This window comes from Dromaius novaehollandiae, chromosome 15 (genome assembly GCF_036370855.1).
Source record: "Dromaius novaehollandiae isolate bDroNov1 chromosome 15, bDroNov1.hap1, whole genome shotgun sequence".
Classification (NCBI taxonomy): Eukaryota; Metazoa; Chordata; class Aves; order Casuariiformes; family Dromaiidae; genus Dromaius; species Dromaius novaehollandiae.
Window position 1 is genome coordinate 8,937,393 of NC_088112.1, and position 144,179 is coordinate 9,081,571.

A 144,179-nucleotide genomic window follows, 5' to 3' on the forward strand; every position below is an offset into this window, starting at 1 on the left:
AATACTGTGATACAACATTGATAGCCGCAAGTACATTTGAAAATGCAAGCTGCGTATGGAGAAGGAAAAAGTACATTAAAAATGCAGCAGCAAGAACTGTACTGTCCTTGTATGAATAGCGTAATCTGGGAGCAACAGTTATCTGCTCTCTCCTGGGCACTTTATGAAAGAACTTTCTATTGTGGAAGTCTCAAAGCTGGAAGTCGGCAGTCTCATCTGTGCATGTTTTACAGTATAACCAGGCTACATACGGATGAATGGAAAAAACCTATGCATCAAAATATCCTAAGTCATCTGTTAGTTTTAAACAATAGCTTCTTTTAAATCAAGGTGAATGAAATGTGCATGGGAGGAGGGCTTCAACATTTTTATAAAACATTCCTCTTTAGTAATCATCTTGGACGCAGGTTTACTGCAGGAAATATTCCTTTAAGCATGCAAACAACTGTATGCACCAGAGAGATATTTTTATAGTGACAAAGTTCAATCCATTATTGAGAAAATGAAAACTCAGCTCTGCAATCAAAAGAAAATATGCTGACTCTAGCCCTGGCCCCAAGATTTAGTGAAAGACTTTTAAAGCAGAAAAGTCAAAATAAGTTTTTGAAATAAGTTTTGAAATAGTTTTTCTTTCCCATGCATGCTAGCATGAAGAAAAGTACCTCCAGGTAGATTTATCCACTTCAGAATGAGTGATTAATTTTTGCTTTTTTTCATAAAATGAGAATGGTTTTAATTTTTTTATTTGTTTGTGAACCCTCTGCATTTAGCCTACTCAAACACAGGTGAGTCTAACAAGGTTATTTTCCAATTTGCCATGGCTGTGGGCACTACATGAGGTGCTGCTTTGGACCAACTCTGTTATATCCAGAACTGAATGAGGTGGGTACAAGCTAAACTAGAAAATACAACATAAATGTTTTATCTTAAGTTGTGTTAGTGTAAGATACCAAAAAGTGACTGAAGCCTAAAAAATGGATTAAATATGCAATGGTAAACACAAAATTACACCACTCTGTAAGGTAGCTAAGGAAAAAATGTACATGTTATCCAGTAGTGACAGAAATTTTGTTAGGGAGTCACTATAGGTGGTATATGTACTCACATAGACATATCATTTACTTTTTTACAAAGAGGAACCAAGTTTTCAACCACATTTTATTATTTAAATATGATCATATATTTGTCTAAAGCAAAATTCTAAAAATTACGTGCAGAAGTAATGGCCTGAGATATAAATGGCCTTCAACAGTGCAGTAGAGTTTGTATGTGACAATTATATTATGAAATAGGTGTGGTGCTGGTCGAACTGACAGGATTTATGGCTGTGAAGGTCAACAAACTTTGCAATAGTTTCTCTATGAATTGAAATTTATCATACTTACCTAGCTTGCTCTGACTTCCAGATGGATTATAAGTGATAGCGTACAGGTGTTTCCACACATTGCAACACAGACTACCTGTTAGATTGTTCTCATGTAGGTAATAAAGATGCAAAACTATTATAAGATCAGTATCAAAGAACCTTGATTTGAGAATTTGCTTCCTTATCAGTCCAAATATAGATGAAGGATGTGCTCGGGTTATAGAAAGCGCTAAGAATAAGAGGGTAAAGATTCATATACTTGACATATGCATGTGTTTTACAAAGTCTTTGCAATTGGTAGCTTTGTTTGCAACCAGGTTTTTCCCAGGCAACCACAGCCTCTAGCTTAGTTTCCCCAAACAGTTGAGTCAGAGGTAAAAAAGTCAAGTTAATTATCTATGACTGATGCATCTGAATGTGAAGTTGCACATCATCCTCCTCCTAAAAGGGCTTGTGGGCTGTCTCTGTAAGCAACGAGCACCCAGATATTCTAATTCAGATGATCACTGATATCTGAGAGCTGCAACTAATCTACATAACATTAACAGTCATGAGATATTTTGTAACACCATAAAATTCATCTAGCATGTCCAGATATTATCTGTTTATAATCACAATGGCTTTGTTATGATTCTGAGAAAACAGCTAAAAGAACTCTAGGATATTCTGCATTATTTCTTCTAGTGAATTGCCTTCTTATCAGCTGAAACTATGTTCTAGCATCACTGTCCCTTATTATTGATCAGAAATATTGTGTAGCATGCAGGTGAGCTGTATTGTGCAGGTCTTTCCGGGGATCCTTACCGGAGCTAAGTGTTTTCACGTAGACTTGTACTGATAGTGACCATGAATGCCACGTGGAGACACTCGGAGCCAGACAGCACATGAGCCATGCTGCAGCTTTTGGGAGTGAGGTCCACTTTGACCTCCAGAGGTTCCCACTGCAATTTAAAACAGACATATGAAAACAGAAATCCAGACTTTTCAGGCAAAACCCAGCTGTCTGGTAAAACTAGATCATACTAATCCTTTTCCCATTCACAGGGGGATGAACATAAGAAAATGAGTTTGAAGAAAGAAACAGTCTTTACAGTTTGGGCAAATAATGATAGAAAGTTAATATTATGTAGAAAAAGTCATGGGACTCCCATAGGTTCTCAGATATCTGTTCCACAAACAGGGCAAATAATGGAGATATTCAAACACCAAATCATATGTTACTCAGGTAGGTCTAGAAATTACACTGCTTTTAATGATACCTCAGGTATGGCACTGGATTGACAACTGGGCTGTTTTCTCTTGCATACCATCTAAAGAAAAACAAGCAACAACTGCTGTAGGGCTTGATACTGCATTTGTAGACAGTGGGAATAGATTCCTCCTAACTAGAACAAGCGTCAGGTCTCCAAATATTTGGCTAGTTGTTCAGACCGAAGATTTTATTAAATAAATCCTGCTGAATGAGCAGCACAAAACTGAGCAAATCACATATCAATAAATCGTACGTCATATTTCTCTCAAAGAAAGCCTCAGAGAGGATGCCATTTCACAGCAGTTCAGAAATATTCTTACCTTACTAACTGAATACTACCATGAGAATAGGGTGATCAGGTGGACCCAAAAGGATGGCAGTTGTCTAGTGACTCCTGGCTCCTTTTTTGTTTTTCATATAGCTTACTCCTAAAATGGACAAGGACACCTTCAAGGAATTAGCAGTAGAATGATATATGTTGGTAAAAAGTGTCTTTCAGAGGGCTTGTTTATTGCCTAAAAAGGTTCAGGGATTTTTATTCCCATTCAGGTTTTTTTTTTTCAGTAGGTTTCTTCAGTTGCCACATAAACTGGTGATGGCTTGATAATATTTGAAATAAAAGAACATTTTTGAATGGAGTTTCATAGTAAATGTCATTATACAAAGTTTATTGTACTATGTAGCTATCTTTCTGACTTCTTTATTCACATGAATACAAAGCTTTGTAAACTAATCTGCTGAAATACAAACTGGAAATTTACAGAAAATGATGAAAGTTGGAACAATCAAAGCTACATGTCAGTTTTAGCGATCAATTTTCATTAAAAATTTCATTAAAAATTTTCCTGCTCAACATGGCATGGATCATTCTTTACTTATACAGCTTTTTCTTCCTTATTTTGTCCCGTATTTTTTGGAAGAATTGCACCACCCAGGTCCAACAGAACACCGTAATTAGGGGCTGTAATTCATAAAAAGCAAGAGAATCCTGGCATTGGGATTTCACTGATCTGCCCCTCCAGATCTCTGCCACTGCAGTATTTCTCTGTGTGACCTAGGAGAATTGTTGGTCTATTCCTAATTGCTAGTATGAAGGATTTGCTTCTACTCACTATTAAGTCTGTCTGACTTGCTGGTCCAGTTATGGAACAGACTGAACTACATCTATGTAGGAAACCATCTTTTGTGATACGGTAAAAAAGAAAAGGAAAATAGAACAACATTTCTTCAAATAGAGTGCAACCTCTACTCAATGTTAAAACAGCAATAATTATGGATAAATATAGATAGATAGATGTACTTTGAAGGAACTGTTCTTTTTTCCAGTATTCAGCAAATATTCTTCCCAATGTTCAGCAAAGCAGAGAGAGAGGAAGACTACATAAATGGAAGTGCTGAGCTAGGAGTGATGGTACTGAGGAAGTATCATAATATTTTGTAGACTACAGGAATAATAAAATACAAGAACTACTTTCCTGATACTATTTTCCCAAATGATAGGAGAAATTATGGTATTTTGGGCAATGGAGTAGTGGTTTATAACAATAAAGAAAGATAATATGGGTGACAATCTATCCCACATAGTCACAAAGTGGCTCACAAGTAAACTAGCCCACATGAAAAAAACATATGGGGACTTGATACGAGGCAAATGTAGAGTATTAAATAGATTCAGACAAATATTTACATACATATAATAAGCATTAATCTATGATAAGTTTTCTTTTTTAATATATATATATATCAAGGACAGTACATGAAAACTGTGAGTGTTCTGGTTTGACCTGATCTAAGAGAAATGTCAGAACAAGTTATAGAAAAGCATTTTTATATCTGAAATGTTTGCATTCCATACCTTGTAACTGAAGGTTTATTGCATTTTGGATCCCGTAGACATTATTAACGGCAGTTTTCCTAAAAGCACTTTAATACCAGCACTAACCTATTAAACTGTACAACACTTCCAGAGAACATGTATTTTATGAAGATAGTAATACCTAGAGATGCTAGAAAGGTTTAATGTTGTTATAAAATATTTCTTTATTGTCAATTTTATGATTTTTTTTTTAAGATTTATGCCAGTGTTGCTCTACCAGGATCCTCCTACATACAAAAGAGATTTAGAAATTTACTGAATTTGTGCAAGAGTAAAGATGTGGTGGTGAATCAATAGGCTGGCTATATTCTTTTCATGATGGCTAACAGTAAGGGTAGTAGATGAAGTCTAGTATTTTCATAGCACGACACTGAAGATTATTCTGAAGTACATGGAAGATCATTTCTTCCTCTTATGCAAAGCTAGAGCTGGTTCAGAAACTATAAAGTATTAGGAAAAAAGGTGAGTCAGGTGAAGAGGACGAATAGACAGAAGATAGTGGTGTGTAATGAGAATGTTATATAGCTGCTGTGTAGCTGGGTTTCAAGTGGAAGCAGGTTTCTGTCTGATAAAAAGAAAACACGTCCTAAAAAGGATACTGTGATAGAGCGGAGTCTCTTGGCAACATACATTGTATGGAAAGGAGAAGTTGCTAAGAAATTTTATGACTTACAGGTAAAACCATGCTGCCTCTGCAAGATAGAAATCAAGTCCATGAGCACCTATAGGGAAGAAAGAATATTAAAAGCCAATCAGTTTAGTGGGAGCTGTGCACTAAAATTTGGCACCACTACAACAAAAAAGGTAAAAACACCAACTATGAATAGTCACAGTTATGCCCTAGAAGAAAGGGGACTAAGTCATATGACATGTTATAGTGATGTAATTCTATCTGGGATTAGGGATTATATTGATGCAACTATCTCAATTTAAAAAATACATCCTTAAATGGAAAAGCTACGCTAGTACTAACTCATAGGAAGTTCCTTTTTTGTTTTCCTTTTGTTTTCTTTGTACCTAGGCTATAGGTACTACTAATGGTAGAATCTACTTGGCTTTATTCTGCTGTGATATATATTACAGATGTTTTATTTTATTTTATTTTTATTTTTGAATTTAATCCATCTTGGTTTTAGAAAAGGCTTTAGAAAAGAAAAGGTTTTAGAAAAATATTCTTATGAATATTTTTAAGGAAGTCGTACCAAAGTAAATGATAATTCCTCAAATTCTTCAAATGCTCTGGGTAGGAAGTTTCTGAAGCTTAAAAGTCCATTCATGATGCCAGTCTGTAGAGGAGAGTCCTTTCCCATTAGAGTGCATTGCCAAAAATGCAGAGGTCCTGAGAGACTGAAGAACTTGTCTTTGTCCATAAGTTGAAGGTAACAAGGAGCAGGGAGCGGGAAAGATGAAGTGTGATGTCTTCACACTAAGAGAGAATGAAAGGTGAAGTATGTAAAACACTAAATTAAAAAAGCATTTATTCTAATCATGGCATGTCTTCTGATCTGCAAACCACGCCATGTTTTTGCAAGGCTTACCTGTATTCACAACTGCTTGTGTGCATGAGTGTTATCTAATGCTGCTCAACTGCTGATACTCTCCACATTTAATCTCAATTATACTCTCCACATTTAAACAGAAGACTCCTATCAGGAAAGTCTCTTTAGGCAATCTTAATCCTATGCCATGGGACAGGAGTTTACAGTGTGAAAGGAAGCGTGACAGGGGACTCTCTTCGATTTGACTTCCCAAATACACTGATATTCTTTCTCATAACCAAAAACTAAAGTGATGGCACACCAGATGGCATTTGCACTAATATTAATTGCTACTTGCTAAAAATGTTTATGCTTTGTTATTGAAAACTAAGGTCTCTTCTCAACTTCAGTAATTTAAGAGCATTCTCCCCTGAAAATTGCCTCACACATGGCATTTTCTAGAGGCAAAATAATTACTCTTTAGAATTAGTTTTATTCACCTCAGGATTAGATCTCATCACTGGCAGAGATGAGTCAGTGAAGTCTGAAGGCAGCCACTGAGCAGGAGTTAGCAACTGGGACTTTCCCACGATACTGCCTTTTGCAGTTCCCAGATGTTCATGGGCTTCCCAGCTCCTGCTCCGACACATGCCTGCAGTCCCTGCAGGGAGAGCCAGACCCAGGGCCCCCCGGGGTGGAAGCCTATCCCAGCGGAGGCACAGGCCCTCCCTGTAAGCTAGTGAAACATGAAGAAACAAACCATTGTGTTTTAGCCAGTATTTTGTGCTACTGGGTTAGAAGAACCTGGGAACTTACCAGCGAAGAGAAACAAAGCCCAGAACTTTCTGATATTTTCAATGCTTATCTCACATTTGTTCCTTTTCTTCTGTTAACTTTTCTCTAATATTCAAGAAACGAATCTTACCTAATGTATACTCATTAGATTTAAATGCTAAGCCAAAATGTCCACAGAAATGCATTTGCAATTGAAATGTAATTTGCAGCCAAAAGCACACTCTCACTTTAAGCAGGATTGGTTATTTATAAAAAGCACCTAATCAGAAACTTTAAAAATTCCATTGCATGACTTAGTTTATTAACACCTCATACATATTTTGAACATGAAGCACTTCTGACAAACTGCTCCAAATGAGACTCGCAGGCTCAGAGTTGTTTGCTGAGGAAAAGGATAGAACATTTCAATTGATAAAGAAAATTACAGACAGCTTGAGGATGAAAAAAGGAACCAACTACCTTTTTATTTGAACAAGTACCTAACAGTTCTCGGGAAAATGATCAAGAAGTTACAAGCTCAGTTTTGGCTGACTATGCTTGTTCAGTATGGAAGCAGCAACCACCACACTGGAATTTACAATAGGACTCTGATCCCCACATTAGGTGGGGGGTGGCTGCTGGCAGCTTTTTGTGCTGTCTGTAGGCACTAGGTACCCCTGTATGAAATGCCTTGGCAGCAGGGAGAAGACCCAGGCAGCCAAACGGCTTTTTCCTTGAGAAGAAGAGAGATGAGCAGGAGTCCCTCATTTGCACTAGGGAGTTAATAAAGTAGCTGCCTATTTTTCTGCTTCTTTCCTTTCTGCTTTCCCTGGTGTTATTTTTCTCTGTCATGCCTGGAGCTCTGACAACTGATTTAGACTTTGACTCGTGATTGGGGACGGGGAAGGAATCGGCCAGTCTTGTGCTCTGGCAGCCTGTATTGCAGCCAGCGGTCAGTCCCTTGGTTGGAGGACCACATCTGGATTTGGATACTGTCTGTCAGGGAAGATGCAGAGCAAATCAACAGATCTAGGAGAGTGCTTAGAGCTCAAGAAAACCAAAACCCACCCCTTCTACCCCTACAATGAGGAGTGATTAAGTGAAAGAGCAAGGAATTTTTTCAGTGTAAGGACTGTGGGCAGCAAGCACCTGAAGAAGCTCCTAAATGGTGCTGAACTTACTTTCTACAGTTACAAGAAGTTACCAACTTAAAATATAGAAGCAGAGATTCATATTTGACAGTAGAATTTTTTCCTAAGACTAAAAATAATGAAGCTTAGAAACACTGTCTTTTATGGAGTGTCCATCACTACTAGTCTTCAAGAACAGATGAGATAAAAATTTCTTGGAAGTAGCATAGCTACAGCTGAGTCTGCTTCGGGGCAGGGAAATACACTATATAACTTATTGGGATTCCTTTTTGCGTTCTTACTTTTTTTGTTATGTTATGAATCTATGTTGTTTTTGTTTTCTTGTTCTGATCAGTCCAAATGAGGGAAAAGACATGGGATTTTCCTCCTTTTCCTTTCCTTTGCTTTATCCTTTACCAAAACAAAGTCGTCCCTTCTCTGCTTCTCTACGTCTTAAAGGAGACATGTTTCTAAGAAGGAAACTTTAACAGAGGCATGGCATCTGTCAGCAGAAGCAGTCTAATATCGAAGAATAAGTGTACAGAAGGAGTTACGAAAATACTTGTCATTTGTTTAAGCGTATAGAAGAAGTTTTCAAAAAGATGCCACCAAATAGGTTGTATATTGTGTGAAGATTTAAATGATTTGCAAGAAGATAATATTCCTAAAGACTCTCTTCCTTTCAAATGGACAGTGATATTTGCAAGCAGTGTGAATAAAGATGCACAGGCTTTCTTCCTGAAATGTCTTTGGTTGTTAAGTGAACTTCGGAGGGAATTTAAGTGCTCTGAAGTGAGCCTGACTGCAGATACATCTATCTTTTAGGATAAGGAGGTGTAAAAGCTTGGGAAGTGCCTTTTGGGGGAGTGTCTGGGCAGAAAACAAGCCAGGCACATCTGAAGAACTAAATCCCTCACAAGGCATTTGAAAAATAGGTCTGGGTACACAGGGGAACAAGAACCTGGCAAACATGGAAGGGAGTGAAACTCTAACACATAATGTCCAAAAAAGAATAACGTTTGAGAACTGACACCTCTTTCTGGAATTCAGCTCCTGCTTTACTGAACGCTTTCTTGTAGAGGGGTTTCAGGACTGATACATTCTGCTAGCCATTCCTCCTACACAGCTGCCACTTTCTTACCTTTTTTTATTTCTTTTTTAATGAATCTCTTTGAAAATACCTTCTGAGAATTAGACTGGCTTGTATAGTTTTTCACCTTCAAGAGGATAGAATCCTTTCATGTGTCAGGAAAAGTAATAAAGGGTGAAGGCCTGCAGTTGGGAAGCTGGTATATTTTTTTATTTGTTATTTTCTTAAGAAACTTCAGAAACACAGCAGACAGAAGTAGGCAAGGAATCTCTTAGAGAGAGGTCCAGCTTCTCCCTCTGGACGAGAGAGAAAGCTTGCAGCAAACTACACTTTTTGAGAAGGTTGCACCAATAAAATCATCTGAATTTTGGTCAGGCAGTTGAATTTAGTCTTGTTTTTTTGGCCATGCCACAGTATTGTTATCTGTGGAAGCAGAAATAGGAAATGTTACTTAGATTGAAAGTACTCAAATATTAGTAATGAAATGAGGGAGACAAAATTACACTGTCCTCAGAAACTGAATTAAAAATCAAATGTCTTTCCTCAAAATTAAACATTAGAAAAAATATATTCTACTGGACTTGGTTCCAAATCTCAGTTTCATTTGCTTATGCAAGTTCTGGGAAAAGGGATTAAAAGAGACCATGAAAAAACAACTTGGGGAACTGACTTTCTGTGCTATTTGCAGTAGTTCTGGCTATGGAGAAGTAAACAGGAATATTGTGTCTTTTTTAATTCAGTTTATTGTGTTGAGCATTTATTTAGATCTACAAACCCTGCTTTTGACAGCACTGTACATTCTTTAATGTGTTTGTGCTTATGTATAAGGGCATTGCACTTAATCAGTTAGGACAGCATGATGCATGACCAGTTTGCTGTGATTTTTTAGCTACTTATTTTTTTTCTCATTGCTTCCTTTCACCTCCCCCCAAAAAATCACATGCCATCCTTTTGGTGTAATACCTTTTAATTCATATCCTTTGCACTGAAAAGTCATACTGGCAACTTCCCAGAAATCTTTTAGACCTTTTTGGCAGTGCTTGTTAGTGATAATTTTACCATCAGGTCCCTTTCTGTTATCCTGCATCTGCAATAACTTTTAATATCTAACTGTTACTGGGCACTTGGCCCAAAACTTTTTATGGTCATTTTCAGTGACTGGAATTTGAAAACCTGGAGCAGTTGCAGTTCCCACCGACAGCAGTAGAAGCTGTGGGGCTCACCGTCTATGAAAAAAGAAAATGAAGTTAGCTAGCCTGAACATAGCCTTCCTGTGCTGTCATCTGCAAAAAAAATTACAATTTTGTCTCCAAAAACACTGCAGGTGTCTTTCTGACAAAGCTACATTTAACATAAGATGACTGCTTAGCTGTTCCGACTAGGCTACGCTTTGCAGCATGACTTCCAAGCAAGGCACCAGGCAGAATTGTCAATACTCTCCTGCCCTTTCTAGGTCACTGACAGCCCAGTAACTTGCAATTTTAGTCCTTCCCTAATGGATTCATATACAGTTAATTACAAAGGGCCATTTTCCTGGACTACTGCCAAAGTTTGAAGCTCTCCTAAAACCACTTTTCTATATGCATTTGAACTTTCTGCTCCCAAAAGGTGAGAGCTGTGAAGTTTGCTCTTCATCCACAGCGAGGTGGTAGCAGTGCCAATTTCTATTGGACTGACTTACATGATCCTCGATTTGGAGGATCTGTCCTTTGCAGTGAAAGGTTAATTAGATGTTTTATGGCTTTGAGCCGTACTTTTTCTAAAGCGAGTACTGATTTAGTCTCACTGCAAATTTGAGTAATACTAACTTCTCTGCAGCAGCACATACCATATATCTCCATTATCTTTCGGAGGTCTAAAAGCTAGAATCTGCAATTCAGCCAGAGCTATTTTATCCTATGTATGAGTGCAAAGTGCTTCAAGTTTGAAATATATTTGCACTGTGTGAGGCAACTCTGGGCAGGCAGAGATACACTAGAGGCATTTCTTGGGTCAACAAAACTCTTCGCCTATAGTAGAAATTAAGGAAAGGATGAGGTTAAGACCTTTTGCCTTGAAGATGGAAAAGAAAAGAGCATAGCCGATTTGCATTCAGCTCTATTTACCTATGTAATAGGGTAGCATCTGCGAGAGAGAAGGCTGAACTGAATACTCCCTACAAATTATTGTTTATTTAAAAATAATGCCGGTTCATTGAGGCCAAGATTTCTGACAGAAGTATAATTGTTCATTAAGTTTTCAGCAGGAAGCCTTTGAAAGATTGAGGGTAGACTCTCCAGTCGCTTTCAGGGGTTTGGGAGCATAGTGGCACAGCTGCGAAATCTGACCATTTTCCTTCTGAAAACTTTGGGAAGATTTTGCTCTCACATCCGCAGAAAAGAAAGCAAGTTTCTAAACCTTAAGTTTTGGTAACAGTCAAAAATAGTCTTAACCTGCTTGTTTCTGGAGGGTTTCCTGAGAGGGGATGGCTCACCTTTAGGCAGCTGTAAGAAGCCTTTGTCTCCAGAGCTCTTTCCACTCACGTGCTGAGATTGAGGGGGCTCAGCTGTTTGTGCAAGAGCTGCCACTGTTTACAGCACAGGGCACTGAAATAGCCTCAGCCATGCCTGTTGGCTGTGTGAGTTCAACAGCTACTTCAGGAAAAGCTGAGAAGTCTCTGCAGTGCGAAAAACAACTTTTCAGAGGCAGATAGGATAGAGAGTCAGAAAGAGGAGATTTTCCCATGGTAAGTTTTTCCTCACTGATGACTGAGATCCCTGAGTAACCTTATGATCTTGGTGTAAGTCGGGGCTGCTACCGTGAGGCTGGGAATTATGAAATCTCAGTAAATCTATGTTTTACACTGCTCCACTCTAAATCAAGTCCCTGATATTTATTTTCTGGGGTTAACTAAAATTGTAGTGATTTTAAGAGCAGAATGGACTACAGTGGTTCCATGAATGAGATCAGATATGTTCCCAGAATTAATTTATGAATAAATTTTGTGTAAGAAATGAGGAAAAATCAAGTCATATTGTTTTGCTTTAAGGAAACTAGAAATATAGAGAAAATGGAAAAACTTCAACATTTTTCAAAATGAAACATTACCACTTTTTGTTTTGAAGAAAATTCTTATGTTGAAAAAAACTTCCATTTATTTTTTCATGTGCTTATTTTTATTAGTGCTTTGAAAAACGTACAAACAGATAGTATATACTGTATATATACTCCTGTATATAAACTGTTTATATACTACTATATTTAAAATATATAATGCTAACACATGCCAATAAGGCCTAAGATTACACATTATTTACAAGAACCTACTGTAAATTATTTATAGATCATAACCAGAGGAAATCATTGTGTACTTGTTGTATTCAGCCATGAATAGAATCTGTATCTGTTCAGCCTGAAAAATCATAAGGAGGAACTTCATCTCTGGGATTTGCACAAATCGGTTTGTTAGAAAAGTTGTAAAAAGCTCTCTAGTAACTGGTAGGAAATGCTTTCTCTTTGTCTTTTAAAAATTAAAAATTAAAGAGAGTTTTGTTTATTTCAAGACTACGTGAGTCCCTACAGCCACACCTCTTGTTCTGACAAATAACCCGTTGCAATAGAAGGTGCAGTTGCCTTTTTTAACTGTAAAGATGATTTCACCGTATGGGGGAATTCAACAGCTGAATTACGGTTTGCATATGGATAATGAAGAAAGTCCTAGTCCTGAGTTTAAAATGTAACATATTTCTATATTTGGATATGCTATTCTCCAGTCTAGATAACTTTCAGTATTTATGAAGTTTCTAGCAAAAGTATGAACAACTTCTTTGTAGGGAGGGGGCAAGATGCCTTTGATAAACCATTTTATATAACTTACCCTTTATTAACAGACATGAGGCTGATTCTTTCCTGTAACATCAAAGAACTGTTTATGCACTTAATACAAACTATGCACATAAGGATTTTTCTTGAGCAGGACCTCGACTGTGGAAACAGCATTGGCTGTTAAGAACACACAAGGCTTATTTTACCTTCTGACGACCTTGAGAGAATAAGTAGCAGAGACGCTATTGCTGAGATGCTGGGCCACAGGTCTGTGCTAGCTATGTTGGCTTCATACTTGAACTGATGATGTGAAGGAGAGGGCCTGGAAAAGAGGGAAAACCAGCCTTTTTTCCTCTGTCTTGCACAGCTTCTGGAGACTGGAAACTGTGCTGTATTAAAACGTAATGCAATGATAATTTGTATATAACTTAACCTATTTTCCAGGCTCCCCTTCTTTCATCTACTGTGTTCTGGACTTAATACTATTATCCTCCTTCTTAATACAGCCATTCGTTCATAGACATCCAACGTGCCTTTTTAAATCAGTTTGACAGTATAAAAGAGGGCATTTTTCCTGAACTGTACTCAGTTGTTTGATTTGTGAAGAGTGTGAAATATCAAGTGACTGTCTTCCTTTCTCTGGCATAATAGCTCCTATCCTGGGAGAGGCACCAGCCTCAGAGCAGTGAAGTACTAGGGCTGTGTAGTCTGCAGTATTCTTCCCAGGAAAGGGAGCCCTGGCACCTCATAAGTAGGGTTTAATGTGTAGTGGGCAAAAATTGTTTCTAAATATTTAGATGACTTTTAAGTAGAATATTATATCCACTATATTTGCCTCTCACATATTGGTTCTTCATAATGTCATTTGCAAGTGTGATTTGGTTTATGTAGATGCTGATTAAAAGCAAATTTTGATACAGTAGCCAAGATTTGCATAGTCAAAACATGGTTTTAACAAGTGGAAATAGTTTACAAAGGTCAGATCACACAATCAGGAACAGAATCAATGTAATGTGAGTTTGATGATCACAGTACAAGGACTGAATACTTGAATAGACAATATGCGTTTTGTGAGCTCTCTATAGGTTGAAATTCATAGCTCCTAACAACTGGATAATGCGTGGATAGTTTGGGGGGAGAAAAAGAGTAAGTCAAATAAATTGTTATCACAATATCTGTGTACAGCTGTTCCATTTATAACAGCATAACAGAATTTATTTAAGGAAATGTATTTAAGGAAATAGATTTGCATTTTTTTTTTCTGTTGAGGTTTTTAGATAAGGTTGCCTACATCAAGACTGGGGAAACTAGAAAAGAATAAGCTGTTATGGGTTCCCTAAATTAACTTAATTAAGAGTTCAAAACAAACAACCAGAAATAATATCGAGTAAGTGTGCAACACGTTCAGAATGTTAATTTAATCAAGAAAGCTAGAGAAGTGAAATAGTGAACAAGACATTTCCTGATGCATAAATAAGAAATATGGATATTTTAGTATGACTTTACTGCTGGCACACCCAACAAATTTACTGTTGGTACTAGATGTTGAAAATTAAAGCAAGTATTTTGTTAGTTTATTTTATTAATATATATTTACAGTGACAACTGATGCCATTTAGTTACATTGTTAATCTGATTTATTAGGAATATAACCCATTATAATCTGAAAATGTTGTTAATGATAGTTACAGTAATATTTTTCCCTGGAGATTGGTGTTTAGATGACTAAAAAATTTAGACTCCTATTGGCTAACAGAGTTGAAAGCTCAAAAAAGAGAAGCAGATAAAGATATCCAAATAAAGATAAAGGTTTGAAAATTTCTATATCCCTAATAAAAGATTAGATCACTGTTGCCGTCTGTACCAAAAACTTTCAGATATGTGCTGTCTTTTAACTTAGCTTCATTTGAATAACTCTTGATCAAGTCAAGGCATCCAGGATAAACCTGACTATTAGGCAGTGTTTGATGTGCAGGATGAAGATTCAGGGCACTACATCAACAGAGGCCTTGGAGTAACATCAGACTGATCTATATTTAGCACAGTTAAATTACAATATAATGGAGCAAGGGTTGTGACCAACTGACATTTTGTTCTATGGAAAACTGAAAACAAATGTGCCTGCAACGTCAGAAACTGATGTCAGAGCTTCAGGGACTTGCAGAAGTATAAAAAGAGGGATATGAAAAACAAAACCTAAGCATGATCTTGGGGTCTTTGGAACTATCACCCTCAAAATGGCATTTCATATTTTTGCAGAAGAAAACAATGGTTGAGACAGTAGTGGGTGACATGGGGTTGCCTCCCAATTGTAGGAGCTTTCAGCCCAAATAGATGCAGACAGTAGTCTAACACCTTTCCAAATCCCAGAAGAAAGAGACAGGGATGTTCTGCCCAGTCTCTGGCAGGGGCAACAGGGTGTTTGGACAATAGATCCCTGTGATCTGGAAGAAGCAAAACCAGTGATCTTGCCACCTCTTGACACCCTTAGCGGTTTTTTTTGTTGTTTTTTTTTGGGGGGTGGTGGTGGTGGGGTGGAGTTGCATGGGGGACACAAGGTGATCTGTAAAATCCAAATAATAAGGAAAGCTTGCCTTAAAAGTATATTGAAGGATGAAGTCAGGAGCCTTTTTATTTTAAATGTTAAGTTTTTGCTGAGAGATGATGATTTCTTAGGATTGCATCTTCCTAGGCAGGCAACCTGGATGGTGTAGTATTTGTATTACTTGGATTTGTTACATGTGTTTCTTGTTGTATACAACCTTTGGAATCAGGCGCAGAGTAAACTAGGCATTTTAATCACGAAGGTCCAGATTTTTCATATGTAAGACATCTCAGAGAGAGCAACCCAGACAACTCTTGCATTTCTAGTTGGGGCACCTCAGCTATCCGAACACCGGCCAAGTTGGAGGGAGACACTATTTTCTTAAAATCACCTTCTCTCTTCCCTGCTTCATGCTATTTTACTTATTTTTCTCAGTCACCTATTTTTCTGATACCTGCCTAAATATGTGTGTTTTCCATTTTCTCCCTAAAGAAGAATTTATTCAGACATTGATAAAATGTATGGAGCTATTTTATTATCTCTTAAGCATGTGTTAAATTTCCTGTAAATTAACAATAGAGTGTATTTTTCCCACCATGCACTCAAATGAAGTCCAGATTAGGTTTGCATCTGTTAGAAGATTATTGTTCCACTATGGCTTTGTGATTGACAGGTATGTGTTCACCCTTAGATTATGTCTTTATAGACTTTTAACTTCTATCATTATTTAGAGTTTCCTTATAGAGATTGTAAGTGGCATGTTGTGGGGAGGGATTTCTGAAAGAAATATGTCAGAAATGAAATATAAATCATAAAACCTAACCTCAACCAAATATGCCAAGCTTTGGCACATATCTGTGTTTGCTGATATTGCATGACAAAACAGATATATTGATAATGCTATTCCTATTGGGGAAGCTACAGATTGTGGGTTTAGTACTTGCTTTTTGTGTTCAGACATGAACGTATAGCCATGCTGTGAAGTGGAGAAGCAACAAACAAAGCGTACAATTTGGAAAATGAACAATTACAAGCAGAATAGAGAAATAGAAAATGTTGGCTTGCAATAGCTCACCTTTATCCTGCAGAGCCCTGGTACACAACTGATAATGTTCCACTGCATCTTCCAAGCTTCAAGATGGTTTTAAGAAAAAACAGATCGGATTTTGGCCGGTGAACACATGACATAACCTCTCTCAGCTTCTCTCTGAAGGGCCATGTGGTAAAACGCAGCCAGCCATTCAGAGCTGGGAGCTATTTATTTTTGGCTTGGGGCATGACAAAACAAGCACAGAAGTGACTGCCAAGAAGGGCCTGGAGAGGATAACTTGGTGGTTCAAAAGGCTAAGTAATTCTCTAAGATCAAATTTGAATGCTTTGTAAAGTGTAAAGATGAAGGTGTTCCAGCATGGTGTCAGCATTAGGTAAACATTTATAATCAGTTATAACAGTCTACTTCTCCTGAAATGAAACATAGCATCTAGGGGATCGTCCATGAAAATCTGACCAATCTCCAGTGCATGTTTTTGTTTCTCATCAAGGCCAGAAAATAACAGTCTCAAGATGAAATTGGGCCAAACACAATTGTGATTTCTCTCAGGCTGAAATCACTCAAGGGTTGGGAATCTCCAGAAAACAGTGGCATCTCGTTCAACTCTTAGAGGAAGCGCAGCAATCTGAGTTCTATCCACATGCCTCGACCCACCTCTCATCTTCCTCTAGTCCAGTACCATCTTGCCGATGGACTTTGTACAAGAAAACAAATAGGTGTATCACATTAAAATGGATAGAAGATTTGGGAATATAGGATATGGAATATAATTGCTGTTTTTAAGGTAAGAGAATTCTTCAAAATATTAAATCCTAAACATGAAAGTTGAGATGTTTTCATGTGTATTTTGCTAAAGACTCTTTGATTGAACTTTGATTTTTGACTCTGTGTTTGTTTAGCTCAGTGTTTCATCTTATTTGCTTCTTATAACTATTAGTGCCACCAATATGACTCCATTCTAACCTCGTGTACTTGTGGCAATGAAGTACACTACTAGCAGGACTGCTATGAGCATTATTTGTAATGGAAAAGATTTAAAAAAAATTTATATCACTCATAGGTTTTCAGCCATTGTGACAGAGCACTGCAAAGATCTAACCAATGCAGCCTGTTAGTTTTTAAGGAAGTCAGTAGAGGTAAAAGGCTCTGTACCACGTTGCCTTTAAGATGCCTCCTCTGCAGTTTTGCAGGTTCAGACATTTGTTATGCTAACACATTTTTATCCACCATAAAGTTCTGTTTACCCTTTTCCCTCCTGCCACAAGCTTTATTAAAGCTCTGTATGACTTTAACATACCAAGAAAATGGAGATGAACTTCCGCTGCCTAACTGATATCACTGTGAATACTTTTAGGACTTGCTTACACTGTGTCACTCTTCACTCCATGAGGGGTCCCGGAGAAAATGATAAGGGCTGCAGAACCTGTCCAAAGCTGCTCATTTACTCTGGAGCATTTGCAGGAAAGTATTAACTACTCCTCTGTGAAGGATAACCAGATATTTCACATAATTTTAATTAAACTGAAAAACTTCCATGTTTGCATAATAGGCTGGTTTGCTTGCTTGGTTGGTTGCATACTCTTTCTACTCTTTTTAATTATTTCTGCTTCTTATGCAAGAACCCTCTTCACACCTTCTCTTTGCTCTCTCTAAGCAGTTTGTTGTTTTTCACAGTTTGATCTTCACTGACAGCTTTCTTTGCTGTGTTTTCTGTGCATAAAGAGCAAAACATACATTTCAGTCTCAATGACTTTCTTTTTAGTTTAGGAAAACTGAAATACAAAGTGAGAACAAATATAAAATCTTCATGAAAGAGAAAGCAAAGAATCTGTAAGATCTGTGGTTTAAAAATTTCTGTAAAACCCTTCATCTTTAATCCTCTTATAAGTCTGTCACTGGCTGACAGGCCAGTGGAGAGATTTTTCATTTTATGGCATAGCAAGGACAGATTTGTGATTAAGGCGTAGATTGGGTCTCAAAGGATTCTAGTTCAGTTTACATCTGTTGGTATAAACTTTTGCATGTATTTTGATTTAGACTTCACATTCTCTGTGGCTTTTCTTTTTCTCCTCTTCTGTCAAATGAGGATGATAGCATTCCTCTGTCTAGTTAGATGTAATAATCTCAGAAATGCTCTAATTTCTACTGGGACTGTTAACTTTGTTACAATCTGAAATTTAGGCCTGGTAAGTGTTACACAACAACCCCAGCTCAGGGATGCAGTTCTGCATGTGCCTAATCCTTTTGGGAAGTAAAGCATACTCACTGTATTTTCTCTATATCTCACTTGAACTGAGGCCAAAGACAGAAAACATGAAATATTTTATAGAGAGAAATAAAACAATATGTGTATAGTAATATGAAATCTGCATAGTGGAAGGTAAACTGTAAGCAGACTTCTGTTCAGTGATGTGAGAAGGATGGGGTATGTTTACATTTCGGAGTGTGGCTATCTCTGAAGTATAAGCACAAATTCATCTGGCCATCCTCCTTGCTCTACTCTTGGAGTATTCAGTCTTCATCTAGACTTAAAGTATCAGTCAAGTGAAGATTTCTGAACCAGTGAAAGAGTGAATTTGTGGTTTTTCTACAGACAAAATACAGTTGTTTTTTTTTCCCAGCTAGTGAATCTAGAAAGTTGTTTTTCTGTTACATATTTAGCAGCCTTAAATGTTTCCTTGAAAGCCATTTAATATCACTTGCTCACAGTTTTAATATCTGTAGGAAAGGACACCTGTGTCTCAGGCTGACCCTTCAGTTCGCAGTCTCTGAAATAGGCCAGGAGGGAAAGAATCAACCAAAAGAGTGGGAAAAGAGGAGGCTTGAACCAAAGGCCATTGCATTTCCACCTCCCCTCTGTTGGTACTGTCAGGACAGTTCTTGGTAGGAAAAATTGCCTGGCAGAGTGTGAACAGATTTACCCACTTTTCTCTTGCTGATCATGGAGCCCATATAGCAGGAAAGCTCTGCAGTGGTGTCCAAAATTGCTGCAAGAGGTGCTCTGGCTCCCTGACCCTCTTGTAATCCTGTGCTAGGGGTGCAGGACTGATTCATCCTCCTATTGTCCCACTTCCATTTCTTGTTTTCCTCCTCCTTCTCTCCTGGGAAAATAAGATTTTGGAAATACATTTCCTGTTCATCATAGACTCCAAATATGCATTTCAGTCTTAAAATGATCAAACTCAGGGGATGTGAACACAGGTTTGCAGATCATCTGTAGGCTATGCATCCTTGGTTTATATGGTAACAAAAAGAACTTCTTTGAAAATAGCCTGTACAAGTTAATTTAAGGTACAGCTAGCATTATTAGCTGAGTATGATTGCTTAGAGGAGCATTCAGTTGTTAGCTATTGTTTCTTGAAATGGAGAAAAACATTCATTTTATATAACAATACTATCTCAGTCAACAAGGAGTCATTATGGGCTGATAGAGGCTAAACCCTGGGATTTTTGCTCCCCATATGTGTGTTGAAGTAGGAGATCATACTTACCTGCTGGCAGGGAGAAATTAATACTGTTAATTTTAAAATACTAAGAAATAACCCGAAAGAGCCTGGAAAAAGCTTAGCTGTCATAGATTTATGTTAAAATGAAGTAAAGGGGACTTTGTAGATTCAAAGGGAAAAAATAGTGTGGTGTATCTGTATGTGTCATCCCCCAACCTGCAAAAATACTAAAATTACTTGAGACAAGTAAGGCTGCTGCTGTCTTGAGGTGACATTCGTACTGCCTCCCTCCTTAATGGTGTTAGGCAGTTTGCTAGACAGTTTGAAAATGCAAAACGGTGCTTCACCTGCTCTCAGGACATACCCAGGTAGCATGGTATTTAATGAAGAATATTTGGGTAATGTTTTTATGAATCTTGTAGAATGGAACTTTTTTTTTCAATATTTATAGCAAAATACATAGTACAATAAAGCTAAAGATGAAGATTATTGAATTAGATGGTATTCCCAAATGGGAACCATTTTTAAATGGTAAAACAAACACTTTACAGATATGAGAGAGAGACATACACCAATGAATATTGTTTTCATTTTATGCATTTTAAGATTTAGCTTTATATTAGAAAGTCTGGCAAAATCAGAAAAGTGTATCGCTGAATTGAAAATTTGCTAGGTTCATTTACCTCCCCACCAATCTGAAAACAGAAAAAATAGTCATTAGCTTATGAAGACCTTGTAACTGGATACATGTCCCCTTTTATGCTCAGCCCAAGTTGCCACCTATTTATGTCTGTGAGCTTGGGGATAGCTAGCAAAATTCCCAACAAAATGCAACAAATCACAATACAAAAGAAGTTTTGTGGTTTTGATGGCCTTTTTGCCAAAGCTTGTCGCAGTATTCTCATGCAGCTGGATTCTCATGCAGCAGGGATTTCACTGGGTGCACCCACTCTTGCAGAGATGGGTGGGTGGGAGTTAGGCCAATTACAGAAACGGGCAGGCAGCAGAAAGTTACTATTCTGAAGTCTATGTATATGAGTAAATAGATATGTTTTAAAATGTTCTCACCTGGTTTATTTTCTTTATAAGTTTTGGTTGTCTAAATGTACTTTCAGGAATAGGCAAAATGAGATTCATCCAGAAATATAAGATTTGATGTTTAAGGAAAAGTTTGGAGAGAGGATCTGTGTATGTTTCTGTATGAGAAAAAACTGAATAAAAATACAGCTATAGAGAGCTGCCTACAGATGCTGACCTATCTTCGGATGGAGATACATTAATTGATGTACATAACAGAATTCCGATAGCTCTGGTTTTTGAATAATAATATATTTTAAATTACAGGGAAAAGAAGAACATAAACTTGTTTGTCTGTTAACTCCTAAAAAGTGTAGCTAGTGAGTTTTTAAAATTATGTTCCTTTCTTTTATCATATTTTCAGAGATGTCCTTCTTTCACCTGCTCTCTTTTTACTTTCATTTGCTGTGTAATTATTTTTATCTTTTTTTCCCAAAGAGAGTAATAAGTAGTAAAGGACACCTTTTGTATTGCAAGTGTTTTAAAAACATATAATTCCTCCTTGCTGATAATAATTAGTGAACCTCTTTAGAAACAGGCTATTGTTATCTGTTTAGGATAAAATGTGTTCTGTTTTTCTACTATAGGTTGAATGACTTTTGATTAGCAGTATTTTTTCTGCAATCCATGAATTAAATAGATCTATAAAAATTAAAAAGATTTTTGTTGCTAAAATGGTAAAACTGGTACGCTCCTTTTTCGTTTTTCAAAATGCTCGGTGAGCACATTCTCTAGGCAATATCAGGATCCATTTATTGGAACCGTGGCAAATTATTCAGACAGGGTAGAATTACTGAATTATACTAATACTCAAAAAGATGTAGGAAACTAGTTTTCTCCTCATAGGACTGGCCAAGATAGTCTTAGTCTACTAAGATTAGTCTTCCAAATTACAAACTTAATCTTCTAAGATTTTAGGAAGGCCAAATAAAGTATAGGAACTAGGCTGCCAATATTTTTATCTTTATATGTTGATTGCAGAGTTAACTTATTTTTTTTCCACTTTAAACGTTCCCCAAATACCATTTTTCCGTTCTATATATTTTTCCTAAACACAGGATAAAATGAGGGCAGCTTTGAAAAGGAGATCTTTTCTCCCTGAACTCTTCCTTTGCACCACATATGAGAAGAGAAATCTTCCATGGAGTCAGGTCTACTAAGGCTAGCCCCTTCTGTGCTGAGTGGGAGGGAAGACAGAGGGAGCAATAACATGATACTTAGGATTTATTTGGCAAAATCCTCAGAAGGATTTTTGTAATTATCTCAAATGTGCATGGGATGCGAACTTCAACCTGCTTACATAATCAAAGCCCAGGTGTCTGCATTAACTGCTCATCTCCACAACAGCATTATTGTTGTTCCTCTTTGTATAGATATGGAAAATAAACTAAAGGCTAAATTATGTGCTCACACAATAAATGTGTATCCAGCTCATCCCCTAGGAAATTTTACCATACCTCGTAGCAAAACTCTTATTTCAGTTTTGGGATGAATGTTAAGACTTCTCAGGAAGGTCAGTGTTTTATCCTTAAATTCCTTATAAAGAACAAGGTCATGCAAAAAAGTGAACCCAATGAGTCTTACAGTTCAGAGCTCGTGTGCAGAGCTAACCACTTACATCCTGCTGGGCAGGCACCCTGTATTTTTGTTCACTTAACAGTAGCTCTAAAATACACAGTTACGGAGAAGCACGGTACCGTCTTGTGCTTCAGTAATTCTTTTCACCATTACTAAAAGAAGCAGCCAGTAACTAAATAACAGTAATGCAGAGTAATTAATAAAAAAAATCAGATTATTAAAATTATATGTAGAAATCAAGGCCAGTCCACAAATATCCATAGCTAGGTAATGACACTGAATCGTTAATAATTTCTATTGTTTAATACTAGACTATTCTAATCAAATTCCCTTTTCCATATTTTGCCAGATTTACCTTCGGCCCAGGAGCTTATGCCACTGCATTGGTTTAGGATCCCTGTACCAGTAGGCATGAGTGAGAAGGCACCAGGCAATGAGCTGGATATGCTGGTGATATGCACAGCTTCTTGAACAAGCTGCAGCGTCCTTCATCAGGAGCATTCCTCCAACAGCTACATTGCTTCATGGAAAGGTAGGAGGCTTTTTGGAACATTTTGGAAGAAAGCGATTATTTTAATTAAACCAAGCTTAAGTTTTGAGAGTTCTGTTCAGTCCTGCTGTCAGATACATTTGGGGCTGGGTTTATTTCTTTCCACGCAAGCGATTGTATGAGGTCAACTACAGCTGCAAGGAGGAACTGCCCTACCATTTGTTCAAAGTGAATGCTCCAAAGGATAGAAAAGACTTCCAATCTCTAAAATGTTATTTTTTAAAACACAGACTAACATGCTAGAACAAGATGACCCTTTAAATAGTGGAAGTTCTGATCAACTATGTCAGATTACACAGAGTAGTTTGAAACAAATTTCTCCATGCATATTAAGAGTTTGCAAGGTGGCCTCTTACACACAGTTTTGCTTTCTACCCTACTGACCTTGGATAAATTTGTACTTGGACCTAATGCCACTGCAAATTTTTCCCCCTACAAGAAAACTACCTCTTACCTGTCGCCCAAATGTTTCATGGGACCCACAGGGGAGGCAGTGCGGACAGACAGTCCCACTCCTTGCTGCCCAGTCACCTCTGTAACAAACTCTAACTTACGCCTACACAGTAAATTTAAAAGTAAACAAAGTTTTCTGTCAAATCAAAACTAGAGACATATTTGATATGCTTTGTATTTTTTTTAAATACAGATCAATTTTTTTGCTGTGGTATTTCTGCAAAATAATCTGTAGAAATAAATGGGGAAATATACTCTAATAGCTAAAAGATCATTTCTTAAGCTGCTCTTGCAGTTTCCTTCTGTGAGTGTTTTTATTCTGCAGAGCTGCTATTTCTTCCATATCCCAAGGGTTTGAGCTGAAGAACAAATGTTTTGTTATTGATTCAGACTTTATAAATATAAGATTTAGTAAACTACTTTCTCTTAGTTGTCAAGATCCCGTACCAAGGTGAGCTCATGCTTATCAAGTCTGTATCCATGATTTTCCGACATTGAGAGTCTCCTAAGAGCCCTCCAGGGTATGTTCTGCTAATGTATAACTTTCAAAAGAGTTGCTGCAAACCCCTGAGAAACTAGCAAAGCTACTGGAATCAGGGAATGCAGCCAAAAAGTGCTCATGGAGTGTTACTTGGGGTTTGAATGAATTTATTACAGCTGTATCTGTTATGTTTGCTTTGTGGAAATATTCCAGGAGCTTGAGCAGCCACAGAAGGCATGCCGCGGGTGTTTGACACCGGCAGGAGTGCCCTTGCACGGGCAGGGTAAGGCTCTAGGGAGGCTTAGGCCACAACTGCACGTTTCAGGGCTTGCAGACCATGCACAGAAGGGTATGCTCTGGGCTATTGCAACTCAGTGCTGAGGGAAGGAGGCCTTATGAGGGCTGACATCAGCTCTGCTGAAAACAAGTAAGGTAAAGGCAAGCTTAAAGCTAGCAATATGCTTATCTGCTTATTAGCTCCCTAGTATGAAGTCCATACTGTAGAAGTTCACCCGGGATTTCCTTAAAAGGGATAGTTTTCAAAGTGCAATAATTTTTCTGAAGTGAAATGGAATCACAGAAATTTTGGGTGGAGCTGTGAGGACACTGTGGGGACAGTGATCTGTGGGACACAACCGTCACACATACAAGAAAGATGAAGAGCTGCTAGATCAGCAAGCAAGCTACCAAATTCATGTGAATGTTAGGAGGGAGTGGTAAAAGAACTAGAAGCAGCAAAATGAAAATGTCTTTTGCTACAAGAAATCTCATAAGACAGCAGATTAAGGAGTACTGGTATAAGTAGAACAAGAATCTGAGAACCAGAAAGACCTGTGAAATCTGGATAGATCTGTGAGATTATGGAAAGGGAAAAGCTATCTGGATTTGCTAAACTCATCGTTCTAGTCTTTCACTTCTAGGCTTTAAGAGAACCACTGAAGTTAATTCTGAGAAGTTATAGGACCTTGTGGATTGTCTTTTCAATACAAATGTGATTTTTTGACTTTTTTATAGCATCTTGATTTCAGTTGTGCAGTAGGCTGAATTCGCTTTTTTTTTTTTTAATACTGCAAAGTACCCAACTATGTTAAATCCCATTTAATGGGGTCTATCTGATTTCCAAGCAGCCACTTTATAGCTTCAGCTACTGTTTTTATAGGCCTCTTTTAAACATATCAGCTGGATAGATGTACCTATGTTTTTGTGTATCATTTTAGGAATGAAACGAGAAGTCGCTTTTTTCTGTGGGTAAATTAAGGTTAAGATGTCCCTCATTTCTCACAGCAGAATGAGTGAATCTATAGCTAGGCTGAAAGAACATACCTGAAAATTCTAAAGAAAAATACAGTGATGGCAAGAAAAATTAAATCTCATCAGATAGAGACTCCAATATGCTAGTATCACAAAGCATGTGTCTGGTTGAAAGATCAATATTTTTAATGTCTTTCATACTGGTTGAATTAAAACAATATTAATTTTTATTCATTTCTTACTCTCCTCTTTCTCATTTTGATAATGGATATGAATTTTATGTAAGTGCAAATGAGAAAATCTAATCCATTGTTATCATACTGTGCTTTTTTTCCTCCTATGAGAAAAGCAAACTTTTTTTTTTTTTTTTACATATTTCTCTGAAGTAATTCAACATTCTGGAATGAATTATTCAAACAGATATGCTGATTTGTAAGCAAAGCTTTTAGTTCTTGCTTGGTATTCCAGATCCTTTAAAGGTCATGAACTTAGGTGCTAAAAGGATACAATTTTTCACTGTAAATCTTGACTTTAAAAGAAAAAAACATGGTCATATATAACTGGGAAATCCAGATCTTTCCATGTACAGGATTATTCTAAGTAAGGAAGGAAAGTGCATTGGCTTTTCATTTTTATAAATGGAACAATAGTTCTATCATGGGTATAATAAACTGATTTACCTACAAAGTTTTTCATAAGATTTAATTAAATTCTCTTTGCAAAGCAATTGAAATTTTGTATGAAAGACAACACTTGCATTTTAAAATATCAATTTTCCCCTGGGCTTTAATTAAGTTTCATCTAGACAGATCCTCTTTATTTGCATTTTTCTTCCTGTGTTCACACTTACAGTTGGATTCTGCCTCCTAACCCTTAGCCTATTTTATAAAAGACTTTAACCTTCTGGCTGCAGAGGACCATGAATAGTCTTTATCTTTCACTAGGTCCTTACCTTAGACCCATCTATTCTTTTCTAAACAACATTCATACTCCTCCACAGCATCACAAAACTCTAGTTCTCCATCTGTGCAGGTGAAGCCTAAATGCTACCCATGCTCTAGTCAGATCAGAAGAGAATTGCGACTGTCATTATTTCTGCCTTGACAATTACTGTTTCTCCTATTGATTGTATTGCCTTTCAACTCCTCTGCTTAGCGTGTTGCTCTGGGCTGCCTCTTCAGTCCCTTCATGTTTCCAGTGCACAATTCTTGTGTTTGTTTCTCTAATTCAGTTCTCTGCAGGCTGGTAAGCAGATTAGCTCAGTATTGACTTCAGCTTTTGTCATCATCATGGCCTTACTTTTATTGCCTGTCTACCAGCTTCTCCCATAAAGACCTTCTTACTTACCCTACCTTTTCTCTATTGTTTGAGAAACACCTTGGCAAACCTGAAAAAGTCCTAGCTTATCCTCTTTCAAATCCCAATTTACAGGTCATCTCTCCCATGATCCTACAAAACATAGCAGATAATCTAAAAACAGTTTTTGCCTTTCTTCTACTGTTTCCATTCAAGCTATAGTTCCACGTATAGTAATGCTATGTACTAAAATTTGTTCAGTTAACAAAGCTTGCTTGGTCTGTTTCCTACAATATTCAATTGCTTGAGTATTTCATAACTATTTTTCCTTTTCTATCCATGTTTCTAGACTGAACAGCTTTGGGGGCACAGAAGGGAGGAGATCTTTGCTGTGTTTGTAAAGTTCAGTAGAGCTCCATTCACAATGAAGGGGTTTGGTATCACCTATATCTCAAATACTTGCTGCTTTAGCTGTGTCATTGTAGCTGATACACATAGTGTGTTTGACCAGTACAGTCATGCTAGAGGGATAGACGCCGGACCTGTTTAGCTTCTGTTGAAAACGTAAATCCTACAAGAGTCAAGGTGAAAAATATTTTCTATTTCTTGCAAAAATGTGCAGAACACTGAAGTATGTCCTTGAACAGCGCAACGGAGCCTTTGTGGCTGCTGCCTTTATGCTGCTATGGAAAAAGGGAATAATGGAGAACTAAGCAAAAGCAGTGATTTAAGGTAGAACTGAAGTTAGGAGTGATGCTGATCTTGAGAAAACACTTCAGAATATATTCATCTATAAGTGAGCATTTTACTACTTTTTCTGGAGTAGAGAGTTATAAGAGAAGTAGCACAAAACTTGCATCTCAGAGCTTTAATATCCTTTGTACCCTTCAACCCAGGAGAACCTCACAGGGGCTGGCGAAACTCCAGAGGAGGCTATAGAAGCCCCCCGGGGTACGCAGCCTCCCTGCGGTGCTTGTATGGGCTCTAGCTACAGCTGCAATTTCTACAGCTTCCTCCTGTCCCTCAGCAGGCCCTGCCTTACGGGCACAGGGACCAAGTGAGGCCAGCCCAGCTGTTGTACGCCGGGAAAAATGTTCGTAACGGGGCTGGGTTTTTAAGTAGGAACATGGATCTATCTGACAGTGTGCAAAAATAAGGTAGAAATACAGAACCAAAGATGTGTGGCCAGGTGAGTGGATTTGGTAAATGGCCACTTGCTTTGGGGATGTGTGTGTTTATATCATCCATGGTGGGAGCTGCACCTTTAGGAGGCTTTAGCGTGAGCCTTTTTGTATTGTACAGAGGTTAAAATCGTTCAAAACTGACCAGTTAAAACACACTCTGTCTTGCATCAGGGCCTAACTTTAGTAATGGGAAAACATATTGTTAAGTCACGTTATCGCTCTGGATTCTAGCTCTTTATTTACGAAATGGAAATTAAGATTTGTAAATGCTTTGAGGGGGTTCTCTGTTGATATGTATATTTGACATAATCCCTGAGACAACAGTACCTTGTCTCAGTCAGGGCATCTACATAGGCTTAGATCACAAATAGCAAGTAAAGAATTGTGCTGTCACTATACACTTGACGAAACTCTTAATAGCTGCCTAAACGTCCACAGACTGGTCCCAGTGCAGTAGTCGCAGTCTGCGGTATGGTGAACTTGAAAACATTTTAGCTCCTCTGTTGAGCCGGGAGGAACTTTCTTCCCTAGAATTCAGCTGGGGGGCAGTTCATGTATTATATATAAAAATATATGATTTTATATATATGTGTGTGCAGGACTATGTCTCTCTCTATATACATGTATTTCTCAACAGTTTTCTTCTGAGAGCAAAATAATCTTCGTGGTACCCAAATGCCATTTCACTTGCTACTTTGATTGCTTTGATGGCAGCCTGGCTTTCCAATACAGAGGGCATCTTTTGGTTGTGTACTGAATAGCTAGTATAGTCCCTGTTCAGAGGAACACTTTACATTTTGCGCAGTCAGCACCAGAATGTGCTTTGGTGTGTCTTCCTCAACAGGAATTACATGTTTCTCCATGAACTGTCCTTTTGAATCTAGTCAGTCTTCCCCAGGGGTAAGTGACAAATCAACTTAATAAGACTGGCAGGATCCTAAGTGTTGGGTCATGACTGAGGCAGGGCATATTTCCTTTTCTTTGTGTGCTGATAGGTAGTGAGGAAAGGACCCACAGTCTTTAATTGCAGGTCTGGTATACTCATGTATAGCATCAGCCACTCGCATTAACTGGAAGGAACTAAGAGAAAGCTGTTAAATCACTGACTACTGCAAAAAGTGATTGCTCAGCGATCTATCTGACACCGGCTGAAACCCATTTTCTTGTGAAAGGGGATTGACAACCATTCGGGGAGTGGAGACACTCTATTTTAAGTAGAGAAGCAAAAGTAATCTCTTTTTATAAGGATACTTCCAATTCAGTGATGTTTTGAAAAATAGAGTAATCCTCAAGATGGTTTTAAAGATTTAGACCCCAACCTTGAAGGTTGTGTGAGGGGGTCATTTGAATACAAAATGAGACAATGAAGAGGGTGATGATGATTGTAATCACCAAGGTAGCTGATGAGTCAACTTCTTAGAGATGAGCCTAGTCCTTTGAAGCATGCTTTTAACAAACTAACCACAAGAAGACTAGAATTGAGTGCAGCAGTTTTATTGAAAAAGTCCACAGCTGTGTGCAATTCCTTTATTAAAAGGTTTTCAAATACATTGGACAAGGAGCAATTGATGATCGAGAGTTATACCTTTTTTATACATTGTTATTTCCAAAACTATACAAACATTGGAAAACTTTCCTTTTCCTCCATTTTAGCTATTAATAACTCTAAAATGATAAGTTGTATATCTCCCATTGCAATCTGCAAGCCCACTTTCCTGAAGGTGACATTTTACACCTTTGAAAATAAAAAAAAAAAGTCAGTAATATTTACATGTGCTTAAGGTTGCATAATTGAGCATCATACAGGTTCTGAAAACCAGTGGATAAATGGATTTCAAGATTCACCCAGAAGGGCTGAAGTTTTTAAATACACACAAACTGCATACATATGATTTAGTAGCCAAGATGCCCTCTGTTCCCTCTTGTTTTCAAGGTTATCTATAAACTGTGTGCTAGCTATGATAAGGGTTTGTTTTAGTAAAGGTACTCACAGAGTGAAAAGCAGCACTGACAACAACTATTGCTGATCAAGGAAATGAACGGGCACTGAATTGTACATGTATACATGATGAAAGTTTAATGTTTCAAAGTGAACGTCAAGTTTGTATATAAAAGTAATGTCTAGGAGAAAAGCTATTTCTTGGGCTGGACTAAAGAAAGAAAGAAAAAACTGTTATGTGAGAAAAGTAGTAAAGCTCAACATGGGAAAAGAACAAGAGAAGCATATGGATTAAATTTAGTAGCTGATCTTGCAATGCATGATTATTGGAAATTCAGTTGAAATATAGCAACATTATCAATGGAAAATGAAGGCTACAACAGCAGCAGACATATACAGTATACTTTTAAACTATTATATTGGCCATACAGATTTGTCTACATGTTATTTATTTGAATTCTTAAGGCTTCTCTAATGTCTTACATGAAAGTGCTGTCTGCTTGGATCTTCCATGCATGGGGGAAGGGGGTATTTTTTCAAGGAAAAAATATGATTTTTATCCACATTTCAATTACAATAGCACATCCAGAGACACAAAATAAAAGACAATACTTTATGGTACCTTTGTTTCATTTATTTTGGCCCCCAAAAGATGCATGCACTAGACTTTATGTACTATAAGGTATTGAAATATTTACAGCATTGTACATGTGCTCTTAAAGGGATGGCAAAAGGAAAGGTCTATTTTTATCTGGGTGGGAGTAGAAGTTATTTTCCTAGCTTAATAATACCTATTCAAAGTGAGAGATGACTCTTCCAAAAAGAAAAGCCCACAGAGAATAAAGCTATAGCATAATTATAGCCAATGTTAACAAACTGTACAGTACTTTACCTGGGAATTCTAGTCTCAGCCGCTCATGTTTGAAATGGCAGTACCAACTGCGGAGTAATGTTGCCATGCTCCCCTTGCCCTGTCTGCTCTGCTTGTCTCTATTCCAACAGGTAGAGCTGTATATAACCTGTTTCTATGACTTTTATTTCAAATTATTTCAACATGTTGAATGGACATTTAATTCACAATAACCTGATGGCAATTTTTGGACAAATGGTGTGATCAATATTTACCGGGTTATGGCACTAAAGAATTCAGACCACTATAAAGCGCATCATAAATACTTCAAGTGGACTTAGAAAGGAAACCATCTCTCTAAGAAATTCAGTGAGTAAGGCTCATATCACTGATTTCATTCTGCTTTTAAAGGTAAAGATATGATACCCAATACACCAGGTTAAACAAACAGAAGGCAGTTGGGAAGAAGATGCGGGCATAAGAGTCCATTTTGGCAATGCGGATGTGTATTCTGCCATGCCTCCACGCTCCCGTTCGACAATCCTCAAAGCAGCAAAAAAAACTGGCACAGTCCTTGCCATCGAGACACTCATACCCATATTCTTCATCCCTTTCTTGGAGGTGTGTAGCATTGTTCATTTGAATAGTAGCTGATCGAGGCCGGATGTCAATTGTGGGAGCCTAAGTTGGAGTGGCAGAAAAAGAGAAAGATGTGGGAGGGAAAGACACCATTATTATCACCAGACTGCCAGGGAAGTAAAGACTAATGGTCAACATGTGAATGATGGTTCTGCATGGGGTACAAGGGAAATTGCTGAGGAGTTCTAATAGTAATCCTATCTTGAATTCATTCAAATCGGTTGCATCATACACTTTAACTTTAGAGGTAAGCAGCACAAATCAATAGAAAGGTAACAACTATGGACAATTAGCTCCAATGCCAAACTAAGTAAACAGTAGAGATTAAAGGAATGTAACTGATGGTATTCTCAATTGCTTTTGTGTTTTCTATTTTACATAGTTGCTTGATACATGAAGGCAGTTTGGGTGTTGTACATGGAAGGAACTGAAATAATCAATTGGAAATGCAGGATTTTCTTTAATATAGGACTGGTTCATGCTGAGACATGAGCAAATACTATATATAAGAAAAAAGGCAAGAATTGGGTCTTCCAAATAATGTCAGGAGAGACTCTATAACCCTCCAATAGTTTGTGTGAATATATGCAGTTCAGCATCTACTAATGTTCACCAACTAGATGGTTGCTCCAAGTTTTTTATAGTAACTGTATATATATATGTATGTTTGGAATGAGTTGAGCAAATTAAGCATTTAAAGTGCATTTGAGCACTTGGTGAACACTGGGATGACAGAAAGACAGGCTTCAGAATTTCTGGCTGATAGTTATTATGGTAAAATAACAAATCCATCTCAAGAGTATGCAAATTTATTGACTTTCTTTTATATATATATATATATATATATATAATTAGAACAAAATCTCTGCATTTCTGAATGAAGATAAGATTCAAATGTATAACATAGCTAGATATATTTGCTAATTTGCTAAGAGTGTGCTGATCCAATGACAGCATTAAAAATGTATGCATCTTAAACCCTTTCAAAACTCTGACTCTTGCATAAGGAATAGCATTTGAGATGATGACATTGAATTTTGTTCAGGTCAACATCAGAATAGATTTGGTTTTGTAATTTCGAACAAAATCATGAAGGTTAAGAAGAAGGCTTAGAGATGAGTTATAAAAGGGTGTATTGCAGGTTTCTGTTGTAGCTGATGGCATTGGATCCCATGGGCAATTGAGAAAGAGAGAAGCACAAATGTTTTGAACATATTAAACTCTCTTAATTCATGCGATCCAATAATGTTGATCACTCTTGAACTTAGGCTAAGTTCAAAACCATAGTGAATCAATATTTGGGCTGCTGAATCAACTCTACAAACTGTTCAGAAATATATAACCATTCTACTTAATTAGGAAGTTACCTCGAGTAGAATGCTTAGGTGTCTAGCTAAAAAAACAACAACAACACTCTCATATAAGCTCTAATAGTTAAATTCAGCAGTCGCATGCAGTGAATTTCCATTCCAAAAAACATTATACCTTGAAGGAAAACATCCGAAGAAGCTTTCATTTTGTAGACAGAAAAGAGAATCAGAGGGTTTTTTAAATTAAAGAAAGAAAGAAAGAGACAAAAATAATGTAAATTAAAAATATGTTTCTAAAACATAGTAAGTCTAAAAGGTCTAAATTTATAGAAAGGGTGGGGTAATAGTCATTTACACAAGTATCTAATAATATAAAAAACACATTTTTGTCTTCTCACTTTCTTGTAACTACATTTGGGCTGAAGGCGTAAGATATCAAACTTCTTTTCATATTCTCTGGGTATTCTAATCTTTTATGTTGGACTGTTTTGAAAGAGGAGACCATTCACATTTTATGAATACACATTTAAAACCAAATTCTTTTTGCTGTAGATAGAGTCTTCAACACTCTTAAGTTGTCTAGACTCTGGATTTAGGATCCAGGCCATTATTTAGATTTCTGTTTACCCCCAGAAGTTCACAGATAATAATGTAAAATACAAGTAATCTATGCTAATATGGGCATCTCTAGGTGGGACATCTAAACTTGAGATAATTATCCTTTTATTGCTAGTGAAAGACATAGGTGCACAAAGAGGGTTATTTATCTCATCCTCAAAAGTCCAAGATGAATCACCCTCCAGAAGTACCTGTTTCTTTCTATTGACCAGAAGAGATGCCTATGATAAAATCCAACTTTAACATATCTAAAGTTAGATGAGAATTCTTCCTCTATAACCTCATGGGTGACTTTCTGGCTGTTTAGTCACTGTAAAGCACATCTATTATTTTTTTAGAATGTGCTTCTCGACAGTCTTTTAAAGATGAAGTAAGAATAGTATGTAATAAAATGTTCTCTAATTAATACATTTCTCTATATTTGTTCTTTTCTGCTAATATTGTGAAAAGTCCTTGAATATTTTAGGAGAGCAAATCCAAGTGTCTGTATTGTTTCTTTGGTGCCTGAAATGGATTTGAAAATGCTCTCTACAAATATAAAACACTTGTGTCCTTCACATTTTGCACAGGCACGTTTGATTTTTGAAAGATTTCACTACTACTTATCCCCTCTAGTATTTTACACTAATTCTTTTCAACCCACCCACAGATTGTGGACAACAGAATTTTCAGCTCAGTTGCGAAAGGCAAGGAGAAGTCTGTCCGGGACTAAATAGGCAACAACCTTTTTCCCTGTCTGGGCAAACCTCCCAGCTTCTGTAGAGGCTGTTTCCAGGATCCCTTATTGTGGCTGTTACAGATACTTTTTATTATTGTGTACTCAGAAGTAACATTGCAAACTGCTAACCAAATCACTTTCTAAGGGAGAGAAACAGATAAAAGAGGAGAGAACACAAGAAAAAGAAGATAAGGAAACAATGAGAAGGAAACAGATGCTTAAGGGGGAATTAGAAAAAGCACATGCCGTAGTTTGAATATAAAAGATTAACTGTAGCCCTGATAATAAGAAGAACAGAATCAAGTCAGTAATACAGACATCCCGTTAAAGGCAGAGAATATCGCCAAAGCTAAGACAAACTGACGGTTCTGCTAGAAAGGTCACAGGAAGAGCTCTGTCTGCAACATAAATACTGATTTGGGGGGTAGTTGTGATTTGCAGAACACTTTGGTTAGAAGGATCCTGATTCTAAGAAATTAGTTTCTCTGGCATCCAGACAACTGTAATAAATGAGCTTTTCATTCTCAAGGTGAATGTTTGCATTTCTATTAATACCAAAGAAGAATATATATGTAATAGCAAAGTCTAAAATAATATAAGCATAAAGTGGGATTTAAATGTTCTCTCATAAAACCTAACCAAGTTTTATACTGTGATGGTAAAAAAGATACATACTGGATTTTTCTTCTTTTTGTCTTTATCCTTGCTTGGCTTTCTGTTGCTGACAAAGTAGTGCAAAGTTCCATACTCCACCAGTGCAGAGAAAACAAAAATAAAGCAAACTGACACAAAAAGATCCATTGCTGTCACATAGGAGACTTTTGGAAGAGATTTACGAGCAATTGTACTTAGAGTGGTCATTGTCAGGACAGTTGTGATACCTGGTAGATAGACAGAAAACAACAGAAATATTATTACTTCAGGTAACAAAGTAATTTTGTCAATTATCTCACACTGACTGATTTTGAAGGATGCCTGGAGCTCTGACATATAGCAAGGATGTTAAAAAGCATATCCCAAGCAGTACATTGCGGATTAAATGAGAGCTCCAGGGAATAAGAGGGAGTATGAACCACCTTTGCATGGTCAGTGCAAGGGCTGCCCTTGCAGGACACTTTGATTAGAAGGATCGTGATTCTAAGAAAGGAGTTTAATTGAGTTTTAATTAAGTTTTTTAGTTTGGTTTTAGGAGTCCTTTAGTTTAGGGACTTAATTTAATTTAGACTGAGAAAGAAGAGAACTTGTTGTGTCAGAGGAAGAAAACCACAGTGCCAAGACAATAAAAATATGCCTAGCATTTTAGTCCATTCTTCAAAGTAATCTGAAGCCTAATCTCCTTAAACCTTTTGTGCTATTGGGATCAGTTTCCTTTATTTCTATCAGTAAGACACACATTTGCAGGTATTACATGAGAGAAATTCATGAGAATTCTTGAGAAATTTAGCTTAATTTAGCTGGAACTGCAGGAAGAAATGTGTATGTGATTGCAGGTATGCCACTTCTTTAACTGAGAAGCACTATTCCATGCCTTGCCGTCCCTTCTCCTCTCAGAGCATTATTCCCTGTATTGTCTTATGAAGAATGTTAAAAATGCATCAGAACAGCTAAAATCCATCACATTTATACATGACAAATTTCATACCACTGATTTTTTGGCCCCTTTACTTCCTCAGTGGTGCAAATAGACTAGCTCTCAATAGAGATGTCTGTACTGTACATCTAAGTAAAATTAAAAATAACAGTTGCATACATTTATTAATTTTTTTACTTTTTTATAGCAGTTTTTATAACCTCTTTTTGGAGGAGGAGTGGAAAAATGGTAATTAAACACTCAAAGCATTCTGCTGTGGAAATCAGTGGCTCTCTAGTCCTGTGTTTCTTTCAAAGAAGCTCTGGAATGAGAGTGTTGTTTCTCATTTTACACTCTCGTGCTCTGTATTGTAGTTCTGTGAAGAGATGAAAATGCAGGAGTAAAACTAAAATGATTCTCATTCACATGGATTTAATGTAGGAGTAGAAAATCAAGTGTTTTTTTAACTGTTTCTGCAGTCACATGAATCTACTTTGCTAATTCTGCTGTGGCTACAGCTGCTTTCCACAAGCAAACTTAGTTTGGTCTCTCTTTTAGTTTATTTGTGGAAGAATTGCTAATTGTATAGAAATTGCTAATTCTGATTAACTGCATGTCACATTCATGACAACATGGTACAGGAATTCAGATAATACCACCAAATTCAGTTGATTTTCATGATCTGAAGGCTATATTTGACCTATGGTCCCTAAAGTAGAAGTCAGGGTACTGTACTGTCCCCTTTCTACCCCTGTGTCACAAAGACAGAAAGATTGAATCCTTCTTCGTATTGATTTCATTTGTGTTGCTGGTCACCATGATGTGGAAATAGAGCAAATAAAACCAAGATGTCCCTGCCCCTAGATCTAGAAACGTTCCTCATCTTTTTGATTTCTAGAAAAAGTACTCCTGTCATCAGCAAAGAAACTAATTTTTATTGCAGCCAATCTACAATATACAGAGTTCGGATCCAACGTAGTAAAAAGGAAGGGATGCAAATATTGTTTAGATTATGTTATACCTTGAAAATGAATACATCAATGTAAGTGATAAGAACTCATGTGAAATTAAATGTCTCACATTTACAAACTGGTGATCTGCAGAGGTGTCAATTCTGTCATGATGCTTGAATAAAAGCAGGGAGATACAACTCACCCAGTGATGTTCTAGCTGGAACGGCATCCTTGTTAATCCAGAAGGAGACCCAGGACAACACAACAATAAGTGTGCAGGGAATGTAAGTCTGAATAGTGAAATAACCCATTCTCCTGCTCAGGTTAAAGTAGACGGACATGACTACGTAGTCGCCTGTAAAATAAAAACATACAGAGACAGAACACTGTGTTAAAACCCCTATGGACTTTATAGATGTTAACTAGGGTACATTCTGTTTTTGAGCTGTGTATATTAGACTTTTTCACCAGATGTACGGAAGGCAAATATAGGCATGTTCCTTCTTCAGAGCTGGTATAGCTCCAGAGCTGGTGGGTTTTCCACACTGCGAAAGTAAACACTCTTGCAGGTTCATTTAGATGACTTGAACTCCAGTTTCTCTTGCATAGCACAACATAGTGCAGCAGGCTGCTTTCTTACCAAGTCATTCCTCATAACTTGCAAATGCCTAGTATAGTCCTGCTATGGCAACTGAGTGCCTGGTGGTGGTCCAGCAAACCTCTTCTCCCCATGCTGCCTCTGCTGCTCTGCTGCTGCTCGCAAATAATGCATGCTTTCAGTTGTACTTTCTCAATTATTTATGTCCTCAGCTATTCTTCAGGGCAGGCCTGTGTCAGTAATTAATTTTTGATTGGTCTACAGATCTCCTGTTTTACTGTCTCCTCTAAGAGAATTTAAACCCCACATTTCCCAAGAAAGTGCCCAGGGACCAGGCTGTATGTTACTCTGGAGTGTCTTCCACCTCATTCCCGTTCAATGCTTCTGTGATTCTATTTCCAAATTCTTTTTTCCTGTCAAACTATTAAGTAATTCTAGCTGTATTGAGGAGTAGAGCAAAGGTTCCGTTTTTGATTTTTTTTTTTTTTCTGAACAAAAAGAGATCTCATCTTTACTTCAGGTTATAGCTATCCTGGGAAATCCTGATTCCCAAAGAACTGCAGAACTCCAGGCTACAGAAAACTTCATTCCAAGTCTGTGCAGTGCAGTCCAGAGCAGTCCTGAACTGAGACAGAAGAGAGTTTGCAAATCTAGATATTTTCTTGGAAAGATCAGAGAGACTCTGTGGCTAATGTGCGTTTTGCTTAGATCAGTACCTTTACTTGGTATAGAGTTCTATGTTTTCAGACATAGTTAAAATCTTAATTTTCCCAGAATAACCCCTTTGAACTTGGCCACAAAAAACAACTTTGGACATCATTTTTCAGTTGGTGCTTTTTTTGCTATTCTGTTTTTTCAGTGCAAATGTCCATACCCCATGCATTAACTTGTTTGTAATTTAATTATATTATGTTATTATCAAACACTTAAAACTTAATGATATATGTGCAGTCTATAAAGTAGGTATTACTGAATGTGAGCAACCTATCTTAATAACTACAGTCTGATTCTTCCCTTAATTTACAGATGTGTTTGCATTATATGTGTATGTCATATATATACACCAAAATATTGATTAGGAATACCATACAACTGAACCTGTAATGTTACAGTATGAATTATTCTTCATCTCTGTGGATCATGTATTAACTTTCTGGAAAATAATTATTTTGTCAATTTTGGGAATTAATTCCTTTATTGATTCACCTTGATATGTACTATTAATAGCCTTGGTATTTCAAAATTGGCTTTGTCTCTGCTATATTATGGTAGAAATTACTTAAAGCAGTATCTACACTACATCAAAGCAAACAGTCTCTAGGAGAAAGCCTTTTTCATGCTCAGAGTTATTCTGTTTCTTTAATGAGAGAAAAAAATGCCAGAAGAAAGAGATGAAATATAAATCAAAACGTATATGAGAATATGAAAAGGTACAAAAGATTCATCTGTTTGCTTTCTGCTCCTGCTTCTTTTTCTGAAGCTGATGAAACTGCTGTAGACTGTCCTCTGGAGTAGCTGAGCTGATATATCAGATCCTAGGTAACTACTTCTTTAGTGTTTTTAGGCCACATTTTTGGTCCTACACTGGGACTGGTCTTTCTGGCCAACAGTTTTGGTCATTCTAGCACTCTCATCTTCTAGAATCTTCCATTCAAAGGAACAGAAAATATCAGGATGTAGTACCCAAGCCGGCACTGTTGCTTATAGATATTAGAGCCAAATACAAAACAGTATCTGTGCTGAGATGAACAGATAAATCCAGCTAACCTAGACCAGGGCATACTGTGAAGACCTCATGAAGAGACTGCTTCTTCAATAGCAATGTATGTGACCCAAGCCAAATGGGGGTGTGAATAGCAGATGTATATATATATATATATATACAGTAGCCTCAAACAGTCTTTCCATTTCATAGACCACCTTCACAAACACTGTTTTTATCAAGTTTTCTCTAGAAAACCATGGACATGTCTTTGGATTTTCCCCTTAATGCAAGTAGTGTTTTATATCGTAAGCTATTACAATAACATTTTAAAAATATTTTATGCCTTATTAAAAAAAATACATTTTTTTCAAAATGTAATACATAAGAGCTTTTAAAATGTTAACAAACTTGGTCAGTCCTTGATCCATTCAGCAGCAATGAAACATTACCTGGAGTTGTCACTGTCATGGCAGTGGTGCACTTCAGTGCCTAGCGCACTTCCATAGAGAGAAACCCGTGCCCTGTCACAGAGTATTTGTTGCACAAGCTGGAGACACTCCAGGTGGAAGTGTTTTATAGCTCACTGAATACAGTTCCTTCTGGTTTTTTTGTTTGTTTGTTTTTGTTTTGTTTTGTTTTGTTTTGTTTTTTGATACTGGTCATCTTAACTGTAAGTATTTAGAAATAGCATGTCTCTGCCAACATGTTCCAGAAAGTTTAAAAGTGATGTAATTGTTCTAGATTTTGTTCACCTCTCACAAATGTCATTGCTCCTTCCTGTATTTCTAAGGAACTTATTTAGTTTTTGAAGTTGTAAGATTGCAGTTGAAGCAGCTTAGTTCTCAGCCACCCGTACCAATCTTCTGGGAGAAAAAAAAACAGAAGACCCTATTTCAGCAGAACTGAGTCAACAGCAGTTGAAGTTCACCCTCAAGGGCAATCTGAAAGGATATTTCTGTAACTGCAGACACATCAGGACTGTTATTGCTATTGGAGGTTCAAGGGATGACCACAACAGGACAGCTAACTAAAAGTAATACCTAGGTTCAATTCAAATCTCAAATTGCTAGTTATTAATGGAAATTTTGCTTTTAACTTCAAGAATTTACCTTTGGGTGAAAGTAACACAGTCACCATTACATAAAAGTAGTATAACTACCATTTGTAAAATGCAAATAATGTTTTCTGACCTTACAATCTGTGGAGGATCTCTACAGTAACCTACATAGTGTAAGAGGACCTGAATAAGAATTCCTTTTACTATATACTGAGGACTCTTGATGACATGTAGATACGAAGAAGAATATCTGTGTCTTCTCTGTTAATAAAGTTAAATTATTCCACATAGGTGTCTGTCCAGCACCCAAAGAGATGCATCTTTCTCCATGGACTACATAAGAAATATAGATTCCTCAGTAATCTTCTGAACTGCACATGAATCAGATGCCCAAACCATACTTTGACTTTTCAGAGAGAATTATCCCATGCTGTTGGAATGACCTGGTTGAGATGATGGGTTTTGCTATTGTCATTGCATTCATAGCGATATATCATTCTACTTTTAATACAGTAATTATCCTTTCTTTTCTAATGGATATATGCTTAACCCCCCCCCCCCCCAATACTCCAGAGATTTCCACAGGAAACACTTTATATCAGCTCCTGATGTTTATAGACAATGCCCACAGAAGTATCCTGCCAGACCCTACTTCTCATGGCAGTCAACACTTGACTGGACTCTCAAGGAAATAAAGAGAAACCAGGTAAACTCTAATGGGCTTTAAGGTTTCTACTAATGCAGAAGTTAAATCAGAGGAAGTCAAAACTTAAATGTCCAACGTAGCTTGTCAGGCAGTGTGGAGTTGACCAGTCTGAGGAATCATTTGAGGATACATAAATTCTGAATTACATGTTGCCTTCAGATCCAAAGGTCTATTGGTACTGTAAACACTCTGTTGTGTTATGAATTCTGCTATTTCAGAGGTTCTTACTGAAGAAAGGGATAATATTAATTCCACAGAGAGGTTTTTTGTTTGTTTGTTTCCTTGGGAGTTTGGGATGTGGGGCCCACTGATGATTTTCTCAAATTAAGATAAAATGATTTCTCAAGGTAAGGTAAGAATAACAAGCATAAATAGGAAATGGTGTAACAAGGCAAGCCAGTAATTCTGTAATGTACTGAATATCTCTCCCAGGCTTGAAGTGATATAAGCAATCTTAAATAAAGCAAATGGAAAAACAGGACTGAAGCGGTGGAATACTCTAGGGAAAGGTTGCCAGGTGTTTCCTAGTTTCTGTAAGTGACGTTGGAGTGGGATGACTACAGGTATTTTAACTGTATGGGATTTTGATAAGAAAAGCACTCTGGAAATAATCAAACACATAATACTATAGAAGTATACAAGTTAATGCAAGACTGAAGATGTGCAATTCAGGACCTAATGCCGGTTGTCATAAAATGCACATCCAAAACATAAAATGCATTAAGTGCACTAGAGAGCATGGACTAGACGGTACTTTGTTTTAATCCTACTTTTCATGAGTGAAATCCATTACCTCTGTTAGAGAATCTTTCCCTAGCCGTGTTTATCTACATTTGTTTTCTGACTTTATTCATGAACTTTTCTGCTCTTCAGCTGGGACCAGCTTAAATACACTCTGTCTATTACTTTCAGATTATCTCTGTGCCTGAGGCGAATTGCACTCCTGGTGTGATGCCTGTATGAAGCTGTCAAACTAAGACATTGCTTTAGTCAAAAATGACCAGACGATCTTCACCACAGTGTCAGTCACTAGCTCTCACTTGGTAAATTGCTAATCTTTTCATTATCACTTTGTCCCCTTTCCCTGATCTCTGGCTCTTGTTTACCCAGTATTGTCTAACGTAGCAAGGAGGCTCCTCAGCACTGCCAGATTGCTGTTTGGGGACTAACATATGTTTGGGTTTTTCTAGAAATGAATGATAATGCAACCTGGCAGTATATCTGTGAGTAAGACAACATACATTAACATTAGGCACCCTAATTAGAAGATTTTAGATTATTTGGCCTTTTACCAGAGATCTTACTTCCATGCTCTGCCTTGCCCATTCTGTGTTATGTATAGTTACTATATAAGTGTATAAAACAATACCTCAATAATTTCCAGATTTTATTTACATTGAGAATACTCATTCTTAATGCAAATATGAAATAAATCAAATCAGTTCAAATTATTCTCAAAGAAAAACAAAATTTCCCTGGAAAAAATAATCTTATTTGAGGAAAAGCAAAATAACTATTCCTTAATAATACATTAAGATTTCATATGTATAATATATATTCTATTCATCTTTATTCATCTCTGTAGATATATTTAGATAGATATAGTCTTCTCTGTCTGAAGATATGATAATCAATCAGTTTCTTCAGCATGGTGTTGTTGGAATGCAGTCCCTTGGGAAAATGGTAACCAGATTATGCTTGCCCTTTTATATAAATACTCATATCATGCTTTCTGCTGGATGCAAATTCCCACCAATTATATTCTGAAAATCAGGAGACCCAGGGCAAGATTATGAGTTGAGAAACAGCCTCTTAAACTGCTACTCTGAATGGGAAGTTGAAGATTTCTCTTGGTAGCAATAACCTCTGCTACACACAGAAAAGTGCACAGGCCTTAAATCACTTCTTGCAGAGTAGGAGGTATTTTTGAAAAGGAGATGCATACTGTCTGTATCCAGTCATCATGACTCTAGCAAGCCATTACAAAAGGGTTTATTTCAAACCTGTGCTGTGCCATTCTAAAATTAAGATGCTGTGCCATCCTAATTTACACAGCATCAAAGAAGTCTGTACTAACTTTGGAGCTTGGGAAGTGCTTCCTACTGCATCATATACTAAGCTGTGTGTTTGAATACCAGGATTCAGGCTCTGTTAGATCAGGAAGGGAATTCCTGATCTGAGGAACCATCTGTCTCTATGTCCTGGCCTAAGTCCCAAAGGTTCAATAGAAGGAATTAGTAGTGCCAGGAAGTATAGCCAGGGGGATGTACATTGCACTTAACTCATTTAATCAGCACAGTGGGTGTGATTCTTCATTGCTTCCTGGTTGTGGAATCATTTATACGTGTGTGAAGCAAATGGGAAATTATACCCATTAGTACTCTTTTTATGCATGTTTAAGTGACTATGCAAAGTGTGAGGTACTGGGGAAACAAGCCTCTAATCTGTACTCAGAAGTGATTTGGAAGCTGGTACAAATGCTAGAGAAAAGAACAGCTTTCTAACATCACAGGAAATTGGTGCCTTAATTATAGTTCATGTAGCAACACCTATAGCTGAGATTGTCTCACACATACTATTATAAGATTCTCTTTTCTGTTGCTTAAACACTGCTATATTTAAAAATAACTCCAGAATAGCTTTAAGAATTACATGTTGGTCACCTGGCCAAGTTTAATTTTATTCATATGTATCATTGCAGTTCATTGTCAGAATTTTGAAGCGGATAAAATTCATCATTTCATTTCTGTTAACTAGATGGAGTTTGGAACAGGGAAGTGAAGTTAGGTGAAGTGCTCGTCTATTTACATGTTGGCCTTTTGGTGAAAATATACCCAGGTGTGGCTAAGTTAGAACTTTCTGAAAACAACCAATTTGTGCATAGACAAAGGAAGCTTATGAGCATTTATAAGAAACAACTGTGTCCTGACTAGTCCCATGCTATTTCTGTTTCTTAGCAAGCTACCTGCCCCTGTGGAGGGCAGATGCCCTTCACAAAAGTGGGTGGATGCTCACGCTGTAGAGGTTCGTGATGTTGGTGGTTCGGTTCTTCTCAGACTCCATTGCTCTGTTAGACTGGCTGCTACCTCAATTCCCCAGAAGTCCTCTGTGTGCTGAAATGCGGTAGCTCCATGCTCCTCGCCTTGTGCTGCCGGCAGTGTATGGGCTCTTCTCCCACCATAACTGGCCATGTTCTATCCCAGGGTCTGAACAAGATTTTCCTTGGGTATTTGGTTACCTTGAGTATTTCTGCTATCCTTTAATAGTGTGAAAGATGTCAGAATGGCAGAGCTGGGAACTGCCACGAAAGAAAAGAGGAAGTCAGTCATGTATGAGCCAGACTGTCCCCAAGTTTTCCATACAGGCTATCACTTGTTCTTTAAGGACTGATCAAATGACTAGCAACTGGGATTAATGTAGGTCACTGCCTATATGGTAACTAGTAGGCATAATTTTGTTAGCGCAGCCAATAGCAGCCACATGGTGCATGCAGACCCAGACACGCACCAGCTGTCCACATTGCCAACAGGTTTTTTTCTCTCCTAATTTTAAACAGAAAACCACAAAAGAGCAAACAGTCAAGAACTTTTAAAAGGTTTGCTTGGAGAACCATATGAAAATATAGCTAGAAATGGAACCTTTTCTCCAAATTAACTAATATAAACAAATACATTAAAAAATGACTTGTTCTGTGTGGAAAACCCTGTTCAGCTCATCTGTCTAGATAAGCAAACAGCAAATAAAAAATTAATGCCACAGTAGAATCTTTGTTTTCTAGGATAATTCCCCATATTGATTTATACAAACACTCAAAGGCCATAACTGACTTCTATGGCCATATTAGCATAGGAGCAGTTGTGAGAATAAATCCAGCTCCTGTATGATAGAAATATTACCAAAGTATTATCACCTTTGCACTACACATAATGAGTATAAGCTACCTAAATTTTTAATGAGAACAACAGTGGCAGCAGAATTCATCTTCTTTTCCTCATAAATAACTAATAGGTACATCCTTGTTCTCTCTCTCCTTTACTGTTAATATAGACAAAGGTTTCATCTTCTGTTATGCAGAGAACCCTGTTCACACTGTGTTTTTTAAGAAAGAACGTATAAGTAGCAGTTTAATGGAAAAGATGTGTTTTCTTATTTTTAGTCATGGTACGTGAAAATGCCATCAAAATAGTAACACAGGGTTTCTATAAATAACTCCTTTAACTTAGCAGCTACAGTTGTAAATTAGTTGTCAGTTAGTATTCTAAACTAACTAAACTTTCACTCCAAATGAAACTTAGTTGAAATTAAAGAAAGACAAGAGAAGACCACATTCATACTGTGATTAGGAAGGCCACTCAGGTCATGAAGAATTTGAAAAAAACAAAACTGTTTCTAAAAATGTTTAAAATATTTTAACAGCACTGGAAGGTCTCAATCATGTGATCAGGTGATCCAAGAGTTTACTGTCTCAGTGAGATGTTCACATTTCTAGAACATGTGAGTAATATCTGTTACCGTTCTGGAACTGATGTAATTGTTTCTTGCTGTGTATTAATTAGTTCAGTGTCTTACATATCTGAGCTGGAGCTAGGTACTGAAATCCTGCTGAATCTAGCCAAACTTCTAATTCTCTCTATCTCTTAAAAATCCCAGCCTACCACTCCAGTATTGACTATAAAATCACAGCAAATAGGATCCCTAAAGAAGTATCTTTCTTCTTTAAAGCAGGGAGTGTTTAAGCCCTGTTTGATGCCCTTTCTATACAGCTATTTAGTAATAGCAAGTAATACCTAGCTGGAAAGCTTGTGGCACACTGGAGGGCAGCAGGGTCACCAAACAACTGCCACTAGTGGAGAAAGATATTTAGGAACGGCAAAATACGGACAAAGCTTTTTCCGTTTCATGTCAAGACAGGTGATGGCACCAGGGTTTGGGTGCACGCTGTGCTCAGCAGCAGCTGGGTGTAGATGACTCCCTCCCCAGAAAGGCAGGAGAAGGGGAGAATAGGACAACTGGCTCCGAGACTTCTGGGCCCACGTCAGTCTGGTGTCAGACTGTGGGGGGCTACACTGTGCAGTACAGCTCTAATCTGGCATGAACAATCATTTTTAAGAGCTGTGTATTTGTCTTGATGCATCTTCATTTGGCCTTTTCCCCCCATTTCTTTTCCTGCCTTGACAGGACCTGTATGGAGTTGGAGTTGTGCTGGCATTTACTGTCGTGGTAGGGTACTGGGTATGCCTGAAAATCCTCCTCAGTGAGATGTCTTGCACTGTTGTCATGGTATAAGGAAAACAAAATACTCCTTTCTAAACACACAATTTTCTGTGAGGATTCAGATTTAATATATTCAAATGATTTGATTGTACAAAGTCTGAAATGACCCATTTTGATGTTTTTTCTCTGAACAGATATTAGAAAGTACTTAGGCCTGTCTAGTTCAGCACTATCGAAATGCTGCTTCTAAGATTTGACATTTATCATAGAAAGAGATGTAAATACTAGCTCCTCCAATGCAATGTGTTTTTACATATATCAGAGTAAAATCATTTTTAGCCAAACTATTTGGTCATTTGGGCACATGAGTGAATTTTTGTAAAGGCGTGGCCAAAATTTTATCAGATTTATTGATATCTAGAGTGAGAAATGGAAAGAGTGTGGGGAAAAGGCAGAATCACAGCACCGCCCCCACATCTCTGACCATGAGACCTGCTCATTATCTCATCCTTTGCCACGTGCCCTTTTCTTTGTTGCCATCCTTCACAATTTTTTGTCCTTGCATCCATTTTTCAACCGCATAATGACTAGACAATTAAAAAAAAAAAACTCTCCTCCTTTTCAGAAACACCCAACAGTCTCTTTCCCTCTGAGGTTTAGCAACCAAATACCAGCATTGTATCACAGGGAGTCATGCGGCTAAACAGAACACGCTGCGTGTTTAGCTTTTGGGGAGCAGCGGGGGCGGGCCTGCCAGGGCGCCGTAGCTGCCGGCGTGCCGCGGGCTGGGGGCAGCGGGCGGCTGGGCCTGCTGCGTGCCCGGCACACCTGGGTGCCGCGCGGGGGACGAGGCTGCTGGCGATCGCCCCCAGACAGTGCCGCAGCCGGGCCAAGGCGTTCCAGCCCCACTTGAAATATCCATTTCTAAGCCACGATTATAGCTCGATTACGTAATGAGGTAAAACGACATTAAGACTTTGACAAAGCTTGTACTGTAGTCCATTTATATAAGATTATCTCTGGGATTCAGATAGCTGCAAGCCGGGTTTTCAATTTACATTCCAAAGGATGAATCCTAACTACATCGTACAGCAGCGGCGAGGGGGCGGAGGAGGAAGGAGATTTCCTCTTTTATTCTGTTTTTAGAGAGTAACACGTGTACGTCTGTGTGTGAACACGTCTGACGTCAGACACCTTGATTTCCTGCGGGAACGGGGAGAAGGGGGCTGCTATTAGTTTGTGTTTGTGTGAAATGACAACCCCAGCTGATGAAGCTCCTGCAAAATGCGATGAATCATTGCAGCTATCCAAGCAGCTGAAATGTCTCTGTGTGTGACATAACTTTCTGCCGACGGTTCTGGATTTGGTTTGGTCCTTGACCACTCATTCTGCGCAGTGTTGTTTTCTCTGCTCACTGGACAGAACATGTTCCCATTCTCATTAGTTGCTAATTACAGCAGGAAAGAGTGTAATGGCCTTAGGCAGCAATTCCCGCCTATTATTGTTGCTCCCACCTTCTCTGCAAATTCATGGAGACAAGATCCACCATAAGAATTCTTTTTGCTGAAAAATATCAGTATGTGGAAACTTATTGAGGTTTGGGGGAAAACTGAGTGCATATGTTTCTAATGTTCCATCTGTGAAATTGGAAGGGAAAGTGAACTTTACGCCCCTGTATATTTTCCTCTAAAATTTTTCTAGTTGTGGCATAATTACAAACAACTTACCCCCCTTTTTTTTTTAAGCAGCTAAGCTACTACACTGGCTTTAGCAAGCACAGGAGGATTTTTAGTGTGCGCGATTAGTGTTCAGCTGCGGCAGCAGCATGATGTAATAGATTGCAACTGCTGGGAGGGAACCATTATGCTCCAGTGTGTAAATAATCTGCAAATTAAAGAACCTTCTGCTCCCCTTCCCGTTCCCCTCCTCCCGAGGAAGCTTCAACCCAGGAGGAAAGCCCTGCATCTCATCGCTGAGCGGTTAGGAATAGTTAGGGCTTTTCTTTTTTATCCAAATAACATGTTTGACTTACTGTGATAAATATAATATTGGAGAAAATAGTTAAGCAAATGTGAGGATGACAGAAATTTCAAGTAAAGTGAGAGCAGAGGGCCAGAATTTCCAAGTAACATAGCCAGCTGGGTGCTGTTCTGTTGCAAATCTTGCTGTGCCTGACTCAGTCAGGCTCCCCATGTCCTTGGCTATTTTGGATGTCTGGTTGTTGCCTGAATACCTAAATAAAGGCAGTCCTCTTAAAAAAAATAATGGACCTAGCTAAGGGCTCTGTGCACGTTTAAAGCAAGTCCTTGCTTTGTTTTGAATATTTGACTTACTATCATGATAACCCTAAATGTTTTGAGCTATAGCGAAATCACCAGTGTGAGTAAACAAGAAATATTGTTTCATCATATTTCATTCACTTCAGGGTATCCAGATGGCATATCCATTTCCTGGTGGCATCCAACTGTGGCTGCTCATAGACACAGGGAGAACTGGAGATGACTGGTTTGTTACCATACTTCCAAGCATATGCACTGTGCCGTATCCCTGGTGCTCGAGGTCAGCCACACTGTCAGGGTTATGAAACTTCATGAAATAAAAATAGTCAAAGCCTTAAATTTTATCATGTTGAAATTTTCAATAGTTTGCAGCAAGGAAAAAAGGCACAGAATGGTGGTTATTTTGGTTTTACAGGGGTGGTAAATCACAACATTTAGACTGAAGCATGGATCTGTATATATGGGCTTCCTAGGCAGCTGTGGGGAGGAGCTGCATGAAAAGGGAATATGGAGAACTCTAGCAATAGTAAGTAGTGTAAGATGTAAAAAAGTGGGAATGGAATAAAAGAAGATAGCATTTTGAGGCCTATATTAACCACTGCTAACATTAAGTACCTGCAGTAACAAAATTAGAAGAAAATGGTCAATTAAGAGAGACAGACAACTTCCAATGAGCAACTCAGACCTCCTGACACGGACTAATTCCCTTCTAGGTGCCCATCTCAGTTCAGCTGACATCAGGCAGCTGGACTCTGAGGTCCACAGGTGAATCTGGGTGACAGATCTGCTGCCAGTACTTGCTGAACTGGAAAACCTGCATGTTGTTTACATACCCTTTTGCAGACTTCCCAACATTTCTGCAGTGGTTGGAAATTAGATTTAAACCCATTTGGTGAACTCCATAGTATAAAAAAAAAGCAATTTCATGTTTCTGATCTTAATAACAATGGACTTGCGAACATGTTAGCACTCTCTGAAATTAGCACTATGTTAAATGAGCTTTGTGCACGTTCTCGTTGCTGAAGTGGCTGCACAGGACTATGGCTGTTCATACAACACTTTCTTGGATTTGCTTTTACATCTTTCTAAATTGTCTTTGCATGGCAAAGGTCATTCTGAAATTCCTCTGAAAGCCTTTTATTCTGAGAGAAGAGGAATCTGAGGGTCCAATGCATTTAATCTTTGATCTTTGTTTCCAGTTATTTTCAGAGCCAAAAGCCAGTATTAAATAACCTGGGGCTGCAATAAAACTTGATGTTTTCTTCTACTTTCTCTCCAGAAGAGAGAAGGCATGAATGCGTGGAGGCAAAGTTCTGTAGGGAAGCTTCAGATTTTACAGATTCAGACTGCCTGAACCTCCCAGCAGAAGAAATTTTTATACAAGCAAGTACAGTTAGAACACCAGCATCTCGCTTCCACCAAATGCACAGGGCCATCACTAGAAAGGCAGCACTGTAAACAAAGAGCCGGGGGGATGCCGGGAGGAATATAGCATGCTCTATTGCTCCACTTCCAGCACTATTCTTTTCTTTCTTTCTTTCTTTCTTTTTTTTTTAAGACCTCAATTCCATTTATTTTTGGCTTCCTTTAAATATTTTAGAGGATTTCATCAGTGAATATTTTGTTTTAAGCCCCCAGGAAACCAATCTGAGTAACCAAGACAAGACTAAAACTCACCCGGGTATGAGATCCTGGAAGGCAAAACACCAAGGAGCAAAAGTAGTACAGATCAAAACTAGCTTTCTTCAGAGCTCAGTGTGATCAGCTACCAAATGTCGGGGACTTCAGAGAGCTAGGGCAGCTCAGTAAAAGAAGATGACTTCTAGCACAAGAACCCAACAAAGTTACATATTGAAAAATAAATTGGCTTCCTGAAAAACAATATAGCCGAGAAATATCTCAAAGAAGCAGCATGGATTACTGATTAGGACACTAGAGCAGCAGGCAAGATATCGGAGTTCTAGTCCCAGCTCTGTCACTGAACAGCTGTAGGGCTGTCGGCAAGAGATTTTTCTTCTGCCAAGCCTTCTTTGCTTCCCCTGGAAGCTCCATGGACTGTGTGCCTGCTCCGTGTTTGAACAACATCTAATATTCTCAGATACGTAGGCAGGGAGAGAGGATGTTCACACACTTTGTTAAACTGTCTTCTAACACCAACTTTTTGATTAAGACTTTCTGGTACCACTGTGTAGGAATTCCAGTGCCTATGTTAGTATTCGTCTGCATTAATGAGAAGCAGCTAACTCAGTTTGCTTGATAAAGCTTGATTACCAAAACAGCAAATTGTCAGTCTCAGCACTGGCTTCTTAGCACTCAGCACCACTGCACTAACATGAAAGAATAAAGAGAAAAGAAAAACCCTTAAAGAAAAGCAGGAGGAAATGGCACTACTTAGCCTGCAGCGTTCAGAATTTGTTAATGAGGATTTTGTTGTGAAACCAAAATAATCAGCTGCAAATAAAATTTGGATTGGGAAAAGTTTTGACCAGAAAAGTTGCACCTTACTGTAGTTGGGAGGATGCATTTAAGAGCATCTACGTGTCACAGCGTAGCATTGGGCAGATATACTCAAGCTATCTCTGAAGGAATTAGCATGGATAAAGGAAGTGGTATAGCTGGGGTAATATGGTGTTCTGTGCAGGCTGAACAGCAGCGAAACATGTAGCCCGGCATGGCTCTGAGCTGTGCTGCTGTGGACACATCTGGAGAGGCTGTTTCTGGGTGTTTATGCACCTCTCCCTGCTCAAGGCTTTGTCCAGTACCAGTATCAGTTTATGGGGCCACACTTGCAGCACCTCAAATCATTTTTCAGCTGATTCAGTGGATTCTGCAGTTTTTAGCCCGTGCACCCGAAGGTTTAGTTTGCACGCAAACAGCCGCTGTTTGAGTGAAGCAATGTTGAAGATGTCTGTGTCTGTGTGCAGGGGGCAAAGGGAGAGCATCAGGGAGGAGGATTGTATCCCATTTTTAGCTATTAGTGAAGTGTTAAGTAGCTGTCAATGTTTTCTGAATTACAATAGTGATGTGCTCCTGCTCTCACTATCCATTTGCAAACAAGTCCAGTCCGTTGGTGCACCAGGAATGCCTGAGCTCTGTCCCAGTCTGCTAGTGCCGTACGACACTGTTCCGACCCTGTAGCCAAACGTAGCTGCTGTCAGAGTTGCCAGCATCGGTACTGCTGCTTACAGGCCCGGTATTGGTTGTGTCTGCTTATACCTAGGGCTACGTTACTCCCCTGTGAAATGAACGTTTCCTTTTCCTGAGACAGGGGCACTGGTGGAGATTGCCCCTCTGAAGCAGCTGCCTGCTAGAGGCATTGATTTCTTAGGCTGTCGGGGACAAGGAAATGTCCCACTTGTGCCCGTAACCTGTGCAGCGACCTCAGCTCTGCGTTTATTTGCCTGTCTCACTTTGCTTCCCAATACATGGTACTGCCATCATGCAAAACACTCAATATTTGGTATCTTCTCTTCCAAATTAAATCCTTACCTAATATAACTATTGTGTCTACAGCATAATTAGGTTAAAACTTTTAAGCAATTTTACTATTCCTTAGAGTGAACGTAGAGGATTATGTTTCTAAAGGTACTGTAACCTTATGAAAATTTTTAAATCCAAAATGGATGTGTTTTGAAATGCAGAATAGTGTGGAATAGATTTTTTTCCTTCATCTGAATTGTATATGCCTTTTTAGGACCTTTTTTTTTTTAATCACAAATTCATTTGTTTCCAGTTCAAGCCATTCCTCTAGAAAATGCTATTGTGGCCTGATGTTTAGGAGGCAAGCAGCATCCTCATTCTCTAGCTCTCGGTTTGCCTGAGGACAATGTCTGCTCTGATGGTAGACTCCAAATTGTTTCTGGTTTCTTGAGCATTCTGTCTTGCAGAAGCCAGGTGCAAACCTTCAGCAATGTGCAAATTAATCTTGTTCACAGTCACAGCTAACGTAACAGCAGAAACATACACTGACAAAAGTAGGTGTTGCAAAATAGTCTAAGGTGTGATTGGTGAGGAAATTGAATGGAAGAAACTAGCTCTAACAGAACAGTTATTTATATGCTAAGAAAGGAGATGGCAAATGTGTTTGGGTGTATTTATAAGCTCTTGAGCTTTTTAGGAGGATATTATTGACATTAGGTGGAAAGCAAAATTGTTGGAGGAAAGAAAAAGCATCTGTCAAACCCAGAATCTCTTCAGCTCTTAGAAGGAAAAAAATGGGTTTTTAAATCAAAGAACAAGAAGGAATAAAGAAGCACAAAGAACTAGGTTTTGGTTAAAATAGTAAATAAATGTAAAGTTCAGAAGGTAGAAGGCGTCAGTGAGAGAGAAATCATGAAAATGGCAAACAATGAGATGATGTTCTAAAATTATAGTTAATACCAAGAACAAGAGTGAGAGAAGCCATGGGCCTGTATGCAACAGGCCTGAAGGGAAGAATAGAGATGGAGAGGATGCTTAGTTTGAAGATCATGTCTCAAAAGAGATAGCAATGAAACATGAATAATTTATAACTAGTGTCACCATTTCAAGTCAAACAGATCAAGTTGAGGATGTAAAAATTTCTCCTGAGACTACAGATACCAACTTCAAGTTCTAGTCACTCAGTAACCAGCTTTACAGGAATAAAGGTAGAGCTTCCAGGTGTATGTAATCACTCAGGTCCAAATCCTATAAGGTATTTAAATGACTCACCCTTTTTAAGGAGACCTTTGAGGATCTGGACTACTTTTATTTCTCAGATAGGCACATCCAGGATAACGTTCGCAGCTACTACAAAACAGATTCCCCTGGGAATCTCCATTCCACATCACAGTGTGAATAGGATCACATTGTGTGTTTTCAGGCCATAAAGTGTGATCTCTTCCTCTTTTTTAAAAGCTGAAGATACAACACTGTGAATCCCATGGGTTATGTCTTTTTAAGGCTTTCTACTTTTAACATTTTTTGAAAACTGTGGCTAGGAAGCTGTGGACAGAGCTTTACCATGCAGGCCATACCAAACACTTCACATATGTCCATAGGAATATGAAAATCCTGGTATCTAGATGTCTGGAGTGTGTCCTAGATTGTTTTTTAGAAGAGCAGCTACTGTGTTTTTTACTCCGTAGGGAGATAAGGTTGCAATTGTGACTAGGCATCAGAAGAGGTTAATACACACAAAATAGTGACCCAATGGGGTTTGCATTTATCTTTCTGTGGAGGCTGCTGTCATAAAAGACTTAAGGGTTGAGATGAGGGGTTAGATGCAGAAATAATACAGTAGTCATTCATAATCTTGCTTGCTAGCTTCACAGATACAGATTCTAAATCAGGCAAAATCAGATGCCACAAAAGAGCAGGGTACTTAAAAGCGAACATGTAAAGCAATAAGATTGCAAGTGATAACTTCTTACACCCAACATAACAGGATTTGTTGTGAAGGAGCCCCTGACTTTCCTGGAAGGGATGTGGCTGTGGAACTGCCATCCAGTTTCCTTCGAGAAACCACCATCCCCGTCAGGTGAGAGCAATGCTCTCCCTTCGGCAAGCTCTGCCCAGCAGCCAGCCTCCGTTCAGCTTCAGCATCTGTTGGCACCTTTCCCTTGTGAGCACTTTGCCACTCAGAGGCACATACGGCGAGTGGGAGAGAAGGAGTAGCCAGAGCCAAGAGAGCATTTAAAGCCCTTCAGAAGAGTGACAGGGAGAACTCCAAGTTTTGTTGATAACTTCCGATTTGAACTGTGAAAATGACAGCAGTGTTGTTCTCAAGTTGCATCCCAAAGGTTCCCAGCAAGATGAATCCTAAGCATTTTATTATTTCTAGTAGTAGAATAAGTTCAAAAGAAGATGAGTGACAGTAGTTATTGAAAAATACATGTAGTGTTGATGTAGTTTCCTCCCCATCTCTTGATCCTAACAACTCCATGTGAATACCTTTTTAAGTAAAGCAAAGTCAATGTTTGAAGATGTGAAAACACGTGTAAACAAAGTTCTCCAAGTGACTGTCAACATTAAACAATTTATTTATTTGTTGTATTACCAAGAACTAGCAACTTTGATCTTGGATAGAAATTCTACTATCATAGAAATTATATCTAGAACAAAAAAGACAGCTTGTATCCCCCAAATTTTTATTCCCTAGATAAATGTATTATTAGAATTACAGCTTTTTATTATTAAAAATATTAAGAGCCCTTACTGCTTTTTCTAAAAGGCTACTTTCTCCTTTCCATTTATCTTTGTATAGAATTTGAAATCATGTGCTTGGGCAGTAACTGTGGTACTGCATTTAGATCATCATATTAACAAGTATCATACATTTATCTTTGAGTTTAGCTAGTACAGGTGTAATAAAGCACCCTCACTTAACCAGCCTACAAAGTGCAGGCTCTGTAAATTAAGAATTTTAGCAGCTCTGAAAATGGGGAAAATCAGCCCAAGCTACAGTGAAAGATTACTTTGTGAACATTTCCTATGCAAAATTTTTGGTCTCAGGTCTGCTGGAGAATGTCCGTCCAGATTGTCAGTGACTGAAATGAGAAAATTATTATTTCTTTAATTCTGCACACCAAATCCAACATGTATCTGAACTCCGCATAAAATAATTGCCTTTCTTAAATCTACAAATATTAGGTTGAAAACTCTCAGAAGATTTGAGTTGTTTCCTGATTTCAATACAATTCCCCAAATTCTCACTGGGATATTTTGAATCTTAGAGTGTGGGTCCCATCTGGAGTCTGGAATTACCATGACTTGGGAAATTTAGTAAGCAATGAAACAAAAACTAAGTGGATCTTTTTTATAAGCCTCAAAACTGGTGCTGTTTAGCATTTTGTTAAAATTTTGAGAAGCATATTGCTTTTTATCCTGTTCCGCTAAGAGTAATCAAGGTTATACTTTCTCAGGCCATCCTAGTTTGTAGTTCTGAATACATCGATCAATTGTAAGCACATTCAACATAAGGCAGAAGCTGCAAAGGTGTCAAGAAGACAGGTAGAGAGATTGGAGGGACCGTCAGATGATGCTTCCTTACTGCTTTCCACTGCGTCAGCCACTCCGTCTGCCCAGGAAGGCATGAATTTGGTTCTAGTTAGACTCCAGAGAAACTGTCTAGAGATGACCTATGAGAAATGCTTCAGCTGCAGAAAATGCTTAAATTGGCATTTACATGTTCCTTAAACACTAGTGAATTCTATCATGGATGCAAATCTGTGAGAAATCTTCCTTCTGCTCACAGAACTGTTCATTTTTTATTTTAAATTTTCCCTAGAGAAAATCTCTTATCACACCAGGAAACACAAATCTTTTTTAAACTTTTAAGGACATAACAATGAGTGAAGTGGGCCAGCGAGAGAGAGCAGGTAGAGAGTTTCTTCCTCCCAATTCATCAGCATAGAAATATGTCTACAGGATATGGTTAATTCTGAAGCCTAATGAAGAAGAGGTGGGCACCGAAGCTGGCAAACTCAGCAGGGGAATATCTGCTTGCCGTTGCTTTTGTATTGGGTAGTTTCAGAACATAACTGCCAGGAACTGCAGTAGCTACCGCAAGTATAAAATGATTCATTGCTCCACGCAGAACAGGGGCTGCCACAACTCACGGTGTGCCAGCTGGGTTATCTGAGACCAGCCAGCTGGTAGGAAGTTAAACCTTGACAGTCTTAGTCATTACCAAGCCCTGAAATAATATTCACCTGGCTTACGAGACTCTGTCCTAATGTGAACTAATTGTCATAGCCTGTGTGGGGTGAGAGGTCTCTGTGGTGCCTTCTCTCTGGGGGAGCAGTAGGATTTGCTCTTGGCACATAACTGGAAGCAGTTCACAGGTGGGGAGAAATGTCATGTTTCCATGTTGTGGTGTTCAGAGGTTTGATCTTTTCCTCTCTTACTTTTATTCTTGGCCTTACAGATCTGTAGTGAGTTTTTAATATTTGCACTATTTTCTAGTAGTAAATTCTCCCAGCCAAGTTCTTCATTTCCTATATCCATATTGAAAATCTAGGGCTTATTTCTGCAATACTGCTAATTCTAGTCATATGGCTTTTACAGTTATGATTTAAAAAAAATAGGCAAAATAAAAGTAGCTGGGTTCCTTCAAATTCAGTAATATTCTTGCTTTTCCCAAAACAGCAACAAATGGTGCCAAAATCCTTAGCTCTAGAACAAATATAGCAGGAGTGACAGAATGATCTCATAAATTACCCTGGTTATCACTGCTGCATTTGTACAACAAGGACATTAACTTTTTCCTTTACATTTTTTTACCTTTTTTGATTATTCTTAATAGTTCTGTTTCAGTCAAATAGTTTGCTGTGGTAATATAAGAAATAAAATTTTATTGAACTACAAGGATACTTTGAAGGATTCAGAGTTGTTGTTTTATTTTGTTTTTAAATAAATATCACTGGATAACAGCAGGAAATAATTGGCTGTATATTTTATTGCCTGTATTTTTTTATATTTTGCATAAAGAGGAGAGATGTTAAGTAAGCTGAAATAGTTTTTGCTCTCTGTCCTCAGAAAAGGCAGGGTGTGAGCTCATTTTAGGGAGTTTTCTTTTGCTGAGGGTGAGGGATTAAAGCTGGTTTTTTAACTCATACACTCAGAGAATAGAAGCAACCGTGTATGACTGGTTGTTACCACAGCAATATGACCGATTACTTGCTCTTCAAACTTACATTCTCAAGGTTAAGAAAGAAGAAATGATAAACTACAGCCAACAAGAACACGATTCCCATAGGTTTTTTGACCGTTTTCTCATTTCTTAGGGCTATATATGAGAAAACGAGTAACAATTTGCTGACGAGTTTCATGATTACTTCTAGGCACTTGCATTGAGACACACAAAGGGTGTTGTGATACTTTATGCCTTAAATCTTGAAAAATACTTTAAGATTCTCCTATGTAGGGCATGATAGAAGAAGGAAGTATTATTACATAAATTTTATCCTGCAGCTCTTTAGCCTTAATTATGCAGTCTTCTTGAGAGTAGCAAAGAACTCACTTAATAGGCTGTATCATTTTTTGAGATAAGTGGCGTATTTATAGCTTCTATAACGTACATCAGAATGAGGACAATTATGCCTTGTTTGAAAAGGCAATGTTAAAACATGCTATTTACAATTAAGAATTTGGTTTAACAATAAAAAGGGAGGGTTAACATTTATTAAACAAAAGATCATAATGACAAAGACATAAATATTACTACTGTGCTAAAAATTATACTACTATGTTCCTCTGTGAGAATGTGCTGTCAAAGTTACAAGATTGTATTAGGGAATTAGAGCACGTATATATAATCATAGGTAGTGCGTAGAGTATTAGAAGTCCGTACATATTGTGCACATTTTCATTTAACAACCTGGTCTATTTTCTTTTTATTTCTATTTCTTTTTATTTCTTATTTATCATTGATAGAAAAATTAAAAGTCAAAGCTGACTGGTAAGGTCTCTTTAAATTTGGTGGTGCTAAATTAGTTTCGTTTGCTTTTTACACCAGATATATGAGTGGATTGGAGTATTATTAGCTCCCATGAATGCTGTGCGACTCTGATAGTCTTGTTATGGAGCCTTGTGCGTCTTACATCCAATCAGCCTTTCAATCATATCTATTCAAATACAGTGACACCTCCCCACAACAAAACAGCATCCTAGATAAGTAGCTACTGGAAATGCTGTGCAATGACATACTGTTCAGAAGCTAGCCATTTCAGTTACAGACTGAAGGGATTTAACTGTGCAAGAACAACCTCCAAGGCATATGCATTTATTATTTAGGGCATATAAATGCCCCAGGCAAATCCAGAATTATTTCAAATGAACAATCCCTACACTATGCACACCATCATCATTAAGTTGTCATCACCTTCAAAGATCATTCCTGAATTTGTGTTTGTCCCCAAAAGAGAGGGAGGATGATGGAAAGGGAAAAGGAAAGAGGAAAAAAAAAGTGAAAGAAATCATCTTAAAATCATTCTACCACAAACCTATTTTCTGAATACAAAAAGGGTTTAGAGAAAAACCCATCAGTAAGAAAATAAAACATCAGTGCTATGCTGATCATTTTACAGGTTACAGAGTTTACTTTGTGACCTACAGCTCAAAGGCTGAAATGCTCTGGAAATCTGCAATTTATTATTGCTTGAAGTTCAATTATTTAAATAACACAATAAAACACTTATTTGTGTAAATCAGTAATTTCAACGTGCCTATTCACTATGAAGAAAATTCTTCTAGAAAATGCTTTAATATACCGAATCATTGTAATGCTAAAGTAATTGTGAATATCCATTTTTCTTTTACTGCTCAGCTATTATGTCTAATCCTTTTGAACTAAAGATTTCTCCTCACAATTCATTATAATTAGATCTAGCTTTGGTTGCAAACAATGGAATTACAGTGATTTTCTCTTGTGATATTGCAACAGTTTTTGTGAAAGTCAATCAGTGGATGGGATATGATTAAAAAAACAATACCTACCAGGAATTTAAAAAAGGGAGCTGGGATGTTAACATGCTTTGTGTCTCAAAGACTCATCAGTACTTATGAAAATATATTCACAAAGGCATTCTGGGCAACACAAATGCTTGTATGATGTCTAAGAATTTATTTGCAGGACATGCTTTAAGTGATAGGATCAGTCTGTTAATTTGCTGATTTTGTCATGAAATCAAAAACATTGAAAATATGTTTTTTCTTTCTTTGTAAACAACTAAAATCTCTTAAACCAGCTAATTATTTTTCATGCAACTAAATGGACAAACATTTTTCTTGAAGTCATTGTTTGTGTAAATCCATAAAATTATATTTTTACAAAACCAATCTTGCCTTTAGCATTTATGCTCTCGCAATTACCCTGCATTAGGTTCAGCGGAATTACTTTTCAGATGCCACATTATTCTCTGGTTTCTTGTATGTTAATCTTTTTTATCCTTACCTGCCCTTTCTAAAGCTCACTTTAAATTGTCGTAGGTCACACGATCAGACGTGAAATCTTCAGAAAGACAAATTTCAGAGGGGTGACGGGGGCCCTCACGAGCCCTTGTTCAGCGGGGCAGGCATCGCGGGTGGTGTGGAGAGCGCTCCATGCCCCAGCCGCCCGTCCCCCCCGGGCGGTCGTGACTGCACTTTGCTGGGGGGACTCGGTCGGCATTACTGCCTCTAGGAAGAACGGAGGGTCCAGTGGCTGAACCACTCTCACGGGAACTTTAAGAAAGCCTTTAACCTTTCCCGAAAGAGAAAGGAACATTATCAAAGAGCCTTTCAGCTCCGTACACGTAGATAGAAGCAGGTGAACCTGAACGTATAAGCTTGAAACTGTATAAATGCAAAACCAATTGCATATGTTACTTGGATCCATGGGCTTTCTTGTTCGTGTGCAGTTTATGTGCTCCCAGAGGAGCCTGTCAAGGTAGCAGGGAATTTTCGATAGCTTTGCTGTGGCTGGGGTGGGTCCCTAGTGATTCCCAAAACGCCCGCGGGCCTGGTGCTGGGCAGAGCGGGCTCCGGCTGGAGCAGGGGTGGGGAGGCAGCTGTGCTGGCATCCCGCGGTCTGTCCAGGGGGGCTGCTGGGGCCCGGAGCGCCGGGCGAGGAGCCAGGGCGAGGGGACGCATTCATCCCGGTGGGGCTGTGAAGGCCCTCGGCGCCTGTGCCTGACTCTCGGGACACTTCTCCAAGGGGCGGCACCAGGGCGAGTGCGTTGGAGCTGTTCTCACGGTATGGAGCTGAAAAGGTGCACGTGCCCAGGGCTCAGATGGCTACGTGGCAGGCAGGCAGGGAAAAGCCCGCCCGACTAAATTAGCTCATTCATGCAGTCATGTGAATTCATCTATAAATACTCATTTGCCACACAATTAGCCAACTTGGATGAGAAAATGTAGAGTATACAACGGATATGGGGTAGAGGGGATCGTACTACATCTCTCTTTGAAGATGCGATCCGGAGAACTAGACTAATTATTTTTGGTGAACAAACTTTACAACAGTTATAACTTCAGCAAGCAAGTTCATTAATTGTTGTGGTTTGATGAATAGCTAGGCAAATACAGATGTCTGGCTTATTTGAGAAATGTTTGTTATCTACATTCGTTATCCTTCGTAAGTAATCGTATGCAGGACTAGTTACCTCATACTGCTTTTATTCCTTGACAGCATTGTCAAAGTGATGCAAACCACGGCCACAACAAAAGTCCTCCTCCTGCTCACAGATCATCTGTAACCCTTCACAAGGGTGGGGTGTGAAAGTTAAATAACTGAGCTCTGCATTGCCATTTCTTTCAAATAATGACACATTAGGTACAGTAATGTTAAACAGTGGTTCATGTGAATAGTCCCAAATTATTAGAATAACAAAGAGTTTAAATGGGAAAAAATTAAGAATTTATAAGCAAAAATATTGACTGGTGCTCCCTTTCTTGAGAGATGACAAGAATATTTATATTATGAATAGGATCTTAAGATACAGCTATTAAAATATTTTAAGAGTATCCTAAAGATATTAAGGCTATTAGCTTGGAGCTGAGGATTGAAGCACCATACAAAAAAAAAAGCCTTTCAGTCCATTGTGTCTGCTTGCTGCTTTAAATGTTTCACTGTCATAGAGAGACGGTATTCTTTTAGCGGGTATGTCTAAGGTAATAATGAATACAGCTGTTTAAAAAACTAGGATAATGAGACAAATACCCTCCTAAGCCATTGAGAGAACAATAAAGATACACAGGACGGTCTGAGACACAGTAGGCTGGAGTCTCTGTTGATTTACAGCTTATGTCATCATTTGCTCCTCTGCAAAGTGAGTACAAAGATGTTTAAATGCTGCCACATGCAAAATGCAGATATTTGTATCTTGTACCTATTCACTAGATCAAAATCTGCAGACAAGGAATGCCTGTCCATGCTCAGATGGACTTCCCTGCCAATACCGTATGCTGTGAGCAGTCCATATTGAAGACTAGACCTGTTTACGGGCCTGCCAAGGGTTTCTAGGCACTGTGGTGTCTCACCTATGGCTATTTTCAATGCCAGGACCATTTCCCAGCAGAGATATGTTTACATATTATATGTACCTGTCATATCATATTTGACTAAATAAACATAGGGAGAAGACTCCTGGTTGTTAGGAGCATTACGAGAGCTCGGAGGACTGCCTGCCTGCCAACAGTGCACTTCATTACAACAGAGTATAAAGATAAAGTATAAAAATCTGGAAATATGTCTTCTTCCACAAAATAATAGCCAGGACCACATTTTCCTGATAAGCAGAAACTATCCACACATCTATTGATGTGGCTTAAAAGATGCATAACACGATAAATATTTCATTAAGAATTTGACACTGTTTATCAGCTATGAGCAAAACACAGTCTCTACTGCATGGTTCCTAGTAGCTCTGCAAAACACAGAGCAGTAAGAAACTAAAAAAGGAATTTGCAGGCATCAGTTCATCAGTCTTGGGGATACTGTGCAACTTGTTCATCTGCTATTTCTTGATTATTTTTATGATGCTTATACCTAATTAAAAATTCAGGATTGGCTCTGCGAATAAGGACTAGATAATGTCCAGGCTAAAAAAGGAACTCTCCAGTCACAGAAGTGCACTGTGACTAACAGAAGCTCCATCTGTCCTGAAAAATTACACTTTCAGAAACTACTGTGCATAGTACAGTGTTCAGTATCAGGTGACAGGATTGATGTACATTCAAAAACACTGAATAATCAGTAGGACTAAAGTTTGTCAGGTAGCGTTATGAAATTCATAGAAACTTCTTGATGGAAAGACTTTTGGGATGTAAGTTAGTCCTTTCCGCCCGGTCTAAGGTATGATCATTACATTTCTAGACTCTCTCTCACAGATATTTAATTTATTTCTTAAAACCTTTGATTTCAAGTATTCTACAATCTCCCTAACTAGTCTGTGCTAGTGCTGATTATTCTTATGTTTTAAAAAGGATGTGTTTGGTTTTTTTCCCTGTCTATATATTACTTGATGCAAATCAGCTGATGATTTCTCTCCTAACCCTATAAAGAACCATAGCCTTAGCTGTCCTTTGATCACCAAGCTTCTTTCTTCCAAACAAGCTCCATCCTTCCAGACATTTCCATAGGTTCCATGTTTTCTAAAACTTTAACTTACTGCTCTCTGCTGGACTCCCCTCTTTTTATTAAAATGTCACACTGAAAAGTGAACATTTTTTTTTAATCCAGCAGAATGGAGCAACTATTTGGCAGTTCTTCATGGAGTAGAAGAGTTAATATTACTTCCAAGTTTTACCTACAACAACCTGGGCAACCTATCTCAGAAGAAGTAGGATTTTTGGCAGTGGTATCACATTATCCATCATAATATGTTTGTGGACTACTACAGCTCCCAGACTTCTTCCTACACAACTACTGATCCTTTTGTATTTGTGCATTTGAGTATTTCCTTCCTGGAATCTCTCTCTCTTCTTTATTTAATATAACAAATTACAAATTTTGGAATTGTCCTATTTTAGACTTCCCAAAGTGCAGCATCTCACTGATTGGTGTCATCCAATTGTGCATTATGTACTGCAAAATGTAAATTGCTCTATCACTTGTTACACAGCAGTAACAAATGGAAAAATTAAACCTTACATTTCTTGCTTGCCAAATCAGTTGAGAGAATTCCCTATAAAATCTTCTTTGATGTTCCTCCTAAACAACCTACACGCACGGAGACACATTTTTATTCTATAATGTGATTTTGCCTGATCTCTATAATATTTTCATTCTGACATCTAAAAAGTGGAGAACAGCAACATTTGCTGACATGTTTCACAAGTGGTGAACTTGCCAAACTAATTTCCCATCTCACTTATTTTTAATCCACACTGAATCTCAAAGGTCAGAAGAGAAATAAGATAGAAAATGTTGTTTTTAAAGCAAAAATAAGAAGTCACATTGATTTGAATTAGAGGTAGATGTAAAATGATGTGTGTGCTGGAGCAGCCCTTTTTGGTTTTCTTCTCTTACTGCTGGTTATGATATGATACAACTCTTTTTATTTCTATGCTAACTGTCCACTCTGCCACGCTTACCAACTATTTTAACAGTAGTATAAATATGTAGATAATACTTCTAATAAATCACACACCTTTAAATAAACACACATAAAATATACCATGAACTCTGAACATGTCATAGTAAAACAACTGCCTTCCTCCGGATTAGGTTTCAGATAGGATTTTATAAAATAGACAGCAGCTTGGTTTGGAAAGACAACACATGGCTTTGTCCATCCAAATTTGGGGAAAAGTTGAATTTTTATTCCCTAGACTCAGTCAGTGATTTCACTCCAGCTTCTACCCTTGACAAGAGAAATATTTTTTCACCAGCTTATCCCTTTTTATTGGAGAACTGCAGTACCATTATGGGGATGGAGCCTGATACTGTGAGCAAAAAGTTTACACAGAAGAAAGGGTAGAAAGGGGGAATACTGGCTGTATTTCTGTATGTCTGGATATTTCTGTGTTGTTACTGTACAGACTATCTAGTCATTTTGATGAAATGTCCATATACCTGCAACTGGAGAGTTGCCAGTACCTTTCCTTAACCGTCCCAGGTACTGCAGACACTGGATTTCATTAGCTAAATCATGTCTTATTGTTTGGTTGTCTGTGACTTTCAAAGAAAATTAAGTTCAGTGGGGAGAGTAACAAGATAACAATTCAGGGTGACTCATTTCAGGTAAGAGGAACAGGACGGTTTGTAATAGTTCAGCTGCTTTTTGCTGCTATTACTAGGATTTTCTAACTGCTCAGGGACACAACTCCAACATCTGGTGCTCTCTTACATCTTACAGCTGTGCTGTCTAACATCTGCTGGGGCACGCACAGGAAGAGCTGCAGATAAATGTGGTCACTTCAGCAAGTCTGTCAGCTCTTCTGAACCTTACACACGAATGATACTTCCCCTTCTCTGTCCATAGCTCAGCCCAGATCTCGCACGTTCTGCTATGACATGACAGACAGTGAGGTAACGGCGTTCATAACCACCACGTTTCAGCACACTTTCTGGTTCTCTGCTGCAGTGGCCCAGCCAGCCAGGAGCCCTGCGAAGGGCTGGACCGTATTAGTCCCTGGGAGGCATGTGGCCAGAACCACGAGTTCGATCGGAAATGCAATAAATGCAGGTGTGGAAATTTGACTCCGGGTTAAATGCCATAATGCTACTCCCAAGGCTCCGACTGCTAACTGTTAAATCTCGTATGCTCTAATTCCCCCTTCTTGTGTTCAAGTTGCTCTGGTTTCCCTTGTCATCTAACTTTGGTTGTGGGAAAGAGTTTTGGGAACTATATTCGTCTTTCCAAAATCTTCTTAGTCTTTCTATTATCTCCTCCACTGTAGCTAAGCTCACATCCCCACTGAAACATTGCCAGTGGGACTATCCTTTAGTTTGTACCTAAACCCCATCATCCACAACAGGAAATTAGCTGCACAAAGCCCTGAGACTCACCTTGGCCGTGTGGGTGCTCAAACACTTCACATGGGCGTGCAGGCTGCACGTAGGATACAAGTAAATCTAAGAGCTTGGAACATATTTCCTATGTCTTTTTTCTTGGAGAAACTGTTAAAAATATGTGTGTATATAAGACAGTGATTATAGGCAGCGATTGGGACTGGCTGAGGAATAGTGGACTTAATGCTGTTCCCAGCACACCTAGCTAAACAGCGAACACTGTCCAGGCCCTGCCAGCTCTATCGCAATATTTATAGGAGATAAACCAGATTCACTAACAGTCCTATTTTGTTGTTTCACCTTCTGATTATTTAGATAATGCACCTGGATCAAAATCAAAGCAAATTTTCATGCCTATCTGTGGTCATAGAAACAAAAGGAGCAGGGAAAATCAAACATATGCTAACCACAGAGAAGAAGCATACAAGCAGGACTTTTTTCCAAGTTTTTTTTACCCAGCAGATCTTTGAAACAGCTTAAGTAGCTTTCAAGAGCATTTCTTCTTAGGAATCTAGTGATAACTAGAGTGATTCTTTGCTGCTTTAAAGTGCATGCTAACTGCTAATTACTTATTTTTGTTTAAGCAAATTAAAAAGGCTGGCATGTGTCATCATATTAAAAACAACTGACACAACATTATGGTAGTACTCCAGGAGAATAGTACAAGCTTGAGTGGTTAACCCCTGAAAAATGCTTCTCTTTGAATGGGAATGTGTCTTTTTCCTGTTTGTCTTTTATTTTTAGTTTATTTCTCAGTAAGTGCTCTGTTTGCATTAGCAGAATATTGGATCTGAAGCTTGTAGCATGTTGAGATTTTATTGCTTTCTATCTCTGGCTAAAACCAGTTTATTAGAGGATGGCTCAAGCAGAAAAAGAAAGAAAAAATAGCAAATAAAAGAAACTCGAATTAGGTCTGAAGTAAAGGCAGGGTTCAGCCTGAGCAGGATGGGACCTTGAACCACACTTTGGCTGGCTGCTGCCTTTCGTGCTGTGCCTGTTGCAGGGGCAGTCTGAGCTGAGATGCATTGCTGTTTATATTTTTGCTTTGAGAGCAATTCCACCGTGTCACATGTAATGGTAGTTATTAGTGGCTATGGCTCCCACGCACACTCCTCTCTTGTCCTCTTTTGCACCTTTATTTTTTTCCCTGGGAAAATGTGAAAGGTCAAATGCTTTCTTGAATAACTGACTAAATATCTACCTCAGCTAGAGTGGCCGGAGATGCCATAAGGCAAATGTGGCTACAACTGGGAGGCTTCAGTCCATTTTTACCCTGCTCATAAGACTAAACATGTCATCAGTGCTTAATATCCAGTGATTCACAAGTTGGATGTTGAATTAATTCTCAGCCTCTTTCTTTGCACTCCAGCGTAATGCACAGCAGGCTGCTCTCAACTCTAGCAGATCTCACTCTCCTTTTGAATATAACAGCAATGCTGACCTTTTAGAAATACTTGTGTTATTTCTTTTAATGGATGGGGATATTTCTGAAGTCAGAATAAGCAGAAAGGTCTTTGAATTTAAATCAATATATTTGCCAGAACAATAACATAGAGGTAAAAATCAAAAACAACCTGGAAAGAAAAACTGCTTTCATTTCACTATTCTTTTTGAAAGTAAGAAATCAAAGACAAGGGATATCATGCACATACAAGAATATTAATATGCAATTCTTCTCATATTCACTGATTTCCTTTCCACCGACAAATACAACAATATATATGTCTAGGAGAATTTATTTTCCTGCTTAGTTAGTAGGATTTAAATTGCCATTTTTATTAAAAGCTGAGTCCTTCCTCATTTATCATTTTAAATTCCATTACTTGTTTCCAAGGAGATAGAAATATGCAGGAGAATCATCTGAGACTCTGGCTTGCAAGGCTGTTCTTTTTAATGAGAGCTGAATGTGCCCTGTTTTAAGGAACAAAATACACTTGGAGCTGCTGTAGTAAAGAGGTTGGGACTTTGAATTTCATTTCTGCCCAGACCTACATTCTGCTTTTGGGAGACGGAGAATGGAATTGTAAGATGTTAAAAGCAACCTTCACAACATCACTGTCACCTTAGTGGCTCACCTAATGCTGTTTTTCACACCAAGGCAGGCTAGGCAGTATGGTCTAGCCTCCCCACCCCTTGCTGGTAGTGGCTTTCTCTTGTCAGTTCTAGGAATTTCTTTCAGAAATCCAACCTTGGAGAATCCAAGAATGGACAGTAGACTACAATTCATTTTTCTTCCTGTGAGTTCTTCTTCAGAAATATTAAAGCCTGGCTCATGCCATAGATGTTTAAAAGTCTGCATTTGTTCTGTGAAGTGCCAATGCTGAGTTTCAGACAATCATATTTCTTTTTTTTTCTTTAATAAAATCCTAAATTAATTTGAGGGTAAACAGATCAGTTGTCTTACCTGAAGTAGTCTTCACCACCTCAGTTGTATTTCTTAATCCCGTAAAGGAAAACTGGTAAAGCCTCCAGGACCTGGTGTCCCCCACCTCCACTGAGCTGCGCTTCCATTGGTAAATGATCTCTTCTCTTGGGTAACCATCTTATTACAAGGGAAAATACAGAATGATTTGTTTCACAGTCATTGCTAGGATTTTATTGTTCTTTTGGGGAAGAAAACTACCATTGTCTATTTCTGGGAAAAGTCTGCAGCAGCATATTGCAAGTTACGGATGGTTTTTTTTTTTCAAACTACTTAGTAGTGGCTTTTACTCAACATCACATTTCATTTATTATAAATTAAAACAGCACTTCAGATAAATATTTTTAAAATGACTTTTTTTGTTTTTGTGTACCTAATATGATGCAATTTTGCCCAACCTTCAGTTCCTGCCAAAAAAATCTTCAGCTGGACTAGAAATTCACTCCTTGACCTGTTTGCAAGAAGTCAAGCATCCTTGACTTCAAATATTGCTAATAGTGAAACTCCCATGTGCAAAGAGAAAGTATCAGCCCATAAGTTGATAAAAGTAAAAATTTCTGCAGTTATGCTAAGATATAAGCATAAATTAATCATACATGTCCCAGAAGTTATGCCATTTTCATATAACATCCCTATATTATATTTGTGAATATATATCATTTGAGTACTTGAAAATAAGGTCAAAATAAAATTGAAAACCATGGGACTATGTCTGGTTAAGAATATAACCCTAGCTGACTCTGACTGTAAAAATATATATTTATACGAAGTAACTCAGTGTGGGATAGGAAAGTGACTGAATATATTTCTAGGTGTGTTACTTACAGCTTGAAAATTCCAGTGGGCAGGAATGAGCATCCATGGGGAAGTTGTGTAGCTGCAGCTGACATTCAGCATCGATTGTCAGCCTAAGGAGAGAGAGAGCAGAATATACAGAACACACTCAAGAAATCTGTACTTGCAAAACAAGGCTCTTACTAATATTGAACAAGATATTGTAAACAGAAGTACCAACATGTATATATTATTTTGGCTCTTCCAAACATATTCCAAGACATCATGGTTATTGATAAGCAGTGTTTCTTTCTTAGTTACAAAGGCTCTTATCATCTGCTTTCAAGACTGTAATAGAATATGTATTAAAGTTTTGTTCCTATGCATCTGAAATGGCAGCATTACTCATGACTAGCAAATCCATAAGTGAATATGCAGGTCATCTCATACAAGCAGTGACATATCTCTATGTCACAACATGCTATAATGAACTATGGAGATGTATTTTACATGAAAAAAAAATCTATTTCAGAAATGACAGATGTGAGTCCTCTGTCCAAATTTAGACATCTACATCCAACACAGTCATCTAGACTACCTTTATAGCTCGTAGGAAAAAGGCACTCTGAGGATATACTGCATTTCATTCCAAAATAGACATCTAAACTAAGTTAGAAGAAGAACGTACTAAAAATGTGTGTTCCTCTCCAAAGAATTTTAGGAGAGTCTATACAGTAACTCAGGTCATGTAGGTGATATAGGTATCTTTCAGGTAGAGACATGTACTTTTAGAAAACCAAAATTAGACAAGATATATCCACTGATGTGCCTACTAAAAACTCTACCATTTTTCATTCAGTACCTTCATTGTTGCTAGCCTATACATATCCCCAGCCCTGTCATGAGCTGCATGATAGATGGGCTGGTAGCAAATAATCCATGAAAAGAAACAGCTTTGGAAAGGAGGGCAGCAGGAGATGAGAGAGGAAAGAAGAAAAGAGCAGAGTGCTATTTATTTGTTCCTCAAATCTCCATGAAAAATATAGCTTTCTATTCTTTGTTCGTTCCTTGGTGTCCAAATGAGCAACTTTACGGGTTGTTTCTACATGCTGGTTCTTGGAAGTAGGTACTTCATGCAGATATCTCCCTGTGTTTCATACTACAGGATGTAGAGGGTGGCCACTAGCCACCAAGTTGATGAAGTCAAAAGGAAACTTCTCTACATTAGGGATTTAGGAAAAAATCTCATTTTCACTGAAATTAATGGAAGACCTGCCTCTGACATGGAAGTAGAACTGATTCTTTTAGCTAAGAATAACCCTTTCTTTCTCATCTCATTTCCACCATCTTCAGTTTCACTTCAAGATAATCATAATACAGCTAAAAAAATTAAAAAATAAATAAAAAAATAAGGTCTTCCTTTAATAATGCTTTTTCTCTTGTGACTATATTTAACATAGTTCAGATCTGGAATGGGTTCAGATTTACTACTATTTTTATTTGTTTTCTCTTGTGGAAATGACTTGATTTCATTCATGAGCAGAAAGCCAGTTTTTGTAGAATCACAGAATAACAGCAATGCTGAGATTGGCAAGGATGTCTGGAGATCCCAGAGATCCAACTCCTCTACTCAAGGCAGGATCAACTACAGCAGATTGGCCAGGACTGTGTCCTGTTGGGTTTTGAATATCTCCACCATCTTTCGGCAATCTGTTCCAATGTTTAACCACTCTCACAGTAAAATGCTTTTTCTGCCCTTTGAGCTTGGCAGTTCAGCTAGTTTTCAGTTCACCTCACTGTCCACTTATCTAGTCTGTACTTCATGAGTTTGTCAATGAGGATACTGTGGGGGACAGTGTTGAAACCCTCCACTGAAGGTAAGCCTTCCTTGCTCCAGACTTCTCATCTTAAGTGCCTAGGATTGCTGAAGGCTGGTCTTACCAGTAAAGACCAAGTGAAGAAGACATTGTGTACCTTGGCCTTTTCCATGTCCTTTGTCACCAGGGCTCCTCCCCATTCAGCAGAGGTCCCACATTTTCCCTAGTCTTCCTTTTGCTACTGATATACCTGTAGAAGCTTTCTTATTGCCCTTTACATCCCTTGCCAGATTCAACTCCAGGTGGGCTTTGGCCTTCCTAAGCCCATCCCTGCATGCTTGGAGAGTGTCTCTGTATTCCTCCTGGGACACATGTCCCTGATTCCACTTCTTGAATGCTTCTTTTTCACATTTGTGTTTTGTCAGGAGCTCCTTGTTCATCCATGCAGGCCTCCTGACACCTTTGCTTGATTTCCTGCTGATCAGGGTGGACTGTGCTTGGAGGAGGTGATCCTTGAAAATCAGTCAGCTGTCCTGGACCCCATTTCTCTCCAAGGCAGTATGACATGCAATTCTTCCAAGCAGACCTCTGAAGAGGCCAAAATCTGCTCTCCTTTAGTCCAGGGCTGTGATCCTGCTACTTGTCTTGTTCCTTTCTCTCAGTATCCTGAATTCCACTATCTCATGGTCACTCCAGCCAAGGCAGCCCCAACTTTCACATCCCCAACCAGTTTCAGTCATGTTTCTCCTTGACCAAAACCTTAGTCTGAATTAGCAATTTTGCTTTGAGAGGCAAAAAATCTCATCACAAATGATGAGATTCTTAGCATTTTGTTTAGAAAAGCATTTAAGGTTTGTTGCTTAATGCTTACATATATGAGGAACTAACAGTAATAGTTAGATTCTTATATGCTCTGTGCAAGATTTCGCATGCACATCTGTCAGAACATTGCATTTCTAAGTTTTCCAAAAAGATATTTTTGGTTTTTTCTTTGATGCAGATCTGTAATGAAGCTATCACATTTCATTTTTGAGTTGATCCAGGATATAGGATAGATCATTACTGTTGCTTGCTGAGACTCAGTAGAACAACTAAGTATACATTAATATCACATAACTGTGTTTCTAAAAGTCTATCAGATATATCTCTTTCTAATGAGAGAAGCTGGATGGTTTGAAGAGAAAGGTAATGAAGTCTGAAAAGGAGATAGTGTAGCTAAGTCCAATTTAACATTTCAAAAGCAGATCTAGCATCTTCTTTATCAGACTGACTTTGATTTGCACTGGATTTCAATTCCAATCATTCTCTTATCTCTTCTGGCGATGCAGTGTGTAATGAATGTAAAATAACTATGAAATAAAACTCTTTTTGTAATTCGGACAGTTCTTGCAATATTAAAAGGGTCTCTTAACCAAAGCTTCATATCTGTTTATTAAAATGATAATGAATATGCTTTCCTTCTAAACTTTCTTTTTGGCATCCAATAAAGAAAAGCAGAAAACTAGAAAGACTTAAAAAAAAGCAGTCTGAAGCTCAGTGGTCATACGCCTAACATCTTAGATTAGGTACTCTCACTTTAAATTATATACTCTCTTGAACAGATACTGTCTTTATCTATGTTTTACATAGAGCCAAATATTATATCATATATAAGAAAAAAAGGCATATAGGCTTTTCAAACATAGGAAACATCTTTCCTTGTGGTCACTGAGAGAATGTCATTTAGATTAGTACATATTGCATATGTAACTTTTAAATGTAGGCATACATGTAACTGTTAATTATTGAAAAGATAGTTTATAAAGGTAATCTGACTCCAAAAAATGTATACATCATTGAGTAATCTGGAGATCAGCATATCAACTTTAAATTCATGAAAATATTAATTGAACAGGGCGTATCTGTGGGTTTTTGATTAAACCGTAAGTGAGCAAGGCTAAAAAGAGAATCCTTATTTTCACAAGAAGTTTAAGGAATCAAATGCTTTTGCAGGGTGGAGCTTCATCTAGCTAAACTGTAATCAGTTTGGAATAGAGGCCTTTGACATACATAATGTATTTCTTATACTGTCTACTTAATTCAAAGATATTTCAAATTCCTCAGTTTAACAGAATACAAAGGTAAAAGGCAATAGTGACCAAACTACTGGTAAACAATAAAACATACCTGAAAATGAAGATGAATTGTTATAACCATGCTTATATTGATTTTCACATAAGAATGTGACTATTTGTGAGCCAGACAGTGCAATCTATAGGTAGAAATGAAACTCTTTTACTGTGTCAATATCAAACATTCTAAATAGACTGCATGCAAGTAATACCTTCTAATATTTCCCTTTTTCAGGGTTGTACCCATAAGTAATAGCAAAAAATATATATTTTTTTCTTTGGGTTAATATCAAGTGATCTGACTTCACAGGACTTGTGTATCAACACACTTTTCCTTGGCTTTCCCTTGAGAAATTGGAAGTAAAGTCAGGTGTAAATACCTTAGTGTGTACAACACTCTGCCGTCATTCCAGATCCTGAGCATCCTATTAGGAGTTGTTATCCAATGGGCATCAGCTTTCTTGGAATTTCGGAAGAATGTGTCTGGTATCCAGATCTTCCCAACCATGTTGCTGTTTAATCTGAGCACTTTTATAGTGCTGTTGAACTTCAGACGTCTGTCATACCACGTTTGGGCGAAAAATATATCAATTGTATATTCCTGTTGTGTTAACCAGAAATACTGATGAAAACATAGCACTCGGCATTTCACATTACTCCTGATAAGCTTTCCTTGACTTCATACAAAAAACCACATGTGAAATATAGAAGATACTAGAATTGATAAAAAACCTTTGGCAATTTTTGAGGATGTTGTCCACCAAAGATTATTGTTTAAAACTTTTTTCATTATTTTCCTAGGGATAGGTTGACCTAAAATGCAAGTGAGACATTGAGGTCCCTTTTTCAATCCTGTGTCCCCACACCTCAACCCATGTCTGATCAAACTAGAAAAGAATTACTTATTTTCTTGGATTTGTGACAGGTGAAACTCAAGCAAACTTGGCCTTGAATTGCCGCCGCCCCACAGTTAATGTCAAAAGTGGTGAAGACTTGCTCCCCTGACCCCCACTAGCAAGCCAGTAACTGGAAAGGGAACTATAGACCTGAAAAGAACAATCTGAGATTTCTTTCTACACACAAAGACTGCAAGAGTGAAGCAGGTATTGTGGTGCTAATGCTAAACCACTCTCTCACTCATATGGAGATACAATTTAACTCCTCTTTAGAGAATTTCAGGACGAGGAGAGGAGAAAGGATCAGGGCTTTTTTGATTTCTCGGTGGCAAGACTGGTAGTAGCACTAGTGAATGTTTTTGCCTAATTTGCAGCAATCTGGAAGCTCATTTTTACAAGGCTTAGATTCTTGCAAGACACTGAAGTGTACAGCACAGTCATAGAAATGCAAGCAAGTGTTAAAACTATTAAGTTATTATTCCTTTTTTTGCAGGACACACTTTAGTTGCCATTTTATATAGATTCATAGTTCATATAGTCCTCACTTCCATAATAATAATACAATGAGACTTTTAAAATAATGCAGATAAACCACAACATCAAAAATAGTGGACGCTTTATAATGTTCAGAAATGATGTAGGCTTTGTCATAAAGTGAACATTAAAATTGTAGTAAAACATGGCAATCATTTACCTACCATATTGATAGCATTCACTGGCCCAATGCTATTTACGTACATGTCAGTGTGGATCACTGTTGGTTTAACTGCAAGAGAAACAACAAGAGTCGCTAGCATGAGTGAAGGTCAAAATGAACTACATGCAAGTCAAACACAAGTAGAAGTGCCTCTGTAGTATGGCTATGGTTGCCTGACTTTCAAATGTGTATCTCCCCCCAAAAAATATGATAATCATAAATCGGCAGTGATGTCTCCAGCTTGAAATTAGGTGGAGACACTTTGGGACAAGTTCTTATATCATTTGTGCTATCAGAACAAATGCACTTACGCTATGAGAACCAATATTGAAACCAGTGTCATTACTTTAGAGTGAGTCATATCTGACTGAGAGTATGTGTATTTTGTGTCAGGTCACAGCAACACATTTCATAAAACACTATCAGCAAAAGCAAACTTTTTCCTTTTGTGATGTGTTGCATCACTCATTTTACGCTATAACGCCAAATACAACATGACTGCTATTGCCTGCAGAGATGGCTGTTGATAAGTAACAATTTCATGAGCCCAAAGCAACAACAGTTGCTAGAACAGGAATAAAAAACAGCTGTTAGATTCATTTGTTTTGAAATTACTCAGTTGTGACTATGTTATTCCCATACACCTTGGCCAAAAGATCTTTTTTTTTTCCAGATGCTTTTTGTGAATGCTTAATTCTTTTCTGTTCTCTAAGGTCTTAGATTGGGAGAATGAGGCAAATTCCTCTGCTAATTTACAGTATATACATGCATTGAAGGTTGAATACTCATGTTGTCCCTCATGGTGGAAAAATTCCCTGGTTCATAAGCCTCTATAAACTTGTTAGAAACAGCCTCCCTCATTAACCTGGCTGCTCTCTGCCAGCCTCATCCATGAGTTCTCTTTTCCATAATATTATTCCTGCTGTATCCTCTTCTACAGAGGTATCACCTGGCTGCTCTGTGCACACCCGGGGCCTTCTCAGGCTGACTGACTTCTGCGCGAGGAGACTTGTCTCTCTGGTCTCCCTCACTAAGCAGTGGAGGGGAAGGTTCCTCCAAAAGGTGGTTCAGAGCAGCCAAGGCTTCCCTCTGAGTCCGAGTTGGCGTCTATCTACCTACTTTGGATGCAGGGGGAATCCGGGTAGGTTAGCCTTACTGGAGTAAATTTATCTTTTATGAACGATTCCTCCTCTGTACCCCATTCCCTGTCACTTCTTGCCCCATGAGCCGGCAAGCGCATGTGCTGCACCAGTCAACACAAACCTGCTGCTCTCAGTGGGTTTGTCTGTGTGTGTCCCATCATGTAGGAATTAGGCTACATTATGCTCACTTTGGCCTTTCTTTCCTGATGTGTTGTTTGTGATTGTCTAATGATATCTCTTAGCTATATAAAGAAGAGAAAAACTGGCTTTTTAGTTCCTCAAAAGTTAAATTCCAAACTTCTTATGCAGAAGGATGGCTGCAGGCAGCCTGAATCAGCAAATTCGAAAGCTCTCAAGAGGTGTCTCAGCATATATTCCGCGATCTTAACAATAGATGCCAGCTTCCAAAAGCATGGCTGCTTTTTGTGCCACTGATGTTTTACTACATCCTATTTCATTTTCTTAACTACTTTGAATAGATTCTGCTTCCTGTGTAATATAATACAATGTGAACGTTCTTTCTCTTAATTAGAAGTGGGCTGAAAAGAAAAGCAACATACCTCCTATGTCAGGTCTCAGCTTGTTGTCATATCCTTCCAGCAAGCCATTTAAAATAAGAGTGACGTCACTCTCATGGACTTTGGGAGTCAAAACCCAAGTCTTATTTGAGGTGTAATCTTCATAATCATCATCTCCCTTTTGGGTGGAACTGTTAAAGAAATAAAAATGAAGAAAAGGAAAGTCTTGAAATATATGAATTTACAGGCAGCCCCTTTGGAGACTGACACTACACACATAGTCCTGGTTTTACTAGTACTGTACAAAACACTGAAAAATAGCCTGCTTTATATAAGGAGACTCACAGCAAGGATGTCACATAACAGTTGAGGTTACAGCTCACTTTAGCAAAATTTTGTGTTAGTACAGTTGAGATCATATTCTGTCTGTTCAAAGGAACATCAGTGCTTATCACCTTTGGCATGTCTATTTTTTCTCTCCCTGACTCAGGTGGGACCTATTATGAAACAAATCTAATCGTCACTTAGCTTATGCAACTCTCCACCAAAATATCACTTAGTATGTACACAGTGCTGTTGAATTACTTCCCTTTGAGAGAACGATTTGATGCAACACATTACTGACAAGGCCAATAATTAAATTCTTTCCAACAAACTGTCACACAGCCGCTCTCCACTCTGATGAACTTCAACTTATTGTGTATTTGGAAAGTTCAGCACAAATTTTTGCCAGTGGTTTTCATTTTTACTTTTTCTAACTAGAACCCAGAGAGAATAAAAATAGTCTGTCTGCTATTTTTTCTGCTACTGAGCAGTATAATTCAGATCTAGTATAATTCAACCTGCTTAGCGCAGTAAAAAGGGCAAGTTCAGAATCAGAAATGTATAGACTATGTTTAATGGATGTTTTGCTTTCTTTAAAATCAGTGCCTCCAGTTCTAGAGGAGAATATAGAAATTAATTCGGAATATGACATCAATGGATATTTTCCTTGCAGAATGTCAGTAGTAATTAAAGTTGAATGCCTAGCATGGTGCTAGGCAATTCTGAGTAAGTTTTTCTGCATAATATGCCAGTGCCCTTCTTTCCTGACCTGCTTCTATGAAAAGTTTGAACACTGCTGGATTTTAAAACTCTTAATGATACTGTAAATGTGTTAAGCCAGTGGGTGGGGTCTGGGTATGAATGAGTCAAAAGCAGAAAATTTAATTATACTCCTGTTTCAGCCAGTCTGTGCAGTCTCTCGAGCACATGCAGGAGAGACGCTGGTCAGCGCTGGCCCAGGCTCAGCCTGGCAGCTCCTCGGGATGCTGGGCTAACCTGCCCCATCCCGTCCCCGCGCCTGGGGGGCAGCGCCGGCTGCCGCCTCCGGGAACCCGCAGCCCAGCTTAAGAGCTGCACAGGCCTGAACTTGCAGTTTTTTACCAGCTGAGTTTTAATTGGCGTTGTGCTACATAGTATTCTGCTTTTAGTGACAAGCAGGCTGTGATAATTAAATTGGGGAGGGACATTTGTTTATTTGGCTCTCGGGAGTTTCAGAGCTCTAACTGCAGTTCACAGGAACGTAACTCAAGCCAGGTTCCCTGTCCTCGCAAAGAGGGAAGCTTTCTAAACAGAGTCATTGCAAACAGGAGACACTAGATTGTATGTTTTCACTCTGCACAAAACTTTATGTATAAAAAGCCGTATTTCTGTCATATAACCAGTTAGACATCCGTTCTCCCAAGCAGAACCGTTCTTCTACAGGGAAAAGAAAAAGTAAAGCAAACACATCCTTGCACAAAGACAAGGCATCCCTGAATGTGAAGGGGATGAGGAAGCTTTGAAAGTCAAGGAGCTGGTTAGTAGAGCCTCGTATACTGCACACAGTGAAATTAAAGGATGAAAAAGCATATTTTTTTCTAGGACTTCTCTCAAGACTAGAACAACCTTAAGTAACAGTACCTCATGAGTGCTAAAGCTTCCATTTCCCATTGATAATGATTTATAGGAAAGAAATAGCTATTTGCTCATCTGCCATTTCAAACCTTTTTGGCACTCCAAATCTCAAAAGGCAGCCAATGTTTTATGAGAGGTTAGTGTGAAAGAGAGGAGAGGGAACACAGTCAATGTAACTAGAGAAAAAGGCCACTGAATTCCAGCTTTTATCTGAATTCCAGGAGAACTGTAAATCAGCATGGATATTTGATTGTCTAAATGTCCGTCTGTGTAAAATGTACCCAAGCCAGAACACACAGAGATGCATCTCTACCCAGATGAGCAGGGCTTTAGCTGTGCAAGTGCCATTATTTCTAATGAAAGTTATAATGACAAAGCCTGATTCATCTCCTTAAGACTGTCAGATTAGTCTTTCTGATAATATGGCCTAAATTTTGCAAGTGCTTTTAACATCCAGAACAAATTTGATAAAGCCCAGATTATTCCAAAATGCTTATTGAAATCTGTTTTTATTTTTATGACTGCTAGAGGTTGCCAAATCTAGTGATCAAATAGGTAAGCAAAGGAACATCTATTTACCTTTTTGCAAACTATAATTTTTGAAAGTAAATTTGTTTCGCACACTGATACACGCTCACTCTCTGAGGTATTTCCACTTCTCACATTAGCACTATTGCAAGATGTGGGCCAGACCGTTCTACACAGACCCATTTTCCCCATTTGAAAAAGAAGGGGCTTAAGGCAGTCAGAATATGAATTTGAGAATTGGAATCATCAAGTAATTCAAGTTACAAGAGACTTTTGGAGGTCATCTGGCCCAAGCCCTGCTCAGTTCTGCCGGCAGAGCCTGTATGAGCTTCCTATGACTATAATTACTTACATAGATAACCATGATTGTGCCTGAAATTATGGGGGGCTTTTTGCATGTGTCAAATCACTTGAAATACATCTTTACAAAGCAGGTGGAGGGCAGAAATCACTAAATGTTAATAAGCATTTATTAATTTAGATCAGAGAGTGCATTAATTTAGACCACGGGAAGCTTTGTGTGGGGATGACAGCACAAGATTGAGTCACTTGTCTTTTTAATTCACTTTTTGATAAAATGTGTAAAGATCTGGGAACTGGTAACTCACTCCACAATTACATACAAAATGTACAGTCTATCTGGCATTTTGTCACAGAGGTTTTTCACCATGGAAGAGGTTAAAAACAGTTTTAACTCATGTTTCTTAGCTTTCTCACTATAAAATATACGTACTAATCCTAATTTTGTATTAGAGAAATTGTTACTTGATTTATAACATTTATAGAGCTCTTTTGAGTGCTCATTGGTGACGTTTAACTTAAGCACAAACAGATTACACTAACTAATCGTTCAGGGCCAGATTCTCCAGATCCTTGCTAGTGTACACCATCTGTACATTGCTTGCAATACTCTCTGGGCAGCACTTCATCATCGCTCTTCATGGGGCAAGGGTAACCTCCATGGGCAGAGGCACCTACTGGTGGTAGATCTGGTTTCTCCTACCAAGGGATGAAGAACTAATGAAGAGATGCTCCATTTCATTGGCACAGCCTCTTTTACAGAACTCTTAATGCTAAATGTGTTGTTTCTATACTGGAAATATGTTGAAATAATAGACAATTACTTCAGTCAGTCCCAGAGGGTGTGTCTCCTGAGAAATCACTAATGTCTTAGGGAAAGGTATTTTTCCATCTTTTCTGAACCTTGTCCAGAAGACATAGCAAAGCCTATTATTCAAAGATTTTGTCAATGCGCTGATATGTTGCCCTCTAAGCATTTTGAAAACATGGATGTCCACATTACAGTTTGGGAATCCATTCCTATCCTTTTTGGATCCAATATGATATATTTTTTTGCTTTCACTTCCTTGGAATTAAGATTGAGACCTACATAAAATGAAACATCATTTTAGCAAAACCCAAAGAATAACTATATTAATGGTATTTAACTGCCTTATATTTATTATCTTTTGGAGTCTTTTGGCTTAAATTCTTTGGTTGAAAATTCACATTAAAGGTGGATTATCTCTTACAAAACTACCATGTTTTTGTTAATTGCTTGCATAAAGCCAACACTGTAACTTTTGACAGTCTTCATGGTATCTCTCATTTATCTACTTCTTTGGTAACTTGGGTAGGAACAGTTTGCTGTTCCACAACATCTCTAGATCAGAAACACTCTTATGTAATTTCCAGAAGAATCTTATCTAGTATTTCTTGGAAAGACACTACCATATGTCAGTCAAGATCCACTACAGATTATTTAAAAATCAGTCAGTAGCAATAATTTTGCAGTCTAAACTTAGGGACAGATTGTGAAAATCTAATTTCATTAGTGAGAAATCATTCAAAAGGCATTTCCTTCTGAAATAAGATAAATATTTCCTGATCCACAGGAATATGATTTTTGCAACTTGGCATTTAATGAGCTATTTGGGTGATGATGCAAGTAGTACACTTCTCTGAAGCATACACTTCTCTGAAGCAAATACCTACCACGAATGCTCAGTCTTTCAACATTCAGACATGAGGTCATATATTTAGCTGGTCAAAATCTCTATAATTCTTCAACCAAGATATGTAGGTTTATACCTGCTGTGACTCTGTCATTTAACTTTTCTAAATATAGGAAGCAAATTTTAACCATTTCCAAGTGCTCTATTAAGATACCTCACAAAAGAGTCAGTTATCGCTGTGGGAATCTGCCTGCTGCTGCTCTGCTGTTTGCAAGCAGAATGAGAATGGCCACAGAGTGCCTAAAAAAAAGATCTCTAATAGTACTGGATAGCTACCAACTAATTAGTTCGACTCCAACTAAAAACTCCAGTTTATTTGTCAAAAAAATGTGACCAATTTTATTTTTGATACCAAATAGGCCATAGAAACTACAGAGCCTGCAGCAAAGATTTAATAAACTACTCACACATGCAATAAATCTTCCACTTAAAACACTGATATTTTCTACCTCTCAGTGAAGGACTGAAACAAAGCTTGCTGTCTTACTTAACAGCACTGTTTAACTTAATGAATAGTCAATTTAATTCCTTCTCTGATATGCATAAAAAATTACCCCAATCTGTATTTCATACATTATTCATGACGAGAATACAGTCATTTGGAGGGAAGGACATATTCCAAGTTCCCACTGCAGATACAGAGATGCTGTATGCAGATGAGATGTACGAGTGTGTATAGAATAGAGTATTTGCAGGAGATTACAGTGTCTGCGGAAGTGTAACCTTGTCTATACACTCTTTTGTTGACTGCTAATCATATTTTAAGTAAAACTGCCTCAATTAAAGTAGAAAATGTTTACACAAAGCCATGGGCCAAATTCTCTCTGCCTGTTCACATTTCTATTCTGTATGTATGTATTGTTTAAATCCTGAAGTTGGGTCCAGGACCATGCCTCCTACCTTTACCTTAAAAATGATGCAGGTTTTCTTTTCTACTACTGTCTGTCCACTACAACACCTAACCTTCATTTTTTTCAGAATTGTAAATCATGTTATGTAAAGACTTTTATCCTCTCAAATAACTTACTTGGTATTACCCACATAAACCACAAAAACTTACTGGCCCTGGATAATGCTCTGCTTAGAGAGTGAAGGGGGAGATCCAGTCAGTGGTCAGAAGTTCCCTGAAGGGAAATGGAAAGTGTGCTGAGAGTTACGGGCTAAGAAATTGGAGAGAAGTGTCTTGCCATCCTGCTCCTTCCTCTTAGAGCTCTGTGGTGCTGATAGGGTGGCAGGTCTGATACTGGGTGGCAGCTATGTTGCAAAAGAGCCTTGGGGGACTTGAAATGCTGGAGTCCCAGTTTCTCCAGAAAACCTTGGTTACTGCAGAGCAGGCCCAGGTCTTGGACTTGAGAGCAAATAGCCTCTCAGAGTCTGATGAAAGGATATAGAGTAGCTACAATAGTTTTACACTGATTGAGTCCCACTGGAAACAGGGAGGAAGCATGGGGAGTGTTTTTGCTATTATGGAGGATCTGCATTAGGAGGATTTGATAGTGCAGGTTATTGTTCTTACAAACTCTTCTTAATAAAGACTAAGTCTGTAAAAACATGAGTGATCTGCCAATAGCTGAAGTGTTTCTACAGAGAAATCTTGGAGGTTATACTGATTCAGTGAACACCAATTTACTTCAGTTTTACACCCACATAAGTCTACTGAATTGTAAAGCATACATCCAGTAGTATAAGATGTGTTTCTATGCTTCTGTAATCAAAGATCATATCCCCTCCACTGTGAAGCTGCTATTCGTACTTTATTTTCTTTGAGGTCTTCAGTGTCACAGAAGTATGCAACAGTACCTGGACAGAATGATGGCACTACACCCAGCTAACCTGTCCTTCATTACGTCCCCAGGCTCTTAGGGACATTTACTCCAACAGTCTCATCAGCAGTTCAGTCATCTTCAGAGAGACTTAGCTAAGTTTGAAGTTCCCAAGGTAACTCACACAACCACATGGTACCCAGGTTGCAAGAAGGAGGAGCTGGATGTCGGCTTAAACAAGATATTTCTATATTTCTTCTGGAAGAGGGAATATATCTATCACATCATGTAAGTCACGCTGGAAAATAGATCAGTAATTTCTAACTCTACAAATAGAGAAATTCATATCATTCTTAAATAAAAAGAAATTCGAAATGACAGTGCAGGTAGTTCCAATGTATCTGCTAATCTAGGACTTTTCCTATAGCAGAAATATCCAACCTTGGAAAAGGCCTGGGGTACACAGACTCCTACAGAGACTCATGAGGGCTGTATGTGTCAACCTTTCCCTTGTTATATAAATAAAAGTGAGGTTGTCACGTGACAATAATCCAGAGCTGTATCATCTCACAGGATAGTGAAGCTGTTTCACATGTCTGAAAGTAGATGTCCACTGCACGATGTACACGAGGAGACTTGGTCATAAGGGTGTATTAGTTGCGTTTTGGACACCTGACAGAGTCATGTGATGAGGGAGGCTTGGGAAACCCTCAGCACAAACGAGAAAGAGAATGGGTTTTAGCCCTATTTAATGTTTTCAGTAGGCTGGATTTTAGGTGGGTCACCTGTACTAGATCATTTATTTGCTAGACAATTGCTACTGCTAAAGCTATCATTCCTTGAGCTGTTAAAATCATTGAAAATATTCAAAAAGAAATATGGTGTGGTGCTTTGTAAACTTCTCATAAAATGATCAGACTAAAGTCCTAGATTGCTAACACAACAGAAAATGCAGTTAGAAATGAGAAACGTCACACATCTGTCAGCTTTCTTTCACAACCAGCAGCACTGCTTAAAAAGAAAACAAAGCTCAGTTTCTCAGTCATTCCTAAGTCACAGAGGTACTGAAGTGAACAAGAAAAAAGCATAAAAATAATACTGCAGTTCTCACAGATCAATAGTTATAGCTGAAACACTTAAGTAGGGACTGAGCCCACAAGTTGCAGAGTGAGTGCTCTAAATGCAGGAATCACTGGAGTAGCACAGATGAGTGCTCCCAGCAGAGGACTGAGAGTACATGAAGACCCTGGATTGCCAGTAGTCAAAGAATCCATGCTAAGTGATTTTTGAAAATTATGCCTACATGGAGATTTAAAGCCTGGCCCAATTCCTGTGAATATTTGCACTGTTCTTTGCACTGCGTAAGATGGTATCTGGCAACACAGCAACCAAGTGTCATACTGTGGGTTTTACAGGCCTTCTTCCAGTCATTCAGCAGCTCACATCATCCTCACTGGCACTTGTCAGCCATTTCAAGTAACGCAGTCCAGTACTTAAATCTCTTCGCTGACTTCTACTAAAATATTGCATGGCATTCAGGTTTTTTATTAGCCACTATAAAACTGTCAATCTTAGCAGACTGGTTTATCTTACAGCCATTCTGTATCCACCCCAAGACATTCACTTACATTAGCTACTGCTCGTTATCACATCATAAATTTTAGCCCCTAGTAGTTGCACTTAACGCATCTATTTTCCATATATGCAGATTCAGCTGAATTTGACTACAGCAGGAGTGTTTACACAGAAAGGTTGAAAAAGAAAAATTCAACTTAGTTTAAGTTTTGTGTGCTGCCTATAAGTTTGTGAAATGCCTTAAAAAATGTTTGGAGTGTATTTATTGAGCATGCGACCCTGGTTTATAGTATTTACAGTGTTTTCTACTGTGACTTCACTGTATTGAAAAATTGGCCTGTGATTAGTTGAATCTATGCAATTGATTGTATTCAAGTTGAGAATAAACATGAAGGTCATTGTCATGTTTTAAATATTTCTAGTAGAAACTGAATGGGCTTATGGCCAATTGTCACCAAAATTACTAGAAGCAGACACCGCTGTTAGCAGTCTTGGCATAGAACCAAATGAGAATGGAGACTGAAATGTCTATTTTCTAGACAATCTAGAAGCCATTTCTGCAGCAGAAGGTTGAGGCACGTTGGCTGAGTAAGTTGATAAAGGACTTCCATCTTCAGATCTGTCCGGGTAGACTGATACATTTGACCAAAATGGAATTACACTACAATATGAGACTTTCTGGCAAAGACAGGAAATATATGCTACCTCCAGGAAGGCTAGCAAAAAGCAGAGGAATGAAACAACATGTATAGCCAGTAAGGAACAGGCGAGACAATTATAGAAACAAGCACACATCATTCATTGTGAACAGCCTGAGCTGGAAGAGTAACATTTATACTTGTGAGAACTCTGGAGGAGTCCAGGATGGATCGCATGATTCAGACAAGCCCCCATAACTTAAGACGATTATTTCAAATTTTTTGAGCTGGAATTTTGTATGAATATGTTTTCTTATATTTTATTTGCTGGAGGTTATGTAATCTACTTGCATATCTCTTTTCTTCTTACAGTTGTTATCGCTACACATTTAAATAGCAAGCATTTAAGAGCAGTCAGAGGTTCCACAGGGAAAGTAAGCATTAGATAGAAATGAATGGAAAAAGGAGAAATAATCTCAGATATTTTCTGCATCATACGTTTTGCTTAGGTTTATCTTGTATGTAATTGTAAAAGGTGTAGCCTTGGAATTATGCGAACCTTAGAAGATTTATTTTTTGGTTTTCCTTCTTTTTGTCCTTTTTAATTTTTTTTCTCTCTCTTTTAAAACTGTTCTATTCCTCTCTGGATGCAAAATCTGAGGCACTTTGGGCATGATTGTCTCCTTTTGCTATTACTCAGCTACTGTGGATTTCAGCTATAGCTGGCAGAGCTCAAGAAATGGAGACAAGTTAATGGCCATTACTGAAAATGTGATCTGACTAGGTGTTTTTTAGTGTGAGCTCTCATCATCTTTCCTGGCTGCATTTTATTGTATCAAATTGTCATCTGTTACACTATATGTAATTTCTCTTCCCAAATAAGGTAGAAAAGACTGTTCGAAAATCTCACTGTAATTTATCAAGAGGCTCAAAGAATTTAATTTTAATCTCAGTGAGTAAGATTAGGAAAACACAAGGGCCCTCCAGCCATCTATTTAAACAACAATAACTCAGAAAAACAATGCTATTACTCATTAAATTTGAAAAATGAAAGAATAATGATTCTTGTTCTGTAATATCCTATGAAGGACTCTTATTCATGTTTTGACAGAATACATGCACAACTTTTTTTCTGTATTTTGTCAGCATGGCAGTTTTACCCAGAGAGAAATCATTTCTGGAGCAATCATTCATGGTGTAGTCAACTTCACACCATTATTTGTCAATATTTGAAATCAAACATGTGATATGCCACAAATTTCAGCAATTTTGCTTATTGAATAACCCTCCCAAACTTTTTTTGAGATTTAGAATACCTTTTATTTGCCCACAGATGTGATCTTTAAAATTCAAGGTAAACAGAATATAAATCCTCATTAGAATGAAATCTCTCAGTGAATGTTTTCATTCCCACCTTTTTTCTCTCAGTACACAGCAAAACACAATAGAGTAGTGGCTGGGAATCAGGAACATTGGATGCTTATCCCAGTTAAAGGACCTATGTCCTTTTACTTGCTGTATTTAGCCAAGTCATTTAATAAACACTGGGGTAATAATACCCCACTGTACAGAGCACCTAGTGATTTGTGCCTGACAGTCCTGTCATAAATATTACTACAAAGACAAAGCTATAAGCAATTAGAATGGCAAAAAGAAAGTTCCCTTGCTCCCCCAGTTTTACAATGGATTTCTTAGTTAAGATCAGGAAGCAAATAAATGCCATAGATCTGTCTTCCTCATCTTTGAAAAAGCCATTTGTTGGACATGATTCTTGATTTTGTCATTAACAAGGTTAAAAAGAAAATTTTCATGGGAAAACAAAGTGGTTTTTTTTTTTTCCTTTCTTTTCACATATTCTTTATGGGGTAACATTAAAAAAAGTCATTGACCTGGAGATTATCGCTGCATCTGTACTACATAATACTGATCTCAGAATAGCGTATATTCCAACAGAAATGACAATGTAATTTGGACATAAAGAATTAGATCTTGAATATCCCTATGCAGAGCACAGAATAAAGAAGAGATTACAGTCTCCTCATCTTCTTGCAAGGCTGAACTAGGGTGTTTCTATTATGGCTTAAGTGCAGGAAAGTGAGAAGTAGTTTATTTTACATCGGGAAATCATTTATTAGTGTTGAAATTTAGTGTAAACATGCAGTGCTGAGGCACCCCTGTAGCCAAGGATATTACAGGTAATGCTTGTCAGTAGGAGCCCTCTTCTCCAAACCTGTCTCTTCCGTTATCAGCTATTAGATTATCCTGTGCTGTTTACTGAGGGTACAGCTTCAGTTTCGTGGGGATCCTGGTCTTGTGTGAGAGCAAAGGTAGTGCAAGATCAACAGTGTCTACTCCGGACAGTGGAATGTCAATGGCCTGATTAATCTGTTCATAAATTTAGACAGAGATACAGGGAAACAAAACAAGTTTTTTAGCAATCCATGATGGCAACATTTTTCTTTATTCCTTTTAGTTTGCAGATTATCAATCAAGCTTAAGACATTGATCCAAATAGAGACACCCCACCCTGTTTCCTAGAACTGGCATTCCCACTCACAAGTCCTGTCCTCAGGTCTGCCTGCGTCCGAATGAACACCTCTGAGGCTTGCTCAGCAGAGCTCCTGCTGAAGTAAACCCACTCCTCAGGTTTCCTACAGTTCCCACTCTTGCTAAGTGATTCAAGAAGGGCATCCAATTATCTTATTTCACTACGCTAACATAGTATTATTGCATGTCTACGTGTTTCCATTACCTTGAGACACCTTTGGACTGCATCTTCTACCTGAGTGAGCTTTAGCTAATCTTAACACCTCATCACTTATGAACAAATCTATTTTTGTGTTGCAAATATGCTTTTTGCTGAAAGGTGTTGGTGAAGATAAGTTATATCGTCTCTGCATCTAAGCATATACCAGTTTTACAATGTAAATAGGCACAAATATGTTCCTTACTATTTGCACTTGCTAGAGACTAGACATGATGACAAACCATTGTATTAGGAAGGAAAAAACAATCACTGACCATGCCTTGCTGGAAATGAGATCTCATTGCTGGTAATCATACTGGCATCACACTTAGCAGCCACATTTAGCCCCCATCTCTTGTAAAGCAGGTGATGATTAGGGAGGCCATCAACTATATAGTTAAAAACAGTATAGCATGTCTTTTTTGTTTATCCTGAGTATATTCTTACTTCTTGCTCCTTTCAGATCATGGAAGGATCATTACTGAAATGTTTATCAGACAGAATATGTCTTGAAGAAAGCTGATTGAACAGAGGATGGTTGTTTCACACACAGTTATTTAGTTAACTCATCATGAAGTAAACTCATTCACAAAATGAGTGTAAGCAAATAGTGAAAACAAAACTGTTTGGGTTCTTTTTTTTTTTAACAATGCTTCTGATTTCACTTCATTTTTAATGCATGGTAACCAGTAGTAACCCATGTGTTCCCAGATAAACTAACTTATATCATGCAAGACGCCGTTTGCACTCATGCTCATGGAACAGACTGTGCAGGGATGGGTGTGGAGTTTAGTCCTGGTCACAGGGTAGATGTGCGATACATTAAGAGTGTAAGTGGCAAGTTAATGTCTCTACGTCAGCTGAGCAGGAAAATTGTCAACAAGTGTGTCTGAATATACGCATATGTAATTTATTTTTTTCTGATAAAATGGCCTGTGTTGGTTTTGTTGTGGAAGTCTAATGGACTTTCCTTGGTGGTTAGTATTATTGGGATGGCTTCATGTCCGGAGCCCCTTAATTCTGGGGAGGTGTGAACATCTTAGCTTCTGGATAAGGCTCATCAGCACCTCTCTGTTTATATGCACCCAGACAGGATTATTCAGTGGCAATTTTCTGACCTTTTCATCCCACAGAATAGTGCTTTATTTCGTAGGAAATCTCTTCCTTCATACTGGAGATGAAGAAAACTTTCCCCCCAAAAGAGTGGGTCAGGACATAATCCAGTAGCACAGTCAGAGCTGTATTTCAGTCTCCCATTCTTAAATAAGAGGATATTAACTGCCTCGTTCAGAGGGAACGGCTGATTGTGTTTCTTCCCACCAGTGAAGGCAACAAGAAGAACATTCTTCTATTTGTAGTGCCCCATGAAAGGAGCTACAGAACCTTTTCCTGTGGTAGATGATATCAGATTCTGCAGTAAAGATCTGATACATTCTGCAAATATTTTTCCAATAAATTATTCAATGAATATTAAAATAAATCACTTCCAAAAATGTTATTTCTTAAGCCTCTCCAATTTGAGATCACTTTGCAATATAAAAAGCATGTCCAAAAGCATTCGTGGATTAAACTTCAATATATCTCAGAAGACAGAGTAATTATTATCAAGCAACAGAGTAAGAAAAAAACAAAAGGCCTCTGAATACTCATATTGTAGACTCTCACTGTTAGGGGCAGAAACTGGTTTTCACAGAGCTGTCAGAGGAGCCAGGTTTCATCAGGTAGCATATGAGCTGATAGATCTGTATCTGCAAAATTCCTCTTCCACCTTTTGTACGGTAAGAGACTCTCAGGAATCACGTTTCAGTCCTACACTTCTGCTGCTGCTTTCTGACTTCTTGGTAGATTTGCTCCTTCCATAAGCCTTGCTTGTTGTGTCACTCACAAGGCTGTGTCTGTATTTAGTGTTTTGATTGAGAGCAGTAGAGCAGTTCTGAAGCAAATCTCTCAAGTATATGAGGACTTCTTGCACATTTGTTTGGTTTGCAGAGAGGCTTTGGTGTGTAAAACTTAGATGCCTTTAAGAGGAAATAAACTGGAAGCCCCTACTTCAGTCACGCAGAGAATGGGCTCTGGTCCCTTGTGAAGACACCAGGATCCCATCAAAGACTTATCCTTTGGATAAATTGAAACCACTTGCAGGGCAGGACATTTGGTCCAGGGGATTAGACTAGTGGTTCCTCTTGTTTAAACAACTGAGCATTTCTGAAGGCAAAATTGTTTTGGAGACCCTCTAGCTGATCTAACCCTGACACTGAAGAAATGAAGGAGGAAGCTAATGCTATCTCAGCCAGTCTCGTTTTTATATACTTGCTAACACACTTTTACACCTTTGCTCTTTCTTCACTGGTCTGCTGCTTCGCGTTACATCTGATTTTACTATATGTGGTGCCTATGCTAGATGCTACTTCCTCGTTCTCTTTGTTACCCCTAAACCAGTTTTGTCCAGGTCTGAATTTCTTTAACTGACTGTTGGGGGTGGTTTATAGTTGTGGGGTATCCAGTGCCAGCCTGTGCCCCGTCTCATATCACCCCATGCCTGTGCGCCTCTACGCTACATCCCATGTCTCCGCTTCTCCAGGCCATTGCTGTCATACTAGGCTTGTAACCCTCTACACGCCCTCGTTGTGTTAGAGTTGTACATGTCTCCTTCTGCACAGAGGAACTGCTCGCTACCTATAACTATGACTGTACAATGCAAAGATAAATAAAAGTAAAACAAATTAGCCATAAACAGCCGGTCAATTAGAGAAATTGCTGTCACAGCTGAACCAAGTAAAACAAAGCTGCGAGGGGTCAAGGAAAGTTTGGACAGAGCAAGCCTGACAAGCCTGAGTTGGGAGGCCTTGCAAACTCAGGCTTATGGCCTGTTATTAGCAGTGGCAATGCTCTATTGCAGGGCTACACAGTTATAATTCACAAATGGCCCTTCCAGGGTGGTACTGATGCAGAGTTGCAACCTCTTCTTTTCCTATTTATGCCCCGAAGATGACAAATATTTTGGGATATAATCTCAGAAAGAAATGCCATGGTATAGAAAAAGATGTGAAACATATGCTTGGGCTATCTATTCCATAGAAAGAAAATCTCACTGTCAATTATATTCAACTTTCTATGCTTTTTTTTTTTTTTTTTTTTTTTGAAAACTGGTAAATTGTTTTAATGATGATAACTAATAAATGATAAGCTGACTCAACAACTTTATCGAGAAGAAACTGAGGATGTGTTCATTCAACTGGTGTCTTATTTCTCCCTTTTTGCCCCTTCTATCAGTATCCGATAAGTAAAAATGTAAGGCACATAACATGCAAATTCTACGTAGCTTTCAGATTTTTGACATTTGAGTGGGCTTGACATTAGGCATAATGATCATTGCAAAGCCTGTCTTCCAATCCCTTATACTTAACTGACTGTTAAAGCTAGTCAAAACACCAAGAAAGTAGGAGCAATTCCTGTTTCACACACACAAACACACACACACATACACAAACGTATGCTTCCCAGGCTTTTCTTTTTCCTCCAGAAATATTTTGGTACACATTTTCTGACTCTCCCGCATAAATATATTGGAATTTTATTTTATTAATTGTCATTGCTCCACTTCTGATCAAACAGAGAAGTTTGTTGTTGCAAAAAGAATGAAATTTTTAAAGAGAAAACTGCTAGGAGCTCAATTCAAAAGTAGAAGATATTCAGGGACAGAGAAAGACATGCTTCATAACTCATAAAGAGGGCAAGAATCAGAACAGTAACAGTACCAGCAGAAGCTAAGAAAGGGCATGTGAGTGAATTTGATTAGTGTGTGGAACTGGCTACTGGGGTCAGAAATAGCAGTAGATGTAGCCATAAACATATTCCAAAAATATTTCTAACCAAAACTTCACAGAGAACAACGATTACAGGGTACAACTATTACTGATTTATTTCTGAAATACCTAGAGGGGCAAAACCACATCAAGGTCTCAGAGATGCAGACTCAGGTAAATAGAGTTTCAAAATACATTTAGCAATGGAATTATGCAAAGTGCAGAAGATACCATGGAGAACTGCACAAAATACAGAGAGAGACACAAAAGTGAAGATGTTTCCTTCAGATTATATGAGGATTTTTCACCCCCTCCCTCACCTTCACTGCAGCTTTAGGCTGTGACTAAATCAATGGATCCAGTAAATGTGCTGCAGAGCCTTCTTCAAACATAAAACAAAATGTCCATATATTCAGGACACAGTGTCCAGGCCCCCACGGTTTCCTTGGCCCCTTTATCAGAGCTCCCAGGGAGCATCCACCAAGGCCACTGCACCAGCAATAAGCTTTAAAGGTGATCAGGAGTGAGGCCAAGCAGTGATAGGCAACCGCTATTTTCTGACATTACTAGCTTGTCTTGCGTTAGTCCAGTTCCAGCCTTTGGGCGCTCTGTTTCGGAGACATCAGCACCGCATGCACGTGGTGTCATTTATAGGGGCTGTGGAGTTCATGAGCCCTGAGGCAAGATCTGTGAAGACATTTTAGGGCAGCAGCACTGGATCTCAGGACAACTAAGCATGGGGTAATTGGCAAAAAGCAGATGGTTTCAGCCCCCTATTCTCTGTGGGTACAGAGGAATTGCTTTGATTTGATTTGATACAGAGGGCTCTTGAGTAAAAAATGTAGAGCACCTGACAGCACCAAGATGATTCAAAGATTACATTGGTCCTTGGCGGATCTTATCCAAATTGCATCACTGATCTTTAAAAACAGGAAGAGTCTTTTCATGACTAGAGTGGGTGCCAGCTGGGACCATCAGCTGAGGATGGAGACCTGAACTCTTGGAAAGAGGGCAAAATTCTAAAATTAATGGAACATGAGCAGAAGCTAAGGAAAAATTTTGTTTGTTTGTTTTTGTTTTACTGCTCAAAGCCTATCTCCCATATGGATAAATCCATCTTCAGCTTCACTTGCTATGGGTCCAATACCTTCTTCTGAGTGCAGACTTATGCAGAATACTTGGCAGAGTGTTGTTGAGAAGCAGTTCCCCAAGAAGCCAGTGAAGCTGGAAGCTTAAATGCAGTTTGTTCTCCTGAAACTCTAGGAACTTTGGTGAATATGCCTGAAAATATTTTGTTAAGTAAAGAACAGGTACTATGCCAAGCCCTGCAGTTTTCCAGGGAACATTCCCAGTAAAATAATTTAGAAGAGAGGATATAACCTGAATACACTTATTGGCAATGTTGGCAATTTGCTTACGTCTGTCAGATTTTCCAGGATTATGTTCTTCATACTGCTGACTGCTCAGTATTCTGGTCCTGGTGCAGAAAACTATGCTAGTAAACATTTCAACAGAAGTAAAAGTGCTTTCTTGGATGAAGGCCAGAATGCTCAGAACCCTGCAGGATTGCACCCATTTAGCTGCCTCTCAGCCACTGTCTCCCAAGCTGTCACTGGCAGACGTGAGGTCTCTCTTAGCGAAATATATTTTTCACGTGCTGTATGGAAGTCTTGTAAACTAAAATGACAAGTCCTATTAAAGTCCTATTGTACTATTTATGGTCGGACATAAATTGGTTATTAAGCTTCCAATTTTTTCATTAAATCTTTTCATTACTATTTTACTGGGGAGCTTAGAACATTGCATATGTAGGTAGAACAATTACAGATAACAGATGTTTCTCATTCTTTAATCTGAATACATTTTACAACAAATTAAATCACCTCTGCTGCTTATCTTATATAGAGAGAATAAGAGAGAGATTGCTTTGGGGACTGTAACAGAATAATTGATTTTACAGATATAGCATGTTTTCTCTTTCTTTTTCCCTTAAGAAATGATATAATTAAAGCTGCAAATAATTTTCTCTTCTAATACTCTATAAAAATCTTCACACACTTAAAACTTTTTCAAAGTTACCACATGAGCTAAAATTCTTGGTCTCTGGCCAAAGACAAATTTTACTGCAAAGTTTAAAATAAAATACACTTTCTGAAATCTTTAAGGTTAAAATTATTCTCATTCCCCTTTCAGATCAAATCCATATATGGTTTGTTTTCACACAGATAATCCTTAGATGACTGAATAGTAAATTCTGGAACTCATTATAGAAATAATCCTTATTGAGGAGTCTACCCAGAGTCAAGTGTTAAAAATGATTGGCTATTAATAGCAATGAATAATTTGGAATTGGTTAATGCTCTTACTGAGAAATGAACTCTCTCTAGAGGCAGTGGTGGCATGTTGTGAGAGGAAAGAAACACTGTCCTCACCTGGGGAAAACACAGGTATCGTAGTTCCACAGGTTGTTTGACATCAAGGAGGCAGAGTTGTGGCTCTGTATCAAGACAACCAGGGATAGGGAACGGTAGTTTTATCTTGCCCATGAGTGCCTCTTAAATATGGCTTGGAGCCTGATTAGTTACACTGGACTTGGAAGTTAAGAATTTTGCCTTAAAGATTTGTGGTGGTTTAATCTCATGTGCTACATTAGAGATTTATTAAGGTTTTAAGTCAGTTTAAGCACATGCTTTAAGTCTTTAAAGCAGCTTAGTGAGGTTTTTGAGCCTTTCCTTTAGAAACCAGCAAAATAAAATAAGAAATCATTATGAATATAATGTTGATTGTCCTTGCCCCAAAAAGCTTACTAATAGCCATAGGTGTTTATTCACTACAATGCAGTCTTTGACACTAGTTAATTATTTTGGTTCCATAAAAAAGCAGCAGTATTTATGTTTTTATTCCAAGATCTTCAAAGTGTTTTACCACTGGCAACCTTCCCTTCTTCCAAATCCTCATCTTCCAAGAAAATAGTGATTTGTCTATTACCTTACAAAACCAAATTGTAATACACAAACAGACTTGGGTTCACAGGCTGTAGGAATGAAATGCATTATTTCAGTTTCTTTACACAGAAGTGGAAAGGTGTTTTCTCAGTTTTCAAGTTCAGCTACTAGGACAGTTCTTGCCTGTAAATACCATTACATGGATCGCAATCCTTATCTCCTCTTCCAAACCCTCTTACTGCATCACCCTCCTTTCACCAAAGATACTTCCAGTAGGGAGTTACTTTAGGAGCTTCTCTCTCCTTTGACTGCATAACCAAGAACTACTATCAATTTTCTCATTTGTGCTCTCACAGGAGCACTGAATCTCCCTTGTCTCTAACTTCCAAAACATACACACGGCCTAACTTCATTTCATACAAAAGGCTGCGTTGCATTTGTCATCTGTCTGTTAATTTGATCACATAGCTTGTCTATCCGAATCCCTGTGCTGCTTTCCTCTCTGAAGTAATACCAGGCTTCTTGCCACTATATTCAAAATTCTGTGTAATTCAAATTCTGAAAATCATTTCTGTATCTCCTTCTTTTCTGCCTTCTGTTTATAGTGTCTGTAAAGTCCTTACACTCCATATTAAGTCCCTCTTAGAGGGATTCATCTGTATCAGTGATGCATCTCTAGAGAGTCAAGCTGACTGTAATTTGAATTGTATATTGATTATTTAGTGGTATTCTTCGTTCACTGACATCTGTGTGCTTGTTTGCCCTTAGATTGGTATCTCTTCGGAGCCATGACTTCTTAATTGTTTTTAAAATAGTGTCCATTGCCACAGATAAGCATGAGCTAGTGATTTGAATATAGGACTGTATTATTGACTTTTTTAGGTCAGGTGATTTGTTTTCAGCACACAGAGGCAGCCTGAGTGCCTAAATTTAATAGGATGGTCCTTTGGCCTGTGAATGTTGAAACCAGAGATGTGGTTCAGGATATCAAAAAGTTATGATGATTGCAGCCCTCTTACTGAACCGTTCTCCCTTACCTGCGCCAGTATTTGCTGTACAGCTGGTTGAAGCCTTTTCAGTATTAATCTACAGTGTGAAGTCTTTTGTGTATTCATCAGTTTGTGGAGAAGAAAAGCAGAGTACATCCTATACCTTCTTTTTATGGGTTCTACAAGAAGTGGCCAAGAAATGACTGTTGTCTTTATCTGACTGTTTTCGGGATAACTGAGCATGGTTTGGTGGCACAGTTTCTCTATCAAGTATGCATGAGCCAGAGGGTCCCAGAAGTACAGTAGTAGTTAATAATATATTGAATAACATATCGATTAGTTTAATAAGGCTTTCTAAAACTGCCTCATTAATATTAATTGTTCCTAATTGATCTTGTTCTTGTTCTTTCTCTTTTTCTCTTTTCTCTTGTAGAGTAATCTAAGGGACATTTTTCTGCAGGATAAGTTGAGCGGAAGTGCAATTTAGTAGATAATCCTCAGTCTGTCACAGCAGCAGACTTCCGTTTTTATCTGAAGATATCTTACTACGGATTAACGAAAGCTTCCTATGGCCAGAACATGCTATTTATGATACACAATATAACATTGAATCAGTATTGAAGGAAAACACTCATTTTCTGCTATCACCCACTGATTTCCAGGGAATTCTGTCAGAGGGTTATTTTGGGTAGGCATGAGATCTATCCTCTTTAAAATGTATTTCTCATCATCACTCTATAGAACGAGAGGTAAATGGCTCAGAGGCCAGCTAGCCTTTCATCTCAAGGGTTCATACTGGAGTCCAAGATGACATTCAGTAAAAAATACAATTTCATACATGATTACCTACATCGTTTGGAAAGAGCTAATGCAAGCATAAAAAATAGATATCTTCTTCTCATTCCATTCCTTTCAAAATGCTCATTATTCTCCTTCATTTTTTAAAATAGTTTTCTTGCCACATATAGACATTTTGTTTATGGTGATAATCCATATATGTTGGCTTGGGTTTTGTTAAAGTGTGATTCCTTTAATGTTTTGCTGGCTGTCTGCAAATAGATGAAAGTTCTATCTTTTAGAAATAACATTTAGTTTCATATAAAATGGCCAGATTTCACAGTTAGGCCTACACATTGCCTTGTACATTAATAATTATGTGTGAAAATGTCCTTCAACAAAATCTGAAAAAATATAACTGATCTCGTAGATAACAGGATTTGACTTGCACATTAGTGTATACTTAATAGTTTGTTGCACTGAGATTCTTGTATAAATAAGTGAAGTTCTATTACCTGCCATCTCTTTGCAGACATAAGAGGGTAAGGTAATGATTATTCTGGGTCAAATCAACCATGTATCTTGCCCCATATCCTGCCTTTGACAAATGCCCATAGCACAGACCTAGCTAAGAGCAAAAGATCAGGTCAAGCATATAGCAACACTTCCGTGGTAAAACCTCTCGGCTTCCAGAAATCTGCAGCTAGAGATTTCCCGTAATGAAGTGCTACCACGGAGTTTAATGGCCCTTGATGTAGTTTTCTTCTTTTTGCATCTATATAAACCTTTGGGCTCTGCAGCTACTGAGTAGAAAGAATACTGGGTTTTTTGTAAGTTTTCAGCCCAGCCAATGATGCTTTCATTGGGTGCTCTATGTTCTTTATATAAGGGACAAAAAATAATGCTTCTGTGGTCAACTTTTTCTGTGTCACTTAGGACATCCTGTGGTGAAGCATTATGCAGTTGAGATAGCCATTTATATGGGAAGGTGTTTGCTTAATTTCTCTTGTGCTTATGCAGTCACTGCATTACTTCTCCCCACTGCTGGCTTTCAGCAGCGCCAAACCAAGCACTTCTCTCTTTTTCTGTGTAACAGAAGTTACATTAAAAATATTACCCAGTCATATAAATAAGAGGATTGCACTGTGTGTGAGACAGAATACCCAAATTCAGTGTGATGAGACTCCTGTGTCAGAATCTAGTCAAAACTATATGAATACCCCAGAATCACAGTAGATATAATTCCTCACTGTTCCCCAATTGCTTTCTCAACCTACCACCTTCACCCCTCCTTTACCTCAGTTTATCTCAGCCTGTTGGCAGATGCTGGGACTTGTGAAAATATGTACCCACTATCTCCCTCTGCCTACTCCTTTTCCATATGGATGAAAAAATACAGTTTTTGTATAAATTCACTCTCACATTGAAGGAGATGGTTACACTTTCTGATATAAATGAATTTCTAACACTTTACATGGCATGTTTAAAAGCAAACAATATTATTTTCTAGTTTCCAAACATAAAACTAAATGATGATTTCTCCACCTTCTAGCATAAAGCAAAACTGAATTTCTTTTTAACTGGAAGAGCCAAACCAAGCAGGCTACTTCTGGACATCATGCATGGAAAACTGGATCCAATTCAGAGAACAGCAAAGCTCCTACTGATTGTACTGGAGCACTTCTGACATAGGAATTCACCTAAATAAAATGCTTGTAAAGATAATATGCCACCATATGTGCATACATCGGATGAGCTGAGAGTCTCACAGTATACTTTTTATTGGCATCATTATGGTTTGGACCATAATCCAGTATGAAATAGAAACATGCAATGAACATTAGGTTTTAAGTCATCAGAATGAATATTGAGTCTAAAGTCTAATATCAGCATGTTTAGAATGGCTAGTTTATGCTGTTCCATTCTCATATCACTTTTACCCTTCAGCTAAGATACCTCTTTACCCTGTTTTTTCTATTTTGAATATATCCAAATACCATTGGTGCAGTCATATTCCCTAATTTCATTAGCACTCAGTAAGTTTGCATTTAGTCTCATTCTGTGAAACAGGCTCTTCCTTCCCTAATAATCCTTATAGTTACCTGACTATGGTGTTGGACTCTTTTTCTGGAACTTGTGTATCTTTCTTGGTTCTTCCTGCAGGAATTTAGTGTTTTTATTCAACATATAGTGCATGTAACTTGCTCAAGGAAAACAACCTCCACCTTTGAGCCCACACCTCTAATTCTGATGAAGTTACTTGGACATCTATTTCTATCATCGGTTGTTACATGTTGTCTAAAAAGAGATAAACAAACATGTATTATTCTCTTTTACTGCCACAAAGTCTTCCAAGTTCTTTTTCAGAACTTCCATTCACAGAAAACAAGTCCCGTTCTTTAATGGAGAAACTCTTTTATGGCCAGAGGGCCAGCACAAGACCTGTGCACCACTTAAGATCAATTTGCATTGCAATTTGTGAGCTGAAGTGGAGTGTAAATACTTGATACATATTGTGCTAATCTTTTATACAGAACAAATTTCACCTTGATAGAAAAAGAGTGTTTTATAGCTGTTGTAAATCAGTTAGCAGGAATGTAGGTTGAAAGCTTTTGCAAAGAGTAAAAGCATTATGCAGTGTAAGAAACACTTCTTTAAGATTCTTATTGAGTTATCATCTAACTTTGGGTTATTTCCCAGTTCTTACTTAGGAACACACAACTACCATAAGAAATTTTACTGTGTAGGTCCTGGCTTTTCTGTCAGCAACAGACTGACTTCAGTGGGTCAAACAGGGGATAAAGCTAGGCCCATCATTTGAGGAGATTCCTAAGACTGCTGAGATTTTCAGCATTAGGTATAGGATAGGGCATTGATTTCTCAGCAGACATCACTGGGAAAATGGACAGTCAAATCTATGTTTAAGGGAGTTTATGGTACAGTAAATGTCCATGAAATATGTACAGCACTAGAGAGGCACAGAAGCATGAAAATTTATGAAACTTCAGTTCTAAAATCTCTACATTAACCTTTTATTTTATATGTCTATCTTCTAAGCCCAAATTCATATGAAGTCAGCCCTCAGGTACCATTGTATTCTTGACTGTTGTTTTCACATAGTCTGTCTCTTCGTCTGTGTACGACTGTGCGTGTGGCTGCAGGTACAGGCATTTGCAAGGCCAGAGTTCAGACTCCACTAGTGAAGCAGAGAATCACAGTAAACTCTAGTCATTCTGTTGAATGCTTGCAAAAATAATCAGATAATTAAACAAACTAGTACCCTAATACAATCTTTGTAACTAGGAATATATAAAATTTTATTGAGTGGCTGAACATAATAAAGGAAAGGCTACAGGGCACGGAGCGAGCTTCAAATGGGCTAGTGCATCTCCACGGTGCAGGACAGCACCAGCCATTGACTTGGGTCCTTTAAACTGCCTCTGTTTTGGAGCTTGCCTGAATGTGTCTCAGCAAAGTACTGTACTGTTCAGTGCACACCCTAAGCAAGCATATAAGCATGTTTGGCTGTTACTGATTCCAGTTCCTATCAGAATAGGAATGAATAGATGAATTAGAAAGGGAAGGATACTTCCTTTTCTAATTTTTAAGTGACTGTTACAGAGTATCTTGACATATCTCAGCTGAGCAAGTGGAGCGTAGGAAGAAAAAGAAGGCAATCACAATCCAAATTAACAAATTTTTTTTCTGGATCAATACAAGCCCACAACACTTTAAGCTTAAGACCCAAAAGCATGGTTTGGAAGGCCATGGAGAAGACATACGCTATGAATCAAAAGGAAAATATTACTTTAAAAGATTAGAATAATTTCTAATGCTATTTTTTCTGTAGTTATGTATAAAATCAAATCTTAGACTTTTCATTTTTATTAGCAAGTTTTACTTCTCAGATTTTCAGAGATTCAACTGCTTTCTGAAAAACTTTCTTACATCACTTGGCATATTCACTAGAGTGTTGAAACAAACACTGGAGTATCTGGGCCAGTCAGCACTAAACCTTCAGTTTCATAGTAACATAAACAATAATGATAAAATCATAGTTGGACAACGCATAGATTCACGTTTTGTGCCATGACATTTTGTTTACATAGGACCATTCTTTGTAATTTGAAAAATCTCCTGCTGAGAAACATCTTATTCCAACAGTGCTCCAGGTGACTTTTATGGGACCTCTGACTTAGTATAAGTGCTATACAGTGTGTAAAGGCATTGGAAGCTAGTGTATGAGTAACTACAGCTGCAGAATTAATACCAAACTGATGCTAGCAACCTTTACAGTAATTCTGAATGACTCTTCAGTTCAGGGATTTTCTTGCCCCTTTTCATCATTGTTAATACATCTCTTACCATGCAGCACAAGAATGCAGTTCACACTGCTAGTGCTCTACAAAAACAAAACGTTTTTATTTATTCCCATATCGAGTAACTATGCTAATAAAAATACACATATTTGCATATGCACAAGAGTATTTTGGTGTTAATATGAGTGTTATAAGTTATGATTTGTGCTTTTTCAAGCTAGGTCTTGCCAGTTTTCAATTTTAGATATCTAGCTGCAGCACAGAAATATTGCCATGTGACTACTTGGGCACAAGTAACAAATTAAAAGTAGTCACAGTCCAACACAGCTAGACATTACTCTGCACTGTGTTCATGTGATTTTTGCTGACAGTTTGTTAAGCCTAAGGACTATGCAAAAATAGCAAATAAATTCTATATGTAAACAATGCTTAGATTGTGGCTTTAAATCTGTCAGAAACTTTGCTGGTCAAAGAGCTCTATTACACGTAGCATACATTAATTTCCAGTTGTAAGTTCAATAAGTTTAATCACATATTAGTCCAAATTAAACTTCATATCAATGAGTGCAAATATTAAACTATTTTATTTACTTTTTTAAAGTACTTCCTCTAAAACCCAGTATTTTAATGCACAAATTTCAGAAATGCAGACTTAGGTCTTGATTCATTTTCACTGAGCCGCTGCTTCAGTCAGGACGGACTGAACAGTTCAGTGCAAGGGTTGTTGTGTTGCTGCAACAGTGCCACAGAGGCAGGTTTGAGTGAGAGGCTGACACGGGAACTTTATGCAGGAAGTCTGCAGTATGGTACAGAGATAAATTAGACAAAAGCACTTCTTAAAGCTTTAATGTGCACAATTGTAAGGATGTACTTACTCTATGTGATAAAATTAATGATATAAAATTATGTTAAAGATAAAATATTGCAGTGCTGTGACACGACGTGTTCTGAATTGAGTGAAATCATGGTTTGCTGAAGTCAGTGCTAGAATTTGAACCACTTTCAGTGAGGCTAGAACGATGCCCTAACTTTCCTTTTCTTTCTCAAGTCTTTTAAAGTGCCAGTGAAGTGCAACAATTGACTTCTACAGAAAATAGCTTGTTTGTGTCAATATGGGAAAAAAGCTCTGCAAAATATTAGTAATCCATTTTTATCTGTTCAATTACTTGGCTGAATTGTGCAAGTACTTAAACTTTTGTGCATACTCTGATTGATGTCAATGTATTTATTCACGTGTATAACATGGAGCACGTTTGTTAGTGTTTGGTCACATTGGCCTCTAGCAATTTGAATGTCCAAAACAGGTGGCACATAAGGAAAGGATACTCCCCTCCCTCTGAAGTGTTGGATGAGTTTTTTACAAAGGCAAGCTTTCATCCTGCTTATAAATAAACAGTATCTAGGATCAACTTTGGTAACTCTGTCTTTGTCCATGAGTTTCCAAAACTAGTATTAAGGCTGCTTCCACAACAGAAGGAGAAAGTTGTCCTGATTATTAGAATTAAAAGCCTGTTTTCATGTCAACGCACTAAAATATTTTCATATAGCACTAAGAAGATTTCTTCCTTTTTGATCTTATCTATTTAATATTTCTTCTCTGTATACTACTTATTCTTTAAAATACGAGGTCAGGAAGGTGTCATAGGGAACCATCTTGGCTATCAGATGGTTATGAACAGAAACCAGAACCTTTTGCTGAGATAAAACATTAATTTCCATTACAAAGAGTTTCTTTCAAAGCTCATGAAAGAATTTTGGGAAATTCCTCTCAGACTATGTTAATCTGCAAGACAGCTGAAAGGAAAAAAAGGGTTAAAATAACTATTTGGGATTTTTGTAGTGGAAGTCTTATGGTTAGATAATCTGAGATCCTGTGTTTGTGTAAACAACACACTTTCCAACGGGAAAGAAGAGAGAAACACATGAAACAGTATAAACAGAGGTGTCATCACCTCAGCTGGAGACCTCTACATTATTCAGGTGAACTGCTTGCCTGAAATCCTGTAAAGTTCATTTTCCATTGCTCTATTCATAGTGTTCGTAAATAATTCTTACAAAATCTGAGAAACCTTACAGCTGTCTTACTCCAGATAACAAAGTATCCCTCCTTGTACTCTCTGAAGTTTTAGTTCACTTTCTACCCCATTTTCAACCATTTTGCATTTCTTTCCACAGGAATTCTTCACACAAGCTTTTTTGTGTGAAGAAAACTATTGTAAAAACGAGCAACTTCTAATTTCCCTGGCCGATAGTTTTGGCCTTTTAATTTGCTTAGAAATAAAGTCCTACCTGTACAACTACCTAGTCTCATTTTGCTGAAGCAGGCAAACTAAAAAGCAAACAAACAGAAGTCACTTTTTTGTATGGTAGTGTCCAGGGGAAAGGAGTGGAGAAGGAAAGGTAAATGTGAACAAGGAGCCTGCCTGGAGAGAGCGTTAATAGTAGAAAGGGGAGTGGGTACTAACTTTAACGTATCAATGACAGCAGGGCTTGTGCGACTGTGAGGGAAAGTCTGTACCACTTGAGAGGCCAGGTACTTTGCAATGCAGTATTACTTTCTGATCTAACCTGTTAAATGCACAGTCCACAGTTTTGTGCAAGAATGGCTAGTTCAGCGTAACACTTGGCGCTGCAGCAGTACTGACCCCCCCCAACACGCACACTTTCTACCCATCCGCAGATAAACTCCTTCTTCCTCTGCTGTTAAGATTTTTACCTATTTGCATTTATGTATACAGTCCACATATGCAGCATGCACAGGTTTTCTTCCACCAGTATGTGTGGCGGTGTGTGGGGGTAAATGCTATTGTAAATATTTGTCTAATACGACTGAACTATGATAAGCAAACACTCTATTACCTCCCCGGCTGGTTCCGTCAGCATTAAAAGCGCTTCGCATGTGGGGAAATGCAGGCAGCGCTCAGCTGCCCTCTCGGGAGGGCTGTGCAGAGCCCGGGATCTCTGTCCTTGGTCCTAAATCCTGGCGCTGCCTCGCAGGGACTGAAAAAATGCACCGCGCTCGGGAGCCCCGAAGCCCAGGCACAGCCATGATGTGGCTGCCTAGGTGGAAACGGGCAGGGAAGCACTGACATTGTGCCCACAAAACCCGGCGTATGCTGACTCCGGCACTGTAGCAAACAATAATGCAGCGAGAAAAGCCTTCATTAATATGGCATCAAATTCCATGAAACACCCGGCACGTACCACCATCATCTACACCCGCTGCTTACCCTCCCTGTCTGCTTCAGAGCAACAACAATGTAAGAGAAATAAAACACAGAAAGATCGCAGCTGTTAGGCGATAGATGACTGTAATGCCACTATCCGAACCTTCGGCATTCTCACTACAGCTCTGCGAATTTGCAAACAGCATCTTCACCCCCCAGCCCTCCCTCTCCCCCCCCAACAAACAGAATCAGAAAGCACATCTTACCACTGGATGAGAGAGAGCAGCACAAGTGCCCACACCATCATTTTGAGAGAAAATGCAGGATTCAAGAGTGCAGTGCTCCCCAGGCTTGTTGGATTTGGAGGAATCATCTCTGTTTTTCTCCCCCCCTCTATTTTTCCCCTTTCCTCTTGGTTGCAGATGGATCCGTCCCCTTCTTTAATTTTTTTTTTGGTAGTGGTTCTCCCCCCCTCCTTACCAGGTCCCGTCAGTGGGATGATACATTGCGCCCAGCTGCGGGAATTAATATGCAGGGGGGCAGAAATTAGATCTGCACAAGCCCTTTGCAGATATAATCAAAAAATGTCAGCTCAGGCAGCAGGCAGCAGCTTCCAAATCTAGAGGAACAATATAATTGGGAGGAAAAAAAAAACCCACATACACACACTCGCAGAATAAAAACAGTTAAGGGAAGGAGAAACACATACACATGCACACAGTTACAGGATCACTCACACACATGCAACAAAATCCGATGCATCAGAAGAATGAGTAAACAAGAGGAAAAAGAAAAGAAAGAATAAAGCAATGGAGCTTCTGCCTGAATGCAGATTAACTCTGAGGTCAAAGTGGAAATGATGCACTCTGCTGCAGCACAGATTAACACATGCGTGGTGTCAGCCGGGGTGCTTTTTAACCTTTGATTACACATATGCAGGCAGTCTGGATTTTCATTTTGGAAGCAAGAAGGAACTGGCAGGCATAAAAAGGGAGGTTGGAAGGAAAAGCTTGCCCTACGCTGCTGAGCATCCTCATTTTTCTAAACAGCCTGGAAATCGTGATTGCAAAGGGGAAGAAAAAAAGGATGGATCGGGGGAGTGGAAAAGGGAGGGATGGTTGTTGCTAAGTAACTCAGGAAATGGGGAAAGCAGCATTGGTGGAGTCAGTATGAATGAGGTGATTTAGTGTATGATAGGATTAGGGAGAATATGCAAGGTTTTCATCTCCCCTCCCCCTAATAAAATCAGGCTAGGCAAATACATGAAATGCCTCCTGGAGAGAACGGAAACAATAGGTGGTTATAAAAGCTAGACCTTGCCGAATTTGGGAACTAGCATGCCAAATTCCGTTGTCCAAACATGCAATTTCAGCTGCTGTCAGGGAAGTAAAAAAAGTCAGGGAACCTTATGACTTCCAAGAGGAGGAGTGCCCCAGGCAGGCTAGAACTGGCACTTGAACCGTGCCCACACTAACAAATTTTTGATCTCCACATTTTTGCTGCCTAAATACAAAGCAAACAGACAACCTCAAGTCTCCCCAGGCCTGCTTACAAACCAGAAGATTAAAGTGCAAACATAAACATCAGGAGATGGGCCTCGTGACCTCCTACTGCTTTAGTTTGAAGCCCATCCCTCTATTCAATTCAAGGAAGAAAAAAAGAAAGATTTCTTTTAAATAACATTCAAATGGAGAGCAAGTGAAATGCTCCCAATGGAATAAAAGCATCAAGATTTCTGTCTGGACTTCGTCTAGCCTTGACTGGATTTAACACCTGGATCCTGCTCCAACCTGCTAATAGTCGGGCCAGTCTAGCAATTCCCAAGGTCCAAATCCAGAGCAAAATTTGTGCATAAAAAGTAGGAATTTACAGTATTTGGTACCCCAGAGCCTCAAAACCCACAGATACAGCCTTCAGTATCAAGCTATTTTTTTTTTCATTTCCAGACACCATATTTTTAACTACAACAGTAGGAGATAAGTCAGTGTTATTAGTCAAATGAAATATATCTTGTTCCTGGGCTTGTCCTTCTGCTATAATTCAGGCCCAGATCTAACACTGACATTGTGAGTTTATCAGAACACACAATGTTTCCAGGGAAAGTAACAAGTTATGAGCCTAATTCTTAAAATTTCTAGTCAACAGCCCTTTTCTTATATGTCACTTCACTAACCTGTGAAATACAGCCACTTCTGTGATAAAAATCTATAAAGTATTCCAGATTTTCTCCCACTATCTCTAAATATATATATAAGTGTATATATATGTACGCGTATTCAAGTATCAACATTTGCTCATGGTTCCCTTCATTAGCTGTGAACATGACACCTTTGTGATTTTACTGCTGTAATCTCCCTCATCTGCTATCAAAATATCCCCTTGAGAGATGATGCAATGTACATTTTGATCAGGGAATCTAAATTGTTTGTAGCTGGCCTAAGAATCTGAGCTGTGCAAACTTCCATTGTGTTGGCTACAGCAACTGCGGCCGCTGGAGCAGGTGGAATATTAGCTTTGTGCTATAGTGAATTTACTGGAATTTGTCCCATAGCAAACTTTTTCACGTTCTTTGTTTTTCTGAAAATAATTTCATGACATCCTACAAAATCGTTAAGCAGATCCTCTCCAGAGATCCAGCTTATGATGGTACTCAAGAGAGGCAAGGGGTTGGAAACAGAAGGAAGACCTGCTGGTGCCAAGTCTTAAGATTTTTTTCCATTCTTCCTCTCACATAGAGGGTATGCCACAAGTTGTTAGATGCTGTTATGCTAATCCTCTAGTGCTTAGAGAAACATGGCCCCTTGGCGATAAGATTTGGGTTAATTGATTTAAGATCAATTTTTCAGCCAGATTCATCTGATATATTTTTATTTCCAGATGTGTGCAATTGACCCTTAGAAGCTACCTTCGGCAGTGGGAATTAGGGGCCTGGGCCTCTAATGCAGTCACTGGAGCATGCAAAGGCCAAGTCAGTGTTTCTCTGTGCTCCTAGGTATTAGCTCTCACAGCTGAAGTCATTTAGATGTCAAAATACTTGACCACAATTCGTAAAACTGATCCACCAATACCCAAGCAATAATAGTTGTGGTCATAAGTAATTCCAAATACAAATTTGTCCTTGCAATTCTTTGCACCGTCAGCCTGGGGGAAGAGAAAGCTAAACCAGGTTTTATCCTTTACGCATTTTAATATTATAGTCTTTGGATATTGTGACAACTTTGCAGGGAACAGTTTGTTTATATGTAGCAGGTGTAACTGCTCCAGCAAACAAAAATCTAATGGGCTTTTTCCTATTTGAATACATTTTGTCTTTGAAACACAGGCTCCTACTTTTTGTGGCTACGAGCTCATATCAGACGGGGATGTTTTAGAATTTCATCATAATAAATTATCACAAAGGACCAAATTTACATGAAGACACTGCCTAGTGTGAAATGTTTTCCTGACACTTTTTGTGTGATGTGTCAGTCCCACATATTAACCTGTTCCTGAGCACTTCAAGTTGAAATGTAGTATCTGTGTAACATATGACTTAGAGGTATAGGATGGAAAAAAAATCAGTGAAAATAATTACACACAGGAATGAGTGTTCCTAAAACATGCATTCCATCCATTTGCAAGAGCATCCTGCTTTGGCAGGCAGCTTGTCTAGGGCCATTAGTAGTTACAGATAGGGTCCCAGCTCCCATGGATTGCACTAAGTGTCTGTGTCTTTAAGCCAAAAGAAAATCTTGCTCTTCCTTACTGCTAAAATCCCTTTTTCCTGTGTATCAAATATTGCATTGTGTGTTAACAAAGAAGACAAAAGGATAGATAAGAAAAAGCAAATGCAAAAAATTGAAGGACTATAAAAGATATGTTAATTAAAAAATAAATACACTGTTAATGCCAATGTATCTCCAGGTTATTCACAAACAGATTACATGTATTTTTTCTTATACCTCATGTTCCCTATCCTGAAGTCCTTAATGTTTCAGCTTGTAATTGTATGTGTTGTTTTAGACAAAGACCAAAAATAAAAAGGCTAAATATTCTTGAAACTAGTCTCACTGTCTTTCAGGTGACATAAAATTTAGGTAAGAGATGACTTTGATTTTTATAGGCTACGTTAAAGATGTTTTTAAGGCAGAAAATGATCCTTTCATTTCTAGGTAGCTCATTTGTCTACTAATGATTTAGAAGATATTGTTAATTATATATCAACTATCTTTTGAGCTTGGAAACATATTTTCACCCAGAAATAGAATATCCTAGTTATAGGAAAAAAGCCTTTTGAACTGCATGAATCTACAAACTTTAAACAATAGCTTGTTTAAAACTATGTATAAATATATAGTAGTAATAACACTGATAGCATTTTGGTTTCCTCCAAGATTCCCATTGCATATTCTAGTTCTGGGGAAATACATTAATCTTGAATTCCTGAGGAAAATGGCATCCAGTATAAAGCATTTCTTAGACTATACTCTAAGCTTTGAGACAATCTGTCACTTTTTCCCAGGGCTATCTTCTAATACGTATTTTCTGCTTATTGATAGATGTATAAATGTATATCAAAAAATGGAAACAACTAAAAATTAAATTAATCTTACAGACTAGATTCACCTCATAGAAGAAAGATATCTTTTGTTTTAACAGGCTGTTATACTGTGTATGTGTGTATATGGTTGTGTGTGTTTTGCTGCTATCTTATTAGTTTATTAGCTCACAGCTAAAGGTCTGTGCTGAAGTGGGACTGCTGCCAGTCAAGGGGCTACAAGGTAGAGTCTGCAAGTAGAAGATCTAAAGGTCTGGTCTCTTAATTCATGTGCACAAAACATCCACAGATATTTTGTGGAGGAGCAGGATGGAGGTGGATCGAATAGCAAGTACACTCTTCAGTGCCAGACTAAGATCTTAGTTTAGAGATGATTATTCACTTCTTAAGGGAGAGGAAATTTAGGCTTTTCAAAGAGTACTTTTAATCAAGTTTATCTGAACTTCACTGCAAGTGTGAGGATTTATACATTTATATCAATGTTAAGTAGATGAACTCTAATCCAGAGGGCATCATGTATCAAATACAGATTTGTCTGCATCAACAAATGTAAATCTAATTATTTATTGTGATATAACTAAAAATAATCTTTTTTTAAACAAAACCTCACTACTACATTCCTTTATTTAATATTGGATGAAGGAGCCAGACAGATCTCATATCATTGTGTAGAAAATGGATATTCTAGATTATGAACGTAGGATTCCAGATGGATTTTCTTTTTAATTGAAAAAGTATAATTTAAGCATTGTCTCAATGCTATTAATTACAATTACAACGATTCACTTGAGCTGTCAGAATTAAAAAAAAATGAGATGAAAAAGGTGTAAATAATAATTCTTTTAAGAAAGCCATCAAGCGGAAGCTGGTTTTTCAGAGGGTTCACTCTAGTGCATTATTGGAATAACAACATCTTGTGCTGTATGGGAAATTATTCCTTTCCTTTTAGAATTATTTTAGACACTGGCAATAAAAATAGGAATTCTCTCCTAAAATGCAAGAAATGTACTATTTCAGTTTCTTATGTAAATTGAACATTTTTCAAAAAGATTTTTATTTTGACTGTTTCATATGATTTCTTTTTCAAGCAATCACTTTCTGAGTACCTGAATTACAAGAAAAAATGCTGGTAGCCTAAATTCAACCAAAACACAACCCCCCAAAACTGTGTTTGTTTATATGCTTTGATCTTTTTTTAAAATAGTAAAGAAAATATGTTCTTGGCTAAGAGCTCTCTCACAGTACTTTGATTTACCATCTCCTGTCAGCAACAGCTTTAACAAAAGCTATTTTTACTATAAACATCTCGTATTTCGTTATAACAAAACTCTTTCAGCAAACCGCTTTCCCCTTCTCCCTCCCACTGACCCTTAGAAAGCTTCTTTCCCATCCTATAATATCACTAGGGTTAGTTATGAAATGGAGGACAGAGTCATGCATTATTTCTTCAGTTGTTCAGTTCAATCTTTTCATTTTCTTTATAGAGCACGGTTTTAATTTTTTTATGCTTACTCTTGCAACCAATGGGGCTCCTGGCGATGCTAAACTCTGTTCATTTAAACTGTACACATCTACAATATTATTCTTGTTCCCAGATGAAGAACGAAAATTCTTACAGGCCCAGGAAAACTAGGTTCTTTCAGTTATTAGTTTTCCCCAATCTGTAATGCAACAAGAACAGCAACACTAGTCTCTGCACAAATGCAAGACAAAAAAGAAAAAGGAAATAACTGACCTCAGCGATCTAATGAGTGATTGCTTCTTTCAGAAAGAGATATTTTATCAGTTTTTCCACAAATATATATATTTTTCAGAAGAGTAAAGTCTGTAAATTCCTTACAAGAGACCATAGGAAGCTGCTTGAAGTACATGCTTAGAATACAGCCTAAGCTCAAGTCTCAGAATAAAGAATAAGACTTTGGTGAGAATTAAGAGAGTGCTTAACTGCTGTTTGTAATGCCACAGTTATCTAAATGCAGGCCTTATTTCACACAACAAGGTGTAACCTTTTATTGTTTTCATTAATGAAACAAAGAGCATTACTTGCAGGAAAATAGTTCAACCTCGGATTGTCTTTTTTTTGCAATTGTTACCATTATTTTCTCGTCAAAGACAACTTTTTTTCTGTGTGTTTGACTTTATCTCATACCAGGAAAGTGAAATCTAGCAAGATAAATATGAGATCTAGCAATACAAAAACCTAACTTTGTTCATCAGTGAGTCCTTTAAGATGCCGGGCTCCAAGGTGGGTAATATAGTGACCATTCAGAGCACGCCATTCATTCTCTCTAACTGTTCCAACCTCATGGACTTTTTCTATGGTTGTCAATCCTTTGGTATAGAAGACTTAATTTGACATATAATGTGGATGGCATTTTATTTAGTGTTCGCAGATACACAGCAAAAAGATCTGTATTGCCAGATTCTGTATTTCCTTGAGACAATTTACATAATCTTATGATCTATTTTGAAATAATGCTGTTTCCTATGCCCGCAATATGGAAATTTTATTGCCATCAGCAAGGCTAAGAAAATATAGAGAAAACCCTCCAGCCATCTGTAGAGGAATGCATTTGGGCACAGGTATGCTTTCGTACAGCTTACGTGGAGCTGGAACACCAATGTCAGGAGCCAACCGAGAGTACTGAGCTGTGGGCAGCCTACGACACAGACATCTTGCAGGCAGCCTCACCATCAGAACGTCCCCTGCACTCTGTATAATCATTACAAAAGGTTTTCATGTCTTGCTACAACACATTAATGATCTAATTAATGTGGAATGGAAATAGTAGGCTGTAAAGAATGTTTTCTCCAGTTAAAGGAGGACAATAACAGCAAGAGCCTACAAAAATGAAGCAGTCCATTCTCTCATTTTAAGAAGGAAGAAAAACTAGTTAATCGGTGTGAAAGTGTTATATTAGCTATGCAAGAGTAAGACTATACATGACCATATAAATTGTTATCAATATGGTATTCATCATGTTTTCCGTGTCTAAGTTTGAGCTATATGGTTGGCTTATTTTTTGTCCACATTTTCCTGTATATAATGCTGAATTAAATTATTTGAAAGGTATTAACTTCTATTCAGGAGATGTTTGTATGTTTATGTTCTTTGTCTGATACCTACACCCATTTTACTTGTCTTCTTTTTCTCGCATGAATAAAAAATGTTCTCAATGGAAGAGAATTTAAAAAGTTGATTGTGAAAAATATTTCCATTTTAGCTATACATTGTCTAAGAATGTATAAAAGCCATTCAGTGTATTGGCAGTCCCTCCTTTCCTGCTCTTTCTTTCATAGTATTAAAACACTGTGAAGCTGAATAAGTTGGGCTCTGATCCTGCAAAAATTCTATGCCTGTTGTGCTTTCATAGGAGCACAGGGAACAGAAAAGTGAAGCTCTCAAGAAACTATTTTTAGGATCCAGTTTTGGGATTAAAACCAAACTAGTATAAATTCTCATAATGCTCTGGCAATTTACACTGGCTAATGAATATGATGGTACAAGACTGACCATTTATATTCACTCTCATTGTTTTATATTTTTCTGAGAAAAACTTGCAATCAATGTTCTTTTGTGCTCAGGTCTATGGAAATGGGGTGCGTAGACAGTGAGATTACACACAGAATACAAATAAAATAAAATAAAATAAGCTAATAATTAATACTAACACCATTAAATTAAGGACTGGGTGATGTTCTTGTCTATTCATTCAATGTAATCATTTTTATTACTTAAGTTCTGCTAGTATTTTTAGAAGTGAAATTCATTTCTTTCTTATCTGAGGTAAATTCTGTGAGAATATGGTCACTCTTTGTTAAAATATTTTGACAGCAAGATTCACTGAAATGTGAAGTCTTGACAAGTTCTATTTGGAAGAGAATGTGAGCTACACACATTTCATGCAGAGCTGCTGGAATCTATATTTTTTATCCCTTTTTTATTAAAACAGGGATTTTCTACATGGATTTTCTAAGATAATTTGAAAGAGTGAATAGATCTTTTAAGCTATTGCAAACACTTACTGTCAATTAATTGTTATCTGTTTCTTTTAGTATAATATCTACTGGTGGCCACTCTTGAGTCATGCTGACCTGTACAAACATATAGTTAGGTCTATGCTTCAGAGAGCATATAATCTGTACAAAAGTCAGATAAAGGGGAAACAATCTTCCTGGGTCAGACAGCAAATACACAACAAAGCTAGTGATAAAATCTGAAACCACAGCCTCACACCGTGACCCTCTTTTCTGCCCAGAGTAAGCTCTTGTGATCTCTGTAAACAAACCGTCGGTATTTTTGTAGGTTCACATTCCATCCAGTGGATACAAATAGGCATTGGAAAAGAAATGACACCAGGTAGTGGACCATGTGTGTTAGCAGACTGGGAATACACATTCTGTCACTGGGCTTTTGACATTGTCCTGTGCGACATCCTCAGGAGCAAACTAGGCACATATCCTCTAGTTCTAGGAGTCTGTTCTCCAAAAGTAATTTTCAAGTGTTTGCTCTTAAAAAGGAAGGAGGTCTGAGTGGAATTCTTCAGGTCCTTATTCCAGACCCTTTATTCCTAAATATTTTCATTAATGATCTGGATGATAAAATGGGTAATATTCTTACGTAAGGATACTATGCTGGGCTGGTGAGTGGGACAGGGTCAGTGTAGAGACAAGGAGTAGAATTCAAGCAGACCTTCAGAAGCAGAAGTGTTTCTGAAAAAAACACGGTGAATTTCAGTAAGTCCAAAAAGAATAAGTAGAAATCTTGAAACATATTCTCAAAGTAAGAATGCCAAAAATTGAGTCATTCAGTTTAATCTGAGGGGAATTATCTCAAATTTTCAAACAGGTGCTGACGGGATGGGGAAGGGACTAGCTGGTATTTCTGGTGTGTAGGGCATGGGAGATTTAGCATAGCTTCTGAGATTAATTATTGTTGGATAACTTGGAAAAGATTTCCCATAGGAGGAGTTCTGAAGCACTGGAACAGCTTACTGAGGTCAAATTAGGTGTATGAGGTCCCTTCAATACTATTTTCCATGACTGATCCAGAAGTGCTATATATACTGTGTGGTAGCTGAAGGCTTACCTTAAATAATGGGCTGAAATTAAACTAACAGACAATCATTCAGACAAGCTGTTAAACATAAAAGTAAAAAGACAATCTTCTACGTATCTTTTATCTGTAAGAAGTGATAGAAATCCATTCATTTAGTAGGTCAAAGGGCAGTGAAAACATTTGATGCCACTTTAAATAAAAAAAAGACTCTGATGCATTTTTCATGATTTAGATGAGAAAAATAATGAGGAAAACCACACATATTATAGATAATGAGGAATTAGGCATATGAGATAAAAAGCAAATGGAGAATAAGTAATGGAAAATTAGGCGTATTGCTTATAAGATCAAAAGAAAACGAAGAAAAAAAAGCTATTTCTAAGGATGTTATGTAAAGTCTGTAGCTTCTTTTCATCTCTGCCTCTCAAGTTCAGTTTTCTGACATGAAAGTCCACTGCTAAGAAATGATTCTCAGGAAAATATTTCTAAGACAGTCCTGATTTTTATTATGTTTTGTTTTATTTGGTCTTGTATTACTTATACTCAGAACTGTGTCTGTACTGGAAATCTCTTCAGGTTGCAGTGACTGCAGGAGACCTGTAACGCTTTTATTCCTCTTTCCTGTCTGTTTTTTGTTTGTCTTTTTTGTTCATTTGCTTTAGTACAATAAATAATAGCGTTCTTCTCTAATACTGTCCTCTTTTGCACCTAAAAATAACACAGACCATATAATAATGAAATAAAAATGACATCTGAATCAACCCTTTTCCACTGAAGTGCAGATTGTATGGTTACCTCAGTTGCAGACTAGATTCTGGCTTTTACCTATATTAGCAGATTTCTATGTTGCTTCATGGTTGTAAATTTTTGATAACTATAATGCCCCAAAATACAAACTTCCTAATATATTTTAAATAATGACTCATTAAAGGAAATTTAAGTGATACATTTTTATACCATCCATGCATTTCACTTAGTAGGTCAAATGTATACTGAAAAAAATTTCCGTTACTAAGAAGGCTTATATTCACATCTTTGTCTTTAACTGGCTACTGTAGATATACTGGATTATTTTCTCAGGAGCTCATTATAGTCCATACAGCAACAGAAATTTTATGAATTGTAGGAAATTAGTATTTGACCTCTCTTCAGCAGTACAAAAGTCTTAGAGCTGGTGCAGAGAACAGAAAGTCTCTCTCAAAAATCATGTCATATAGAAATGAATTTAGTGGCAGACTGAAACTCGAGGACTGGGCAGTTCCTCATTGACTCGGAAGAGCCTGGTGGGACAGGGTGGCACGAAGTCTCCTGCCCAGCCGCCCGCTAGAAGCAGAGCCAGCACTGAATTCAGACCATGTTGCCTAGGGCTTGGTCTACCCAGGTCTAGGAAACCTCCAAGGATGGAAATCTCACAACCTCTCTGGGCAATTTCTTCCAATGCTTCATTATTGTTGTAGTGAAGTATTTTATACCCTGTTGACCCTTTCCTCTCAGGCTTTCACCATGCCCTTGTGGAGGCAAGGGACTTGGCGCTGCCTTCCCAGCCACCTTGGGATGGGCCCTGGAGAGCTGCTCCGACGTGGCCCAAGCCTTCCCTTCCTCAGGCCCATAGCCCTCTGCACACTCACTCAAGCTTAGGAGAGCTGCTCCGACGTGGCCCAAGCCTTCCCTTCCTCAGGCCCATAGCCCTCTGCACACTCACTCAAGCTTATAAATAACCTTCTCAAACTCAGGGCCCCAAACTGGATGCAAAACTCCAGAAACAGTCTAATGAATGCCAGGTAAGGGGCATGATGACCTCCAGACCCTAATGGCCTTCATCACTGCCAGGGCACACTGTCAACTTCCGTTTCTTCCTGCCCCAAGGCCAGCCCCTACCACAGCGGGGCATTAGTCCATCCTAGGTGCAGCACGTTGCATTTCTTCTTCTGAATTTCATGAGGTTCCTGTCGGCCCATTCCTTCAGCCTGGTGAGGCTGCTCTGAATGGCAGCCCTGCCCTCAAGTATGTTGACTGCATGCTCCAATTCAGTGTCCACCAACTCAATGAGGTTGCATCCAGTTGCCTCTAGTGTTGAATCGTTCTAACAGTAAAATGTAAAATGCAGAACTGCTAGCTAAAACAGATAACAAATGATAATTAATATTTCTTTTACATAAAAATAAAAATAATTCTTTTAAAAATAATAAGATGATTTTTTAAAATACAACCACTAGCAGCTTCCTGAGACCATATTTTACTTGTATTTTTGTTTTGTGCCCTGCTTTGTATGCTACGTGCTCAGTGTACCTTTCTGTGGTTAAAAAAATCTGTAAACTGCCTTTATTTTCAAAGGCAGCTAGTTTTGCAGTAGTCTTATTTTAAAGGCTTTATTATCAGAGGGGCTGTTACAATATGATTAGTACTAATGACTCCATGTATCAACACAATCCCATTAGAACACCAGGAAATGAAACCACATTTTACAGCAAAAATAACTGAAAAGTTATGTAAGTTCAAATAAATTTAAACATACAAAGCACTCTCATGTCACGTCAGGTTAGGATAATAATGGTTATTATAAGCAATGGTAATTATTAAATAATTGTGCTATTATTAAAATTGATAGTGTGGTAATAATGATAAGGCAGCATTACCTAGTTTGGAGTCTGAAGGCCTTGAGTTGTATTATTATTGAAAGCAGTGGGACTAAGATTAATATTAATGCATATATTATTTATAAAGATGAAAACAAGAAAAACAGAATTAAATCAGCTACTACAAGAGAGATGAACTTCGATTATCCCTGTACCAACTACCACTGTCAGATACATAGAACCTAGTAGAAATTAAAATGGGAAAATCCCAAAGTTTATCCACTTGAAAATGAATTGTTCTGCCCTCTGACACAGTACTGATCCACTACTAAATTGATACTGCAAGAAACCATCAGAAAGAGGCTTTCAAATACTTTTTAATTATCAGTTTAGTTTTACAAACTCTCCTTTCTTAAGAATGCTCTCTTAGAAGCTATAAAGCAAGATTTATTTCCCCAAAACTTTTGATCTTTTTCATCCAGCAAATATTGATTTATTTTTTCATACTTCTTCCAGAGAATAAGCCAAGAAACTAATGGATTGTGCACTTTCATCTTGGTCAGAACAGTCAACAACAGTGAGGTCAGAAAGAATCCCTGAATAAAGGCAAACCTGGTATTTTTTATATCTGGATGTCCAGCAGCAGGCACCCGCATCCCTATTTAAACTGGTAATTTAAAATGAAAAAATTGGCTGTTTTTTTCAGAGATGCTTCTTAATTAAGTTTTGTATAATTTCAGAGCAAAAGCCTCGGTAGCAGAAGCAACTTGTTGTGTCTCTGCAGTAGCATGTTTGCATACCCACTAACAGAACTTTTATTTATTTATGTATTATTCATTGGGGTCTAAGAAACAGATCTTAGGCAAAACACAGGGGATGTTGCAAAGCTCCCAAGTTTAGATCCAAAACTGAATTTTCACAGACCTCTGTGGAGATCTAGGAAATAAAAATCCACAGGTTTCATTTTCTTTTAAAGCTGATTAACTTACTGGCCTTGAAATTGTTTTTTTACACCTGGAATTTCTTTCCTTCCACTCTTGAAATAAATAATCTCACCCTCCTTCCCAGAGCCTGGCTTTGAAGTACCCAGGCAGGGAGGCTGGCAGCTGCCCAAGCAATTCTCGGACAACTTGCTCCCTGCCAGACGAGAAGGAGCAATGTTGTGGCCCTCTCCTGCCAGCTCCCGCTCCTCTCCCTGAGGCCTCACCGCTGGTACAAGGAGTACAGGCAACGGAGGAAAAAATGGCATTACTCGCAGGCATATGGCATTGTGGAGATACGAAGGGATTTAAGTAAAACCCACAGGTTGGGATGCATCTTTCTTTGCCCTCTTTCTTTGTATGAGTATAAATTTCCATTTGAGGGCAAGATCATTCTTATTTTCATTTAAGCAAACATTGTTATTTGAGACTGCTCCACTCATAGGTGTTCACGCCACGGTGCTGCTGCACAGTGCAAATGGAATATGTAGACAGGGAGGAAAAATACTACTTAACACTGTTTGAAAGAGACAGCAGATGGGGAGACTGTTTTTCAAAATAATCCTCCCTAATGGACATTACAGTCACAGTCCTGCAGAAAGAAAGAGGGGAAAAAATCTCTTCACAGCAGCTGTGAAAGGAAGTCCTGGGAAAACAAATAAATTAGGCTCTTTTAAACAGAGGACCCAGAATCCTATATACATAAAGACATATTTCCTTATTTACATCCTCCCGTGTTGCTCATGGATAGTTTAACTGAATTTTCAGATGCATTTTGTCAGATCACATTCGCAAGCCTGATTCTTTTACACTGTTCCAGAGGGGGGATAGAAAATTTGCTACAGAAGATTTTCCTGGCATCAGGATCCCAAAGGTAATGTCAAGCAGTTAGCCAGCTTTATGGCACTTATTCTTGTCCTTGTCCCCAACATAGAAAGCAAAATATTGAAATGGAAAGATTGCCTTTTTTTTTTTTTTTTTTTTTTTTTGCTTGAAAGGCCATCCAAATGTGCAAATATTTCTAGTCGTTTCTGTTCTCCTTTCAGCAGTGAATAAACTATTAATCTGTAAAACTTCACAGAGCTCAAGTTCTGCTCCCATTCATTTTTTAGGGTAATTGAATCATTATTTCTTTATTCTGTTTGCTGATCTGGGCAGTGCCTTTGTAGTGTTTGGAAGCTAATTATAATACTCCTTCTGCGTCGTAACATTCATTATAGCTGCTCTCCAATATTTCAGTTCTGTATTTCTGTAAGTAGACTATTTCCCTTTTTTTTCCACCACCTTCTTTTTAAAAAGTCTTCCTATTTTCAGACCTTGCTTATTCATTCTTTGATTGGGTCTATTAAATTGTATGGAAATAAACACAGAATTTTGCTGTAGCAAAATGTCACAGAATGAGCTTCAATACTGCTAAAATGAGTTAAGCTAAGGGAATGCAAAAACAACAAAAAATGTATGCTGGAAATAGGAATAAGAACAGATGGCCTAAGTTAGCATTTTTAGATATTATATTACATAAAGTGGTAGGAGGGAAACTAAAAAGGTAAATAGCAACATATTTAATAATAGAAATGTTCTGTTGATACTCTCTTATCCAGGCTCATCTACAGTAATGAAGCAAATAGCCTTAATAAATAGTAGTTATTCTCTCTGCCTTATGTGGATATGAAAAGGGAAAATCCCATTACTAAATATTATAAATTTAAATATGAAACTAGTATCTAAGTTAAATAGGAATTGCAAAGAATACCTACAATAATTATGAGTATGTGCTCTTTGTGGCTTAAGACTCTTTTGCATTTATTTGAAAGAAAATATAATGATTAATTGATTATTTCACATAATAAGATCTGCAGTATTCATTTGCAAATTCACAGCAATATCTATCGTGGTTGCAGAGTGTCTCCGAACAACAGAGAAGTATCTCTAGTTTCTTGCTTGAAGCTGTCTACCACACTTCATGCTTGATTTCTCCAATATCTAACTCTTTATTTAGGAGCTCTTTTACTACCCAGAATTTTGTAACATTGCCAAGGAGCTTCCAGTTGAATTCAGGCTCCACTTCTTTATTGTTTTAAAAGAAAAACAGAGTAGACTCACATACATATTCTGCACTGTGAAGTATTATTCAATGTAATGGCTGTGACTAGACAAACCCTTTTTTTAATTATGGAAATGGAAAATGGACAGATCCTCAGATAATTGTTAAATTGTCATTGGCATGATATTTAAGCATAAAGTTATACATCCAAGATTAAAGAATGCAGGTCATGCTCAAAATTAACGTAAAAGGCAGTACAATAGATGTAATGATTCTGAAAACGGTCTAGGGTGATGGTTAAGAATCAGCCGGCCATTAATTTCTAGTGAATTTTTCTGTCTGGCAGCAAGAATGGGATCCTTGTATATATAAGCTGGGTGTAAGTATCACTAATGAAACACAAGGTACTGAGTCACTGGAAAAGGTTTGAAATGAAGGTCATGGGAATGATCTGAAAACAAGGTAACTCATCCTCGAGGGAGGCTTACTTAATTCCATCTATTTGATTTATCCAAAAGAAGATTAAAAACGGAGATTGCATGAGAATCCAGAAATGTTTGGCGGAAGGAGAAGAGGAAATTTCTGACAGTAGAGGGCTCTTAAATTGAGTAGGGAAAAGGATACATAAAAACCAGTGATAGGAAGCTTAAGTCAGGTTACGTTCTTACTGAAAATGTATGTATTAGAGATTGTTGTCTATGCGTGTAGTTTTTAATACTTAATTTAATGGAGGTATGTACTGAATTAAGCAAAAAAATATTTTATGCGTCAATACAGTCTCCACATTTTAGAGACTCCTCTTAGTTGTCTACACCTGCATTAGAGGAATTCTGCAGCAATTAAACCAATGAAGAATAAAATCATGTTAGATATTAAGATATTGCGAAAAACCCATGCCCAGTTTGTAGGTTGTCCCAATTAAGCAAAGCATGAGCAGGTTCACATCTGAGGGAGACGTGCTGCCTTGAAGTGCTCCCCTTGAATTTTTGGCCAGACTGGGGTCTACAAACCTGCTGCTTTAGGAAGAAAGCTGCAATCCAAAATGCAGAAGTCATTTGAAACACTTAGCTTTTAGGCAGCTGGCTAATATATGCTTGTTGAAGGTATGCCATTACTATTGCTCATTGGAGGTATGCCATGTAGGTCTGAATTTATTCAGGCTGAAGAAGGCATTGAACCTGTATCAGAAGTGAATGTTTTAAACATGTTTTTCATGAAGCCTGTGGCCTCACCAGTCTTTAAAAGCAGAGCAACCATCATACCTGAATTTCATGAAAACAATTCACTACATATGCTCCAAAAATATTTACCAGCCTGATCAGCTGGGGTTGAGCAAGGCAGCAGCATGCAAAGTGTATTAATTCTGCTGATGCACAGGAAGCCGAGGTGATACTGCTAAGCCTGGTGGAAACTGAGGTACTGTGGGGGGAAGAGCAGGATCAGGAGCACTGGGGATCTGTTGTGCTGACAGCACAACGGGTCTGGGCCCCGTCAGGATGCTGGGTGCCAAGGTGCTAAACACGAAAGTCTACATCTAATGCAAAGGTTCACTTCAGGTCCTTGAATCCTTTTTTGGGTCTGGACACTGAAGCTGAACATAAGAACAGAGGATAAAGAAAGTGAGAATGAAAAAAAAATTCTAAAATACACATTCACCTACTAAAATATCTAGCACTATAGTGAATCTACAAACTCTCAAAACACTGTTTGAGTTACATCTTCAGATGGTAAAATTTAGTACTGATGTTAGATAACCTTCAGTAATTTATTAGCTAAGAAACTTTTCTTACTTACTCATTTAAGACATGCTATTGCTCCATTCCTGCCTAAAATATTAAACACAGTTCACTAAGCCATTTAGTTTAGCTATAATGCATCTTTCCGATTAGATAAGACCTGAGCAGCTGCTCAGAATATAGCCATAAAACTCTTTATGACTGTGCCTATCTCGTAGAAACAATAAGATGGTTTCATTATCTTCACTGCTTTGACCAAAGTAATACTCCATTACATTATAAATAGTCATTTTTCTTTACCTTTTGATGTCTTTGCCATTCAAAGAATATGTCATTTACAATATGCTAGTTAAAATATTATAGGAATCAAAGTTCTTCCATGAGCAACTTTGGTGGGTTAGGTTCATCTGTGCAATTGGAATTAATCTATAAATGTTTCATCTATGTCATTTTATGTTTTGTTTTTAATACTGTATGTCATATCATATTCCTATTTTATATCTTTAAAGGAGTTATTTTTTTAAATAGGTGTTGGTTAATTAAATTATGAAATTTCTTAAGATAACGTTATTTTAAAGAGTGTTGTGAATGAGGTTCATCAGTAATGGATTTGGCTGCCTGAAGAAACTGTCATTACTATTAGCAAGTTTTTCTATACCAGCAATATTTTTCAAAAATATATTTCCTGTGGGTTTGCTTCCATTTATGCCAGCAATATTTGTGTAAAAGCATAGGCAAACATCGATGAAAGCAGGATTCGTAGAAAACATAGGCAAAGAGGTTTATCCAGATAAAGTATGTACTTTGGTTCATTGAATAGATACATTAGTGACTGTTTTAGAGTACATTATAAAATAGAGCTGTGCTATACTCAGATCAGAAAACCAGATTGCAGTCAGATCCTCATTTCACCTGAACCTGTAGTGTTTGTAAACTTTAACAGTGTAACATTAGGATTTTTTGGATTTTAAAGCAATTTTCAAACATCTTTCACAGTCCCCGTAGCCTTTCTTTCAGACATTTCACTGGTCTGGTTGGCTTCTCATTGGGAGAGTACTGCTGGCACATTCAATTTAAGACCTATACTGTCACATGCATTTGAAGGCTTTTCTAGCCTTACTAGATTATACTCCTGCAATAAATTCTAAGATTCTTCCTAAATCTTGCCATGAATATTTTGTTGTTTAGAAACCAGGCAAGAATCTGTAAAAAACAGCTGCCTTGATAAAGTCAAGCACATTATTCATTCTGAGAGGATTTATGTTGCATCAGCAGCCTAAGAGGAAGAAAGACCTCAGGAAATGAACCCGTAAATGTACAGAACTCACTGCCTGGACTCAACCAAAGAGTTTTTTCTCTCTCCAGCTTTTTCTGAAGTTTTCTATTTACACTAACCCTCAGTTTCTTGGAGAATACCATACTCTTTACTATTGAAATCTCTCTCCTTTATCAGTGATGTCCCAGAGCAGACTAATAGAAGTGGTGCTGTTTTTCCATGAACTTATATTAGCTTAGCTGAAAAATGCCTGTATCAATTCCAGAAATATTCCCCAAACAAGTGATCAAATCTCTTCAAATTCCATATTAATCTATGAATAAATCTGTCAATAATGATTTAACATAGAGCTTAAGTGTGTTTTCACAAGGTCTGACCTGATTTATTCTTGTACAATGTTTATTTTATTCTTGATACAGCTTTATGACACTACAAGGAGAAATATATCATAATACAAAAAAAAATGTTCAGCTATTATTTTATGTACAGATGTTCAGCTTTTAGAAGGCTACAGTAACATAAATGGTGCCTTTCCAGGGAGGAAGATTTTATCCTACTGCAAAACAATTCGGAGAGGATAAAACTCTGAGAAGAGTAAACAGACATTACAAGAAAAGTGGTGAAATAAACCTAGATAAAAAGCATGCCATGAAGGTTCTCAGCACAGAATATTTTCTGTACCTATGTTCCTGGAAACTTTTCAAACCTTTTGCTCTGTGCTTATACATCAAGTAGCTGCTACAATCACAGATCTCTCTGGTGCCAAATCAATTAGCTTTTTCTTTTCCTGTTGGCTTGCAGCTGGAAATGTATTTGTAATAGGTTTACAGGTTTGTAAACATGATGACAGCAAATATGCATGGCTCTGTATTTATTATTTGACCATTAGGCTGTCTACTATGGACAAGAAAAGTGATGGTAATGCACAGAGTCTTTACAAATTCTTGGATATTGGTAGCATAACATTGGTAACATTTTACTTCTCTAGCTGCCTTTTGGTTTTCCGCCTGCCTTTTAGCTTTATTTTTACTCTCATCTTTTTACACTCCCTTCATATTAATTCAGTTTCATTAGAAGTAGGTTCTTTTCCACTGTTCTGAAAATAGGGTTTAATAAGGGGAACAAGGGATACATGGACTAAATGCAGGAATGTTTCACTTTGGGCTAATCTAATGAAGCTTAGCAATAAGGTTTTTTTTTTTTTTTTTTTTTTTTTGTGATCACTCACCATTCACAAAGGAGCTTCGTTCAAAATTGTGATGCAAATGACTGATTTTATGCAGGAAGGAAAGAATAGGAAGTTTAAAAACATTTCCAAGTACCCTAGATGAATCACAGTGAAAAAATGTTAGTAATATAAATAAACTTGTAGAAGAGTAATTTATTAAAGCAAGTATGTATGCTTAGTTTGGTTGTAATCAGAAACTGTACTGATCTAACATTTTACTTGAGTACTAAAGTAACATTTTACTTGACTGCTGAAAGTCATATAGTTTCAACAGAAAAGAAATGGAAGAGTAGTAGCATTTCTAGGGTAGGGTAGAAACTGAAACTGAACTTTCTTATATATTTTTAGCATTAAAATAGAGGATATTCCTCATTAATATTCATAGCCTATTTCTTTATGAGCAAATTTAAATATGAAACTAAAACTTAAAAATTATCTAGTTCTTAAAAAGGTATTATTCCAGGCATTATTTCATTTACTTATATCTTCCTTTTTCCTATGGCTTCCACCTATCAGCTCATGCTCCGTTTCACAGGAGTTTTCATTCTACTGTTCAGGTCTACAGTCTCCATTTTGTGTAATATCTCAGACTGGCAAAATGTGATAATTTGTGACTGACGTGGTATTTTATGATCAGATCTGAGGTCAGAGGAACAAAGGACTTATAACATCTTTTGCTCATTCTCAAAGAAAGAGGAGCCTAGCAGAATTGAACTAATTTTCATAAAGTCTCAGAGGATATAACTGGTCCTTAATGCATGCAAGAAGTACTATATGCCGGTTCTGGTCTCAGCTGTGTGCACTATTATAACACAGATAAATTAACTAGCAGGAATTTAAATCAGATTACGGTTCTAAGTGCTAGAGAAATGTAAGTCTATCATTTATCTTGTCCTCTTGTGAATAGGATCACAGTGCCTCTCTCTTTAGCTCAAAATCAAGCTGAATCCCCTTGATAAACTTATGACATCATGACAGGAGTTACTGCATGCGGATCTGGCACTTCTAATGGAATCATCATTTCCTCTAGCAGTTTGGTAGCATTATTAAGTGACACTTACAAGTAATCTTGATGATTAAATGAGCTGTTCTTCACAACAAGCACGTAATTTTCTGTTTTCTATGAAGAATACAAATCGAGATATGTAAAAGTTCTGTACTCGGCTTATTTGTGCCAGGTGTAAGAAAACTGGTCTAGTCCAGAATTTTACTTCCTTCTTTACCCACTTCTTAAATGTTTCGATCATTTGTAGTATATATTCCTTTCCCTGTTTATTTGATTCTGAGGAATTATTTTGCTCCCAGATTAACATGCTGTCAAATGGAGGCAATTCTGACAGTAACTATGAATAGTTATTTTCACTAGTAAAATAGGAAAAGAGGAAGGAGAATATGCTGACTCAGTTAATCCTATTGGTATCTATTGGAGCTGTCAGCCATCCTTGTGATATCAGATGGTATCTCATTTTTAAAATTTTTTCTGCAATCATCATGTGAGCAAATGGAAACATTCTTTTCACTGAGGCCTCCCACTGTATCTAAATGCCCTTCACTGCAAGAAAAGTCTATCTTGTTACTCTTTTGTTCAATATATGGTTCTTAATATATTAAGAAAACATGAGAAGTATTTGACGTTTCAGCATCTTTAATGTATCATGATATGGCTTATTTTCACCAAACACTGAATACATGGCCTCTTAACCCTCTTAGTTATAGGCATATGGATGAAATGGGAGGAACTCACTGTGTGAAGGATTTTTCAAGTACAAATTTATTTTGTTTTCCTTTGATTCACAAGTATGATACTGAATTTTACTTTCTACAAATGAAGGTCTTTAGCAGCTGCTGTGATAGATTCCATTTATTAGTTTGACAGGTAAGACTTAATCATAGGGGAAGAAAACCAGAGACGTTTTCAGAGCAGGGAACCACATTCACATCTTCATCTATATATATATATTTTATCATTTTTGAGTGGTGTATTTCTGCTTTATAGCTGCTTGTTTTGTTCTTTCTTTGAAAGGCTAGAATTTCTATTTTTAAACAAGGAGCTTATTTCAAATTCTCAAGTTGATTTGAGAACTGATTGCTATCATATGAGGGTAACTACAAAAATGGTAGGTAGCTGCTTTTAATAGATTTTCAGAACTCTAAATCCTAAAATGTTCGTGCCTGTAGCAATAACATTTGAAAGCTTCATAAACTCAGATTTGCTTCTGACATTCAGTATTTATATAAAAATAATATTGTCAGGCTAACGAGGTACTTGCTACTGAAAAACACAGTGGAACATTTGGAGTAACATTCTGCCCCTGTTTGCATTAAAAGCAGCTGGACTTTGATTTCATTCATTGCCTCTTTTCCAGATACCTTACACAGCAGTCGCATATGCCAAGAACATCCATAAAGGTAAATGTGATTGTGACCGTACCAACTTCCAGTGTCTGCAGGTGGTGGCCAGCAGGTTAGCATATCAGATTGCGCACTCTTTATAGAAGATAAATAAAATGCTTCAATATTCAGGGAGCAGTAATCAAAGTGTCAAGTAGTCAAGCGGGGACAAGCAGTCTAGGAGCAGACCTCTCCTAGTCTACAAGTACACTAGGGAGGAATTCCAGCTTTACAAGCTCAAAGCCTTGCACCCAAGTGAGCAAGCCAACCAGCTTGATTAACAACTGACAGAAAGGTGCTATACATATAATAGTATAAATATGTGAAATTTGCTGAACTTAAGAAAACAAATGATGCATTTTACTTATCAGTGAGATTTTTCTTTTATATCACATAATCCTAAATTACCTATTAGCCTGCACTTCTTTACTCTTCTTTATGTTGTTCCATTACAATATGCTTATTTTCCTGTTACTTACTCATCCTTTGTTACTTTCTTCTTTAGATACTATGTTTTTTCATAATGTGTTAACACATTCAGTAACATATTTCAAGACAAGCTTTTAAAAAACTCCTAAAATGATAGACAGGATTTCAAAAGTGATGAATGCTGTGGCACCCACCAAATAAAACTTCCACTGACAGTAAATGCCTTATTAAGTCTATGCCTTCAGAGCTGACTGTTCAATATCTAACTTCACAAGTTCTTTAAAATAATTTAGAAATATATATATTTTAAATATTCTGTTCTGTTGGCTGGGAACATAGTATTATTGTTCAGATGTCTACAGCAGTGTTTTATTTGATTGTTCTTTTTGTAGCTCAAATTCAATTTTAGATTATGTTTAAAATTATCTGCTATATTCTTGTACCAACTGCAAAGCACATGACATTCTGGAAAGCTGAAACAGCTAAACCTCTTATGCAGATTTTTTTTTCCAAATGTTATCCCTAATTTTAGCACTGTTATCATTGTCATCTTGCAATTATACAGGGGCATATACAGCATGACCTGCAAATAATGTATCTGCAAAGGGTTTTCCCTCCTACAGGCTTCTATTTCAAATGTTTCATGAAATCAGAAGGTATGTAAAAGTTATTCTAAGCTACTAGCCCACCTACAACGTGTCACTGTGGATTGCTGAAAAGTGCTATTAAAAAATGAATTTAAGAAGGTGAAGAGGATAGGAGTCATTATTACATTTGTTGTGACGGAATTTATAAGCTGTTCAGCTTTCTGAGTCAGTTAAAAGCAAAAAAGAGAAAGAATGTAATTTTTCAATCCGCAGCTTCACCAAAGTATTTTCATGAGTTATTATTTTGCCAAGTGCCAGATGGTCAGTGACTTATCTGAGGGCTTAGAAAATTTAGTGAAAAAACACATTCAGTTGTTTCTATCAAATTCCTATTCATGAACAATTTGAGGTCTTTCTGTCTTTCTGTCGTTTTTCCTGTGCACTGAGAGAGTAAATGAAGAGATTTTGCCATGTCCTTGTTGTTTTGTCATGTCATTAGTCAGGAATTCATTGGGGTAGTTTGAACTCCTGGTTGATGGCGAGACAGCATATGCTGGATGCATGACTTCTGAGTTCGAAGTCACTGGGACAGGTCCAGCTGAGAGTAAGGATAAGAGTTGAGCTAGGCCTGACAGGTATGAAATTCAACACCATATCATTCAGCGCACTTTGACAGGATCAAAAGCAGTTCTCAGTCCAAAAAAGAAAACATGTTTATGTGCAAGGACAATTGTAGTATCTCCGAGAGGGGTTCAGATAAGCACATGAAGGATGGAGGGAGTAAAGAGGCTGACAATTCACCTTTCTTTTCCTTCCCCTCCAGCTTCCCCCTTTTTTGGTTCCTATCTTAGCTTTTGCTGTTATAAAAAGGTTTTTTGATTTCTAAAAAGTTTAAGACTAGGACTATTAATAGTCACAGATGCCAGAGACCTGATACAATGGTGTAGTAAAAGGTGGCAGCTCAGAAGGTTTAAGTGTCTGGAAATTAAAGTCCTGGACTAGGGATGAGCTTTTAAGAATTGCGCACAGTCACGGAAGTAATCGGCAAAACTCCATTGCTTCAATGTTCTCTCCTAAGCACTTTCTTAAAGATCTCGCTCTAAATTAATGAATATTAGTGAGGCTTTCTTGCAGAGATTTTCTTTAACTAGGGGATATGAAACAGATATAGGAGTGATCTTCTCAGTGCTCTGAAACAAGTCCAGTCCATTGAAAGTGTAATTTCATCGTATCCCGTATAGCATTTCTTCTCTCTCTCAGCAATGCCCTCATTGCCTGGGTGCTTGCCCAGCTGTAGTGTACTCAGATCATCTTCGGTCTTGATAAAAGATCTGATTAGGAACCGCGGAGGTGATGTGCAAGGAAGGCAAATGTAGGGATACATAATTAATTATTCTGCTCTTTAAACTGCAGGTAATTTCTCTTCATTATTTGTTCTTTCATATCACTAGGTAAATAACACTTGTCTTTTTCATTAGAAGGAAGACAAAAAGAGTAGCGGATAGAAATGAATACAGTCAGGATAAAACAAACAAAACCAATAACTAGCAAAATAAGAAGGGAGGTTGAATAGCCAAGAGATAAGGCATGTTAATGAAAGAGATGAGCCTAACGTGCATGTAGGGACAGTATTTAGGGTTTGGGGGGCAGGGAGATTTTAAACAGACCCTATTTTTATTTCATAGCACAATAATCTCACCAACAAAGCAATATATTTGAAGTTGCTTAGGATATTTAAGAATATGAGTTACTTAAAGCTATCTTAATGCTTAATAAAAGCATCTAAGGGCAAGATATCTCCATGTTAGGGCAGAATCTGTCTTTTGTTATATTTTTTCAGTGGTTTGGATTTGGGATTTAGATTTCACTTTAGGTCCCAGGTGCTATGATAACATGGAAGAAATAATATTATAGAGAGCACTGTGGGAATTGAAAGAGTAAATACCTGCAACATCCACTGTTGCTCTAGTATTCTAATAAATTGTGTGTGTGGATGGGATGTATTCTTTGTCACAGGAAGACTAAGCCATTTTTAACCTTAGTTCCATATTCACAGAGATACTATCATTTAATACTTTATTGGTCCATTGAAATAATAGGAGCTAGACAACAGAATAATATTAGATATTTGGGCCAAGTGTCTTGCCCATGAGGTCTACAGCAAAGAATGTAATTGAAATCAGTCTCCTAAAGGCCTAAATGGATGACCTAATGGCTGGCCTTTCGCTCTGAAGTTGAAACAGAAAAACTTGAGGGAAACAATCTTATCATGAAAGGAAGCCACTGCATGTTATGAGTGGGGACAGGCGTAACCTTTAAATATTTGCAGTTGTCAGGTCTTCTCGTTTTATTCATGTTAGAGCACTTTGTTTAGTTCACTGTGGTTGTCTTTTTCTGGTACTGTCATTGGGCTTGCACATATAGCAGGAAATGCAGGAAACCTATTTATGCTCTAAAAAGTTAAATCCTGCACTTATCACAATAGAGTACCGAAGGAAAAGTAGAATAGTTGAATTAGATGAACTCTGTTGAATATGTACCTCGTAGCTTAGCAAAAAGATACAAGTATCCTAAAAAAAATCCTGTAATCTTGGCTCAAATAAAAAGGAGAGGAAAAAAAATGTGCTGGCTCTAAAATTAATTATTCTGAGGGCAGGAGGCATAAATGGAAACTGTATGATGTTCGATAGCAATATCGTAACCCACATGACAGCACTGTGCCCAAGGATAACAGGGAGGTAACATTCATTAGATATATGATTAATGGGAACATTGATAGCACCGATGGATCTATTATATAGAAGGAAAAAAATTAAATACTATTAAAACCTTATAAAAAGGAAGAGAGAAAAATAACTAAAAAATTTATGTTCAGAATGATGTATTAATTTACCGTTCTGTTGAATTTGTATTCTGGTACTAGTATCACTAAAGCACTGTGTGCCAGTTTGGGGTATTTAGTGTGTTATTTTAATTTAAAGCTGTGATTGACTTCTGGAAAATCTAACAAGCATTTAGTTTCATTTATTAACATCTAAAGATGCAGTATTCATCATCAGTTGTTTTAATTAATGTTCCCCTTCAGCAGTGATATACAACACTTAGGTGACCTTGACAAGGGAACATTCCACACTATTAAACAATAGACATCCAAAAGATTATTTTGATTTCTGCCTCTGCCTGATTCATTCATTCCTTTGGCAAAACTTGTTCTTGGTAGAATAAAGCAGGCATGCATGCAAGGAGACAATTCTTTGAATTTTAAATCATTTTGCTTTAACTTTGAAATTGAGGTTTAGCTTCCTTTGGGGGGTTTATTGCTGTGTACTGAAGGTCACTTCCTGATGATGAACTGTGTTTGACCAGTGACTGACTGCTTGTGCTTTGGAATTCTTATTATCTTTTCCAGATAATTCCTATAAAATATATCCCAAGAGTTAAAAATATTAATAACTACATAGTACATGTTTATAAGGCAACCTGCATAAGTTGGGTAGGTATCCTCTAGGCTATTTTAGAGGAAATTATTCACTAAACTTAATCAGAAGGCCAGCGAAAACAAAATGCTTTGACTGTCATTTAACATGGAAATCATCCAAAGGTAAAAAAAAATTCAATAGAGCTGAGAAATTTTCAAGAGATGTATCTTTATGGTTAGGGGTTTAATTTAACAAATAATAATTAATAGCACAGAACTTCAAGGAGAAATAAATGATTTAGTATTTATTACAGAAGGAAAATGTTTGCCTTGAAGATTTATTCCTTAAATTCTACAGTTTCAGTTCATGATCAGTTCCACTCATGAAAAGCATGGGACGAATTCCTTGTGTAGTCATTATCTCTGTGCTAGTCGCATGGAACGGAGAAACCTCGTTCTGGACACAAATACGTTAGAGGTAATTTCCTTCTTTGAGCGGACTCTCTTCTGGATCTGCATCCATTGAAAGGTTTGCAGTGAGAATACCATGAGGAGACACTACACTGCCTCCTCTGTGCTCAAAATGCATTTCCAAGCCTTCTGCTCTCAGTTTGCCCATCAACCACTGATGTAAAATTTATTAGAAATCCTATGCCCAGCAAGGAAAGTTTGAATATTTGCTCTTAGTTGTATCAGGATTCGCCTTCACCCCATTTCCCAGGAAGCCATTTCTTTATTCACTTCAGAAGTACCTACGCTTTCTTCTGTTTACAGTTATTCCTTCTTTATTTAGTGCTAATATGGAAACAGTAAAGAAACATCAGTGGTGATACTTGCTTAATACGAGAATGAGCTCTGTCCACAGACTGATCCTACTGTTCTCTCACGACTGGACAACGTTTAACTTCATCTCAGCTCTGGAAGTTTCCAGCCGTGGGCCACGAGGCTGCTGACACTGACAAAGCTAATAGCAACCATCTCATGTTACTTGCTCTCAAAAAATAGATGTCATCTTTCAAGCTTATTTTCATTTTGGTACTGGATAATACGATGTTTCTCCATGTCTGTTTTACCCTGAAAAATTATTGTGAGATAAATGCTGAAGCATTTTTCTACACTTAACACTATCTTGAAGTTGATCTAGTGACATTTTTTTCTACTCTCTAGCACACAGATTTGATTAAAGAGAAAGAAAAATAAAGAAAGTTCATTAGACAAACTGTCATTATAGGGGACAGGGATATTCATATTCAAGACACAGGAAATGGAGAAAGAATTCACAAAAAAAGTAAAGAAGAGAAATTAACTCATCTTCACTTATACTTCAGCTACTGCTTTCCTGTCAACATCTCCTATATTAAATTTGCTCAGCTGACAGAGTATTTGTTCCTTCTTGTCAAATTTAGGGTCAATACAAAATAAAGATGAACTCTTTTTGCTGCGTTAATCTTGGAAAGACCCGCCTTTCACTGGTGCCACTGGCTTGCAGTTGGCTGCACGTCGGTCACTGATTTTGCTGATGGTGCGTGAGGTGGGGAAGGTGCTTTGGGAACTCCACCAGCTGTACGTCTGTCTTCAGGCTCCTGAAGAAACCCTGAAGCCCAGCCTCTGGTCCCTTGCAAAGAAACTAATTTTTGAAGAGTTCTAGTTTATAGAAGTATTTGTGGGAAAAGGAGAGGCTGTCTTCTAAGTAGTAGTCTCTCATCAGGAGGTCATGTCTGCAGTAGGTTGGTTGAATTGAGAGGGAGGAAGAGGGAAGGAGAGGCAGGGGGAGGGGAGGAAGGGAGCGTTCAGGTGTAGGCACTTTGCTAAATCTTCAGAGGCTATTTGAAGTCTGGCAGCAGAGCAGGCTGGTTAGTCAGTGGCTACTTGGGTTTAGCTGCTGAGAAGAGAGGGAGGAAAGTGCTGTGAATGGTATGTAGGGCTGTTCTGGAGTTAAGATAGATAAAAAGCTTTTTATTGATCATTTTTACTTCTATTTTATTATCCTTCAGGTAATGCACAGCTTGTACTTAGTACAGCTAATAATTCTGCTGATCTGGACTAGCTTCTTTGAGAAATGATGTATTACTCTTCACTAGTTTCTCAAAAAAACTCTCTTTAATTTTGTTTTTAAAGACAACAGCCTTGTTTACTGTGACTTCTTAATGAAAGAAGGTTTGCTAATAGCGTACCTCTGAAAAGCTGACAAGCAGGACCACCTTTTATTTACCATACTTTAAAGTATGGTATTGGTGGCTTTTAAACTCTTACTTTCAGAAAGTAGCACGGTGTAAACAAGTAAGACTTTTCTAGGGACCTAAAGCTCCTCTGGCCTACTTACTCAAGCGGCAGCAAGCCTGTTAAATGGAAGAAGTGATGATATCATATTAATGTATTTGAATGTTAAAATGAGTGATCGAACGTATATTCAGGAGACACATATAGCTGGGATAGTTCAGGTATTAGTTGAAAATTTTATAGAGGCTTTGAAAGCCATCAGTCATATGAGAAGTTTGACTATAACTTCAAAACAGCTCTTATGGCTACTTACTCTCCTTATCCCTAGTAGCACAAGGTTTTGGGGAAAAATATGGACTTATAGTATACAGAAAGTAGTTAATACCTGCCATTTTGAAAATCATATGATCAATTTTAAATTATGACAAAAATAATTTCTTGGTGCATCTATGACAGGAAAAGCTAATTAATAGGAGTCATAAGTGCACTCTCATAGTTAAAAATTAAATAACTTTTGTTTACATATTTTTTAGAGGTAATTCCATGCTGATGCTTAGATTTTCTATTGTGTTTTGGAGCCTCCTATGTATTTGTATGGTAAAACCTAACCAAATATAAAAGCTAAAACAGTTTTGTTTTCTCTACTGAAGATCTAGGGGAAAAAAATCCCCTAAATAGTCTTCCAAGTGTCTCTAATCTAACTCTGATTTCTCTAGTGTCTCTAATCTACCATGACTTCTCGTGCTCCTCAGTCTTCATCTGGAGACAATCAGAATAAATCTGAATGTTTAGTGCTTTTTGTTTCAAAGGCTGCTTCTGTGGTGCAAGGTAAGTAGGAGCATTTTCTGTTCCTCCTAGAAAGTCTTGCAGTTTATTGCTGTTATCTCACTGTGACCAGTAGTTTGCACTCCATCACAGGATTAAATAAGACCAACTAAAAATGATGCAATGCCTAAATAACACATTGTTTAGCTTCTGCTAGGGTGTCTAGCCACAGTCCTTACATGCAACCAAGCAGCAGAAAGATGGATCTGCATAGGTCAGAAATGTACAAACTGGAAGATAAGTAAATGAAAGTTTTAAAATAATGCAGATAAGCTTAAAACAAGAAGATAAGACAGACTTGTTTAGATCATGGAATATTGGAGAAATTTTCAATACTTTAGTAGACAATTTTTTTTATACTGAGTCTATGCTTAGTAAGGAATATTTAATTGGATAAGAGCTCTCACTGAGATTCTTGTTACATAATTTTCTCTATAAGCTTATGATTATAAATCTTAAAATGTAATATAGCCAAATATTAGCATTAAAGTAGCAAATCAAAGGGCACTTAAAAAATCTTGGAGAGTTCTAAAACTGGTGGTTTGGAAATAGAATGGTCAAAAGTATTTGTTAAAGAGAAAATTGAAATGGAAAAATAGCATGAAAACCAATGTAAATTAGACTTGTAATATTATTTGGAGAGCTTAGTAGCACCATTTAACAAAAATTAGGGGAAATTTTCCTTCTTATTTCATAGGTGATGTTGATTTGTCATCATTCTTTTGAAATATGTTATGATCTGACCATAAGTATCATCATTACAAAAAAGTCTGGGAAAAACAATTATAAATAATATGTGGTATATCATAATTCTGTTCTAGTTTGAAAAAAATCATAATTTAATTTAAAAAGTCTGCTGTTGATTTAGAAACCGTGCTGTAATGTCTATACAAACTGTCTAGCACAAGTGCTGTTACTGTTATACTGATTACGCTGAAGCTATCTAAATGTATGAACATTGAAGTCATCCAATAGTTTTGCTGTCACTCTGGATGTCAACATAGATGAAGCTTCCTTTTAAAACAACACCCTTTCTGCTCCCTTTCCTATTTTTGCACTCTCTTTCAAGTGTAACCTCAATGAGAGTAGATATCTCCCCAAAATATGTTAAACTGCTTAACCTTTCCATAGCAGCAAGCTCTTAAGTAGTATGATGGAGATGTGTATGACTGTATTTAAATGTATGAAAGCACTACAATAAATGTTGAGCTGCATTACTATGTGTTTCCTAGAAGAGTGATTGGAAGTCAAGGTGTGGGATTAGCATTTGAGTTCAGTTTTAGCTCTGACTCATTGCTCAACGTTAAGAAAACAATGAACTATTCCTGCTTTAGTTTTGTCATCTGTGAAGTGGACATAATGATATCCCTCTTACTCGGGTTTTCTGAGGCTACATTAATGAGAAGAAACATTTAAGATCAGTGTTATAAAGCTGTACAGCAACACGACCCGGCAACACCACAGTGATTAAATAGGTTCAATGTGAAGGAAATTCTGTATCCAAATGGCTTGCCAAGTGCTCTTTGCAACATAGGTTTGTAGGAAGAGACTCGATTAATTTAATTACTGTATCTATTGGAGTGACATTTGAAGAGGATTGGAACAGAAGTATTCCAATTATAAACAGCTTTAATGATATGAATGCATAAAAAGACCTAATACTTAATCAAATATTCCTAAAGTGGCTTATTGCTAATAATTATTTAGATTCAAACTTCTGGTTTTACATAATTCCTGAAAAATTACATAATGTCTTTTCTATCATAACTTTAATAGTTTAGGAAGGGAGAAATAATTTGCTGTATAGCTCTAATTAATCATCTTGTTGAAGAGATTCTCAGAAAAGACAACGCAGAAAATTTACCTGTGTTGATGAATGATGTTCTCTTTTTCTGAAGTTTGCAAGTGACATGATATGTAGGCTTGGAAAGAATATGTATTGAAAACTTGGAACCCTTAAATGCTTTAATTATATTTGCCTTCAGAGTGTGTATGTGTCTGTTCTGCTTTTTGATTACTTGCTATCAGTGGTTTGCCAAAGCTGTATTTCCCTCTCTAAATGCATACAGTTATTACTAGACTCCATAGTAATAGGTTTTTTGTAAGATGATTTCTGTCATGAGGTAATAGTGTTAGTGAATGTATAAGCTAGACAGTATATTATGGAGCAGTCATGGGATTATGCTTTTCTAAAACCTTGCATGTTTCTGCTAGGGTCACACTGAGACCAAGGAAAAGCCAAAGCTGTTATCTATGGTCAAAGAATTCCCACTGGTCTAGAACATTTAGCGGTATGTTTTTTCACAACATCCCAATGTCTCAGGAAGCCTACATTCATTTTCAAGAATGAGTTCAGCACTTGGAAATCTAATTCAAATAGCAAGTTCTGAGATTATAGTGAGTAGGGCTGAAAGATTTCAAGTCTGTTGCCTCTAAGATTTTCATACCTAAGTCATCTCAAGTTTCTTGCAATAATGAGATTCAGTTGTTTCACAAACTTTTCTTGGACTGTTACTGGTTTCTCTTTCAACTTCACCTGGTAATTGGATTTAAGAATGTATTTCTTATAAAAACTCTGAGGATGTTAAAATATTTTTCAAGGGCTCAGATGTTCAAATAGACACTCGCAAAACTCTGTTCTTCTATCTTCATTTAATTTGGCTAATCATCTCTTTACACTAAAGTCAGGCCTGCTGGAGTCTCCCATTGGACTTGCAAAGAAATTTCATCAAGGGTCAGCATAATGGGCAGCGTTTACAGTTTTGTAGGAATCTTTCTATAAAGCCAAATAGAGGACAGTTCTGCAAATTTTCAGGAGTGTGAAATCACAAAATGAGAGTATCTTGATACCCTCTGTGAGTACCCATTTGGGGGAACAGATATGCTTTTCTTGGAATCCTGGCCTACCACTTCAAGCCCTTACCATTTTGTTCATTACAGTTGGGTGATGTCCCTTCTCTTGTAGTTAGTCTAAGACAAACAGTAGAATAATCAATTATTTCTTATAAATGATTAGAGTTAATGAAATGTTTAGAAGTAATCAATCAGCTTGATAGTTGTATGTATTTATCATGAACAAGGCTGCTCATCTTGTATGGCTCTAAGTGGCCCATATATATGTATCCTTAGAATAAATCTTGATATTGCCAGCGTACAAGTATGGACTGATAATATATTTTATGAGGTTGTTTAATAATAAACAGCATAATTCATCTCACTAAAGAACTTGAAGTCAAAGCCTTTGATTAGATACTGGCACACATTGGATGATCTGGCTTGGAATAAGCATGTCATTCAGTGATGATTAAAAACAACAGGAAAAAAGTTTACCCAGTTAGTAGGAAGCAACTTTTTTTATAATCAGCATGAGTAAGCATCCTAGTGTATCACAAGGATAAGAAGGTGATAGAGCAAAATATTTGTTTTCTTTACTTCTACATTTCACTGTAATAAAAATGTACAATGCTAGTTGTCATCTTTACTTGACTCTTTTCCCCTCCCACTTGTTTCTTCAGTAGGTCTTTTTGGTGTATGTTCCCTCAGACTCTTGCTATTTTATCTTTCTGGCTTCATACCATGCTTTTGGATGTTCTCATCTGCAAGTACAAGCTTTTCAACCCTCTGCTAGTGTGGCAGCCAAGCATGACTCCACCTGCTTAATGAAAATTCCTGGAATGTTTTTCCCGAGCTTTCATCACAAATGACTCCACCTCCTCTTTACACAAAAACACACACATGCCTTTCCTATTTCTATGTCCATTCCCAAGGACTTGTAGCTTTTTCAATTCTGTTTCCTGTGCATCATATTTTTTGTTCAGACCTTTATCTAGGCCTTCATATCTATGCTATAGCTATGGTTATCATGGACAAATGCATGCAAGATGCATCTTTTCTTATCTATGCAGTCAGCTAAGGCTCTTTTCCACTTTCTTCCTCTGACATCTGGTTATTGTAATCTACCTTTTATTTGGCAGGAAACATTTAGTTTTATCTGCTTGGTCTCCAGAACACCTTTGTAAAAACTCATTTGCCTTGCCAGTTGCTTTCATTACCTCATGCCTTTCTTAATCTACTTTGTTCTTCCCTGTTTCACCAAATAAAGCTGCTTGTCTTTATTTTCAAAGCACTTTTCACTTAAAGCCACCTTTTCCATAATCTGTGAGTAAGAATCAAGAGATCAATCCGCACATCCTGCCCCATGATGTCAGTCTCTAATCTGCGTGTTCAAACAAACCAATGCTTTCTTGTATGGCTATCGTTGTCTTTGGGAGCACCTTTCCAAACCTGTCCCTTTCTTCTTCAAACTCTTTGCCTTCAGTAAGTGGAGGGTTATGTGATTATTAGAAAAAATTTCCTCACATATAGATCTGATGATCTGAGCACAGAACACTGAAGCCTTTCTTCCTACTGTCACTTCTCTGAAATTTCGTTGGGTGTAAGAGTATAGGGTGCTTATTTACATAGTTATTTCTTCAAATGGGCTGCTTTTGGGTCCCTCTCATCTGTCTAAACTCATGTTTTCATAATACACAATTTTCCAAATTCTTTCCTATTTTTGAGAGATTGCTGTCAAATGTTGATTTAAATTTGACCAAATTAACCATGAGGTTCAAAGGTTATTAGAGAGAAAAGTTTCATGGTTAAATATAATTTACTTCATAAAAATCTTTAAAAAGAGAACACTAGCTGGTTTTCTGAAATGCTATGAATACTGTTGAACATGTTGGCTAATGTTATCCCATTGTTAGTTTGTGTCCTCCAGGCATTTCAAACTCAGAACCGCTGAAACATGGAGCATTGTTATGTAAACATTCTGAATTGAGCTTGAAACATCTATAACTATCTTCACCTTTGCTCGTTGTGATAGTTGCTGACTAGCCCAAATGTCTTTAGGCAGTGACTAAGCTGTTTCATTCTAAGCCTCAGTGGAGGTTCTTGGGAATCTATCCTTTATCATCCTCTGTCAAAAGCTTTTAATTGTCAATAAGTCGCGTATTGCTGTCCTCTTCATTTTGGAAGGAGCCAGTGTTTTTCATAAATCAAAACATTATAATTATTCTACTGCTCCTATGAATGGACCTTTTACTTCCATAGTACTTGATGTTTGACAATAGCACTACATTCACTATATAAATCTAATTAGGGAAGAGTCCTGATTACGGAAATGACTGGGCTATCCTTTGTCTCACTCGTCTCACAAGATATGATCTCTCATTAGAGTTGTCTTTGAAACATTTATTTAATTAATGAAATTGGTGGTTCTGAAAAATATTATCAAGCATAAAATTACTTTGGATTTTTCAAAGGAATAGTACTAAGTCAAAGAGGAAAAATAGCATCTAGGCAATTCACATTCTGCATAACTTGTCATGCAAGAAATGATGTTCACATTAAGCTGGATTACATGAATAATTTATAATGTCTAACCAATGTATTTGGAGTTTTTAAAATGAATGGGATCTCTGAAAGTAATTAACATTGTTATTTATATATAGTAGACCACAAAAATATATGTTAAAATTTCATTAATAATTTGCTCTGAATCAACAAATGCAGATTAAATTCAGTAGGAGGCCTAAAGTTTAACCCATTCATTATTCGCCTTTGCTAGCCTAATTGCTGAAGTACTTTAAAAAGGACTTTTTTGTTGTTGGGTTTCTTATCATCTGTATCCTGCTGGATTGTGTGCAGATATTTGAGATAAAATAGGCATGTTCCTGCATTTGAAGTTAGACCTTTGATATTGCAGACTTTGTTCTTAGTTTGTTTGCTGTGAGTGTCACTACCTCTTTGGTCTGTAGAAGATGAAGAAACATTTGTGTTTATAGAAAAAAACCTATGTAAAAAAACTAATTTATCAGATATCCGGTTATCTATAAGAAAAAATATAATCAGAGCTTGGGTGTAAAGCTGTTGACACAAATTCTGGATTAAATCTTTGAAATTGGTGAAATATGAGAAGATTTAATAGAATGCAGCAGATGGCAGGAGCTGAAAAGGGGGAAAAGTGGTGAGATATACTAAATCTAATTTTTCCTTCTCCATCTTAGCCTGTAGATATTTTGAATTGCTCCCAGGAACAGGGATTTAGACTGGGCGAGACATCATTTGAGGTGATATGGAAAGGCTGTGGGCAAGTACAACAGGCAGTAGACCTTGCTGCATGGCACAGTGAGGAGGATGTATATGTCCCAAGGTGATAGTGCACAGTGGAAAAACTGTTTTTTGTCTGAGAAGAAAATGTCCTAGCAGTGTAACTATTAGATACTTGCCCATTCACAAGTTGGCAATTCTTTTTTATCAAAACATGCCTTTGCAAATAGGGAAAAGCAAGGGAAATATTAGAGATTTTTCTCTATAATTACAGAAAAAAATAGTTTAGGTTATGCAAGTGAATCGGAGATCACTTATGGAAAGCACACACATTAAGATTATTGAACTGCTAAGTCAAACTTCACCTGCAGTTTTCCGTGTTGATTCAGTATTTTGCTATTCTAGCTTAGGTCTATATTTCAGTACATATGCTGTGGAATGGGAACCCTGATCCTGAGACAGCGATTAAGAACTAACCACTGCCTAGAAAGTTTTCTACAGACTTGGATACAATATCAGCTTAAAAAAAAAAAGAAGGAAAAAAACTTGAGCAGATATATTTATATAACAGTTTCCAGCACAAAAATGTTTTTTTCCCACAGTATTTTTCTTACTGTTAATCTGGATTCTAACACTTAAAATGTAAGTTTCTTCAAGTGAGAAACTTTGAAAACCCAAGCACCAGCTGAAGTAGTATCTTGTTGGATGTTTTGATCAGACTGGACAGCTTTATGCAGTGCTGTATCCTGTTTTTCTTCAGACAGTGTAGGAAATACTGTTTTACTGAGAAGGCTAATGCTTCATGATTGTCAACTGCAGTTTAAATAGAAGTACCATGCAGATAAACATGTCATTGAATGTGACCTCAGCCAAAACTGAAAAATTGAAATATTTATGAAAATTATTTTAAAAGCATTAGATGAAATATATAACTGCTGCATCTAGAAATTCTGTAATTTCGACTTGGGAAAAGGTTCATACTTTCTACTCTAGGTTATTTTAAAGAACTAAAGTATGTGCAGAACTAAAGAAGTTTGCATGTTTCGTTGACTGTATGAAGGAACTGAAGACTTCCAGCCTTGGTCCCCTGATTTATACACAGTTATGCATCTAAAGAAACTTGAAGTAGATGCTATGAAGCTTTATATTTTGGGAAAGTCGCTTGCTTATCATGAACTAGCTATGAGTATTTCAGTTAGATAAGCAGTGGAGAGGATATGCTTGGTAGCAGTAGCCACTGCATGGTAGTTAGGTCTACTGAAGATGGAAGTACTGAAATCCTCTATTGTTCTAGTGCTGCCTGGGCTGAACTTTCTTTCATTATGTCCCACGTGCAGTGGTCATGTGCGCTGTGATTAGAGAAAGTGCAGGAATTGGATTTTGCACACCCACATCCCTGTGTTTTGTCTGGTAAGAGTGAGATGATTACTATTTTTTTCAGGATGCATCTTCCAGAAGCACTTTCATGTTGTTGTCTGTTGAACTTTGCCATGTCACTGCCATCAGGGCATATGCTAGAGTTAGCAAGCATACGGCAAACCAGACTATGCCCCCCTGTAGTGTCCACTGAGATGTCAGGGTGTCTCATTACTTTTTGATGAAGATGCATTTTTCACTATGGGTAGTGAAAGGTATGGCTCCTGACTGACTATGCCCATACTTTATAATCTGGCATTTGTCTAGGCCTCAAGCATATATGTGGAGTGCTTTCAGTGGGATTGTTATGTTGTGGGAATATGTGGAGGTGTGCATGTGCCCAGAATCACAGAAATGTGGGCAATGCTGTTAGTGCTTTTGCTGCTTTCCACTAGTCTAGCTATTATCTGTAGGTGATGTTAATGTAAGCTGTATGGCTGAGATCGGACTTCTTAAAATGTATTCCCTCTGATTTTTAAAGCTGAGTATGTCCCTTTCTACTGGGTAATAATTAGTTTGTTACTGGATAAACCAGGATCCCATCTAGGCCATATATTGCAAGAGCTCCTCCTAATGGAGCTCAGGTATCAAAAAACAAAACAAAGAAGAAGGGCGAAGGAAGGGGGGAATGCTCCCTGAATTTGTTACCTTGTGTTTCCTAATCTGAAGGGTCTGATTTCTTACTGAAAGAAATTGTTATGTACTTATCTGAAAGAACTTTGGACTGTTTCAAAAAAGCCTAACTTTTTTCTGCAAAGGATTTACAAAGTAAAATCCATACTTGAATACCTGGAGAAAGTGTTCTAATACTCCTCATGTCTGCATAAGTTGGTGCAATTTTCCTCTGAATGTGTGTCTTGGTGGAAAGGCTGAATGACATTAAGCTGATCACAAATACTTCTTTCTGACTATATTAGCATGCAGTAAATTAAGCGCAAAGCTATTCTTTTTGGAAAGTCAAAAATCTATATGCAGTAAGCATTCACCTTCCATTTACACACTGAAAAGATGGTTGGGCTAAATTCAATACTTGGCTCATAATAGTCTTATAGATTCCAATACTGTTTCTCCTCTTCAGCTGCACACATGCCTCTACTCACTGGTCTGGGTAAGGATGACAAAACAGAATCTTAATCTAAGTTGACAAAATGTTCTCAACAAACAGATGAACATGTTTTTAATTCAAGCCGTCACCAATAAAAGAATGGGCTGGCTGGGTACAGCAGCCTGTGGCGGGTTGATAGGGAGAGGCTTTTATTCTATTTCTTTGTTTTCCTTCTTTTTGATATAGAGCAAAGTCACCTTGAAACAAATTTGAAATAATCACAGCTTATTAAAATAATGGTCATTGCAATCTAATGAATTATCATTAAGTGATTTCTACAGGCTGTGACTAAAGACTTTCATACTTTGTATAAAAGAAGTATGGTGAGTTTTCGGGGCCATTTGAGTCAGTGGAAGTATGCTTGGCAAAGAAACCAATGGCAGTTATGGCAAAAGCAGTTTTCTATCTTGCTGTTACTGCTGGGCACTTCAGTCACAGGTGTAAATGAGAGCTCCCTGGGGACTGCTGTTCCACAGCCAGCTGTGGTAATCTGAGGGGCTATTTTAACAGATAGACACGAGCAGCACGGTGATGTCCGATGTCCTCTGTGCTGAATGCTGTCAAAAGAAGTGTGTATGGCTTTATATTGAGACTCTCCATCCCTTTTGGATCTCTGTGATGTATCGTTATTTAGATAGAGCTGTGTAAGGGGAAAAGCAGATTTAACACAAACCAGATCTGTTCAGTAAGTTCTTCCATGGATGTTTTTACCTCTTTGGCCAAAATGTGTACATATGTTTGGTTCTTGTATATTCCAGAAGGGTAGCTGTGATAAATAAAAATGGCATATGTAGCTAACATCAAAGTTTGAAGACAGCTGGTGATTTTCAGCCAGGCACATTAGGCTAAATTCTATTTTCAGTTTCCTTTGAAATCCAGAGAACTTGCTGAGCTACAGCAGTGTGTTTGTTAGGAATGGGGGACCAGTCCACTTTCTAATGGTGTAATATTAAAACAAAGGTACAAGGTGAAGGAAGGACTAAATCCAGACCAGGCAGATTATGCCATTCCATTAGTGCAAGGCTTTTCAGCAACACAACACTGGGATTTTGAGAAGTAAAGATAAAGCATTCTTCACCTTCTCAATCAGAGATGCATTGAAGGATAATTTAGCTAGTATTGAGCAAAGGTTAGGTACAGCATTTTCTTAATGTTTTTCAGACCAAGTTATAGTCCGTACAGCTTGCTAGATTTCCTAAATATAAAGGCTCTCCATTCTTCAATTTCCATTCATGGAGGGAATGGCTTACAGTAGAATTCATTGGCTTAAATTTAATCATCTAAATCTGACTTCCTCTCTAGTCAACTGAGAGGGGGCCACTTCCAACAGGATAATGGTAGGCTTGTCATTCTATTAGCATAAAGTCAATATGTCTGAGGTGTCTAGATGATGAGCTTAAATTTAACATTTACTACTTTAGTGAAGGTAACTACTGTACATAAACCAGTCACTAAATAATTTCAAAGAAAAAAAATTGTAGAGCTTTGGAAGTTCAATTACTTCATAGATTAATTTAAAATATAAATTAATATTTGCTATAGTTAACTTGTCCAATTCTAGTACTGAAATGGATCACCTCAACCAATTCTAGAATAAAGCAGAAGAGAACTTTCACTTCAAAATTAATCACACAGAGTGAGACTTATTACAAACTTCCATCAGCACTTAATTACCATGGTCTTCTCATTTGCCAGTTTATCCTGTGGCAATCTTTGATCTTCCAATGAACGGCATAAAGAAATGCTTGTTTTTTCCCTAATTTCTATTAGGACAGTTTCCCTTCTACTATTCCATTTTCCATGTGGTCAAAGGACTTCTTCCTAGCCTGCTCTTTTGACCTGCTGTGCTTTGTTCTCCCTGTGCCAATTTCAACTTCATCAAATATCAGTTATTTCTCGCCATCTTTAAAGCACTTGTCCCTCTGGCTCTGTTAGACTGTTGCAGCATAATTTGTGGAAAAAGTGTTTTATTTTCCACTACGATAGCTCTATACTTTGCATTTAGAGAGCTGAACAATCCTGAGAAAGCATGGCTGTTGATGACCCCTCCCTCCAACGATATTTGTCACCATCCTTTCCAGTGTACTGTACAGGGAGTAGTATCTTTCTTCAGCTCTAGTAGTTCCTGACTGCAGAGACTGGCTTTAGGCTTTTTTGTTCTGTAAAGAATAGGGTTCAACTGGAAGGAAGATGATTCAAGCAAAAATTTCTAATTCCCACAAGCAGTGTCAAGACAAGGTATTTGCTGTATAATCACTTCCTGCATGTCAATAAACAACATTTAAGGTCTAAATGTCACTGCTGTATCATTATTTTATAAATAGTGGCCTGAGTTAGGCTGACCATTGTTTCAGCTTCGAAAGAGGTAGAAACAAAGCCACAGCTTCTGGCTCTATGAATGTTTCAAGCAAAACCTTTTGCCAATAGAGTATTTTATGCAGTGTAATTTCTACTGAACTTTTCTTCCTCATTAAATTTAGTAGAAGTGTCTGCAAGAGTAAAATGAGGTAGACTTGGCTCATAAAGGGCAGTGAGATACATTATACCTTAGACATATGAACCAAGATCAAAGTATTTGATTGATTCCCCAAAAAGCATGAGCTGATTAATGAAATTGCAAGTTTCATATCCATAGAAACACTTTTACTTAAAATAATTGTGCCATTAGCTTGACAAAAGCAGTAAACCTTTTAAAGACTCCAAGTCTGCATTAACAACTTTTTTCACAAGCCTGTGGTTTGCCTCCTACTCATGTTGTGATTATATTTGTCCTTTTATGTCTTTTTTGTTCTGTTTTTGTGGGGGGTTTTGCACATGGTAATGAACCGCTCCCCCTCTTTTTGAAGAGTCCAGTGTGTCTAAATGTGAGATCTACAGGATGGAAAAAATTTGACAGAACTGTCAACTGAATATTTTTGCTTCTGTCCATAGCTGATAGTGTCAGAAATAGAGAACTGAAAGCGTCCTGAAAAACTGCTGAATTTGTTGCTTGATTCAGGCTGACACTTTTCTGCTTTATTGTTTTGGCTATAGTGTGAGAAGCAGCCTGGTTTAAAGAGCAGGGAATGGGGAGTAAGGCACCATGTGCTTGATATACTGAGAGGCCTGTCCAGCTCATTCAGTTTTCTGATCATTTATTTGCACACCATCCTTCCCCCACATTTATTTAGACAATCTAAAGCTGGGATTCTTTAACTATGTATTGGTTTAGCATGTGGCACAACATCATCCCAATTTAAATCGGGTCCTAAGAGCTAAGGCATTCTCTAAATGCTTGTGGTGTGTTTGTGTGTGAAGCTTCACATTTCCAGATTAATATTTGTATACAAATTTATATACATCTATATCAGTTTTCCCACAGCACAAAGTCTTATTAATGCCAAATTTGCCAAGACTGTCATGTATCAGTGATAATGTCTTCACTAAGACCCAGTTTGGCCAGAGCACTGAGTGCGAGTCCCTAGGCATTTTCCTCTGTAGTGAGCAAATCAGAATGACCAAAATGGTCTAGAAACTTCAAAATGGAGTTTTATCAGAGCACTGACCAAAACTTTTTGGAAATGAACAACTCTGGGACATAATAGGAATACAACTGATCTTCCCCACACACACCTATGCGTTTTATTTAAGCATGTCTTTTTTTCAGGCTCACACTCAAGCTAATGATTCAATGGCTTTCTTGGTTACAGCAAACTCTGTTCAGTCTCCTGTTGGGGGTCCCTAGGGAAGCTGCATCTCTCTGAAGGCAGGCTGCATGTTGGCTCTGTTCTCTCCTCGGCGTTATCCTGCAGCAGGCTTTCTGCTAGCTGAGCCTCCAGTGCCAGACTTCCCCTCTCTTCTTCCTACCCACCTTGTCCTTCCATAAGAGAAGCACTAAGGTATAATAAACTTCTAGGTTATCTTGAGAGCTGCAACTAGCATCAGGAAGTTAAAAAGATTGTGTAAAGCCAGTCTTGCACCCATCCTACAACTTGGCTGGGGACAGAGATTCTTGATCATGATGCTGCCAGCTTTTCATAAAATGCAGCAGAAATTCATGACTGAGGACCAAGAGCACAGCTAAATTAATGTTAAGATGTAGGCTTCTCAGAACACACTCAAGAGTGCACCAACCTAGGGACTAGTGCCTCAAATTCTGTTTTATTTTTTTTTGGGGGGGGGAGGGGAACTGGGAAGAGTTTTTTGTTACGTAAGTAGAAAAACTAAATTACAAAGCAGTATTGCTGAACCTTAGGTTAAAATTTGAAATGTCATAATTCTGACATAAGTCGCCCCCATCCATGTCTTGACCCTGTTCTTGAGCATTCACAACGACTTTGGGCAGCGCCACTAGCTAGAGCAGACCTGTTTCTGATGTTGACACCAGCTAATGGCTTATGTAT

At 37.7% G+C, this 144,179-nt stretch overlaps 1 protein-coding gene across 2 annotated transcripts; it reads right to left on the minus strand.

The window, feature by feature from the left end:
- Positions 1-29,160: 29,160 nt before the first annotated feature.
- Positions 29,161-102,949, minus strand: GABRG2 (gamma-aminobutyric acid type A receptor subunit gamma2). 2 transcript variants are annotated; one of them, XM_026117506.2, is made up of 10 exons: positions 102,144-102,949; positions 74,714-74,862; positions 73,013-73,080; positions 71,799-72,019; positions 67,542-67,624; positions 66,699-66,836; positions 36,482-36,634; positions 34,432-34,637; positions 32,596-32,619; positions 29,161-31,152 (listed from the first exon to the last, which is right to left on the minus strand). In XM_026117506.2, the coding sequence occupies exons 1-10, from the start codon at positions 102,248-102,250 to the stop codon at positions 30,877-30,879; spliced, it is 1,425 nt and encodes a 474-aa protein (XP_025973291.1). In that variant the 5' UTR covers positions 102,251-102,949; the 3' UTR covers positions 29,161-30,876. The 2 variants fall into 2 exon arrangements, with proteins under 2 accessions (XP_025973291.1, XP_025973300.1); XM_026117515.2 differs by lacking the exon at positions 32,596-32,619.
- Between the last annotated feature and the right edge of the window lie 41,230 nt (positions 102,950-144,179).

Bases quoted from the DNA above. Each gene is read 5' to 3' on its own strand.
- GABRG2 (XM_026117506.2), bottom strand. From the start codon at position 102,250: ATGATTCCTCCAAATCCAACAAGCCTGGGGAGCACTGCACTCTTGAAT. The intron at 72,020-73,012 runs GTAGGTAAATGA...TTAACACAACAG, and splicing joins CAGTGAATGCTATCAATATG to GAATATACAATTGATATATT. The intron at 66,837-67,541 runs GTAAGTAACACA...CCTTGTAATAAG, and splicing joins CCCACTGGAATTTTCAAGCT to ATGGTTACCCAAGAGAAGAG.